Source organism: Meleagris gallopavo, chromosome 2, assembly GCF_905368555.1.
Source record: "Meleagris gallopavo chromosome 2, MGAL_WU_HG_1.1, whole genome shotgun sequence".
Classification (NCBI taxonomy): domain Eukaryota; kingdom Metazoa; phylum Chordata; class Aves; order Galliformes; family Phasianidae; genus Meleagris; species Meleagris gallopavo.
The window spans coordinates 98,704,540-98,848,718 of NC_139405.1; the positions used below are offsets into that span (position 1 = coordinate 98,704,540).

At 37.3% G+C, this 144,179-nt stretch overlaps 1 protein-coding gene and 1 long non-coding RNA gene across 11 annotated transcripts in view; both read right to left on the minus strand.

Annotated features, from left to right (window-relative positions):
* Positions 1-42,865: 42,865 nt before the first annotated feature.
* On the minus strand, positions 42,866-96,379 carry CYRIA (CYFIP related Rac1 interactor A). Of its 10 annotated transcripts, XM_085218055.1 has the most exons (14): positions 80,067-80,111; positions 79,469-79,505; positions 78,144-78,212; positions 62,770-62,849; positions 62,495-62,574; positions 53,206-53,327; positions 52,212-52,317; positions 50,987-51,123; positions 50,828-50,905; positions 50,430-50,546; positions 50,257-50,336; positions 48,616-48,742; positions 46,310-46,380; positions 42,866-44,946 (listed from the first exon to the last, which is right to left on the minus strand). In XM_085218055.1, the coding sequence occupies exons 5-14, from the start codon at positions 62,565-62,567 to the stop codon at positions 44,883-44,885; spliced, it is 975 nt and encodes a 324-aa protein (XP_085074181.1). In that variant the 5' UTR covers positions 62,568-62,574; positions 62,770-62,849; positions 78,144-78,212; positions 79,469-79,505; positions 80,067-80,111; the 3' UTR covers positions 42,866-44,882. The 10 variants fall into 10 exon arrangements, with proteins under 10 accessions (XP_085074181.1, XP_085074185.1, XP_085074184.1 ...); XM_085218059.1 differs by lacking the exons at positions 62,770-62,849; positions 79,469-79,505 and adding an exon at positions 96,211-96,379 and having other exon boundaries at positions 80,067-80,117; XM_085218058.1 differs by lacking the exons at positions 62,495-62,574; positions 79,469-79,505 and adding an exon at positions 96,211-96,379 and having other exon boundaries at positions 80,067-80,117.
* Positions 96,380-130,425: 34,046 nt separating this feature from the next.
* LOC146545100 (uncharacterized) overlaps positions 130,426-144,179 on the minus strand; it is a 21,317-nt gene continuing 7,563 nt past the window's right edge. The window contains exon 3 of the long non-coding RNA XR_014881632.1: positions 130,426-136,890. This is a non-coding gene — a long non-coding RNA (uncharacterized LOC146545100). The remainder of the gene's footprint in view (positions 136,891-144,179) is intronic.

The window sequence follows — 144,179 nt, forward strand, 5'->3', positions numbered from 1 at the left end:
AACGATCACATTAATGTGAAACAGTCACACAGAGGAAATCATGAAATCGTGTGTCTTTTTTCTTCTGTAACTTCAGAGGAATGGCAAACACTGAGGGACCTTCATTCCCACCCTCTCTCCTCACTTTTTCATGCCCTTTATTCCTATGCCGTCTTTGCATATCTAAAGTCCACAATGTCTTTAATGTAAAGTTTCCTTTTGACAGACAGAGCACATTGCCTGGTGAGACTTCCCTTTTCCGATGGAGGCAAAGTCCCCTCTGCAGGCAGTACAAGGACACACTGCTTGTGAAGAGAGGGAGTCCTCATCTCCAATAAGTGTAACTCCCTTGACTTTAATGACAGCAAAGAATTTGGCTGCAGGATCATTTTTTGTATTGTAGTGATTAAAATCCCTTTTGCTGTTATTATCATATGGAGAAATCAGTTAAAGGCACCTCAGTTATTTGGCACAGCCCTGAGCACTCTGGATCTGATATTTCTAGGGCTTAGTATGTGGGCTGGTTACCATGCAACTGGGATTTTTGTTTGTTTTGGAAATACAAGATTTCTTTTTACAGTGCACGGATTGGCTGAAATTGCCAAATGCAATAAAGAAAATCTGAAACAATAAAAAAAAATTATCCCTGAACCTAATTTCCTTTTATGTGCTTGAAATCACTGTTCTTTGTCTGCAATTGTTAAAAGATATGCGTATTTTAAAAAATGGAAATTGTTCAAAGCAAAAAGCCTACCAAAAATCAATCAAAGAATCAGACAAAAAAACATACACAAGTAGTATAAAATAGGAAAAAAGCAAGAATAGTGAAATAAAGCTCCAAAACCTACTTATCTTTAAATTAGATAATTTGGATTTGATTGATGGACTATTTGTTGGATTAGGAGTTGACTGGATGGTGCATCTGAAGAGTAGAAGTCTGTGGCTTGGTGTCCAGGTGATGACACTGACAAGTCCCTCAGAGTTCTGTGTTGGAATTGGTACCTGTTTAATTTATACTTTGGTGACATGGATTGTTGGACTGAGTTCACACAGCGAGTTTGTTGAAGACAACAAGCTTGATGGAAGGGATGCTGGCCAACGGGACCTTGACAAGCTTCAGCAATGGGCCTGGGCAAACCTCATTAAGTTCAACAAAGCCAAGTACAACACTCTACTCATGGCTGGGGGCAATCCCAAACATCTGTATGGATTAGGTGATGAGTGGATTGAGAACAACCCTGTGAAGAAGGATTTGGATGGATGAAAAATTGGACACGAGCTGACAGTTCATTCTTGCAGTCCCAAAAGCCATTTGTGTTCTGGGCTGCATCAAAAGCAGTATGGCCAGCAGGACAAGAGAGGTGACTGTCTCCCCTACTCCACTCTCATGAGATCTTGCCTACACTTCTGCGTTCAGCTTTGGGGCCACCAATATGTGAAGGACAAGGAGCTGTTAGAGTGGGTTCAGATATGGCCATGAGAACGATCAGAGGGATGAAGCACCTCTCTTAGGAAGGTAGGCTGAGAGAGTTGGGGTTCAGCCTGGAGAAAAGAATATTCCAGTGGAACATTATAGCAGCCTTCCAGTAAGTGAAGGGATCTAGTGATAGGACAAGGGGCAATAGTTTTAAACTAGAAGGGGGTAGATCTAGATTGGACAGGAGGAAAAAATTCTTCACTATGGGAGCGGTAAGATACTGAAACAGGTTTTCCAGAGAAGTTGTGGATGTCTCACCCCTGGAAGTGTTCAAGGACCTTGAGGAACCTGATCTAGCAGAAAATGTCTATGCAAATGACAGGAGTGTTAAAACTCAATGATTTTTTATGATTTCTTCCAATCCAAACCATTCTATGATTCAATGATTGAAAATGAAAAATGTCTGTGGACATACTGCCCTAGAAAAATCTCCATACTTTTACCTCCTCTCTAGAAAGCACAAATTAATAGAATAAGTTTCTTATTATTCTAACATCATAAGTATTTTTGTTTTCAGAAACTGGTACATCCAGAAGAATTCCAATGTTGCTGTTTAGCAACACACTGATCTTTTACTTCTTCAGCTAGTGAACATTATTAAGGAAATCACTGAAATGTTAAGATGCCACATGCCTGAAATAAGTATGTTAGATAATACGTCTTGATTACATCTGTGTAAGGCCCAATTCAAAGGAAAATTTTTTTTGCAACATGTAATGTAGCACCTAAAATCTAAATTTTTAGGTGTGGAAAGCACAGCTGCTTACTTATGGGAAAGAAGAGTGCTGATAGTGGTAACCTTGTTATTTCAGCCAGGAAAAAACAAATGATGGAGACAGAAATCTAACTCTGCGCCTGTCTCTGTCTTGAGCTTCTTCTAAGCATCCACTCTAGATGTGCAGTTGATGTTGACCTCTCAGTTCAACCAGAATGCAGACCCTTGCTATCTATGTTGATTTGTGAGCAGGTACACAAATCACCAGCAGCTGATAACTACCACAGAAGAAAGCCCTTCTTAGCTTAAGGGAGTTAAACTCAGATTTCCTCTACTCTGAGAGGATAACCACAATCTTATAACTACACTAGATTGAGTCATTCACCACTCTTCCACCCGTTCACTGCATAAAGGCAGTCCAGCTAACAAGTGTGAGACCAAACAACAGAAAGTAAAATAAGAGACATGGTACTATTTTCTGTTATGCTGCTGTGGATTGCTCCAGCATTTCAAATTAAATGAACAAACACACAGAATGAAATGGTTCAGGGAGTAAAACCATTTATGCTTTCTCCCACCAAAATTTAAGTCACTGGAATACAAAATATGCTTTATCCTACCTTCTTTTTCTGTAGTATCATGGCTGTTACATCCTTTGCTGCAAAGATGTCAGTTTTCAAGGATAAGGGGAAGAATGGGTGTTGTAGTTTCTGAATGAAATTTTAAATTACATGTATTCTATTATGTGTGAAAATGTTTAACGAAAAAAAAAAAACCTGCTCTACCACCTCCTTTTGTCATGTTTCAATGAATGTCATGTGACTTTTTTATTTTATCCTGAACTTCATGTGCTCAGCCTTTGTTAAGTCTGATTAAAGGTGTACGAGCAGACTTAAAAGACTTTCAATGTCTAAAGAGATTCAGGGCTTTAGAGTAGACTACTGTCCTTAATTTAAAAGTCTATTTTCTATTTTAGAAACATATTCTGGACCTTTTCTTAGAAACTCATTTTCTAACTGTGACTTATAGGTATTAAACTATATGTTATTTATGGCCTTCAAAATATTATACTGGGTTTGGCAGAGATGAGAATCTTCTCCCAGATGTCACTGAAATTTTTTGCCACACTTCACCTCAGAAAAATGAAATCTCTTTCTATTTACTTCTTCATTGAGAAGTTAGAATTTCTAACTTTTAGCAATACAAAATAAACATTTTGACCTCAAAGCCCCTATTGCCCAAATTCTCAGCTAGTGGCAGTGATGATTTACACCAGCTGACACTGACTCCAGATAGCCAGCCCATCACTTTGGGAACTTAAAGTGTCCATTTAAACATTTAACCTTAGACTTATAAGTTTGCAATTCAGGTCTTAACAGCTTTGTACTCATCTCCACAAGAGAAACACCTCCCTTAAGAAGATTTCACATGTTATCAGCTCTGTTTTTCATTTAATCAACAAGTAGCATAGCAACTGCCTTGTCTGTTATTAGCTGTGAGAGCCTAAGCAGATACTTCAAAGCCCCTCTTGAAATTATAATGAAAAACAATTTCTAGCTGAGAACAGTAGAAACATTTGCTTTATGTTCCCACGGCACCAGAGAAGAGAGAAGAGCGCTATGAAGTTGAAGAGCAATGTGTTGACAGAGAGAGAGGCTGAAGGGTAGAAAGACATCTAAAACAATAAACACACCGTATGGCCTGATGATCCATCTCTATCAACTGGCTAATTACTACTTGCATGTGGAACTAATTTTCTTTAGCCACATCACAGACTTATGTAATTATACAGCTTCAAACTAAGACAACCTCTGCATGGTCTGCAGTGTCTCCGTGTGGATATATCACCTTAGAATGATACTCTACAGTTCCCAAATAAATAGATCCAAATAGGCCAACAGTTAATTGGCAGATATATTTAATGACTAAAACTGATGTTAATGTCTTGCTTTATGGAAGTTTGGAAAATGTATTCATTTTTCATAACTTGGTACACAAATCTATGTTGTTGTTCTTATTTATTTATCTAATAACTAGTATTTTCTAAATTCTCAACCTTAGCACGTTCCAAATCTAGACAAAATCTTCCTTCCTTGCTTCCTTGCTTCCTTCCTTCCTTCCTTCCTTCCTTCCTTCCTTCCTTCCTTCCTTCCTTCCTTCCATTTCTTCCTGGGTCCTACTGCTTCTGATGAGTTATTTCATCATTTCTATATTCCATTCACAAATTCTATATAAAATATTTCTTCTTTCTCAATTTCATATACTAATTTACTGAATTATTTATTTGTGTTGATAACTGGGTGAGTTGTTCCCAGATCTGGAGCCAATCTGTAGGTCAGCCAGTTGGAGCAGTGACAGAAACACTGAACTGCATATCATTCCCCAGGGGCCAGCAGATCTCCTCTGAAATTGTGTTAATTCTTTTCTCATGTTCTGCTGGCCAATGGCCTTTAATTTGATGTCCACTCCTTCATCCTCTAAGTTGGCAATTGCCTTTTGGTTTCACAGTGATTATGTGTGAGTACAAAACCCGAAGGCTGTCCTGAAAATAGAATGATCTGTGACAAGATCTTGTTTGAGCATCTCATTTTCTCCTGGTATTACGAGAATCAACATTATAAAGTTTAAACATTCAGGACTGTTGAAGTCTTCAAATATACAAAAACTCAGAGCTGAAGTAACTTCTTTTCACTTGAGCTTTAGACCGAAGGGAACTCTTAAGTTCAAAGACATCTCTAAGTTAAGTGTGATTCAGGAATAAAGGGAAAGCTGTCATTCTGCCATTCCAACATCTTTTGATTTTAATAGTTTCAATTAAAAATTAAAGGTTAGTTCTTGCCTTGGGCAAGACAGCAGTTTTGCATACATTCAGTACAGTTTGGCTACAGTTTAAAGTAATGAAGGCATATCAGTTCAGAGGTGTTGAGATGAGCATAGATAGTGTAGACACAAGAATATGCTGATACTGTGTACTTGTGTAATTAAATCTGTAGGTGAATTTTTGCCAGAATAACTCCTCAGAAAGTTATAGCAATATAAACTCATGCTTTTAGCAGACCATGAGTAGCGTTCCAACAGAATTATTAAGGAAAATATCTTGGGTGACCTCTGTTTATAGTAGAGTGGTAAATTCAATCTATGCTACAGAGAACTGCAAAATACTGATTTACTGAAAATGCCTTGAGTCAGCTTAAAGGCTTCCCTCCAGAGTCATTAATGAGCCAACACAATTTTCTTAAAGCAAAGGGTAATTTAATCTCCACATAAGTAACACAGAGTAACAAGGAGAAGGGTTAATACAAAATAAAGAAATGCTTGTCTTCTACATTAGGTCTTTCTCTTATTGCTCCCTTTTGATACATTAGGCTCTAGGATTTGCTTTAGTTGAGCAAAATTAATGTCTCCCTCTTTCAGAGATACTATTAAAATTCTCTGCCTCCAACTTTTATCAGTTCGATCTCCCTCACCTGTATTTATTATCTTAAGGAAGACAATCCAGTGAGCCTTCAAAGGAACAGAAGCAATACACCACAGGTGCTGGGGAACAGCTACTTTGGCTGCTGTTCATCTTCCTGATCACAAAGCTATGGAATTTGGATAGAAAATGTATGACCTGCTCAAAATCTCTCATCAACCAGTGCCCACAGACTATTACAAACTGCTTCCAGCCTGTTGCCTTAATGTTGTTTATCAACTGTCATTAGTGCAGTTTTCAAGCACTAGGAGATTATCCTGGATGGAAAGTGCTTATAAAGTCCATTAGACAAAAAGTTATGGAGACACAAGTGGCTTGTGTACTGCCTTTGCAGTTGGGAAAGAACAGCAATACCATCTACGTAACCTGAATTTGAAAGAGATTTGCATGCTGCATGTTAACTTCCAAGGCCAGATTGTAACCTTCTGTATAAATAGCTGTTAATGGAAAAAAGAGTTGTCTGGAGTTCCCTTGGATATTCTCATGTGATTCACTGCTTGTGCTGCATCTGTTTGTTTCTGTCACCACTTTTCTTTCACTTTAAGATCCTTAAAACCCAGTCAGGTACAATTTTTTCTTTGTATTTTTGCATCACGCACAGGTCAAGAAAAGTGCCCTCAAAGAACTGTGATGTCTGCAGTGATTATTGGAGCCTTTCAAGATAAAGCCAGTGGTGTCTACAATGGAAGCATGGCCTGGTACATATGTAAGCCAGGGTCCCTGATGGAGGCCTGCTCTACTTGCATGCACCAAGAACCAGGTACCAGGTATACTCTTCACTGACTTAGAAACTGACTGGATAGCTGGGCCCAGAGAGTAGTGGTGAATGGAATTAAACCAGCTGGTGGCAGTAACAAGAGGTGGTTCCCCAGGGTAGGTACTGGGGCTACATTAAAAAAAAAAAAAAAAAAAAAAAAAAAAAAAGATGTAAAACTATTAGAAGGTCCAAAGGAAGGCTGCAAAGATGATGAAGGGCATAGAGGGGAAAATGTATGAGGAGTGGCTGATGTCCTTGGGTTTGCTAGCCCAGAGCAGAGGAGCTGAGGGGAGAATTCATGGCAGCTGCAGCTCATCACAGGGAGCAGAGGAATAGTGTCAGGGCCCAAGAGAATGGCCTGGAGCTGTGTAAGCAGAGGAGCAGCTGGGGGTTAGGGAAAGGCTCCGCACCAAGGACAGTGGGCATAGCTCCAAGCTGCTGGAGTTCAAGGAGTATTAGGGCAACGTTCTCAGATACAGGGTCTGATTTTTGCGTGGTCCTGTGTGGAGCCAGGAATTGGACTTGATGATCATTGTGTGTTTCTCCCAACTCAAGATATTCTGATTCTATTTAAATTGATCTAATAGATATATGCTAGAACATATTCTATATTTCTCAAGCCTGTGCAACTTCAGGAACTGTGGCTGGGATTTGTATGATGTAATTCCACTAGATTCTGCAATTCACTGTTGTATGTGAATAAATGTTTAGATATTTCATCATCATTTAGATATTGCATCCTCAAATAATTCATAATAGAAAATGAAGAATGTCTGCAGCAGGTTCCCAAGTTCAGTAATATTCCCTAATGTAAACTGTACTACTGAAGGTGTATATAGTACATTTAGAACCTAGAAATGCTGATTAACGTGGGATTTTTAAGTTCATTTTACCAAGAAAATATTTTGATATAACTCTTTAAATGAAAACTACTGCTTTTTTTTTTTTTTTTTTTTTTTTTTTTCCTTTCCATATCGAGGACCTTTAAATTAAAGATCCTGTTATCAGACAGAAAAAGTGTTTCTTGTTTTAGCAATGTGCAGGGGGCTGTAGACAGGTTAGGGTACTGACCGCAGTCAGAATCACAGAATCATAGAACGGCTTGGGTTGGAAGGGACCTCAAGGATCATTGAGTTCCAACCCCCCTGCTGCAGGCAGGGCTGTCAACTTCCATATATAATACCAGACCAGGCTGCCCAGGGCCCCATCCAACCTGGCCTTGAACACCTCCAGGGACGGGGCATCCATAGCCTCTCTGGGCAGCTGTTCCAGCACCTCACCACGGGTCAGGGTGCTATTTAATCCTGAACCCAAACTAGTTTACCAGGACAGACATTTATCTGCAGTGCTCTCTGGGTTTGTAGCCCGCAGCCTCTGAGAAAACAGCACATTCTAAAGATTCTTCTGAAAGGATCATGCATTCATAGGTTGTATGTATGAGAAACTCCTGTTATTTCCTATGAAATTCCCAGAGTAGGGGGGGAGTTCAGTTGGGCTAAAAGTCATTTACGTTGTTGTAGCAGAAGCATTTTTTTATACCTGTGCGCTTAACATTACTGGCATTTCATTTTTCTCTTAATCAGCTTTCAGTGGAGTTGATCTTGACTTAAGATAGGGGATGACCTCTCAAGGTCATACCCTTTCTGTCATCTGAAAAGTATTAACTCTAGCACAGCCTAGGACTTTTTTTTCAAAAGGCAGGCATGTTGCCTGGGAGCACAGTTTTAGATTTGACTTGTTAGTACTTTCTACTTTGAACTGTCTTTTGCTTTACAAATTCTTCTGTACATACTATATTCTGCCCGTGAGCATGAGGCTTCAGCTTCTTCCAGCCTTGAATCAGTGTCGCCAAGATAATTTTTCTGAGCAGAAAACAAAAACTGCTACCAGGTCACTGTTCTTAAAAGCAACGTTGAAAGAGTTAGACAGTACTTTTCACCTTGATCTAATAGAAAGTAATTGCCAGCCCCTCATGCAATATGATATATGTACATTCAAAAGCAGAAAGTTGACTAAAGGTGGAAGTTCTCAACATGATTTCTTCCAGTGATGTACATACTATAATGCATTTTAATTCAAAAATACATATCTTAAACTTCAAGCAATTGCTTCTCATTATTTATTTCTTCCTAGACTGAGTTGTTATTTAATACCTATGGCACTCTCCCTGTAAATGTACTGTGATTCAGATCAAGAGCAAACCTACATCAGAGGCATCTGAGGCATCCAAGCTGTCCTGGTTTATACTAACCAGCAGAAGAGGAAGTGTAAAGCAGTGCAGTACAGAGACACCAGAGCTGACTGCACGTTAAAGAGCCCAAACCCAGAGAACAGCATAGTTGCGTTTGCAGGCAGGCTACAATTAGAGCTAATTATCAGCACTTTTAGCATGCTGAGACCTCACATTATGTTGCTCCTTCACTTTGATCCCTAAGTCTGTTTCAAAGTACTGTTTATGAAAAGATCCAGATCATCCTGCCTGCATCAGTTTATCTTTATTTACTACTTTACCAAGTTTTTTTTTCCCCTTTTCCCTTTTAATTACAAATGTTATCATAAGTGATTTATTGTTTACTTTCAAAAATAATCAGTGAAGTCATTGAATGGTATCAAGTCTGCTACTGATCCCCATGAAACTCCATTATAAGTATGTTCAGCTGTTGATAATTTCCTGGAGACAATCTTTTTTCAAGATCTACCACTTAACCAGTTCTTAATTCATAAAACATTTGCTTTATTAATAGTATAGGATGCCAATGTTTAAATCAGAACATTCTGTGTTACTAAATTCAAATATTTTACAGAAATCTGATTACTCAAACAAGCTTGCAATTTCATCAAAGTAAAAGGCCGAACTTTTGGGATGATCTGCTTTTCCTAAAACAATGTTGTCGGGAATTAATTTCATTTCTATCCTTTAATTATTTATCTTCCCAACTTTTCTGTTACATTTTTTGGAACAGATGTCAGACTAATTGACCAACAGTCCAGTCATTTTGTCAGAGGTTTTGAAGTAGCAATACACTAGAAGTTTATTTTCAGTCACCTGGAATTTCCCTTGTTTTTTTAAAATTTGTTGAAAAAGAGGATTAAAGATTTCCTAAATCTATTTGAGTGCAAACCGTCTATGTTCGCTAAATAAAAAATTGTTCATTTCTACTGAAAGTTGTTCTGTGTTCCCCTCAGATCATAAGAAGTCAGAAAGAGTTTATTGTTTTTATATGGTAAAAAGTACATCAAGTGCATTTTGTTTCTATAATCTGCTATTTTATCAATTGTAACCATATAATTACGACTTGTATGCAACTTCAAGGCAATTCTATATTGTCATACTTTTCTAATATCCATTAAAAAATGCATTCTGTTATGCCAGTATTTATCCTCATCACTTGTAGTTTCTCATATCCTCTTGTGGGTATTTTTTGTCCTTCAAGTCATACACGTATATTTTTATTTACTGTAATCACTTGGGTTTTTTCCCTAACTTTTGCCTTACTTAATGATATAACCAGGCATTTTAAATAAACTTAGAAACTTGTTGTGAAGTAAACTTTGAATTAATTAATAAATACAAAACAAATAATATTTGAGATATCCATTCTGATTTCTCAACTTAAATGTAGACAAACTGCAATCAATGGTCTTTAAGCAGCAAGTTTCCAGTCTGCCACTCATACTGTTATCTGTCACTTAACCCAGACTGTTACACTGCTGTAGAATCTTGAAAGCACAAAAAGAAACTCCACTTGTCCACAAAGAAAGTTATCAATACAACTGACTTTTAATGATCATAGCAGTCTGTCCTGAAGAATAAGGTGGAGTTGTCCCACGTCTTTACTTCAGTTGAAGAATCTTCCTCATGGTTTCTCTTGCAACTGATTTAAAAATGAAATCTGTTTGAAAAGATGTTTGTCATGACTAACTGTACAGCAAAGAAAGGGGCAACCTGGAACGGTAGAGCAAATTCACTTATAAAAGAACCAACAAATGAGTGATGGAACCAGATAACCCGATTCCTCATGACGAACAGCAGCCTGTTTGCAAAGGCAGGCAAGCTTTCCATTGAGCATCTCCCAGCTTTCAGCTGAAGCCAATTAGTAGAGCAATTTGCAAAGTATTACACTGCTTCATGAGATATGTAAATTAATTCATTATCTTTTATCTGAGTATGTCATAAGCTTTTCAATCCTACAAGAAAAATCTCTGCCTTTTGCTGTAGTTTTGCTGGTACTGGAAAACTGCAGTTCAAGTGAAATGTTCAGGATCACATGTAAAATGTACAGTAGAGCAAGGATTTGAATGCTGTTCTTCAAAAGCTTAGAGACATTAACTCATAAACTGAACTCCCCTTCTGTAAAATCTACAGCTGTTCTTTGGCTGAACAAGGAATTTACTTCCTGCACAGTCAATTCATCCCCCAGCAGCTCTTACTTCCTGTTCTATTACATAGCTTATCTGTTTCTAAATCTGAAGAGATAGAGAAATGGACAGCTCTGGAATGAAGTTCATGATGAAATAAGTTATGATAATTCCAGATAGCCCACTAAACTATTACCAATCTACAATGACAATAAACTTACAATAATCTACATTCCCATCTCCACCTTACATTGTTCTAGCTAAGTTGTTTTTTTAAGCCTCTTAACCTTATTACTGAAATTCATTGTTCTCATTAGCACCATTTGTTACAAAAAAATAAAAAATAAAAATTCCTGCCAGAGTTGGAAAACTCCCAAAACGTGCAGTTGGCTCCAGCAATTTTCTCATTTTCACTAGCTTAGACCAGCACAAAACATCTTTGTTTTGCAGTTGTCAAGGCTCTAAGCAGTTGCTGAGGTCTCTGCATACTGCACATTTGCCATCACTTATGAACAATATAAAATATGTTGACAGTGACATGGGTTTAATTCCCAGATGAGATTACTGAAGGCAATTTTTCAGGAAATTGAAGTGTTGCAAATTGACACTGGAATAAGAGTTGTCAGGAGAGAAAAGAAAAAAACAGACTTTTCTGTGGCAAGTTTGAAGGAATTATACTTTGCATTCTTTGCCATCTCATTCCAGTTCATTGGCCAAACTCCTTTTCCCACAGAGAACCAAATTGCCTTTTTGTGCAAAATGAAATTCATCTAAGAACCTCATCCTCTTCTTAATTGACAATGTGGGAAGAGTGAGGTTCTATGTTAGCATTTCTTCAGTAGCATCATTCAACTCTAGCATTTGATATATCAGTTACAAGCCAATTTTTAGTATGGAATGTGGCCATGGTTGGATAAAATTTCAGTTGGAAGTGCAATTTTATTTGCATAATCAGTGCACTGAAATTATGTGACGTAAATTCTTGGAAAATACATATCATTTTTTTTATGTGTGGCATTAATGAAAAAAACGTGTACTTGCTCCTGTACAAACTTCAAGAACTTCCTTGTAAAAATATCTGATCCTTTAGGATGACATTGAAGCTTTCTAAACTTGCTGAATATGAAGAGCTTTGAGACTCATGCATTTAGACATCTAAACCATATGAGAAAACCAGTTTCTAAAATACATACAGAGTTGCTATGTCCCCCAAGTTTGTGTACATGAATGATCCGGCATCTCCATTTAATTAGCCTATATTTGTTAAGTTATATTTTTCTGAAGGCCTTTTTTATCCTGTTAGCTTTGTCCATATATTTAACAAACACATTGTGTCTTGTACATGGAAGAAATAACTGAAAATACATTATCTGACTTAAACCTTACTGTGGTTGCTTCAAATCTTACTGAAATTAGGTTGAAAGTCATTGATTTGAATAGGAAATCATTCTTTAGGTAAATCTTTATGATAAGCCAATATGGAACCTGTATAGAATTTGGGAAGAGTGGCCAGAAAACTGGTTGGCAGAAAAGGACCTGGGGATGCTGGTTGAAAGCTATCTGAGCATGAGGGCAAGATGTCCAACAGCATCCTGACCTGCACCAGAAATACTGTAGCCAGAGGGGCTATGGAAGTGATTGTCCTTTTGTAAGTGGCACTAATCCAAGTACTGATCTATCTCCAATACTGGATTCAGTTTTGGACCCATCTCTACAAGAAGAATATTGAGTTGCCTGAGTGTGTGCTGAGAAGAGCAATGAAGATGATGAAGGGACTAGAAAACAAGATATTTGAGGTGTGGTTGAGGGAAACGTGGTTTAGTCAAGAGTAAAGAAGGCTGAGGGGACGAGGAATCATTACTCTCTCCTCTTTTTCCTTCATTCTCTCCACCTCCAACTTAATCTTAGTAGTAGAAACTCTCTATTACTCTGCACTCAGCAAATTTCTCTTCAGATCACAGCCCATAAACATACACTTCTTTCTTGAAGTTCTTCAGCAATAGTGAACAACCTCATTTCTTTCAGTAGGGGCATTCCTTCCTGACACCAATAAATTATGAACTGCTCAGATACAATTTAGCTAATTTAGCAGGTAACAAACAGAGAATTGAATAGTTTGAGTTGTTTGTTTTTCTGTAAACAAGGCCATCTCTTTTAGCATTTAAATAAACTATATAGGAAAAATAAATTACTAAGCCAGCTTTCATTAAGTGTACCTGTAGGATGTGTTTTTACTTCCTTTGTGAATTAAAAAAAAAAGAGTATATTACATCTGAAGAGTATGTTGCTGAACTATTGTTATTTCAGAGAGTCAAAAACTGACAGATATCAAAGCAGAATTCTTAAATATTATGCACTAAAGTCCTGCCTTCAGTGCATCAAGGGGACTATGGTATTTATTTCAATGGCACTGAACTTTCACCCTCTGTAGCAAACTCAGCAATTCTCTTTGCTCACAGAGTGCTTCGATCAGGCCCCTAGGACATTGCAAAGACCAAAGCATTTTCCTCTTCAGAAGCATTTCAGAAAGCTCTGGAAATAAAAGCTACCTTTTGATTTGGAAGTGTCTGTCACCCCTTCCTTCCTGGAGCTCCTTCAGTAATGAACCATGTGCTTTTCCCAAGTAAGAATAATTATATTACATGCATGCAGCTTTTTAATTTGAATTAACTGAGTAATATTAATATATAAAAATTATATATATTATATGTATAAAATTCAATTGCTTGGGCTAAGCTTTCTGGATTGTGGTATTTTATATTGAACAGATATCAAGTACAACATGGAAGCAATGTCAACACCAGTAAATTAAATGTGCTCTGTATTTTTCATTGTCACTGAGGTCAAACTGCATAGAAGAACCTCTACTGAGAACACTGCACTCAGTGTGAATGCCCAAATGGACAGCATTCACTTCATGCTAACTTCTAAACTGTTTCTGAAATGCATCTGGGATAGGGAGGCTGACGTGCCAAGGATTCTTCTATCAGTTTGACAGCACAAATGATAAACTTCCAGTCCATAGGGATGTTCAGTGGAGCTGCTCAAAGTACAGCTGTATGTCACAGTCAAAGAGCCAGAGGATGAGGAATCGGAGCACACCCCTAGTGATGCCAACCATTTGCCTGTGTTCTGTGCCACTGACTGCAGGACTTGAAGGTGCTAACACACTCAGAAGAACATAGACCACCTATGATAGATGCCCTACCAAGGCCAGTCAAATAACTAACTTATGTGCTTCTCAGAGTGAGTAAGGAGTTGACAGTTGATCTCTGACTGTAGGATGAAACAGAGTTCAGCACTTTCTGTTAATTGCATAGCTGAACAACTATGGAAGTGCAAATCCTCTGCAGCTCTCTTCTGAGCTGATTCCCTGACCCCTGATTAATAAGAGTTGGTGGAAATCAGACAAGCTCACATTGACATAAACTGAAAACGAATTCTAGTCTCAAATCAAGTGAATCAGCAAGCTATCTACAGCATTTCCTGCCTTTTACTAGTATTAGTATTTAACTTACCTCAGTGGCTTCAGAACATCAGTATGTTTCACAATTCAATTAGTCATTCCCAAGTGAAGTATTGTAATTGATTCTTTTTTGGTCTCCACTGGTGATAAAAGTAATAGATGCTTTTGTCAAGCAAATGAACTTCCTCTAAATATCTGCTTCTCCATGTCACTGCCTCTTAAGTAAAGGGCGAGACATATTTCTATAAATAGACAAGTAGTTAGCAAAAAAAAAAAAAAAAAAAAAAAGGAAGAGAGAGGAAGAAAAAGGGAAAAAGTGTGGAGAACCATATATTTCCTGACATTGCAACTTTGTTGATGGGTTAATTACCACAAACGCACACTCAGGAAGCCGAGAATAATTTGGATGTTAGCAGATACTGCTTAAAAATAAAAAAGGAAAACGAATCAAATGCCACAGTACAGCATCAGTGGTTTCAGTGTGGGGGACCTGGAATTCTCAAAAAAGGCAGCAGGAGCACCTCAGTAATAAAAGCTGCAGCTTACAGCAAAAACTGATATATCATTTCCTAGCAGCTGGTCTGCACTTGAAAACCAGGAGAAGCCGAGCTTGAGAAAAGAAATCAGCTGTGTTTGTCACAACTCTATGAAGTCCTCAGTTATGGATATAGTTAACTCAATACAGCTTCGCTGCATGCAGTGAGGGGCACCGTGCCAAGAGCTGGGATAGAATTACCTTGAGAAGCACTCCGACTGCCAGGTTTTAGGGCCCCTCTGCACAGAGCAGTACCTTCCCCCCTTATAATGCTTCCTTTTGCCACCTAGAAAAGAACAGGTGTACCTATGGAACATCCTGGATCACATTAAAATCCTATCACGTCCAAAAGCTCTGGGAAGAATTTTATTTTTTTTCCTCTCGGAAACTCAAACTGCTGATTCCTTGGCTGTTTGCCAGCGCTGCAGTGTAACAGAGCAGAAATGCCTGGACTTCTGCCAGGATCGTGTGCATGGATTCAGGAAGTACAAAAGTAGCCGTTGGAGGTAGAAAAATATTAGCATTTGTCTGCCAGTAGTGGTCCTTTCCTTCTTGACATTCATGTGAAGATGTCAAAAGGAGAACTCCTGGTATTCTGAGGTCTTCAGGAGGCTGAAACAGAACAGATGTATGCATGGGTAGCTCATGTAGTTTTCCTGGTGGGCTGCTGTGGTGGCTTTTCATACATCTTTCAATTCAACTGATTGCATGAAAGAAGAGCATATAACACCAGCAATGGATTATATTCCCTGTATTCCCCGTCATGCCAAGTCTTTATGTTAAATCAAGGACTTACAGAAACAGGTCTAGAGGAGAAATATTTCAGAAAAGGCTGATGATGCTTTTCCTAACTGTGTTTAAGTCCCCCGTGTTGTTGGCCCTAGGTGAAATATAAAAATGTATCTGAGGATTTTGCATATTTTTCCAAAGCATGTTTTCAAAAGGAAGCCAACCTTGTATGGGAAAAGGCAATCTTCTGAAATTTCTGAGCTAACACAGCATGTTAGAATCTTTCCTCCTGCAGTTTGCTTCCCAGTCGAGAGTGGTACTGTCACACACTTAAACACTGCTGCAGAATTTTACATTAAAGATGGATAAAGAAGTCATTTTTATGATGACTAGGAAAGTAACCTGAAGCAAAAAGCTTTATATGTTAATAAAAAATAGGATTTATCATAATTAAAGTTTTAAGGGGTTGTTTAGATTGTTATTCCACAATCCCATAAGGGTAAAAAATAACTTTAAAAAAAAAAATTAAAAAAATTAACTATTGTGTTTCCTTTTCCTTGTAAGTTATGTAAAGTATCTGAGCATTTAGAGGCTTTTAAGAACCTACTAATTAAACCATCCAATTTGAACCTACAGGGTGATGATACTCCAGAAGGATAACAGTTTAATGGTTTCCCTTCTTCCACAGAGAGATAGTACTGCAGGTTAAATGTGAAAGGAAGCTAACATTTTTGTGCACCCATGGCCATTGAGCAAGGCTGTATCTTGATGCACATTCTTGACAGAGTGAGTATGGAGCTTCTGAGTGGGCCAGAAATGGGCTGACTTCACTGGCTGGTTTGGATTGCTATTAGAAAAGCCCACTTGACAACAGTTTTTCCATATGGAATTTCTTTTTGTCAGTAGCATGCCAAGTTTTACAAAACATTTGTATGTCAGCACTTCCTTCCCCGCTGGGAGAGGAGGTGGACATAGAGAAAGTGTGGCAACTTGCTTGGCTCTTCTCAAAAGCACAGCTGCCTGCCTAGCATTTTCTATTTAGTGAAAATAAAATCATGTTATTTTAAGTAAGTCCACATCCTTAACTGGTGTTTTGTAACATGATCTATTGATTTTGATGGCTGCTGATACCACTTTCTTCCAAATGTGGATTGAGCTGCCGTCAACAAATCACTTACCTCCCCAGTCACCTTGCGAGTTGGATATTACATTCTGCTTGATCCTATTTACATTATAGTTTATGGTCTACATGTTTTGAATAAGCTTTCTCTCTTGCATTTTCAACCATGTTAGAGCTTAGTTGTATAATCTAGTAATAGAATCATAGAATCACAAGGTTGGAAAGGACCTACAAGACCATCTAGTCCAACCGTCTCCCATCACCACTGCTACCACAAGCTACTAAACCATATCTCGCAGCTCCTCATCCAGACGCCTCTTGAACACTGCCAGGGACGGCAACTCCACCACCTCCCTGGGCAGCCATTCCAGTGCCTGACCACTCTCTGAGAGAAAAAGCTCTTCCTTGTGTCTAACCTAAACCTCCTCTGGTACAACTTGTGGCCATTTCCTCGGGTCCTGTTCTCCTGTTGCCTGGGAGAAGAGGCCAAACCCCTCCTCATCACAACCTCCCTTCAGGAAGTTGTAGAGTGCAATAAGGTCTCCTCTTAGCCTCCTCTTCTCCAGACTATGCCAAAACTAATCTATTAATCTAGATGCCCCTGTATCAGTAAAGCACATAGGCACTTCCAAAGAGTGATTCATTCTGTCCTAAAAATTATCTGACGTGAAAGGTTCTCTTTCAGAGTGGAGGTTGATCTCTTAGGCAGTTTTAAAAACAGGAGAAGCCAAGGTATATGAATCCTTGTTTTGGTGTTATAGACACAAAAGAAACCTTTACTGATAAAAGAAAGTTATACCAAACTCATTCAAACAGCTGTTAATTTAGGGATGAAATGTGATGGTTCCAAAAGCAACTCACTGACCTCATTAGCCAATGCTGGAAAACTGGAGGTAGTCTTTGGAAAAAGATGACAAAGAAAGGAAATGTAAACCTTTTTTTTTCCCTCATTATGTATCAGATGACTCTCTGTGGCACCTTCACTGAACCACAGCTGCACTGTGGTACTTGAAAGTATGCAGAGATGTAGATATAGATGTAGCAGCACAGCACCAGCAGTGAAATGGCACAAGATGAGTTCACCAAGCAGCACTCAGGGACCTCCTACACCTGTTTTTTAGAGCTTAGCAGGCCACTTTTGATGGAGAGAGGTTAGCTCAGAAGAAATGGAAGATGAAAACTCTGGTGAAATTACTACAGATACTGTACAGAGAATTTCCTGGAGAGATTTGCAGCTCCATCTACAGCAGAACTAATGAAGCCTGGCTTTTTTTTTTAATGCATTTGTGTCTTGTGGTTAGATCCTATGGTGTGAGTACCAATTAAAACTTTTCCTGTGGCTGGAACAGCCATAATAGCTGTCTCCCGAGCGAATTCTCCAGTGGATGGAGTCCTTGCTCCAACCCTGTGATCAGAGAAGGTATGTTTTGATTAGACCATTAATGACATCCCTCCTTTCTGCTTAGCCACCTATTCTTACAAAAGTGGATATTTTACTCCTTCAAAATTCCATTGAGTTGGGTTGAAACTAGTTAAGTTATTGGGATGCAGATGGAAATGATAAACAGATCTGTGTGCAGAGTTCTGCATATGCACAAATGCACTGTAATTTTATAACACTTACTTTACAGGAACTGTCATATGAAAGGAAAGTACGTATATGGATCTGTGAAACTATCTGCCAGGTAATGCTGCCTTGTGAATTAAAAAACAAAAGCTGAAACGTATCTTCTACCAAGATGATGTTGTTTACTAAGATGGTAGGGATTACAGAAGTGGTTTTGAAGACATATGCCTTTTGATATAATAAAAGTCAGCACAGGCTTGTGGGTGGACAACTGCATGGGGCAAAGGCAGTGTCAAATCCAACTTGATGGGGTAATTTTTGGAAAGCAGTTTCAGCTACAAGTTTTCCTATTAGTAAGAGAAAACTTGTGAACGCTTCCTTCCACAGCACCATCCTCTTCACTAATTTGGTACCATATTTTCATTGACTGATACTCCTAAAGCAGGGAAATGCTCACTTCTTACAATGGTGATGGTAATGACTATTGATTGTTGGGTGCCCCACTTGTGTGACCCAGGATTTCAGGTGACAGTACTTTCTTTTTCAGGAAGCAGAACTCACCGTCAAGAGAAAGTCCAGAGCTCTAATACAAAGGTCTGTGAAACGTTAGCAAAATTTGAATGAATTTTCTTGACACTCAGTTCTTATTGGCACTGAAACAAGTGGACTAGTTCCCTGAGATACTCAACTGCTATTTTTAGTAAACATTTAGAGTGACAGTAAAAAAGGAAAGAGTCTCATATTTAGCACTGTACTGGCTTCATTTCCTGGCTTGACTGCATCCTGCTGTATGACCTTAAATCTTATCGTCCTTCACTCAGTAACATTTTTTTATTGTCTAATAGGATCTCTGTAAACCACTACTTCTTCCTCTTTTTAGGTGTAAATGTATTAACAAACAGAAGTCTGCATATATCTATGAGTATTAAGATTAATACAGTTCTGAAGCTACTTAGTACCTCACAGACATAGGATAAACAAATGAATTCAAATAAAAAAGCTAACTTTTTACAGACTGCAGATTTTTGGGGGGGCAGAATTCTTATTTTGTTCTGGAATTTTAACAAAAGCAAAAGCAAACAAACAAACAAACAAAAAAACCCTCCAAACAAATAAAAAAACCCTCCAAACAAACAAAAAATAAACCAACCATACCCAAACTAGAGACTTAAACACTAAACAGAAAACTTCTGTAAAGGCAATTATTCTGCATCGTGTCCAATGATTATCTTAATTATAATACTATTGACATGCCTTGCACCAGAACCATCAGCCCAGATTCATTGCTGAGGATTTTGGTGTAACAGAACTCTCAGAATAGGATCATTTCTATAATCTGGTCAAAATGGTAATCCCATCTGCTTGCAGTCAGAGCCAGAACATAGAGTAATAGTGACTCTTCTCAGATGTCAGCAGAGAACTGCCTTGTATCCGTGGATCTTGTTCCTGAGGAAAGTTATGCCAAGAACACCCCCACCTGGCCAGGGAAAGAAACTGAAGTCACAGAAACATTATCACATCTGAAAAACAGTTCATGAAACCCTACTGTGCTTATATTTGGAAATCTGCTCTTCTTGGATGTCAAAGTGTCGATGAAATTCTACTAGTCATGTAGGGAGGATAAAAAGTATAATTGATCATTTTTAGACTATTGTTGTGGTTCTTTGAAAATTCGTCACACATCAATACTATCTGTATTTCAGATTGTGTTATATACTCAAGTTGTGTACCTGGCATCAGAAATCAGAAGTCTACAACACCAGTCTCAGCACAAACTAATTTCATTTGTTGATACTGAAGAACAATTGTTTTCTTAATTAGCAACCCCAGAGCTAGATACGGAATGCCTGTATTTACAGGAACTGTGCTATGCTGCACACATTTGTTATTGAATTCTCTACGTATGCCTGCTTATGTTGTCGTTTGTGAATTCATGATATAATCTTACTTCTCAGAGCCTAAGAAAAAGTACATTATCCATAAACTGTTTCAATCCTCTTTGAAATTCCTCATGACTTTTTCAGTGATACTTCAGTGATGCTTGGTCAGAACCTATTGGGAAGCTAAAGCCAGCAGTCTATTATATCGCTCCACGAATTGAAAAAGTAATGGAAATGAAGCATGAAATCAGATTTGCAGTCTCATGCAGGATTCATGTAATAATATTTCAACTACTCCGTTCAAAAGAACTCTTAAGTTACAGCTGGATAAAGCTGGAGTTTCTACCCCTTGAGAAATGAGAGGAGGCACATTCACTGGAAAGAATTTTGTGAATTTTAAACATATGGATTTTTTTGTTTTTATTTATTTATTTATTTATTTATTTTTGCAAGGAGATTTATGCAGTGTTGAATACTCACACAGATCTACTGCCTCCATACAGTGCAAAAAAAAAAACAAAGCATCAACATGATTTTATTCTCTGCAGTAACTATCAGCTTTCCTAGAGCAGCAAAGCAAATCAAGAAGGCCTATTTTATTTACTGTAGAAAATCAGCTTATAATCATTGCTAATTCAAAGTTCAGAAGTTCTTAATTAGCTGATATAGTAATTGATTTCAAGGGAAGTTTTATCTGAGTCAGGATTTCAGATGAGGTCACAAGGAGTGAGCCTGGAGGAAACTTCACCCCTATCCAGGTGTGTGGGTGAAGCTGCACGAAGATTCTCCAATCTCTGTAATCTTCTTCATCCCTCTGTATGGAAAAGGCCGTATTTTTACTGTGCTACCACAGGAATGTAGAAGCATCCAGGCAGGGTTAAATGGGTTTCAGAAAAGATCCGAGTAAAAAACAACAATAACAAAAAACTTTACGGTGAAGTTCAGGAGTAGGAAAGCTTTAGAAAAATGAAATGGGGGGCTAACTTGACACTAGGTTTCTATGAAAAACAAACAAAAAAACAACAAAACAAGAAGCATATGGTAGGAGACAGGGAGGAAAATGTAAGCAGGATATGAAGGAACTGAGGCTGGATGGAGAATTGGTGGTGGAACTGTACAGCTGGGAGGGGCTTGTGGAGGGCTCTGAACAAACCTCCTGCTCAAGCACAGAAGTAAAATTGCAGCAAAGAACTGGTGATCTCTAAAGCTGCAAGGATTGCAGTGAGAAAAGGGAATGAATTTACAGGGAGAATGGGCTGAGATATCACGCCTCTACAGGAAGACTGGCACTGAAGTGCTGCAAAAGGCATGATGCCCCTGCCAAATGTAAAGCCTCCTGGCATGTGGATCATTGAATTACTTAAAGTAAATCACCTCTAGGACATGGATAAAACAATATACTTTTCTCAAGAGTGATATATTAATTCCTTGAAACAGCTGAAGAATTTTGGACAAAATTTTCAATGCACATAGACAGAATTGCACATAAAGCAGATGCTCACCCTAAAATATAATAGTCCAGAAAATAAAGGAAATTCTTAACAACTGCAAACAGATTCCCATGTCTAGCAATGTCTTTAACCTTAATAAAATACAGGTGCCCCTCTAAGACTTTAAAATATGAATTAAAAGATTTAGCAGTATGCACATAACTGTAGGTAGATGATGATGTCCAGTAAATGTAAGTATAGCAATCAATAGGTTTGTATCGGCTTTGTAATTAGTTTGCTATTAGAGCTAAATTAGCTAAGGTATATTTCAGACATTTGTTATAATCTAAATGATTGCCAATAATTTTTATTTTATTGAAAAAAGCACTGCCCCTTACTGAAAGGGCCATAAAGCAAATCTGAAAATCTTTATCCACAGAGTTTGCCTGACAGCCCATGGTGCCATCAATAAAACATCTCCTGAACTGCTCACTGTGCTATGCAGAACACTGAACCACTAAAAGCGGTCGGTATTGATCATCTTCTGTGCTGACACACTCTAACAAATGCTTTCAGTGTTGGTGTTGCTCTTGGATCATGTCTCACCCCTTTAGGACATGTCAGTTCAGCATCCAGCTGACCTATCCAGCATTCCTGGCATGCCTTCAGTCAAGCCTTGTGAGCTGATATCCATAAAAAGCCACTTTAGCTGACAGGAAGTGCACAATACAATACTTCGCTTTTAAATGCCGACTTGAAAAAATGTTTCATAAAACTTTTTTTTTGCTTTTGCTTGTGCCTCCCACTTCTGTTGTTCTTTGATGCTGCAAGAAGCAATCTCCCTTCCAGGCTTGTGTCTTTTCCCATTGATGTTACCAAACCGTCTTGGGAGAAAGAACGCATGGTTAAATCTCTCACAAACCACCCGTGGGAGAAGGAGTCTCTGCACATATCCCTTGTATGTATTCTGGGCATGCTACAGTTCCTCTCCCATGTGAACCAGGCGGTTCTCTTCGCATTCTGTCATTTACATTCTGCCTAGATTCATCGAGATCCATTCCTCTACAGAGGAGAGATTTTTACAGATTTATTCTACTGGCCAGAGACCAGGGTGGGATTTGAATTTTTTCTGATTTCAGTGGGATTCACAACAGAGCCTCAATAGTGGGAAATCCCCCAGCTGGCTGCAGCTTCAACTGCTGTGGAATTCATCCCTGTCTGAGGTGGAAGGTCCTTTCCGAGGCACAATCCCTGCCTAAGACTTTTGAAGGAGCTGAGGAAAGCTGAGAGCTCTGACTCTTGATCTGGCTAATGACTATTAATGAGTTACCATGCATTGGCTGAACCGCAGCAGCTCACTGCATACTTATCATTGCCCATTGCTACTGCCAAGGATAGCATTAAAGATTTGTCTTTTTCACTGAGGTCTGATGTGAATTGCTTGGTCTGTGTTTTCTACAAGCTACAAGCTAAAAGCACTCACAGAGTCAACTACTGCCACTCAGCTGGTGCATGGTAACTCAGGGAACTATTATCACAGGGGATACAGGGAAATGAGGTGTCAGGTTCGTCAGGCCTCTTCTCCCATGTAACTAGCAATATGACTAGAGGGAATGGCCTCAAGTTGCACCAGGCAAGATTTGGAAATTAGGAAATACTTCTTCTCTGAGAGAGTGGTCAGGTGCTGGAATGGGCTGCCCAGTGAGGTGGTGGAGTCACCGTCCCTGGAGGTGTTCAAGGAGCACTTAGGTTTTGTGCTGAGGGACATGGTGTAGTGCGAAATATTGGGGACAGGAGACAGTTGGGCTGGATGATCTTAGAGGTCTTTTCCAACCTTGGTGATTCTATGACTAAATGATTCTATGATCAGAGGTTCTCATGCACTTCTGCAACATGGTAAAAAAAACACTAGCAAATTTGTGCTGACTTGAAAAAAGAGATACTTCAGCTGTCAGGAGAAGAATTGGAGTGATACATGGAACACTGCTTGCACTGCACATACACAAAGGCTCTGTTCCTATGCTCCCCTGGACCCGGGTCTTTGTACTTCACCCCAAAAAGAGATGGTCTCTCACCAGATCTCCTTCACATGTCCACCATGCTCATGACAAGAGGATGAAAAGATAGTTTGTGGACTACTGCAGCCCCATCCTAGTAGATGTAGTCTAGTCATCTCCTATTCAGTGTGCTGCACAGTTTAACTTTCAAACATACATTTTCAAGTTTATGCATGCAAACATATTGATCAAGCCTTGTAGGTTATTGAGAAAACTGACCTCTTCGATCTTTTTGATTTATATGTTTAGTTGGTTGCTTGTATTAATGCACATATCAATCATAGAATCATAGAATCGAATCATAGAATCATAGAATCATAGAATCATAGAATCATACAATCATGCAATCATGCAATCATAGAATCATAGAATGGCCTGGGCTGAAAAGGACCACTATGTTCATCTAGTTTCAACTCCCCTGCTATGTGCAGGGTCACCAACTACCAGACCAGGCTGCCCAGGACACTATGTACATAACATTTGAATTCCAGTTCCACAGAAGTGCTCAGCACAGTGCTGTGCCCACCACCTAACATCCCAATAAGGATGTGTAGCATCTTCTGTGAACTATTCATGGGATAGAATAGTGGTTTTCCTGAGGTCAGAGGGCTTAACAGCCTATGTCTTTTTCATTATTGGCACCAGAGGGTGTCTGTACTTAGAAATCAGTCTGTTAAAGCCTGTTCCTTGGGCTGACTGCATCCTTGTTACTAAGCTGCTGGCACTTCCAAAACAGTTCCAACTTCTCTGTAACTCTGAGCTTTGATTCTCCAAGGTGGGGAGAAGATTTCTGCTTTTTAATTAAGATTCCCAAGATAAAGTTACCAAGCTTTCAGTGTAAAACATCAGAAGGGAAACTGCAAGTCCTAGCAAAAATAGGCACCCCGGGGCAGACTGTGTTTCTTGTATTTTAAATAAGCATGATAAAAGTGTTCAGTAATAGATGTAAAGAGGAAAATAATAAACATAAAGAGAGAGAGAAACTGTATGGGTCATACAGTGAGGGCACAACATTCATTTCTCAGCTGTGCCTGCTCAGAAAGGGACCACTGCTGGTTTAGAGACTTAAAACCTTCCCTGTTCTAACCTTGCAGGAAGTTCTGTGCAGCTTTTCACAGTCCACAACTTCCAGGATCGCACAGCGGGTGGAGGGCTGCAGGCACCTGTCAGCACATCCCTGGAGGGAGTACTGGCATCGATGGGAAAAAACTAATGCAGCTCGCAAAGACATGGAGCAACATGATAGGGATGATAGTTCAGCAGCGTGCCTACTCCCAACGTGACCTTTACTAAATTATTTTTTTACAAAATTGCTGACGTGTCATCCTGACAACCCCTGCTTCGCCGGGATTCACATCAAGGCTGCGGTTCCAGAGGGACCGGCGGGGAAATTATGGGCAAAGCAGCACCCGTCCATCTGGGGCTGCTCGAGCAGAGTCCTGACAGGTGATGGATGGGCAGAAACCGGCACGGCCTCCCTAGCTTCTCCCGGTAAAGCGTGGCTACGGCCCAGCCCACCGCACTCGTTCAATGGCCCCGCCGCTCCCAGCTGCCTCGCCCTGGGGCAGCACCACCCACAGCCGCTGCAGCATGGGGGCTCTTCCCCTTCCCCTTCCCCTTCCCCTTCCGCTTCCCCTTCTCCCTTCCCCTTCCCCTTCCCTCCTGTTCCATCAGATGTAACTATTGCACAAATGCTATGGGATATGTGTGAGTGCTCCTGGAGGTGGAAGGGAAAGCCACATTTCCCCCACCTTGTTAACAGGACAGCTGTATCAGCTCCTCACCAGGCTCAGCCCAGCAGGATTTTAGTCTATGTATATGGTATTTGTCCAAAGAGTAGAAGTTACCTAACTTTTTCGGCAAATCAAGATCTTTCCATCTGGTTTCTGCTATGTGAGGAACTGTTCTTTAACTACATCTGCAACGGCTTGATTAGCACCTCAGTGATAGAGGATTGCCTCCTTGATTCAATCATTTTCCTCAAAATTCTCTGAAGTCTAAGATGCTTTGAATTGTCTATAGTCCTCTTGAATACCTGCTTCAATCTCACACTTCCTAATTAAGGAAAAAGAATGTTTAGAACTTCTGGTAGCACAGCAGTGGTACCACTTTGTTATATGAAAAATAAAAATATCTGATTAAAAATCAGGAAATTCTCTGCAGTTTAACCTGGGATTTTTCATGCACTTTCTATTATATGTCAGATAACGATAACGATAATCATGAATGATTAAGTACAAATATCATAAAAAAAATATTAGTATAATTGAGCATTAATTAATTGAGCATAGGAGGAAACAAGAACTGAATGAAAAACTGGATGAAAAATAATTGATCTGTAAAAAAACCCTGACTTTACTGTAGTATTATGTGCACAAAAATTAGAATATTTATATCTGTCTTCTTTCAGATAGATACAGGAATTTCATGTCCTTTTTTATCAGCATAAGGGTATGCCTTCCTACATCTGCAGTTATTAGCAGGATTAATGGGGGGTGGGGGGGATTGTGTGCTTCAGGGATAAACCACCGAGAGGACAAAGTGTTTTGGTGTGCAATACAATGGATTTGTCTCACCTCTAGATGATGATTCAGAGACATCAAAAGATGCTTAAGGAAGCAATCAGAAACCACCTGAGCTGGCTCTGGAGAGGCCTTGATTGATGTGCCACTAATTTCCCCAGTATTCTCTACATTACTTGTCAATACACAAAAACCAATACGTCAGCAAAACACAGCCAAAGTAATTATACAGAGGCCTTTGAGTCCACAGCATTGTACAGCTGACAGATCCGTAAAGCTAAGCTTACTTGAGCTGAATAATCATACTATGAGGTTAAACAAGAGAGCATTAATATAAATGAAAGCTGGATGGACTGGAAAAGCAACAAGGCAGAAAGTTGAGGTGAAGTGCTGTGGCTTTAAAAGTAAAAAGATAAACCTGATTGTCAGATTTCAGAGTGGTTTGCTTCACAAGAGTGGCATTTTCCTGACCTCAGAAAAACACACAGAGCTGTTCTCGCTAATTTCATGAAGCACACATATAAACAGATTTCATTTAGGTTTTATTAGCATATATTAGCATGATAATCTTAAAAGCAGTGCAATAATTTTATGCAGCAATTATTAAATTACATACATTAGAATTTGACAAGGTCTGAAACTTTCAGAAATATTCAAGCTTTAACTGGCATTAGTTGCCAAATGTTATCCTCGTTAAATAATCCAGCTGCAAGGTGCATGCATTTATGTTTAAAAAAATCAACTTCCTTTATTTCACTAATCTGCAGTACGTCAGTTGAGATTGCCAGTCAGGTTTTTGCCCCTTCTTAAGCCATTGCTGACATCTCTACAGCTTCCTGAAAGGAGGTTGCAGTCAGGTGGGAATTAGCCTCTTTTCCCAGGTAACAGCGTTAGGACAAGAGGTAATGGCACCAAGCTGTGGCAGGGCAGGTTCAGGTCAGATACTGGGAAAACATTTCCTCAGAAAGAGTGGTGAGGCATTGGCACAGGCTGCCCAGGGAGATGGTGGAGTCACCACCTCTGGAGGTGTTCAGGATTAGGGTGGATGTGACACTGAGGGATGTGGGTAGTGGGCAAGGTGGGGGTAGTTGGAGATGGTGGTCTTAGAGGTCCTTTCCAACCTTAATGATTCTGTCATTCTATGATTTTCACCGTGCTATTGGATGGATTTTGTTGATGAAAATGATGCTCTGCCCAATTTAAGGCATGAACTGACACTTGGGAAAACATTTCTGTGATACTTTGCAGAAAGTGAGAATAGTTCTAATCTAACCTAGAAATACTTTCAACACTTTATTTTATCTTACTATGATTAGCAAATGGAGATAGAAACAAGCAAAGTTCTCCACCTGCTGCGCTACAGGTTTGCCCCCAACACGTACTTGCTTTCTGTTGCTGTAATTTTGCATTCCTGACAGCAGCTTTAATAAGGCCAGAGGGGTGGTGGGGCACAACTGTTTACAAGCACATAACAAGATTCTACTGTTTTGAAAACTGTAAAGGTTTGCTTTGACATCATAGGTGATCTTGACATTTCCATTCAGTGTAGAGATAATGGATACTGTCCAGAGAACTTGGCTTAGATGAGTGAACAGAAACCCTGGGAACATCTCTCTTCAGTGTGACTTATAGAGGCACTGCTGGGCATGATCAAACTGAAGCAAACACTGCTTGCTTTGTCACGCATGGCTTTTGGATGATTTTAATGTTTTAATGAAACAGTTCAGAGGGAGGAACTGAGCAATATTTATTTCATAGAATCATAGAATCATGGGGTTGAAAAGGACCACAATGATCATCTAGTTTCAACTCCCTGCTATGTGCAAGGTCGCCACCAGACCGGGCTGCCCAGAGCCACATCCAGTCTGGCCTTGAATGCCTCCAGGGATGAGACATCCAAAACCTTCTTGGGCAACCTGTTCCAGTGTGTCAGCACCCTCTGTATGAAAAACTTCCTCCTAAACCTCCCCTGTCTCAGTTTAAAGCTATTCCCCCTTGTCCTATCACTATCCACCCTCATGAACTGCCATTGCCCCTCCTGTTTATATTTCATTCATCCTATTTGTTCCAAACATTACCATATTATGTAGCAATGTGTTACTAAGTGTTCTGGTGTTTGCAGTATAAAAATTATCTGTATCACAATATTTATTTTAAATTGCTCCATTAATTTTCCCATGAATTACAGTACTTGATTGTTCTTCACACAGTTCCTATTTGTTTGTTGAGACTTCAGCTCAACAAGAATTCTCTACTGTTCATATTAAAGAAAAACATTAATATGAGCAGTTTTAGATACATATGTGTTAGATATGGATTGTTGAGACTGTCTAATGAGCTTTTAATTCTCTGATAAATATTTATGACGGAGAAATCCAGTATAGAATTTGAAAGGCATGATTTCATGATGAAGCCAATTTCCAGCAGGTTTGTTAGGAAATATTCACAAGAAAGCCTTTATACTTCTGCAAGAAATCATTGTGCATAATGCTAATAAAGAAGAACTAGCTCAGATTGTTGTTGACAGCACGATCTTCTCAATTGTTTCAACCAATGAGGCTCCCACATTTGGAAAGTATTACAAGCAACTACTAGGAACTAGAAAAAATGATAAAAAAAAAAAAGAAAGAAACATGGGGAAGAGTGGAGACAACATTTCCTTTTATCCCATTATTCTTGGCAGGTTGGGATGATCGTTTTGAGTCCTGACTCAGCCATGGGAGGGACATTACCCTCAGTGGGAGCACCTCTAAACACACAGGTACAAATTTGCTTCTGCGTTCTGTATGTTCCGCTTTTATCCAGACTTCTGGTTTGTGCTTTATTAAGTAAGACTGGAACTCTAATGTTTTAAAACATTATTTTCCTCAAATTTATTCTGAAGTTAGATGCTGCAGCATCAAAGTGCTTTACGAAGTAATACTCACAGGCAGGAATTTCAGTTGATTGGAGGGAAGTGGGCTTTGAGATGCTCCAGCTCTGGTCAGCTTGATGAAGAGGTTTTCTTAAAGTGTTGATGCAAGTTACGTTTTCCTATGATTGTTGGCATCAGGGAATATTACTTGATTATGGTAAATAATAATGAAAGTTGTAATGCTATCACTAAACTCTTTAGTAGGGTCTGTTGTGATAGGACAATGGGAAATGGTTTCAAACTAAAGGAGGGGAGATTTAGATTGGATATAAGGAAGAAGTTTTTTACTTTTTTCACCATTAGGATTGTTGAGGCACTGGAACAGTTTGCCCAGAGAGGTGGTGGATGCCCCATCCCTGGAGACACTCAAGGTCAGGCTGGACAGAGCTCTGAGCAACCTGATGGAGCTGTAGGTCTCCCTGCTCATTGCAGAGGAGTTGGAGTAGATGGCCTGTAAGAGTCCCTTCCAACTTAAACGATTCCATGATTCTATGGTTCTATGTTGTTAGCTGACCATCTTTGGGTTACGTCAAATTTCATGAGTTATGTGGCCCGAAAGTAATGGATCGATAGTGCAAAATGGTTTGTGCTGAGGATGTGATGTTCCTTCTACAGGTATTTTGGAGGCTTTACATAAGTTCAGGTGTATTCTTGTGATAATGGGCCTTTAGCATAAGGGAAAAGGAATCACTTCATGTGCTCCCAGTAACTGGAGGTGTCTGAGAGAGCTAATTCAAACACTAATGCAAATTCTCCCAAATATGTTGTTTAATTGTTACTGTGGGCCTGGGTACAGACGTAAATTCTCATATCACCTGCCCTCGTCTAGGTTTAGCCTCAAGTTGCTGTGTTTGCAGAAGGAGCCCCAGCCTGCCCTGCCACACCAGCATCTCTTTTGCAAGAGAAGAGGAGGCAAATGCAGCTCTCATTTCCTCTACTTAATCTACATACTGGATAATAAGGAAGTGGAAAATCTGTGTTTGATGACCTCAGGCCATGTCTCTGCCTGAAAATAAAGGTATAGATCTTTGTGAAGATCACAGTCTGGCTCACACCCATGCGTGGTAGCTCTTTTCCCTCCAAAACCAAGGTCAACTCAGGTAAAAACTCACTCCTCTGTAGTGAAATTCTATGTCTCTCTCATCCTTTTTCTTCTCCTTCTCATTTTGTTTTGTTTAATCTTGTTGAGACTTGAAGAAAAATGCAGCAAATCCAGATAGACCCTCTTTCTGCCATCTCTCTTCATGCAAGCAGCACCATTGGGCTATTACAGCTCTTTCTCATGGAAACAATGAAGCTTCCAAAAGCAGAAAGATGTTGCCATATATCTTGTAGTGTAAGTTATATAAATGTTATAATCCTCCTTTGCTTTGTTTTGTTTTGTATTGTTTTTTGCCATTTTAGGATAATTGCAAGATTGCAATTCCCCTTTTGCTTCTGTGCTGACTTCTGAGTGCACCACCTACATCTTGTGCCACCATGTTACCTATCTGAAATTTGGTTTGGCTTTCCAGCTTGGTTATAATGAAGTGTTAAGGCAAACCAGAGAGCAAGTCATTCTACATGTCATTGAGCTGATACCCAACCTGCTGCCAACAACAGATAATACCTATGGTAGTCCTTCTGTCCTATATTTGTTTCACCTACAGCCTCCAATTTCTGCCTTCTTACACAAGACAGAAGACAAAACAAACAGAAAATCTGCTCTCACAAGCGAAAGTCACTGCCTGAACAACATGATGAAAAGACTTCACGTCTCTGATGTTGTATATCCTCAGTTAAATCAAAGTATGAGGTCTCTGTTCAATCTTCAAGTAGTTCTTATTCAGACAGAAACCTTGTGGCAAAGAGGCACTTCACCTCACTGGAGACCTCATCTGCCTTCTGAAGATACCAGTCTTATATTCAGGTTTGCAATAATCAGACCAAAAACGCTGCTCTGCCCCTCTACACATCAGTAGGGAATTAAAAGTGCAGTTTTCAGTATTGCCCTCATTTCCTTCCCATGACAAATCAAGCAATATAATAAATATCTAACTTAAAAGATTTCTTAGGCTTTTACCAGAGAGATAAAATATATTTTTCTAGAATTTGGAAAAGAAGAAAAAGCTGAGTACTTTTGGAAGAATTATCTTCTTATGCCATTATAACTTAGTGAATTCCACTATAATAGAAACAATATGTAAGAGGAGTCTTGGGCTCCTAAATCATGCTTATGTTGGCATTTGAGTGAGGAAACCTCTTCTCAGAGCTGTACATATTTTCTGCAGAGCGTAGTTTGTATAAAACTGTGTTGTTCCCTATTCCAACTCACTCAGAGATCTTTTTGTGTTTCTTTCTTTCTTTCTTTCTTTCTTTCTTTCTTTCTTTCTTTCTTTCTTTCTTTCTTTCTTTCTTTCTTTCTTTCTTTCTTTCTTTCTTTCTTTCTTTCTTTCTTTCTTTCTTTCTTTCTTTCTTTCTTTCTTTCTTTCTTTCTGCTTTTATTCCCCCAAATCTTACACGCTTCCCACTTTTTTTCTTTTTCTTTTACCATTGCTGGGTCATGCTTCCTTCTTTGGCCTCCTTCTGGGGTGCAAAGGAGGGACTTCAGGCTTCTATCTTTCCTCTCATGAGTAGCATTTCCCTCTTACAGCAGCCTGCAGCATAGCCAAGGCACAGGAGCATCCCCAAATTAATCCTGAGACCCACAGTGACTGGGCTGGAGTAGTCAGGCTCAGCATTTCATATATTCAGAGTCATAGAATCATAGAGTCATAGAATCACAGAATGGCTTGGGTTGGAAAGGACCTCAAATCCCATCCAGTCCCAACCCATCCCCATGAGCAGGAATGTCACCTACCAGGTCCCATCCAACCTGGCCTTGAACGCCTACACTTAGCTTGTATCATCATTTACTTCACACACTCCTGGTTTTACTCAACAGGCATTAAAACAACAACAACAACCCACAAAGAAAACACAGAATGTCTTACATTGCATTAAAGATTCCTTACTGAGAGAATACTCAGAGAAATTTTGGGTGCCGCAACCTTGGAGACATTCAAGGCCGGGTTGGATGGGGCCCTGGACAGCTCTGATCTGATGGGTGGCAACCCTGTGGAGGGGTTGGAACTGGATGGGCTTTGAGGTGCCTTCCAACCCAAGCCATTCCATGATTCTATGAAAAGAGAGATGTGTCTTTGTCAGGTGACATCAAGGTGGAATGCAAATGAGATAGAATTCACAAAAAAAAAAAAACAGTTTTTGTCTGGCACGCTGGTTTATTAAATCAGTTTTATCACTGTTAGATTCTCTTCTGTTCTTTTCTTAATTGGACTGTCTGCTGATAATAATTGCTTAATGGGCATAAAACACCATGAGCAACATTCTACTCATTTAGTTATGCTACACTTCGCCTTTCTCAGATTATATTAGTTGTAATTCATGGCCTTAGCACACCAATCTTATAAAGGGCACTCAGATAAAAAGGAAAAACAAATGTGATCTGTCTCCAGTGCACTCACACAAGCCATGTTTGCCCACTAATTAAATGATCTATCCTTGTGTAATTATCCCTAATACCACAGACTGGTAAACAAAGGCAAAAGGCTGGCTTTCCTCAGGATAGCCAGCACAAGAATATCTTAGCCATTAATTTCAATTGAAGAAAATGTTGTTAAAAAGTTAGTATCTTGCCTTAATGTTTGCAGACTTCAGTTAGGGTGACATTCTTATATTTGAAATCAGCTTCAGAAGGGGATGAGAAATGTGGTATCAGTCCCTCATATAAATGTGTTATCAGTCCCATATATTTTGAAATGCATGGCAGAGTTTGTACTTCATCTGCTGGCTAGAATTTTGTATAACATTGCTTAATAAAATTACACGTTTTCCTTAACACAAAAGTGTTTGCTGAAAGGAATAACTGCACAGCAGGTGTAATATAAAGCAAATATGTAAATACTTATTTTCTTTCCCCGCCCAACGTCTGTCTTCTTGTCACACAGTTATTTGGGGTAAGATTCTAGGTGCCTATGTGGTTATCTGAAAAGAATCCAGGACTGGCCTCTGGTTGGCATACTCTGGCAACAGGGGTATCCTTCTTTCACTGCCTCCAAAATATCACATCTGGGACGAGCCCCACATTGAGCAAGCCCCTGGCTGCAGGTTTCTCTCTGAGGACAGGGCAATGGGCTCAGCCCAAATCTTGCCATGAACTGAGGCTCAGCCTTGTGCAGCTGCACTGCCAGAGCCTTTGTGTGCAAGGAAGCTGTAGCAGATCTATCTGGACAACATTTCATCAGCTCCATACAGGAAATCAGTGTGAGGTGCCATCAAAAGCCTTACAAAGGTAAATAACTTGCCACTGCTACTTCTCTTCCACTGTTTCTTCCTTTCAGTTTAGGAAACTACAGTCCTTTGACATGGTCTGATATGACCTATTATCTATATTAGTCTGAGATGACCTATTATCTAACTGGGCTCTTATTTTCCACCTCATTCTGATGTTTAAGGACAGGCACTTACTTTACCACTCCCTTCAAAGTAATCACACGTAACAAGAATCTGTGCTAAGCCAGTTCATTAAATACTTTACAGTGAAGTTCATCAGGCCCAGTCTATTTCAAGTACTAAACTCAGCTGAGGCACTGAAGCATGAACTTGATATTTAAGGATATTACTTCCAGCATATCTACTACTTGATATGGGATAATTGTGAAAGAACGCTAACAGACATCAGCGAGTAACTGCAATGCTTTTCTGTTGTTAGGGCCTTGCTTTCTCATATTGCTACTGTCAGTGCTGTGCATCACTGGAAAAAACATTCCTTTCTCTCAGCCTGTTTTAATGCTTCCAGGTCTTTATTGTTTTATGTTGAGAAAGTCTCTCTCGAGGAATATCCCCACAAATACCAGAGTAACTCCACAGAAGCCAGTGCAGCAGTACCTATAGGAGTGAATGAGGCTTATTAGGTATTCCAAAGAGCTACATTGTTTTGCAGTACCTCCTGATTTTCTGGCCTGGATCTATAGGCTTTTTGTGAAGTCCTAAACGTTTCCAGGTCCCCCTGTCCCTTGTTGTTTGCATTCGTCTTTCACGTTCTGATTTTGCTGCTTAAAGGGCAAGGAAAGTTTACTGAATGGAAAGACCTTGGAGTGTACAATATCAAACAGAAGAGTGGCCTCAAAGGAAAACATATTTCATTAAAAAGAAAAAAAAGTTTCCCTGCAAATCCAGCTTGTTTTACCCACCCAGATCATTCTTTTTGTTGCCTTTGTGGTAACACGTGTTTTATGTGAGCTTATATTAAGATGAATTTTAACCTACAAATAACTGGATACAGCTCTGAAGTAGGAGGGAATTCCTACAAGATGATGTCAAGTATTTTAAGCAGTAAAATTAAAAATAGCACATAAAATCTGACCAGTAGATTTGGATCTGAACCAAGGCAACACATTTGGGAAACATTATCAAGTTTATCAGGGGTAACATATCACAGAAAATCTGCTTCTGTTTTTACGCCATTTATTATTCATTTTTGACATTTCCCTTTTTTCTTCAACTTTTTTACCCCAAAGCAAATATATGTTAGACTTAACTGAAATGTGAGATAAAAGACTGGCATTTTTATTTTTTTCTCTGTAAGACTAGAAGCAAAAACAAAAACAAAAAAAAAACAGAAAAACAACAACAACAACAACAAAACAAAAACAGTTGACAGAATAGCACTGGTAATAAAGGATAAATCTGTCTCATAAAAGAAAACCAAGAAAAACTGAAACGTCACGTAAAATGAAATTAAAAGCCAAGTTGTGTCCTTCCATGTGCTGTCTTGTGCTTCATTATGCATAAACACCACATTACAAACTGCTTCAAACTTACCATATTCATGAAAAAAAAAAAAAAAAGATTTATTTAATGACTAGCACACCTGCATCAATTGGAATGCCAGCAGAGATGATTTTGCCTATGTTTTTCAGGATGTTTGCAGTTAACGGTTGTCAAGTCTATCTCAGGAGATAATACAAACATCAAAAGCAAGTTAAATCTTGGTAAATGACCTAGTCCCTCAGTATTACTCAACTGAATTCTCACTGATGCCATTGCACCAAATTTTAAATGATATTTTTTTTCTAAGACTGAGCAGCCATATCGACACTGATCTGTCTTCAAGATAACAGTAATTAATTAAATCTGTTTAAATGTGATCCAAAGTCAGCCGGGACACATGCAGCCTTTCCACTGAATGCAATTCAGCCTGGAGCTCAACTTAAACTGCAGTTATTTTATGGTAGTCCTTTGTTCATTGGTAGTTTGTGACTTTCTTCAATTGATCGTGTCCTGGAGAGCAGTTATGGAACATTGTTCTGTTCTGAAGCTCAGATCCCAGCTGAGGTGAATGTCTGTTATTCTGAACTTGGAGGAGCAAAACTTCTGGACTGTTTTCAGGAGCACATCTTCCACATGTATGCTCTAGAATATACATGCATCAGAAAGTGCTCCTTACGAGTAAAAGAAAGCAAATGCAATACAGAGCACAAAATGGTGAGACATTCATTTTAAACTGCAGCCAACATCCCAGAATTAATATATACATGCATCATTCAGGTTTTAGTTTAGCACATGCTGCAGTTTTGAAAATAGAGATTTTTTTTAGAATCTGTGCAATAAAATTGCTGTGATTTTAAGATGTGTTGCATGCTGATGCTGATGCAAAACCTTTATTAGAATAACAAACTATTGAGTATTTTCAATTGAACAGTTATTTATGGTCATGAAAGAGAAGATTTATTTTTAAGAATCTTGTAATTACAGAGTACAACTGAGTTTTCAGATTCACATCCCAATGCTACAAAGGAAATTTTAGATAATTCTCCATGCCTGTGGCAAAGCACAAAACTGGTGTTTTAGCAAATGTAAGCTAACTTGTCTTAAAACACAGTGTTCAGAGGACATTTGTTCAAAGTGGATACGGATGAAAGAGACCAGAGAGAGTAAGTGAAAAGGAGTTCCTCGTAACCCGGTAAGGTTGAACTGCTGAACCCTATGGTGGAAATTAGCATTACTGGTTCTGCTGTCAGGTAGCTGAGTGCTAGTAGAAAAAAAAGATGATTTATTAGAGCACATGAAGAACAAGCTACAGCTTGTATAAATGAAGAGGGTTTTTGTTTGTTGTTTTGTATCCAGCTTGGCAATTTAAAAGCTAATGACTTGAACAGACTTGGAAACACCCCCAAAAGTCAGCTAAACCAGTATGAGAACCAAATCACTTATTTATAGAGTTGCTTTTCTTCCTTTCTTCCATTTTTGCAGAAATCCCAGCAGAGGACAGCTGTGAAACTTTTGCATATTGGGAACACTGACAGATGCAGTGTTTCACTTCAGAATTAGTGAAAAAGTTGGCATTTTGTCCAAGCTAATATCTTTGGCATTTCAATCCAGTTAAAGATGGTCCACAGTGGAGAAGCTGAGACATTAATAGAGGAGTGATTCAGTCCATTATAACACAGCAGATCATTAAAGAATTAGGCTCTTCAGTAGCCTGCATCTCCCATATGTGACATATAGGTCATAATTTCTTACCTTAGGCAAAGCCCAGGGCTTTGTAAGTGGTGCCTCTTGAAAGACCAAATGAAAATTCAGCTTCTAACACCTGCCACCTCTATTAGTTAAGATGGCGCAGGCCAGACTCAGAAGTCTATGCTTCAAATGGCCTGTCAGGCCAACCAAAGGAAGAATTTATATGTCCTAACACAAGAAAAACTGCATTTTCTAATTTTGAAAGGACATGATAAAAGAAAAAATTAATGTAATTAAAAATAAGGCAATATGGTCTTTTTTAGCAGCTCTGATCATGAACTATTTTCATCCTGCTTTCAAGATCAGGAAGGTAAATGACTCGCCACTGCAAAGTATAGAATGTTGTATATCATTCTGATGCTTCTTTACCCATGAGGCCAATAAAGGGTGTCTCAGAGGAATTATTCCAGTAGAAGTTTCTAATATAATCTACCACTAATACCACTGAAAACACTCCAGGAAAAATGGACTTCATTTACCACGAGAGTGGTGAGGTGCTGGAACAGCTGCCCAGAGAGGCTGTGGATGCCCTGTCCCTGGAGGTGTTCAAGGCCAGGTTGGATGGGGCCCTGGGCAGCCTGGTCTGGTATTATATATGGAAGTTGACAGCCCTGCCTGCAGCAGGGGGGTTGGAACTCAATGACCCTTGAGGTCCCTTCCAACCCAAGCTGTTCCATCATTCTATAATATGATTCTATGACTCCATGCGTTTCTGAACACAGAAAATCTCTGACTGACTTTCCAAAAAACTGCTGTTTTTTAGCCTTTTATTTTACACAGAAATGGTCCAACTACTATCTAGTTCAAAAAATAGTATGTATTAAATTGGAGACTGTAAATTCCCAGAGCTAATATACGCAAATGTTTGGTTGCTAGTCTCTCATCACCAGATATTTAGTATGATATTTCAATTGTTATTGGTACAGGAGGAGAGGACAAGTTCTGTTTTTATTATATTTTAAATTTTTAAAAAATTTCCTAAGTAGGACAGAACTGAGGGATATCAAACTTCCCAACATGAAGAATTACCTGTAGCTCAGGCCATGTCAAAGTCTGCCAAAATATTTCTAACCACACCTCTCGACGCAATCTACTTGCATACTAACTCAGATAATTCTTGTATTGGAAAACTCCAGCTTCCGTTTGGAAAGTGCATACGATTGGGAGGACTACTGGTGCTTGTTTGAAAAATAATCTTGTCTCTGAAGTACTTTTTTTTAACAAATGAATTTAAACTACATTGCAGACAGCACATATTTGAGTGTTTTATTGACTTCATTTAACTTATGCTGAATTGCATTATTTATAAATAAGCAATTACATCATTAATGAAAAAAAAAGAGTAAAATATTTGGTTTTCTTTATTTACCTCAATTAAAGTGATTACAGTTGTATAATATATTCAAGTCTACTGTAAGGAATCATATTTGGGAAGGTTTCTGTTAAAGAAGTGATAGGAGGTAAGGTTAGATAAGCCATTAAGTTTTCTGTAATCATGACAAGTTCTTCATTTTGGGTAGAATCTTTTCCTCATGAAAGCCCTTAAGTTCCCTCTGCATCTAACATGATCTTAGGACATTGCCATGTCACACAACCCACAGCATAGGATAGTTTCTGAATTGCACGATGCCTACATCCATGCCAAATCTAGAGCTTTCTCCTCTTTTTCTTATGTTATCTTCCATCAACTATATTGAGGTTAATCTACTACTGCCATCTTCAATCGTCTTCTGTATGTCTGAAGACGACAGAGAAATTCTGCCATAGTTTTTATGTCTGAAGAGAGCAGCTGTGTGTAATTTCACTAAAATTCATGGAAATATTCTATGAATCCATTCATTAAAGTGAATGCAGCATCAGAGTAAGAATAATCATACGGACTGTAATAGCAATTTTCATCCAAGCCACATAACAGATTTCTGAACTTTAAATTATTTGTAATCTTAAAATGGCAAGAGGAATGTAAAAAATTTCGTAATATCCAGACCTATATATTTGTCATGGTCCAAATATCCAAGACAAGATTCTGATAATCCCAGATTGGACCCAAATTAAGTTGAAAATTCATGACATATCCTCCCTTTAAACTAGGGATCAGTGTCTGGTTGGTCTATTTTTTAACTACATACGTATTGACTTTCTAGAATACCTACTGCACTGTTCTTTTTAGTTTTAATTTCAAAGCAGTCAAGAGTCAGATCGCTGCAAGATTATCGAGTTACGTCATTGATCTGCACTAGCAGAAGACTCAATTTGCTCAGTAATAAGCAATTAGGGTCAAAGGCCACAACTGAAAAAAAAAAACCCGAAGGATATCGTTTACACCCATGTCAATCAGAAACAGCTCTCTTGAATCGACTTATATTTGTGTCAAATTGATGCAAAGGAGAATAGGGTTTTCAGAATTTGGATTATTTGGCAATTTGGAATTCACCTTTTTTAGTCTGTTGCTACCTAAAATATTAAATCTATTAAATTTGCTTTTTAACTGAACTCGGTTTTATTTAATTATTGATGAATTATAATCATATCACTGTGACTGAAACTCACTGGCTTCACGTCTGTAGATTCTGAAGTTATGCATTAGAGAAGCCATTTGCAGCAAGAGAACAGCAATGAGTGGACTACTCTTAAAGTAAATTAAAAGACTCTCTTAAAAATATTAACATTTTGAATAAGCAAGATTTGTGTTTCTTGACATTTTATGTTCCTTGAATCATACATTTCTAATAGTTTTAGAATACATGTAATTATTAAGGCGTATTTTCAACTATAAAATCATAAGGCAATTTTCAGAAAAGATTAAATTTGGGATTTATATATATTTTTTAAAGGCTCAGGGTGGAAGAATTGCATGGGTTACATTCCTGAGGAGGAACCCAGGGAAGCTGGATGATCTTCAAGGATCACCTGATCCAAGCTCAAGAATGAAAGGTCCTGATGAGCAGGAAGCCAAGCCAAACTTAAAGTACTATGCAAGAAGAGAGAACAGGGAGAAGTGACGTAGGAAGACCAAAGCCTCCGTGGAGTTAAATGTGGTTGAGATGAAGGCCAAACAAAAGGGCTCCTACCAGAGTATTGGCAGCAATAGGAAGGCTACAGAAAACGTATTCCCACTGCTAAATGTCACAGAGGACCTGGTTACAAAGAATGTGGGCAAGAAACTCAGTGCTTTCTTTGCCCATGTCTTTAATGGTAGGATTTGCCTTCAGAAATCCCAGAGAGAAAGTCTGGAGTAAAAAGTTACTCTAAGTGGAGGAGATTCAGGTTAGGAAATATTTAAACAAACTGGATTTACACACATCCATATGAACTGATTGGAAGCACCATCAGTGCTGAGAGCTGGATGATGTCATTGAGGATAGGATGAAAACAAATGCTGCTAGTTATTAATTCAAGAATTGCAAGGAGACTTTAGAGAACTTCAGGCTTCTTGGCTTCACCTGACAAGCTTGACAATCCATGAGAATCTGATGTAACAAATGCTCCTGGAAACAATTTCTGAATGTAGAATTGGATAACAGGTTGCTTGGGAGTATTCACCGTTGACTGATAATCTATATATTGTGTCTGATAAACCTACTGGCTTTCTATAACAAGATGACTGGCCTGATGAATGAAGGAAGAATTGTGGATGTTGCTTATTTTGTACTGCAGCAAGGCTTTTGACGGTACCTTCCAAAAGATTCTCACAGACAAACTGCTGAAATACAGATGAGATAACGAGACAGTGAGGTATACTGACAAATAGCTGAACTGCCAGGCTCAAAGGTGCGGTGAGTAGTAGAACAAAGTCCTTCTGGATTCCAGGCACTGGCGGTGTACCCAGTGGTTGATAATGGAGCCAATACCGTTTAACATCTTCGTTAATGATTTGGAGGGTGGGATGAGAATTTTGTAGATGAAACAGAACTGGGAGGAGTGGTTGATACACCAGATGCTTGTGCTGCCACTGGGAGAGAGAATCTCAGAGATTAGTGAATTACAAAGTTTAACAATGGGAACCATCAAGTCATGTACCTAGAGAAGAATAACCTCCTCCATCTGTACAGGTTGGGGGCCAAGTAGCTGCAAAGCACTCTGTCAGAAAGAAAACTGAAGCACATGTTGGGCAGCAGAATGCACAAGTTTGCGATATGCCTTCATAGGAAAAATAAATGAGTAAATAAAAGGCCAGGAGCATCCAGGGCTGTATAAGGAGTAGTATCATGAGCAAACTGAGGAAGGTGGTTCTTCTGCACTGTTCAGCACTGGTGACACACATCTGGACTGCTGGTACCGGGTATGGGGTTCCTGGTACAAGAGAGACATGGACTTACAGGAGTGAGTCCAGCAAAGGGATGTGAAGATGATGAGGAGACCAAAGCATCTGTCACGTGAGTACACGCTGAGAAAGCAGGGACTGTTTAACTTGGAGAAAAGATAGCTCAAGGGACTCCTACCAAACTGCACAACATGGCAGGAAAAAAAAAAGACAAAGCCACTCTTTTCAGTGATGTCCAGAAACAGGCAAGAGGCAACAAGCGCAAATGACGCAAATGAGATTCAAGAAATTGAGCCTAAATATATGAAACTTTTTTTTTTTTTTCTGTAAGATAGGCTAACACTGAAATAGATTCTCCATGTAAGCAGCAGTTTTCGTTCTTGGAAATATTCAAAACCTGAAAAAAACCTGCTTTAGTTAATCACACTTTGAGCAAGGAAGGTTAGACTAAACCTTCAGAGGTCCCTTCCAATCTTGACTACACTGATTCCATGAAGTTCATAATGTTGTTTAAACATTAAGTTTTTCTTCTGTATTTCTCATTGTTTCTGAAGCTTTGTTTTGTAAATGCGAAAAAAAAAAAAAGATATTTGTCTACATTCAGATAGGTTTTCTTTAAGGCCTGTAGAGATATTTCAAAATGCATACAAACATACAAAACTAGGTATGGAATGAAAATAAGATGCCATATTTCCAAATATTTGCATACACATACTGGTGCTGTATTTCTGTAGGAATATATTGATTCTATTAAGCTTCTCAAGAAGGAAATGGAAAAGGGGAAAGAGATCATTTTATATGACAAGTTTATGCCTTATTTTACTTAATTCATTATATTTATAGAACACAAGTTATCTTATATACTACTTGCATCTCAATACCAGTCTAAGCTTAGCAAAATACAATAGAAAAACAGAGATGATTTTTCATTGCTTTGTAAGTACATGGAAAACATTAGATAATTTATATGAGTGATGCTGCTCATCGCATACCAGTAAATATACTTCTAGCAACTATGCTTATTGACAGCTGCTCAGTGGCAGCAGAAAGCTTTGAAGTTATGAGTTATGGTTCTGAATAGAGATTAAATCCATCAGGTTTTTTTGCAGCTATTCTAGTCTTTCAAATTCATATCAACCTAAAATAGCACCTTTTTCTGCTACAGAACAAACACCCAACTTTTTTTTTTTTTTTTTTTTTTAAGGCTATTCTGATCCGAACTACTCACACTTATTTAGTCACGCTTTGAGCAGGGAAGGTTAGACTAAACCTTCCGATTCCGAAATGCTCTCATTATGATATGATCTCTCATTAAGATATGATCTTACGTATTCTTAGTCACAGAAGAAGCATTGCCAAAATGGAGACCTAACTTTGACCACTAGGTTACAGAGCCTCTCTTCTAAGAGTAATTCATTTGCACTTAAGTGCAAATGAAGTGAATCATCCTCTGGTGATCTTACTGATTATAAAGGCACTCTGAGATGTCCACCACAGTCTAGAATGACTGATGTGCAGATATAAAGATCATGGATGGCCTCAAGTTGTGACAGGGGAGATTGAGGTTGGATGTTAGGAAATACTTATTCTCCAAGAAAGTGGTCAGGCACTGGAACTGGTTGCCCAGGGAGGTGGTGGAATCACCAACCCTAGAGGAGTTCAAGAAAAATTTAGGTGTTGTACTGAAGGACATGGGTTCAGTATGAAATATTGGCAATAGGTGGATGGTTGGACTGGATGATCTTGGAGGTCTTTTCCAACCTTGGTGATTCTATGATTCTATGATTTATCTCCACCGCTATGTAAAACATTATCAACAATTTCCCCATGCCAAGATGAAAGACAGCTGACATTAACTGTCAAAAAATCATGAACTGTTTAACTAACTTGAAGTTGTATCACTGGGGCATGCAAGTGAAATAATTCAAATGATGTTTAAAGAAACTAGAGACCAAATATATATATATATAAAAGTGAGCCTACCATATAACAGATCCAAAACTTAAATGAAATCCTTCTCAACTTTTTAATGTTGTGTAAATAGAGACAGTGCCAATGCTTACTGTACCAAACTTTTTATTATTTCCAACAAACTTCTGTACAAAAACATCACAGCAGGCGAAGAAATTCAGTTTTTTCAGCAAACAGCACATAACAACTTGCAGAATGCTTTAAAGTTTACATTTTTATTACATAAGTGATGAATAACTTTCCTTTGGGTGACATAAAGATTTCATTGTTTGACAAGTGATTGCAGGTAAGCATGTATTAACATTAGATACCAAAACTCAATAGAATGATCTGTAATTCATGTTGATTTACCTAACTGAAAGTGACTATGAACAAAACAGAAATTCCCCTAGTACATATTTGTAAATACCTCCCCATTAAAAATGGAGTTGGTAAACAGTGACTTTACTATTATAAAATAGTAGTGTGATCACTGCTTCTGAAAGACAATTAGCAATTTCTAATTCTGTTCCTGATGATAACATAGTGATCTGCTAAAACTGCAGATCTATGAAATGAACTCTACAGTTGCAGTGCTTTCCTGCATTGTTACATGTATAACGCTAACATCTGTGAGTTCTCATGACATCTGAGAAACCTCATATAATTCTGCTCACAAATAAATTCTAACACAATTCTAAAGAACTTATGAAAGTAATACTTTTTAAGGACAAAGTTCATTGGCTAAATTTGTAACAGTGCAGCTGAGTTTTAGCAGACCAAATGCATTCTTCAAACTCTTATGGTTAATATTTTCAGAAGTGAAAAGCATGAAAATTCCAGTGACAGCACACCACCTCTGATTTATGTACACAAGAATAAACAAATCTGAACCTGTGCACAAGCACTGGAGTTTTCATGCATATATGCAGAGTACACAATTGAACGTATTTTCAGAATGTGACCTCTGCAAGAATATGTACAGCAATTGCAGATCACTCAGAGAAGACATTTAATAGAGCACAAGCACTTTGCTGCTTTTGACAAAATATTTCTATTCCATTTACTGGAGAAGATTACTAGAAAGTAAGAACTACCAACTGAGTAAGGAAATCAACTCCTTGAAGCATCAATCACATCTAGAAAAACAGTGAAAAGCAGTGAGCTGAAACATATCCGTGCTGATTCTGAATCAGCTGATGAATATGACTATCAAGGAAATTGATAGAGTGCATTGAAACAGCTCAGATCTTGAAAATTCTTTATATCATCCCTAGTCTAATTAGGCCAATTTGAAACTAGGGAAGTCTACTGCTACAAGAGTGTTCTGCTTTATTCAATTTTGTATTCGCAAAAATAATAATAATAATAATAAAAAAATTTACCAGGTAGAGCTGTCTCTAACAGATAATGTTTGCCATGATGTATTTACACCACAAAACCCATTCTTTTAAAGACATTAGCATTTTCCCTTACCTTACTAAATCTAATAAAATTAATCAGTTTTCAAAATCTAGCAATGGTCTTGAAATACACTTTATATTTATTTATATACTATCTGAAAACGAATTTTCCCAAGGGTGGAAATGAACAGGCTATACATATTAAAAGAGGCAAAATGACCTCTTCTGCAATACATTTTTGGATGTTGGCCAGCACATAACCCTTAAAATTAGATAGATCTCCACTAATTACAGGAAAAACAATGTATTTAATGAAGTTAAACATTCAGGTATTCTCCTATACCTACAATTTTTTTTTCTCTTTTATTAACTTTCTCCTCCTTTAAAGTTCGTCTCCTATGGCAACTTTGACATTTCAGTTTATCTGATTTCTATTTTATCTACCAGAGAAGGCATTTAAGAATTGAAATGCACAGATAAACTGTTTCAGCTAAAGTATGTAAGTAAAAAAGTATTTTAAAGGTCAAAAGATAAAGGCTAGCATATAAACTTAGGCTGCATTATATATAGTCAGTTGGGTAATGACTACAGGTTCATATATTTTAGCAATGTGAAGAAAATGGTTATGTAAATACACACAAGTATTAACATCAAACTGTATTAAATTATGTAAACATACACATCTTCTGTGGTCAATACAAACATCTAAGTTGTCTCAGGACACTACTGCAGCATAGCTCGAATTTGTTTGGAAGTAGATTCATCATTCAGGTGTTTTGTAGTGAACCTAGAAATTACAAATTAGAATAGATTTAATAAAACAAGCAGGGATTTTAAAAGTCTAAAAAACTCATTGGCTGTTTTTGAAATCAATGTAGTTCATTTACACAAAGATGCATATATATGTTCCTGTGCTCACCGATCACTGGAATTTAATTACTAGTTGTCCACCGCTCTTTATCTTCTAAATATCCCTGACATGAGATTATTCTTTGTTAATAGGTTGAGAATTGAGGCTAAATCCTGTCCTCGAGCCAACAATCGTAGCAATGTCAGTGCAGCAAGAGCGTCAATTTAAAAGAGAGGTCTGCAGTCAAATGCAGTGTCTGTGATATGGCAGGAAATTGAAATCAAATCATCTTATTTCAAGAACAGCATTTGATTCTGTAGAATTCTCTTTCTTTCAGTTAAATCCTCAAAAGAAATACAATACACGGGATGACATGAGAAATAGGGTAAAAACTACTAAAAGGATTTAAGAACCTAAAATGAATTCTGACAAAACCTAAAAGCTTAATTTTAAGAATGTCTTAAAGGCCCTGTACCCTTGTATCTTGTGACATAGAGTGTTTCTTTTTTTTTTTTTTTTTTTTTTTTTTTTGTAAACCAGAAGGCTGTTTGGTGCTGAGCCGCACCTTTAGAAATATCTTTGGAGGAATCAAGAGCTTTTAGTGTGTTTCTTCCACTTAAGCCTAAACATATTCTCCACAGTGTATGTTGGTGGGGAAATCAATCATCGCACAAGCTCAAAAGACATCTGATAGCCGTAGGATTTAACTCCACATCAATTTCAATTCAAAAGATATGATAAGCAAAAGCAGAGGTGGTTATGGCAATACTTCTTGCTCTATCCAAGCACTCAACAGCTAAAGAATTCAACACAGCTGTAAAAAATTTGGTACTATGACTCCTTTCTGAGTTTCAGAGAAGTTCACGTCATTGTGTCTTGTTTTCCAAGACAGCACTTTTAAGTCTCAGCTACAGGACTTGGATTTGAGTAGCTGTCTTCTTCAAGTTGTATCATTAAGCACAATTAAAATAAAATGGTTTACTTGATCCAAATAAAAGAAAAAAGGGGAGTATAAATAGTATGAGAAATTAGGCAATTAAATGAACTTTTACTTATCTCTATCATTCATGGAGATTATGACTTCCAGTATCAATAATCATTGCCTATAAAAGTGAAATGGAACTGAGAGAAAGAATATTAAACTTATATATTATAAACTTAAGAAAACCTCAGGTGATAAAGCCAAACCTGAAATGACAATTTTCTTAATAGAACAAGATAAGGTTAAAAAGTCTTAAGTTTTTAAAAAATTAGGAGGAAAAAAAATTAGGGCTGAATCAAACAGTGACTCCATACATACCTGAGAGCGTTCAGAAGTCCTTCCACAGTGTCAGGTGGTTGTTCCTTTAAAACTTTTATGCATCCCTTCATCTGGGAACAGAAGCATGCCACTATTGAACAATAATACATGAATTGCACTAGCTGAAAACAAGGAAAACTTTCACCAAAGATAGGCAGCCTTTTTTTCCTACTGAATGTTAATGCTGCTTTATATGAAACAATAAACGTTTATCTTATTTGAAATGATGTTCAATTAAAAAATTAAAATACAATTAAAATTAAAATATCTTGTTTAAAAAGCATGTGTAGATACTAAATTATAAATGAAATGTATATTATTTTAATTCACACATAATTTCCCCAACTGTAACTTAAAAAAATATTCAAGAACAGCTGATAAACTCAAAAAGAATAATCAGGATTTCAAAAGACAGTTCCCTGTCACTGCTGCTAGGAACTGTAAAAAGAAATGTTTCAACTTTGACTTTTATATTTATATTTGTACACAAGGAATACATTTTCAGTATTCAGACTCTAGTTGTAAATAGTGATAGCTTACAGTTTGTTTCATAACTAGTAGTTTCTAACTTCATCTGAGATGAGAAGTCCCTGATGCTGATTTTAAACACCACAGTGAAAGAACATCTGCTTGAGAGAGTACAAAAATCAGGCTGAAAACACTGTCCAAATTTACAACAGAAAAAATGAAGCAGAGCAAGCAGACAGAACTCATCTGATCCAGTCTACAGAATCCCTATGTAGTTCAGAGAGGAATAATAAATTCCTCCAACCTATTCAGAATATAACTTCAGATGTAATTAATCATTCTCTGGAAGTACCCTTTTCTTCCATTGTTAGGTATACATCTAGTAGCTATCCAGAAACCAGTCTAGGTGAAACTCAAAAAACTCAGAGCACAGTATGCAGTAGCAGTGCATGTTCAGATCAGGCAAACTCAAAGTGGAGAAAAATTCAAATTATTCAATTCCACTTTTGTTAGAATCAGAATCCTTGAAACAGCCAAAAAAGAGAATCTCTAAGCTAAGTGCCTATAAGCATCTAAGCTAGGTGCCTATAATCAACAGCTTGAAATAGTCTTGAAAAAGTAAGGAAAAATTAATTTGTACCACTGTCCCTGAACTCCTAAAATGGATTCCAAGAAGTGATTGTCTTGGAAAACAGAATTGTTTATTATAGTAAAACAAATGCATCTACTGATTTTTTTTTTTTTTTTAAGAGAATAATCTCCAAACTAATTAAACCAATTAATATTTGGGACCATTTACTCATTTTTTAAAAAACTAAGTTGTTCATTTTCTGCCTTTCATTTACATTAACTATAATGTGAGGTTACAAGGCTTTCGGATAAATGCGAGAATCAAAAGTACACACACTATATATATGGTCCTGTGAAAATTTTTACTTGTGCTGTCTCTGTAGGCATGAGACTACATTAGCAGTCAGGAAGTCTGCATTCAATTCCCAGGCTCTATCTGCTGCGTGACCTTCAGCAAATCAATTCACCTCTTTCTGACATATCTTTCCCTCTGTTAAGCAGAGTCAAAAAAGAGATGTGGTAAAATAGTCTTATCTGCAGATAAAAAATGCTAACAAAGAGTGAAGCATAGTAATATTACATATATATATTTATATATTTTCTTTAGAAGTAGGCTGTTTTGTAAAGGGAAAGATTAACCATCCATTACAGATTATTTCTCTTGAAAGATGTGCTTTATGAGATTTAGGTTAGTAAAAACATGCAGCACAAAAAGAGGTTTTTTTTTTTTTTAAAAAAAATGTGTGTGCTTGCAGTATCTCAGATGAAAATATAAGGTTGATTCTGCTGTGACTGGTCATGCCAAAACTAAAACTGAAGGCTCATTATTAGCATTACAACAGTAGGATTTCAGTTCTCTTACTTTAGATCTCAGGCTAAGCAGAGACAATATAGAATAGTTGCTTATTTACAACAGAGCTAGAACCAAAAATGAGCATTTCAGAATAAAGAGATTACATGATAAATAAAAACTTATGACTATAGATCTTATTCAAGGGTAGCTGTAACGCAGAATTATTTTAGTGTAACCATACAGCTGGCAGAAAAGCAGAGATAAAGACAAATGAGTATCTATGTCTGAGAGAAAATACATATTTTAATTTTAAACAAGCTGATATAATGAAAGCAAACAGGTGAAGATAAATTCTAAGTTTTGCCACTTAAAAGTTATTAAAATGATGTATAGAAAGTCGTAAGTCTGTGCTGGAAAAAAAATCCACAGACTGGTGTTTTCAAACCTATGTGATGTTAAGAAAAGTCATTCTTACATCAATCTTTGATGTCTTTGAGAAAGCTCCCACAGGATGAACATGATCATACAGTATGATAACTCCCACCATTACTCTCATGCAGAACATAAGAGTCTCTTCACTGGTGAATCTACTCCTGTACTCTCTGAAAAACAACAGGAAAAAAAATGTCTTGACTGTTTTTAATTGGACAGTTTTGCAAACCAGGCTGTGAAGGAACAAAACCTAAAGATTGTACTTGAAAATAGTACAAATACAAGAGAAATCTTTGCAAAATTTTAAAGACCTTTAAATTGCTAAGTCCCTGTCAATTTACAAAGAAGGTTAGGAAGCAAATAGATATTTAAATCTCTTTTACGAAACATTCCTAGTTCATATCCTCGTTTCCGTGAGGCCAGCAACTTTTGCTGAAGTGTTCCATGGCTGATAAAATATGATGGAGACTCATCATACTTCTGCTTCTTCTTAGAAACACAACATATGGGACTTCACAGGAAAACTATTTTTTTTTTTGCTTAAATTCTTACTTTGAAAGAAGTAACATTTAGGCAGAATCTAATTTCAGCAGCTTTTAATTACAGGTCTTCACCTGGATTCATAATTACTGATATCTCTTTTCAAGTACATAGGCAACATAGGTTTACCAGACATCTAAAAAGTAGAGGTATATTGTATGGGAATGGATTGAACTCATTCCAAAGAGTTTCTCTTTGTCTTTTCAACTGCAAAATAAGAATATGGATGATACAGTTAAGACAATCCCTATCACAGCTCTTTTACCTAAAACTATCACAAAGAAGTGAATTAAATGTAATAGAGAGAAGCACAATGCCTGAAAAATGGCAAGCAACACTGTTACAAAACAAATATCATTTAAGTAGATAGTACATAATTTGTCTACTGTTATTCACTATTTTCAGTATAAAATTTTATTTAAAATAAAATCAAAATTTCCTAAAGCTGTACTGTACTATCTCTCAGCTTACAATGACTTCAGATTTCATCCTCTGATTTAGAGCTATAAATACAGCATCATAACGTGACCAGATTTAAAGGCTGTAGAAATTTAGATGTGAAAGTGTCTGATTATCTCACAGTTAAAACTAAATACTGGATAATAAACTCAATTTTCTCTTCTAGTAGACAACTCACAATTTACTGTTTCTCTACTTATGCAAAAAAAAAAAAAAAAAGGGAGCATACACATATGTGTATTTTCAGTGACTCATACTAAGATGTCACAGGATTTTGAGATGATTCCCATCTACTATATGCGCATTTGTGCCAAAATCTGGCCTCTAAGCATGGTAATAATTTTGCAGGATGGGCAAGAGACAGTAGTTGCCCTATAGTTCTGGTTAGATGAGACAGATACTATAAAAGATTATGAAAGATTATTCTCGTATGTTAACCTTTGTTGAAATACAGACCCTCTCTAACAAAATTCAGCACTGATTTGTGGAAAAAATATCTAAGGTTAAAATAGGAGGCAAAACTTTCTAAAAACAGATTGTGTTTTGTTCAGTGTGATTGCAACTTAAGGCAAGCAGGAAATCATTTGGAAAAAAAAAAACAACAACTGTTTATTCCAGATGGAAATAAATAAAGATGGTAAAAATGGTCACATACAATAAAAACAAGATTTAAGATAAAACTTACGGTGTTTCCAACATGACTTTACATACACTAGCCATAGTACTTAAGCAGTCTGTTGTATTTTCGATTGGCAATGTTTTGTTCTAGAAGGGTTAAAAAAGAGTCATCATTGAGTACATCATCTTGTAAAATTAAAAATGTCTGTGTGTTTTGCCCTTTTCTCTCCCATTACTTACTTCTGATACAAAATGTGTAGTTGCATTACTGAGTGTTTTCAGCATTGGTGTTGCTTCTGCATAAAACAGAGACATCCTATTGGCCATTTCATTGTTGACTTCATTCTCGATGTCTAGCTGAGAAAAACATGAAAAAAAATAGTTAGTTAAACTCTTAAAATCTTGATACCAGCAAGAAAAAGATATAGTGCTTGTTCACGTCAGGAAGCAGGTTGCTGAATGAATAGTTCCAGCCTAATCACTTTATCCAGACTGCTGCTTAACTCTCATTGTGAAGGTGAGAATATGACAGCTAATGAATCAAGAAAAAAAAACAACACACTACCACAAATGGTATAAATATGCATAAAATGATACATATTTCAACATGAAGAGCAGATCAGACCTTATTTACTTACATGCATGTTGTTTATCCTGTTGCGACTTATTGTCCGCCTATAATAACTGAAGTCATTCTGAATTGCTGGGTTTCTCATCTTAGTGAAAGAAAACAGAAAATAATCAGTTTTGATCCAAAATATATGGAAAAAAAATAGCATGCAGTAGAAGATTTTAACCTTAAGTTCATCAAAACGAAGAGTAAAATGTAAGATTTCTGCAAACTCTTTAGCCAGAGCCTGTTCCCGTTCCAGGTGTTGAGTTGGAGTATAAGGTGGGCATGTCAAAGATTCCAGTAAGCTCTGCAGGGCCTTTTCTAAAAATAAAATATTTTTTTTTCAGTCTGTGTTAAGGTAAGACTTTATGTAAGCATTTAAATACTTGTTAGAAGAGAAGGAAGGCTTAGAATATGCACAGCCCCAACATTTGTTAGCCCTTCATTTCTATTCTAAGGTGAGAAACATTAGTCAAAGGAATTTCTGCTAAGTTTTGTTAAGCTTTCTGCCATTTTCTCTCCATTTTTATCAACGAACGCTTTTCCATTATGTCCGTTTTTCCCATCTAACATCCTTTATCTTGGAACCTTACAAAAATTCTATGGAGAAAGCATTTCTCCTATATTCAAATATTCTGTTATCTCTTTTTCATCTTCCTGAATTAGCCATCAACACAGTACAGAGATTGTTCTGGCATCTTAGTTATTGAAAGTGTACTCTTAAGCACTGATAGCAATGTAGTTCAGCTCCTGTGTCTATAATTACTAACATTACTTAAAAAGTGATAGGCATAGCAGAACTTTATAGAAGAATTCCCCTTACTGGGAACTTCCCCACTTTATAAAGACATTTTTTTGCACAAAGACTGTCATCCAGAGTCTTAATTCAAGGCTTAATTACATCATTTTTTGAGGGCAGCAAGGATGGTTAAGTCAGTTTAAAACGTGTCCAGCCTTGCATTTTCATGCTGCAAGAGAGTATAGATATCCTCCCGTCCCTGTTATCCCCCTTTTTATTTAAAAGCAAATCTCAAAATATTTTTGTCTTCATTCCTTTTAAAACTCTGTTCTCTATGAGAATTCAAATTAAAAAAAGTAAACTGCATCAGTACAACAAACATCAATGAAATGTTGAACGGTGGGAGGCATCAGATAAAAACTTTACAGTCACAATTGTATTCTCTGTGCTCTATTTAGATAATATACATTTTAGGTGGCAAGCCAACAAACTTTAAATAATTTTTAAATCAAAAGAAGATTAAAAAAACTGCACTGAGAAATGTAAGTGAAGGCAAATGTCTGTTAAGATCAAAGAGACAAAACAAAAGCCCTTTAAAATTAGTGGAAAAAGAAATTTCATATTTCTTTAAAGTAACTGAGTAAAACAGACATACTAAACCAGGGCTCACCTAATCTCAGTGAAAACTCATAAAAGCGCTTCAGCCTCACGACCAGAGGACACACTGAATTCCATGCTTTTTCTTGCAACTGGATATCATTGGGGTTTTGTATTGCCTGAAATGAAAATTCCATCATAAAGAACTGTGAATTACAAACAGCAAGTAAAAGGTGATTTGGAAGTTGTCCAGTACAGCATTTCAGAAAGTAAGTATTGTAAAACATAGGACAATTATAAGAATTAACATCATGTGCGAAAGTTATTAAGTCTAAAAAATACCATTCTTTTCCTTCTTCCCTTTAGCATAATAACTTAATAATATTCATTTAATCCAACACTGACATGCAGGAATCTTTTAACGCATTCTTTGAATAAAAACATACTGCAAAAGCATCAGGAGTATAAGTACTATATGCAGAAATAAACAGCTTTTTACAATTATTATTTTAAACTTATGTTGCTAAGAGCTCACGCTAAAAGTAAATTTGAGGCTGACACAGGGAAAGTTTTGGTCAGCTGAGACAAACTGTAAGTTACAATTCAGAATTGTATCTCAAAACTAATTTCACAGTGTAAGACACGTGCAAAATTGATATAAAATTCCAATTTTCTGTATTTCATTATCTCATTACATAGAATAGCTATTTCCAGTATTTTTTCCTATGAGTTTCTGACATTTGAGTATTATTTCTTAAGTATTAGTTCTTAACTGTAACTTTAACCATAAGGTATATGAGATGAGGTATATGAAACTGTCTCAAAGTGAAAAATAAATATTAATTAATTGCTAGTAGTAGACCTAAAAGAAGTTCCAACAGCCATCATTTAATAATTTAACATTACAGCTTATCATGTTGCACTGAATCCGTAAGCTTTCAAAATAGAATTATAAAGATTCTCATATAGTTCCATTGAATGTTCCTGGATACAGAACAGAACCAAGGAACACACTGCTCTGTTCAGTTTTTCTTCCAGAGTACTCCCATTAGCTTGAACAAACATACATCTCTAATTTCTTGTCCAGCTCCTTTGTAAGCCTGAAGATCTGCAAGCATACTTTCTGAGTCCTGTAAAACTGCACTGATCTGATTCCATACTTCTCTTTCTCCATCTGTGGGCTGGGCATCTAAGAAACATAAAAGTAAAATGCATAAGACAAAATGTAGCTGCAACACTGATGGCAAGATAATTCAGTTTAACTTAACAAAGTTATATCACTTGACTTTTGCATTATCTTTTTTTTAAAGATACAGTTATTCTGCACTGCCATTCAGCTATTAAAGTTTTTCCAATGTTTCAGTAATCTCTGGCTCAGAAGTCTCAGCATCATAAGGCAGTGTAATTAGAAAAGAGGATAGAGTCTTGGCCCTTTAGTAAAAAGGCACCTCACTCACGAGCTCCAAAGATCAATTATAAAGGATTGCTTACTTTCCTTGCAGCTTGGGGATAAAAATCAAGCCTTTCAGTGGATGGTGCAGTAGAATATTATGCCATGTCACCCTTCCTCCAGGCTTCCCTAACTGAGAATTTTTCTCCTTCTATGCAATATAGGTACAGTACTACACAAAAATAAACATTTTCCTTTTGAATGGCAGAGACCATTCCCAGTACTTGAATAGTAGATCTATTTAACCCAGTTCTATCAATCATCACTTTGTTTTCAGGGTGGGAGTGGAGTGATATGTAGACCTTCTACATTCAGACTAATGACATTTTGAAGGAAATCAAAATGCCCACGCGTCTGTCAGGTCCTGCACCCGGCTTGGAGCAATCTCAAACATCAGTACAGACTACAGGATGGATTGAGAGCAGCTCTGAGAAGAACGATATGGGGGTGTTGGTGGACAGAAACTGGATGTGAGGGAAGCAGTGCATATATGTGTCCCAGAAAGCCAGTTTTAACCTAGTCCATATCACAAGAAGCATGGCCAGTAGGCCCCCTACTCCACTCTCATCATGCCCATCTGTGGCAGTGTTCAGCTCCAGCACAAGAAGGGTGTGCACCTGTTAAGTCAGGCCCAAGGGAGGTCACAAAGATAATCAGAGGGCTGGAGCACCTCTGCTGTGGAGATGAGCTGAGAGAGTTGGGGTTGTTCAGTCTGGAGAAGAGAAAGTTCCCAGGAGACCTTAGTTGTCCTTTCAGTGTTTAAAAGGGACTTATTAAAAAGATGGAGAGAGACTTGAAAAAATACTGAAGTATAAAGTAAAGTAGAAACAAGGAGAAAACTACTCCAAAGATGGAAATCCCAGCTCAGACATGGCTGCTGAACTGAACTATTAGTTAATATTAGGTTTGAAGTGATACTGACTGTTTCTTTCCCCAAGCTGCAAGAAATCCCAGGTGTATACACCGTAATGGTTATTTGACCTTGTGGAAAAGAAGGGAACAAAACAGTAAATATTTCTAAGATTCACAAGGAAGTTGGTATTTTTGCTGAAAACTTCCATACGATCCACAATTGAGTAGGGGGGAGGAAGGAATCATCTATAAGTCAGTATTCACACTCCAATAGTTTTAATAAAAGTTAATTAAAATAACGTTTCCAGCAAATATTAAGGCATGAAAGAGAGTAAGCTATTGATTAGTACAAATCACAAGTGTAAAATCTGCACAATCACATTACCAGAAGCATGATTTGGTTAACAAAGAACTTCTATGCTACTTTCACAGTTCTTAAAAATATACTTAAAAATACTTAAAAAGTATTGCCCCCTAATAAAAATTTAAGCTCTCTGGACTGCTCTTCACTTTGGAATTTAGAATTGGTCTTTAGTAACATCCATTGTAGTTATTATTTTTCAGATTTTCCCAATTCATCTTTTGAAAGCTGATGAAAGGGTCAGTACTTGAAACCAACTGAGCTTTCTGTGGTATTCCAGCATATGGGGAAGGAGGAATAGGAGAAGGGTAGATGGCTGGAAAAGGGAAGGGAAAGGGAGAAGGCTGCAGAGGCTAGAGAGCAATAGGCTTAGCTTGCACTTGCAGAAGCGGTTTATATGTATGCAGAAATTGTTTAGCTTAAAAATAAAAGCAGGAAGGATGGTTCAGGCTCTTTTTTTTTTTTTTTTTAAACATGCATCTTATGTGTGAACTATATGTTATGCAAATACGTGCTCTGATAAAATTATTGTCATGTTTCAAAAGGGATTTTACATTAAGATTTTGACAAACACGGTTAGCTAACAGATTTGTGATTGATGACTTTGTAAAGGATTTCATCTTGCTTTGAACTATAACAACAACAAAGAATTCTTCATGACTGAGATTCTGGCTTTTAAAATTGTTTTTCTATTCCAACAATACCAAAGCTCATTTCCTTGTTCTGAATTAAAAAAATAAAAATAAAAATAAAAAATACTATTCCTGAATCACCTCTTCTAACCCTAACTCCAGACAATCAGCGCATGCTTAAACAATTTGAACACACTTATAAATAAATCCATAGTCACTAGCTAATCCACACTGAGTGCAAGCCCTCTCAATAGAAAGGTCCCACTCCCTCTGAATGTACCACATTTCAAGTCTGATAGACTTCAGAATACCCTCAAGTCTGACAGTCTTTATAGTACTCATGATTATTTATCAGAATACTCTTTCGTTAGCAAGACAAAACAGGGAACCAATCCACCTGTCTCTGATAACTAAATAAATCCTCTGGAACAATTGCAGTCCATTAGTAGATCCATTATATATTTCAGGTACTTAATGAGCTTAGAAGGTGGAACAAATTTTTTTTCTCTGAAAAATACATCATTTGTTTAAAAAAATATATCCTATCTCATCCTTCACCAGTTATGTTTTTGAAAAAAAAAAACATAAAAACTGCAACATATGTTACACATCAATACTCAAAGGACAAGATTAAATACAAAAAAAAAATGGATGTGAAGTACTTATTTATACAAAGTCAAGCATAACACTATCTCAACAATTAAGACATAACAAGTCACTTGTACAAGAAGTATTTCCAATCCATACACTCTTTCTACATCTGAAATGCAGACCAAAAAGCAGAGAACTTCATTCCATCCTCAGTCAATGTAATTGGAAGTTAAAGGGATTCCCACTCAGACTAAGATAATGCTTGCATTTCAAGTGCATTAAATGCGCAATCATATCTGTCAGATAATATCATGGCCACCTGGTTTTGGCAGCCATGCAAAAGAACAGTGAGTTCAACAAGGTGTCTTACAGGCTCTGCTTTCAGCATTTCAGCAAATTAGAGCACAGCATGTGTGTATACATATATATACACATACACACACATTTCAGGTCTGACACCATGACAATGATTTTTCCCCTTCCAATCTGGCACATGATTAGAAAAAAGGCTAAGCTTATGTCCTTGATAAAGACAGAAAGCATTACTTTCAACTCCAGTGAAAAATGCATTTCAGAGAGTATGAGAAGTTGCCATACCCTATATATTAAAAAGAATGGTAATAGCCACATATGCCAGAATTCCATAATTAGCCAGAACAAATGAAGCTCTCTAAATGAGCATGAGGCTATGCCACGGAAAAAAGCATGAGGTCATTGGTTTGTTGCTCTCAGCCCTGTAACGCATGAGGAGTGGACAACCTCAAGAGAACGCCCTGGGAATAAACCACCACTTCTTGCTTAGGGCACTTTCTGAAGTACAAGAAATGAGTTTAATCTTGCTCTGGCTGGATAGAGATTACACTTCCAGCCTCCCTGCCTGTGGAGCAAGGGCACTTATTAACATCCCACAAAAAAAATGGGCAGTTGCTCTGCTGCTAGACATGTTCCATTAATAGACACTTTTAATCATATATGAGCAACTATAACTCAACATTTCATAAATCTTCCTGGGGATAGTGCAAGAGGAATAGTGGAATATAAGTATCCTTGATTCTTTGGAGAAGGATCGGATAACAAGCCCACCTAGCTAACGTTTAGAAAAAAGGGAAACCCGTTAAGGTTCTGCATTCAGAGTTTGGTCTTATAAAAGACATATGTATCCGGGGAGAGGATGGAATGAAGATGCCACTTAAAGACTGCCAAAAGCTTACAAGCTTTAGCCTTTTAGGTTCAAAACAAGTTGTTGTTACCAACCTTCAAATTATTCCCAAGAATTCATATTCAAATACTTATTCACCTGAAAACTAGGCAGCAGTAATTGGACAACAGAGTTCTGCAAAAATGAGAACTCATAACGTACTACAGAAAGAGCTTTAAATAGCCAGAATTCATTTACCTTTTACAAATTCAATCAAGGTCAAGATCTAGTGGACAAAACAGTTGTTGAATGGAGAAAAACCCATTTCAAGAGAATCACTCTATGGGGTAACAATGAAACCTTAATTAGCTGTGAAGACCACAAACTCACAGGACTTGCCATGCACTCACTCTTCCTAACAAGGTTTTATTCAAGTTATGAGCAAAGGTGAGCAAACAGGTATATGATAAATTCAAATAAATGTCATTTTGAATACAAAAACATCAAATGTAGAACAGCAGAACAGTTTTTTTTTTTTTATTTTTACACCTGCATAGGAGAACACTCTTCTCTACACTAACCTCTGAAGTTAGGCACTACTCATCTTCAAGGTTGGATTCCACTTCAAATTGTTTCTACTTGTACAGATTAATAGCTATTCCATGGCTCAAGAAGAGAGAGCATACAGAATTGCTTTTGCCATATAATATTAATTGAAATTAATAAGAGATTCAATCTTTTAAAAAATATAATCACAGTTACAAAACTTGGTTCCTACTTTGGAATCAAGGATTGGATTCAGTGACATTAGTAGAACATGTTGTAAGGAATACAACTGATCATACATATAGATAGCTGCAGAAAAGAGGAGTGCCATGATATTCTAAATAATTTGTAGTAGCACTGAATTTTCAAGGAGAAAATTAAAATAGCCATTAAAAATGTTTGGAAGGTGAAATTTTTAAATAGAATCATGAAATAAAAATGAGTGTTTCTTATTTCAAATACAGCACAGAATTTGAAAAAAAAAAAAAAAAAAGAACAATTTTAGGTGAGAAAACTTGATTTTTCTGAATGTCCTCTTTCTACTTGCTCACTTTTCAAGAATTGCATAGAAATGTGCTGGAAGAACTAAAGCTAAATATGAAAATAATTGGTTGGTAAAAATATTAAAGTGAGTTTATATTTTAAAATAAACAAAGAATAAGAAATTTAAAAGATACCGTATCAGATGTCCTCCTCAAATTTTTCAAAGCAGAATTCTGTCCTGGAGAATAGCAACTTTTAAAAAATAAATATTTCTTGTGGCATAGAAGAACTCATACTAGCTTATCCTTACAAGACATTACTGGAGGCATTCAAGGTCAGGCTGGATGTGGCTCTGAGCAGCCTGGTCTAGTGGCTGGTGACCCTGCCCATGGCTAGGGGGTTGAAACTAGATGATCTTTATGGTCCTTTTCAACCTAAGCCATTCTATGATTCTATGATTATCTGAGAGACCTGTGTTAACTAAGGGTTGTAAGGGAAAAAAGTAAAACTGAAGTCTATTATGCTGAACTTACAGTGTAGTTTCTTAACTAAGATATCTAGATCTGTTCTGCTGCCATTATTCTGCTCTGCATTTCTGTTCTCATTTTTGTGTACTAAGAGCTAAGGCTCTTCCAACCATGCAGTCACTCAGATTTAGCTGACTGAGAGAGTATTTAGTAAGTTGAGGAAATAAGTTGTATCATATATATATATATATATATATATATATATATATATATATATATTTATATATATTTATATATATGAACAGCTAGTTCTTAGCAAAGTCATTTTCCCACAACAGTTATCACACATGACTTGTGCAACAACGTTTGTTATACACGTTAATTCTAGCACATAGCTACGAGTCTACGTAACATAGCACTAGCCATGGGATCACCCCTTTGGAGAAGCACAAACTCAGACCATCTTAAATCAATTGTCCAGAGAATTTTACACCCTCACATTCTTTTCCCACTTCCTATATACAAACGCTCATTACTTTTGAGCAATATCAGCACATAAAGTTCATTTTTGATGTATGGAGATAGAGAGTATCTAGATCCATAGATCTACTCCTCTACGGTAGGAAAAAATGTTATTTCTGTGTTTTTTTTTTTTTTTTTTAGTTAAAAAAAAAATATATATTCATTTTTATAAAAACAAAAAACCACTAATACAACAATATTTGTATGGCACTTTTTATGCACAGGAGAAAAAAGTATGCCACAAACTCTTTTCTGGTACAATAAGTTTCAAATGAAGAACAGCAAAAAATCCCAGGGCAGGAATATCCCAAAACCCTGCAAAAATTTCAGAAGTAGTGCTGCCAGACTTACTTTGAGGTTTCAGCTTACTGCTAATGAAAAAGTGGATAAAAACTAAAAAGCAATATCCTGATGCTAAAAAATGAAATACAGTAAACACATCAAATCAACACATCCCTCATTTAAAAAGGGACATTCTTCAGAATATTTCCTGTGTTTTTATATTGTTTAGTATTAATTCTTTCAGGTGAACTCAGAAATCTCCCTGGGATATGTAAAATTTCACAGCAACGTTTTCAAACAGTTACTGAATAACAATACTTCACTAACACTTGAAATTGTTCAACATTCAGTAATTTGCACAGTCTAAAGCAGAGATGAACAAAGGCATGATTTTTTCCTAAGAAAGTATACAAACAGGTATTGCACAGTTGAATAAATCCTTGTGAACAGAGAGGAACACTACTAGGATTTCTACTATGAACCTAATTCTTTGTTTAAGACTCTCATCTAAGATATATCACGTGAATCAAGTGGAAGATAGCTGAATGATGAGTAAATACTTAAAGAGACTGGAAGCTAACCTTTTTCATGCAATATATTTGAAATTGAATGTAGGAAATCTATGATAATCTTATACTAACTGTAAGCATAATACAAATACATTTGAAATTGCTGAATGTTTTCAGCAACAGAGAAAATTTTTTGCTCCAAAACTTCTGCCTTCCCTCTTGACATTCTACGATTCTATGTTACGGTTCTCTATCATGAATCCATCAAAATCTAATTTTTCACTAAAGAAGACATCTTCTCAAAGCTTTAGAAAGGCTTTTTATTATTTTTCAATTTATAATCATAGACTCATAAAATGGCTTTGGCTAGAAGGGATCTTAAAGACCATCCACTTCTAATTCTGATCACTGTGGGCAGGGTTGTCATCCACCAAAGCAGGCTGCTCAAGATCCCATCTCCAACCTGGTCTTGAATGCTGCCAGGGATGGAGCATCCACATCTCTGGGCAACCTGCACCAGTGCCTCACCACCCTCTGAGTATAGAATTTCCTCCAAACACCTAACCAAAATTTCTTCTCTTTTCGTTTAAAACCACTTCCTCTTGTCCTATCACTATCAGACCATGAAGGAAACCTTTTAACTGCATTAGTTTCTAATACCTTTTTTTTTTTTTTTTTAATCCACTGAACTTGAGCTGAAAACGAATTGAAAACAAAAATTCACATGGCCAGCAAGCATACACACAGACTGGCATCCATGGCCAATACACTGGTGTGTGTTTTTACACAAACAACTCAGTATTTCGATGCAAAAAATGAAATACAGAAAACACACCAAGCCAACACATGCCTCTGGAGTTACGTTCCTTCCATAGAACACAGATTTTATTATTCCACAAAAATCTCCAAGACTATTTCAATCCCTAGGTAGTTGTGTGCTTACACACAAGTGCAGAAGTGCTTACACCAATTGCTTGCATTTCCTTGGGAGTAGGCACTTAACCTCACCTCTGTTCCTGTTGGCAGAGCAGGTTTTAGAAAAAACAACAAAAAACCAACAACCTTCTCTACCAAGGCAGTAAAATAGGCATTTTCCCCTCTCACTTCTACAAGGCCTACCACTGCCAGGCCACCTGTTTCCTGCTAAGTCAGCAGTCACAGCTAGTAGGACCTTCTTACATTATAGGACATGATTGGACTGATAAAGTCTAGAAGTTCAAAGCAGCTGAAAAGCTCTGCAAGAGCGCGGCACAGCATTCTTCTGAAGTGTCCTGAAACTTGACAGAAAAAAATTGATGATTTGTACAAAGGTTAACATCCAAGTTTTAGAATAAAATTCTTAAATTATACAGACAGAAGTAGAAAATGGATTGAGGGCCTGCAGTACCTTATTCCAAACCCAAAATAACCAATTAACTTTCTTCATAATTTAAAACTGATTCTTTATGTTGTGGTAAATGAGATCTAGATGAGAAGATTAAAGCATGTACAATGTTACATTCGTACACTCCAGTTCTAATCCAAGAAAGCATGTTTGAACAATTTCTTAAGATTTAAATGTGTTTAAACGACTTTTAGAACCAGTTCTTCTAAGCACGTATATGCAGTTTCTCATTTCATGTAATTTTTTTTTTTTTTTTTTTTTTTTTTTTTAAGAATAACTCAGGAATAAATTATTTCAGAAAAGTACTCAAGGTGATAATATTTGTGCCTACTTATCCCAAATTCTCTCTTCAACCATACCTAAAAATCAAATTATTAAAAAAGTAGCTTCTTTCAAAACTTTTTGTGTTGTTCAGATTGAAGGTTTTAAGAGAGAAAACATCACACGCTGTTAGCATTCTGATAAAAAGCATTTCACACAATTAGCGCAGTTAAGATTAACCCATATTTAAGGATTTGATGACCAGTTTTCAAGAAAGTGTTCGGAAGTACATGCAGGAAAAGCATAACCAGGAGAAGGGAAATAGCTTTGATTCAGAAACAAATGTGACAAGGAAATTAGTATGTGAAACACTGTCTGCAAACCGATAAACATGCAATTAAGAGAGATGCAATCAAGTACTTACACTTATACCACTTCATTACTCTTTAAAAACTATAATAATCCAGTTAAATCACCACTGAACCAGCCACCTACACTGTTGGTATTTTCTAAGCTTCTCATAATTATTTCCACTGTAAATATATTTCCATTCAATGAAGAAAAACAACGAACAAATATTATTAACCCTGATTTGTTAGAGTAAGCTGAAGTTCATTCACATATAAATTTAATAATGACTTATAAAATGTTCTGAAACTAAATTAGTTATATTTTATTTGCGTATCTATCATCCTGCCATCTTCTCGTGAAGTAGTTTTACACAGTCTTATAGTTATCAAAAAAACTCAATACTCAACCAAAGTGTAATTTAATTTGCTTGCAAATCCCTTTTGAATTGCTTCATGACGCGTAAGCACATGCAGTTTATTAGGAAGTAATAAGCAAAGAAGGCAAGCCAGGCAAGAAGCTTTGCTCACTTTCAAAGTCAAGGAAAAAATTTGGCCCCTGATCAAGCTCTGTGCAAGTGAGAACTTTTAAAAGATTTCCCATTTGGTTCCTGAAAAATAGAAAAGGAAGAGAAAAGGAGTTCTGAGTGAACAAATGGTTTTAGAGACAAGGACTTGGATAGACTGGTTGCGCTGGAAAATAAACACTGCAAACAATCCATATTAAGATTTTTTTTTTTTTCCCTTAGTTCACTATTAAGTCAGGAAAAAGATTCTCTCACAACCTTGTAATTGTTTGAACTTACTTTCAAAATCCAGGAAAAAATGTGGATAGTTTTCAATTTCCCTGGTAAGGACCTTAAGAAGATTACCCATCCCAGCAAACCTAGCAAATGCAACAAAATCATAAACAGTTATATACATAAAATTAGAAAACTACCACTAAGGTTTGAAACAGTCTGCATCATTCATTAAACATTATGACAAGTTCTGGACCACAAGAAATATTCTGATGGCCAGCTCTGTGGAGAATAAAACCTCGTACAGATACAGAAATTCTATCCATCAACTTGGAATTGAAACATCAGTACATTATTAAATACAGAGATTTATGAGTTTATTTACTTAGAAGAAACTAACTGAAAACTGTATTGTAAGTATTGTAACTGCTGAGTTAGACTCTTAGCATAAATTTGCATTATTTCATTAAAATTACTCAATTGTTTAAAAACAATAATGTATTAGAAAGCTAAAATGCCTTTTTTTTTTTTAACTTTTAATTAAATAAAGTTCAAACTCTGCACTCTTTTATCTGCTATTCCTATCTTTTATCACAGTGAAAATATTTGCACCTGCAGTTAGTAAGAAAAACAGCCAAAAGGAAAAGTGACCAATTCTCAAAAACCAAGTCTCTGTGGAAAAAAAACACAAAAACAAAACACAGAAGGAGAACTGAAGAAAAAGTTGGTTTTATTTCGTTGGTTTTTATTTTTGTTACTTTTACACCAGCTCTTAAAATGATGTGTTATTCTAAAACTATGTGAAAGTACAGATTTGGGAAGTAAACAAACTTTTTTGCAGAAGTGAGAAATTAAACCATGAAAATCACGTATTAGTATAAACAGTCTCCCCAGATGTAGAAAAATGTGATTTTTAAATTTAAAAATTATTTGAAAAAACATTCTCAGTACTCTGAATCATGACTCTCAGGGCTCACATCTCATGCTCATCTATTTTTCAGTTTGAGAGATCAGAACATACACACAAAAGTTATTCTAAGCTTGTATATGGTCAAAACTCCATTTGAGAAGACAAAGGTATTTTTTCAAATTCTCCCTCAAGCACTACAGAAGAAAAAGTATCATAAGCTCTCATTTTTATATGTACGTAAAGGATACATCTCCTAGGAAGGCAATGTAAGATTTGGAGATTTAAAAGCAGTCACAGTCATTCCATAACGTACAGAATACATTCAGAGTACACAGCTTCATGTAAACCAGGTTTTTGCTATAGAAATAGCTTTGCTTTGCATGAAATATTTCTTCAAACTTTTCTCTCCAGAACTGATCCAGTGAGCAGCCTGTTAAGTCCAATACAGTTAGCATCATCTTACATAAACAGCATTGAAACATGAAGAATCATTGTGTTACTCATAAAGTTGCATCTATATGTAAGCACAAAAATGAGATGCAGTTTCACTTTCACAGGATGTACATTGTATGAACTGAGCCTATCTTTATGATTAGCTTACAAAGGGGAAAAGCATGAGAACAGAGGAAGCAATTTTATGCAGCACCAAACCTTGTATACTCAGTGATTTAACATCTCATCACACTTTTATATTGCATTTTATAACATCATTTAGATCAGGGAAAACAATATGCATAAACCTGATTTCCTTTACTTAACCCTGACATAAACAACTTATATTACCAAGAAATACTACCACATTCTAAATTACTGACTCGGTTTGGATTCTTCACTTTCAACTCATTTTAAGCTGTATCTTACCTCATTGCCTTCAGTCTTCAGAGAGAATCCAATCATTTCTTCTACTGTCAAAGTTAACTCTGCATCCGGAGACTGGTTTAGCTGATAGCATGCTTCGAACAGCAAGAAAGCTGTTCCCTTTGCCAAAAACTGAGGCTAAGCACTCTTATTTGCATTGAATAGCTTTAGGTCATGTGCCCAGTTTTTGGTTTCAGTTCCTTCTTAAAGAATTATATCACACCATAGCTATGGAGATTTCTAATATATTTTTCCTGAATTTCTACTACATTTTTCAGCTTTTCATTTTCTTATCCTTTCCTACAATCCTCATACAGAAAATGAATCCAAATTTTAAAACTACTAAACAAGACCCCAGACACAAAATTTACATCAATTTTCAGGGTTAAACTACAATTTCCAATTATCTTAAAGGCAGTGGCTTGACATTACCTATTTTCAATATACACAAAACCAAAAAATAAGTGATACTGACGACCAACATCTAGAAGTCATGGCTCAAACATTTATTAAATAAGCTTCACTTTTTTTAATGATTCAAAATAGTTCCTTATTGGCTTTCTAAAAGCAAAACCAAAAGCAAGTCTAGTTCCAAGTAACATTTGAACATCATTCAATATTATGTTTTTAACTCTGTATCAGAAGACTGATCTTCATCTTAATAGAAACATTAATAAGCATATTTCCCTGCCCCAAGATGCATTATTTTACTCCTCATAGCTTTCTCCTTCCACAGTTTAGATCTTTCAAACTGTCTTTCCCTGGAAATAACGCTTTTCAAACCTCAGGAACTGCAAAACACTTCCATGATAACATGAGATTTCAAAGCAATCAGTGGCATAAACTCTCAGTGAGTCAGTATATAAACGACAGTTGCGACAAAAATGCAAACATAAAGCTAATGCACAGTAGCAAATAGAAAGGCTTAATCTAGAGACTTTAAAATTTCATTTCATTAAACTAGAAAGAATTTTCTTTTACTTACTGCAAAATCAGTTCAAATGCTGAAATAAGACTCAATGCAAGCATAAAAACATTGCTGTCACAATACTCCTAAATGATAGCAGTTTCTCTTTAGTGTCCAAATCCCTCTGAACATAACCTTTTATCAGTATGCTTTAAAAATGATGATATGCAGACACAACAATGTTTGCATTTTCAATTTTCTACCTTTTCAAATGATCAAAGCTTACCCTAATATATATTTATATGAACTATGAACACTGAAAATACTTTTCCAAAGTACTGCTGACAGCTGAAAGCTCATTAGTCCTTATTCAATGCTCAACATTTAATTAGTTGCACACAGATGCAAGCAAAGTGTAAGAAATTTGTGAACAAGAGCATACGTTTAGAATTTTGCGTTTCATACCATTATTCACTAGCATTTTTTAAAGTGTTGAGCTTCAAAACTAAAATACCATAGGATGGTTTTCTGTTGCATCACTTTGCTCCCAAAATTTCAGTAATTTAGTTCAGACATTTTAGAAGTATTGCGTTAAATTTCTTCTCCTACAGTAAAACAATCAATTTATTTTTGAATTGTGGAAAATAAAACACTAACACAGCTCCCCACCATCAGTCCTTCAAATCTGACATGGATATTATCTACTCTCTCAAATATAATGAAATCCTGTTTTGAAAATGTAATCAATGTTCACAAACTGGATATTATCAACTCAGTTTCGTATGTCAAACGCGAAACTTTTTTTTTTTTTTTTTTTTTTTTTTTTTTTTTTTTAAGATCTTCAAAATATTCACGGATTTACTGCTTTAAGTCCCTGCATAATTTTAAATTGTGGAACTCTGAACTATTTTTAATTGATAGCTACAATATTATACATATTGTATTGCTAGGAAGCAGTAACTTTTAATAAAGTTATTTCATCTGACTTTACAGGACTTATTTACATCAGTACAAACTCAAAAACTGCAGTATCACAACAGCCACACGCAGACAAACAAAGTATTTAAATAGTGTATGAGGGAAAAAAGACACATGGTTCAGCTCAACCCTCTACTGTTGATCAGTGCTCCTTTGCCATATATAATTTCCTAAATCTGCCCATGTACATAAACATAGTCTAAAAGGCTTTTGTGAAAATGAGCTGGATCAGCAAATACCTACTACTTAAATTCATTTAGATCACCCTAACTAAATGGGGCTGAGAGAGTTCTCATGAGAAGCTCCACTGGGAGTTTCAGGAGAAACAGAGACTCCCAAGCTCAGGAGCAGCAATCAGTAATTAGGAATGATGACTTCTAATGAAATAGCTGCACTGATGTATGCATGCATCTACAGTCTGAGGGAACTGTAGTGTATTAAGCTTATTAGAATCATTAAAACAGTGTAACTGACCTTACTGCAAGAATAATTAACTGTGATATAAAACCCAAAACAAAACATAGCACCATCTGAACCCAAGATCTCTTAGATCAAAACGCCCAATTTCAAGTTGTCGTGATACTCACCTATGTAGTTTCCTGCATTGTTCCATTAGAACAATGCAGAACTGCACAGCTTAGAAAATAGCTTACTGAACTACAGAATGAAACGATAATGGAAAAAAAATCCTGACTAAACATCAAAGTTTCTTAGTAATGATAACGTACTTTGTTTTCTGAAGAAAACTCGTATCACTCGTTTTTCTGTTTGGGAGAGGAAGGAAGATTTAAAAAATCATTTCTAACATTTGCCAACTCTATTACTAACATTTTTGCTTTTGCTTCTTATCCTTTTGCAATAAACATATTAAAAACATTTTCTCTTCTAAAGCACTTGTGGAAGACTAACTCCACAAGAGAGTCTAGAAAATGGAAACACGCAGTCCTTGGAGTCATCCACAGAGCAAGAGCATACAGAGAGACTGTAATACAAATAAGCAAAGAAATAACAGCGTCTCACCTTCCTTATTCATATTCAGGTGATGGATATACACAGAAAAAATCCAACTCAACTCCATCCCCCAAAACTGATGCAAAAATATGGAAAGTAGAATAAAAGAAAAATGTTGTTCAAGGTGAAAGCAATCCAAGATAAAAAGAATAGCTTCTCCTTTGAACAATTATTTTATAATAGTTCCTAGATAAATAATGCTTCAAGCCAAGAGCTTTTACTGTCAACTAATAGGTAACTTGCAGGACACAATTAGCAACTACAAGAAAGGTGAGGCAAGTCAGAAGAAGATAATAAATGGTTTGTAACGACAAATAGATTTTTAAATAATCACAAAACGTTAGAAGAGATGGCCAAGAATACAAGTATTTATAGCCCCAAGGATTAAGAGCTTGGCTTGTGGTTTCACTAAAATTTTTTTGAAGTGGAAAAAAAAATAAAAATAAAAAAGGGTTACCTCAGATGAACTTGCTGCTTTTTAAAGGAATTTTTCAACATGCCAACCCTCGCATCTTAATACACTTTGAAGAGAACACCTATGTATTTTCAAAGTGTATTATGTCAAAAAGCCATCATGAAAGAATGAAAACCAGAAAACCAAAATATCTAGATTCTGACTCACAGACCAATAAAAAGAATAGAAATCAATGAAATAATTAGAATAAAAATTCTGTTTGGAAAAAAAAAAAAAAAAAACTGTTGTAATTTTCAGTACTGTTGTACTGAATATGCAAAGTACAGTAACTGTAATCCAATGAATCACTTCCACAGATGCTTAAAACACCAGAAAGGGGATCAATCTCCCCACACTCCATCAGTTCATGATATCAGGTAAGCAAAGCAAGAATGGTTACCAAATTGATGCATGGAAATGAGATGCCTTTAACTGAACCAGAACAGGCTTAGCTAGTGCTGAGTTTCTTCCTTCAAAACAAAACCATTTCATCCTTTTCCAGGAGGAACTGAACTTATGTTTCACAAATATCCTAAGAGAAGTCACAGCCACTCTTCTCAGAATTTCCTTCTTGTCTTCTCTCACAAAAATTATAACCAAAATATGAACACATGAAAAATTAGAAACACAGAAGAAAACTGTCATTGTTGCTCTTTCTACCTTTTAATGTCTTCCAATTTTTCAGCCTTCTAACTATGCCAAACAGAGTATTTCATATGCTCATAGAATGCTCATAGAAAATCCAGTGCAAGTGTCTGAAATAAAAACCTATAAATGCAGTTGGTCTGGTAATCAGAGAGGCTGAGGAAAAATTACTTCATCGTTATACTGGACAATAAATTAAACATAAAGCAGAGTAGAAAGTACTAAATTCAAGGTTTTTCAAGGATTGATTTTATAGTCAGGGTTAGGGAATGGGGGGCTATATTAAATATATTGCAGAATGTGTCTTCTCCAAAACCATAGTGTAATCTGTAATTAGACAGGAGCTATAGAAATGCATGAATCCTAGCAACTCTTCCCTTTAGCTTAATTAGCCTTGTGCCATTTTTTTTTATTCCTTCTGATATTATTTTATAAACTTTCATTCTTCCACATTAGACTCCCAATTTATTAAAACTTACAGGGAAATCTCAAGACTGTTGCATTTCTACAAAATATCCTGCCTAAAAAGTTACATTCAGTTACTAGGCAAGTATATTAGCCCTCTTAATTATGGAAATATAAATATAAATCTTGTATTATTAGGCACTTGCATTGTGCCTAATACTTTAAGGAGCATATCCTCTAGGAAAACCATTTCCTAGTTTTATATGCAAAGAATGCCAAAAACATTTTCGTGCTGCAACTTTTTTTTGTATTTTAACAAATCTGGAATTTCCATACGATGACAAATAAGGGAAGAGTACTGAGAATGGTGCTGAATTAAAACTCCATCCTTTTAATTAAAAATTCCATTAGATAGTGGAAATGAAAATTGAAACAACATACTGACTGACCCTGACAGGCTTCACCATAATTAATTTAAATAACTACTAGAAGCTACTCTTAATTTAGCAATGAAATTTGCATGATATCTTTTTGTTAAGACAATAAAATCGATGCACAGTAGCGACTTTATTCTACTTCCCTATAAAATCTATTTTTACTTAGCTGACAAATTTTCATGATGATTAATCACAAACTCATTTACAACAGCTTATTCCCTTCACATTGCAAGATGCACATGCCTATAAAGGCATATTATACAAAGAAAACAGCATTGTTCAATGATGTGAGCAAAGTTAGACATATGGACAAAAGTGAACATTGTACAGTTGTTTTGACAACCCTACAATGCTACTCAGTGGATTTCCTGTGAAGGAGACATTTAAAACTCACAGACCAGACTACAGACGTTTGCTCATTCAACATGGCTTCACTCAAATAAAGATAACACAAACCCAGGAAGCTTTTGTTGGTGACGTGGTGCCCTCTACTGTCTGAATGGAAATCTCAACCGGAGACACACCTGAGTGTTTTTAATCTACACAACATTGTACAGCACTGCACTATGAAAGAACAAGTTTTACACAAAGCACATGAAAACGTACGCTCTAAATAAAAACCAGTCACGTTTTATCTGAAATGCTTGTGATCTTTATGCTTAAGTAAGATGCCACTACTTGTCTAGATGTAATTACTAATATATTAGTAATATATACTATATATATTATACTATATATTATATTAGTTTATATATACTAATATATTTGCACTGAACTATCGGAATGGAATTTTTGTAGGGACCAGAGCTACAGTAACAGTGGATGAACTTAGCCTCTGCCTTTACTTCATTTTCTAGCTAAAGCCAAACTAATCAAGATAGTACTTTAATAATCAAATTTCAGAATGACTATCAAGATTAAAACCCATTACATTGGTTTCCCATTCCCTCTTTCTTTAACTCATAATTTAGTTTAAAACCAACTGTAAATTTACATTTAAAAGTATGAAAACCATCATTTTCATTCATGAGCTGCTGGAGAGGAGCTCTGCAGAGAGGGACCTGGGCGTCCTGGTGGACGACAGGTTGGCCATGAGCCAGCAGTGTGCCCTCGTGGCCAAAAAGACCAATGGCATTCTGGGGTGCATTAAGAAGAGCGTGTCCAGCAGGTCGAGGGAGGTGATCCTCCCCCTCTACTGTGCCCTGGTAAGGCCTCATCTGGAGTACTGTGTCCAGTTCTGGGCTCCCCAGTACAAAAAAGACAGGGATCTCTTGGAAAGAGTCCAGCGGAGGGCCACAAAGATGGTGAAGGGCCTGGAGCATCTCCCCTGTGAAGAAAGGCTAAGTGAACTGGGTCTGTTTAGCCTTGAGAAAAGAAGACTGAGAGGGGACCTGATCCAGGTTTATAAATATCTGAGGTGTGGCGGCCATAGCGGTGAGGCCAGTCTCTTTTCAGTGGTATGTGGAGACAGGACGAGGGGAAACGGACATAAGCTGCAGCATAGGAAGTTTCGCACGAATGTGCATAAGAACTTCTTTATGGTGAGGGTGATGGAGCACTGGAACAGGCTGCCCAGGGAGGTTGTGGAGTCTCCTTCTCTGGAGATATTCAAGTCTCGCCTGGACGCCTACCTGTGCGACCTGGTGTAGGGAACCTCCTTTGGCAGGGTCGTTGGTCTCGATGATCTCTAGAGGTCCCTTCCAACCCTTACAGTTCTGTGATTCTGTGATTTTTCCTGAAGCATCCAATGGAGTGAGAACTATGAACAAGGCATCTCAACTTGCAAGTAATACATGCTACATCGAGTCTTTGACAGTACCGGTGTACTCTACATGTGAACAGAAATTCTGTCTACAATTATTCAAGTTTCAATTAGTACTATTTGTTTTGAAGCTTTAAGAAGCCAATTATGGGTAATCAAAATGTAGGAAGTTAGTTCTATCCAACAGGTTTTACTGCCTTTCTTGAGTTGTGCTGTTTGATAGACAATTTGTGCCTTTCAGAACTAGGAACTATGGAAAAAACACTATGATTAGGTTTAGAGCAACATTTTTTAAGTTTTACTCAATAAGGAGCAAAGAACTTCACTTAATTTTCAATCATAACTAACTTCCAATTCACACCTAAACAGAAGTGACATAAAGAAATCGTAGAACCACTGAATCATAAGGGTTGGAAGGGACCTCTGAAGATGATCAAGTCCAACCCCCTGCTAAAGCAGGTTCCCTACAGCAAGTCTCACAGGAAGATATCTAGGCAAGTTTTGAATTTCCGCAGAGGAAAAGCAACCACAGCCTCTCTGGTTCACTTGTTCCAGAGCTCTATCATCCTCACAGCAAAGTTCTTTCTCATGTTCTTGTAGAACTTCCTACATTGAGTTTGTGAACACTGCCTCCTGTTGTGTCACTGCGCACTGCTGAGAAGAGTCTGGCCCCATCCACTTGATACTCACCCTTCAGGTATTCACATGAGCATTGATAAGATCTCCCCTCAGGTCTCCCAGCCTTTCCTCATATGGGAGATGTTTCAGGCCCTTTATCAACTCTGTGGACTCTCTCTAGAAGTTCCCTGTCTTTCTTGAACTGAGGAGCCCAGAACTGAACACAGTACTCCAGAGGTGGCCTCACCAGGGCAGAGGAGATGGGGAGGGTCACCTCCCTTCATCTGCTGGCCATGCTCTTTCTGCTCTGCCCACAGGAGAAAGGCTGTGATTTCATTCATCTCAGAGCCATAAAACTGAGGTCTGTGCTAGCTTCTTGCTTTGAGTTCTTTGGAGAATGGGGTGAGGCAGAAAAACCCTCAATTATTCCCAATTTCATGATACACAAATGTTGTCATTTAAGTCAGTGAAAATTTAAGTCAATCTATAGTAAAGCAGTGGAACATGACAGGAAATTTAATGTTGTTTTCTTCCCTCTCCTTTGATTCGATCAGTATTTTACTGTACTTAATTCAATTTACTTACTAATGAAAGCAGTGCAATTGAAAGCTTCAGAAAAACATGAGATGTTAAATAAAAAATATTTCTTCAAGGCCATGGCTTGCCCAGCCACCTAATCCCCCAATCACAAATGCTAAAAACGAAAAATTTCTCAAAACACCAATATAATCAGCTACTACCATCTATATTTCACTCACTAAAGAATAAATACAACAGGACCAAGAGTATTTAATATTTTAAATTAAACAAAATAGACAAATAAGAAGATCTTTTCTTCTAGCTTTAGTACTCTGTAATAAATGATTCTCACTTTTTGTACATTTCTTTTAGAACCTGAATTGATTCAAAAAACGGGGAGAACAGAAGATTCTTTGAAACCATGCAACAATCAGCAGATTCTAGCCAGGAAAAAAGACTATAACATAAAGAAAGATAACTTTCTGACACTTGGTTTGTTTCTGCAGAGACTGTAGTTAAGGTCATTATCCACTAAGTGGCATTATCAACTCAAACACAAATTTGATAAAAAAAATAACCATAATAAAGCTCATTTTTCCTCCTAGAAACAAATTGATAGATAACATTTTCTTTGGATGATTTTAGTTATGTTTGTCAGATAATTCCAAACAGTGCACTATATTAGTGAATCAGCATTAACCATTTATTTTTTATGCCTAGACAAAGATAAAATATCTAGCAGAATGATCAGGTTAGAAATAAGACTATCATATAAGAAAGGCATATTAAATAAACCAAAATATTGGAGTAATACAAGCACAAATTATATTGATAAAGGTATAAAGAAGTATTTAAGAAGTAGCTGGGATTTCAGAACTGATGTACACCAATAATTTAGTATTTACAATTGTAAAATCTAAAAACACCAGAAGACACATCTAGTGTTTACTTCCCTTTTAGATAAAACATTTATTAAAAGAAAAGTAAATCTTATAGACCAGATCAGTTGATGTAAACCGATGCTAAAAGGTATGTGAAAAATAATAAATACCATTTTTACTTTCCAATGGTTATGTTTTAGTAATTATTTAAGGGTTAGGTTTCAAAATGTTAGTTAATGATAAATGAGAGTAAATATAGTTTTTTAATAGAAGTTTCTTAGAGTAAAAGCATTTAGAAATATGAATACAAGAAAAACAGATTTGATCAGAACTCTCATTTTAAAATAGGCTTGTTCTACTGCTTGCCCCCATTCTTTTATCACTGTCAGTTTGTACTGACATGCAACTGCTGAAAATAAAATGAAAAAAAAAATCAGTATCGCTGTACAAGAGTATAGGAAATTGAAATAAGCAACTACTTTCATCTCTCTTTGTATCTTCAAGGCATGAATTTTAAGCTTGAGAAATGTCCTATACATGCACTCAAAATTCTGAGCATACTTCAATGCTAGAATAAGATTTTTTTTTTTTTTTAAATGATTTTTTTTCCCCTCACTGGTCACAAAGGAATTGCATTAGGACATAGTCCTTTTTCCCTACATCCGCCTACAACAAACATTTGCTGCAAGTCAGAGACTCCAAAACCAAATTGTTTACAATTAACTCAAAAAGTCATTTAAAAAAATTGTTTCTTTGTTCCAGTTGGAAAGAGAGACAGCCAGATGTGTGGCTTGTTGATCTTGCTCTTTTCTGACCTCTGAGTGTAGGAAGAACTGTAGCTGAGGAAGGAAGTCAGCAACTTGTGTTAATGAAGGTGAACACTGCAGAAAAAGATGTTTGCAATTTAAAAAAAAAAAAAATACCAGAAAAATCCCTTGAAGCAGTTTCTATTAAATGAATTATGACCTTTTTTTTTGCTGTTGGTGAAAAATTGGAATCTTTGTTTCTGGAAAAGTCAATAGAAAGTGCAGCCTTTGTTCTGTTTGAAAAATCATATTCTTCTTTTCAAAAACTTCAAGAAGTTTCATCACTGTAAATTAGTGAACACCTCATCATTAGCAACTGCTAGGACACTATCATCCTGTATGAATCCAGAATTCAGGGAAGCCATTTCAATTTCGGTTTCTGACTGAATCACACTCTGTTAAAGCAGACAGAAATCCAATCTAAAGCTGCTTCAAAATGAGAAAGTGATGGATGCGCTCATCTCTCTGTAAAACATATCTGGCAAAATACACAAGACAAAGAACTGTGTTTTCTACAGTACACTTCTTCATGTCTCCATGAAACACATTCGTGTATTATATTTGTAAATATTCAATAATGAATTAAAGTAATCTGAGCTGAAAACTATTTCTTACATAGTTCACCTGATGCATTACAAAATTACAAAAGACATCCCACAAGCATAATAAGAAATAGTCAAAGACTTCACACTAACAGATGTGAATCTTTATCATTTAGTTTCTAAACATCGAATTGTTTTCTAGAACACGTCTAAAAGATATTCTAGAGTCCTACTACTCAGGTTCTCCTTCTATCATGGTACCTGAAAAGTCAGCAAAATGTTACTATGGTTGAGGTACTAAACACATAATTCTTGTGAAGTAATAATTCATGCCAGAGATTCAGTTCAGATGGTTACTTTGGCACCTATGAATCAATCCTGACTCCTTATATGGCTTCAAAATGCACTACAGGCATCTAAATCAACTGCCTGAATTAGATTAAATTTATGAAGGTGTTCTCCCTGCACTATTTTCATCTTAAAAACTTGCAACAGTTTTGGTAGAAAATAATCATATGCATTTTTTATCAACTGGTCATTAGGAATTTTCCTACCATCCAAAGACCTGAAAAATATCATCAACTTACATTTACTATGTTACTATTTAATTAAGAAACTTTCCTGCGTGTTCTTGGAAAACAGGAAATCAAAATATAGTTTATTCTCTTCCCATTCCACATTTCTCTTGACCCCCAAGGTCATTTCAAAAATGTTAATAGATACACATGAATATATGCACACAAAAACATTTCTGAGAACAGTTTAACAAAATCTTATAAGGAAATTCAAATTATGGAAAATCAGAACAATTTCATGCCATACATTTTGAAACAGTTGTAAGAGATACGGCTCATATTAAAAAAGCTACAAGACTCTGCACTAAGAGAAGTGGAAAATGTTATCATGCAAGACTTTCAACACAGCTCAAACAGCTTGCAGTTATGACCACAAAGAACTGCTTCGGGTGCAGTAATATTAAAATAACAACAACAAGCCCTAAAGCATTTCTAAATATTTCATTCTTAGAAATTTATTTTGGGGAAATGTGTTTAGACGCTTCCACAGTCTACATTTTGTCTTTATCTTTCCTGACAGACAATCTTTCAGGTCATTAAAGGAATATTTAATGGGTTAATTCTGAAAAAAGAAATTGTATCACCATCTGCAAAAGGTTTATAATACCAAAAAATTAAGACTTCAAAAAATTATCAGCTTAAAAAGATTAGGAAAAAAAAAAAAAAAAATTCTACCAGGGTAGTTCCTACTAAAAGAATTATGAACTACTCTGTAAGAACAGTTAACTTTCTGTGGACTGAATTAAATCTAGTAAATCATTATTTCCTCATTTCACCTTCCTTGTTTCTCATTATTTCCTTTTATTTTACAGTATTCTCTGGCATTCCTACAATTTTTCCCTTTACTCTTCCATTCCATTTTACTTCTCCTGTCTTTAAAGATCTCCTTGCCCTATACTTCAACTTATCTCAGTCCCTCTCCAGTTGAATGGATAAGCCAATGTAGAGCAGTCATTTTGAGACTCTGTCCTCACCAGCACAGCAAGATCTTCCTTCACTTAAGAAGCTGAATGGGCCCTAAATTATATTTGAAATATTATCTTCATAACCTTTAACAGGTAGGACTTATGCATAATTTCTATTTTGAATTCTACAGGACTGTAACAAGACAAAAGGCTGGAAAGCCATTTAAGGAAGAAAATAAAGTGTGAAAATAAAATGCAGCAACTTCATTGATTTAATCCATATTCCTTTCAAGAATCATATAATTAATTTGCAAGGTAGATAAGAATAATTTCCTACAGCGCAGAAGTTATCGAAGATGATAGGCTTACTCCATTCAATTTCACATCCATAGACATGGGTTTGTTTAACCACCCAGTGAAATGAAACTGGAATACTGTTTTTCAAATATGTTGCTTCCACTTTCAACAGAAACCTTTGTGATCCTTAAGTTAATGAGTCTTTAAACTTTCCAAGCTCCTCTGCAGGTGGCTTTGTTGCTTTTGAACAAACATCCACATAATTAGTAAATACCTTTAATTTGATAGACTGCCACTGATTCCCTGGGGTCATTTGGTTACTGTAAACCCGCTTTGATAAAAAGCCAGTCAGACTGCTGCCAGGTTGGGCTTGCTTTTACCTCCCACAAATCGAAGTCTTTGCGGTTATCTGCCCACAGCAGCCCTTTCTGAATTAATGGCACAAAATTTCCTTTTCTCCAACACCACTGGATGAATAGTAATACTTCTTGAGACCTTACTTTCTTTAATAACTTGAGATATTAGTGTAAGTTTTTAAGTGTTACATACTGCAGCAGTCTAGCACAAAATATGTTTGCTTCATATTTCCCCAACAGCATAGAACAGGCTGGCAAACAGCTCAGTGTTGGGTCAGAATTGACAGAACTGATTCCAGCAACGTGGAGCCTTTGAGCACAGGAACCATGACTGACACTGACTTGGCCATACATGAAGCATTACATTTAGCTTTCCATTCTGATCTTCGTAAGCAAAACTGACATGACTTGCAATATTTGACTACGAAGAAGAAAATCTTCTGTGATAACTTATAACTACATCTACCTACTAAAACCTTTTAGTTCTACTCTATCATCCTCTACTTCCTCCCGAGTTACTTAAGACTGCAGCTGTTCACAACTTCATCTTATTTCCCATGCACTGAACTTCTTTGAGCAGAGAGCAAGCAAGAAGGATACATTAAAGCCAATAAAACAGTTTGATGTTACAAGTACTAGCACTGATTTCCCTGTGTCAACAGTAGTATTTTTTTTGATTCTACTGTGAGATGATTCAGAGTCTAAACTGGGAGAAAGCTAATCTGGGCTCCTCAGTTCAAAAAAAACAAATCTTCTAGAAAGAGTCCAGTGGAAGGCAACAAAGATGATTAAGGGCCTGTAGTACTACTCTTTCCTAGTGTGAGGAAAGGCTGAGATGCCTGGGACTGTTCAGTCTGGAAAAGAGTAGGCTTGAGAGAGGATCTCATAACTGTTCATAAATACCTAAAGTGCAGGAGTCAAGTTGATTAGGGCAGACTCTTTTCAGTGGCATGCAATATGGCAACATGTAGAAAGCAGAACATAGGAAGAACTTCTTTACTGTCAGAGTGATGGAGCACTGGAACAGGATGGCTGCCCAGAGAGGCTGTGGAGTCTCCTTCTCTGAAGACATTCAAGACCTCTCTGGACACCTACCTTTGCAACCTGCTGTAGGAAACCTGCTCTAGCAGGGAGGTTGGACATGATAACTGGAGGTCTCTTCTAACCACTACAATTCTGTGATTCAGTGAATCCTTCTAGAAGTCATTGAAAATCACACAGATTTTCATCAGCAAATTCCCTAAAGCCAAACATCACATGTGGTGACAGGTGATGATACAACAGAAGGGGCAGACAGAACTGAACAACCATGTTTAATGTCGATCAGCTTACCAAGCATTTACTTACTTAATCATAAAATTAAGTCCTATATACGATCAGACCATGAAGAGTTGGTTACAGGAAAATAAAAATTCATCAGAAATAATCTCTTATTCAATCTCAAGTAAAAGTGGTCTCGTTCTACAAAGACAAACACTTCATACGCAGTAAAGTTTAGCTTATTGCATTCTTTAGCTTTCTTACAACCAGTGTAAAAGAAAGGAGATACTTTACAAACACTTACTATATCTTACCTGGAAATAAAGTAGTCCCAATTCACATTCGAAAATCCCAAGTGTTGATGCAAAACATTCAACGCCTGTCTGTCATGAAAAAAATTCAAGATTACACATGAAAAAACTCTTCTTTTCCCTCACTCTTCAGAAAAAAAAAAAAAACAACAATTTTATTTTAGAAGTAAATATACTGCATTCTATCAATTAAAAACTGAAATTATTATTTTAAAAATGAAATATGAAATATCCACAAATCTATAAAGTAATTCCATTAGAAAATCCTGCTGGGTTGAAGTGGTCAGATATTTAACTTAATTTTTATGCTATATAATTTTTCAGAACAAATTCAATTTAATTTCAATTTTATAAAGTGCAGTTATCAAGATTGTACAGCCACAGGAATACAATGCTCACTGGTACTGTTATGCCTTACATTAAGAATTAAAAAAAAAGATAAATAATGAAAATAACACATTTATGCTATTTAGCATATAGCTATACGTACACACTAAATAAATAATGGCTTCCTTATTTGTGGCTACATTTATTTAGAGCAATATTCACACTGAAAGAAGTTAACCTGAAGTGATTTAAATTCATAAGCGAAGTTTCCAGTCTTCTGAAATTTCCAAAATAAAAAATGAAATTTAAACGATTAACAGTGATCATTTTCTTTTGAAAATGTGTGGAAAGGAAGCTGAGGAAAACATACATGGACCAGGTACTTCATAAGGAACTATAGGGAAAACTATTCCCAAGATCTGGCTCTTACATCACTTTTACACCTCTCTAAATAAAATAATTTACAGCAGTATAAGTTTGCTCCAACTAAAAATTGAAACCAACTTAAGAGAAAGTAATTTACTAAAGACAGGAAGTGAACTTCCATTTCAACCATGCCCTCAACATTGCTGATATGGCTCCACAGTCTTCTTCACAAACATTCTCATTCACTATTCTAATGACTGGAAAAATAGAAGTAAAGTTCATCAGGTACATAAATCAGCTGAATTAAGTTTTGGTATGAAAAATTCCATGGTTATGTTTCTGTGGCTGTACTTACAAAGATATGGCTACAATCATATCTAATCTAACTATAGATTTTTGTTCATTTCAAAACATAAGAGTGTTTCAACACTTTGCAAAGAAGAATTCCCTGCTGAAGCTCAGGGAGTGATGTAGCATTTTTTTCCCCCCAAAACTAAATACCTCACTACAAAGTACTATAATTCATTATAAAGACAGATCAAATTAAATCAGAATGAAACTCTAATTTCTCAAGTACAGCACCCACACAGAGAACTAATTAGGAATAACTCCTTTGAGTAAACAAACCTTCATACCAATTAGTAGCTGGTCAAGTCAGGGAACTCCCCTTCTCTAGGGAAAAAAAAATGTACTTTCAGCATTGCTTTATTATGCTACTGGCTGCAAATTCTCTCTAGTTCTGTAGCAGTGGAGAGTATAGAGAATTTATTTTTGAGTCAGTTTGATAGGAATGTGGTCAAGAGCTGAAAAAAAGTAGCAGGAAAAGGCCTAAATAATAATGATATTAGGACTTCAAGAGAGATGAGAACAAATAACATTTTCAATCTAGGCCAATTCTGTCCCAAAGTCTAAACAGAAAACCTAATAGCAACAGTGAAATGACTCAAAACAAACAGTGGCATTAATGAAAGAAAGTACACAGGGAGAAAAATTCTCATTTTTTTGTTCTACCAAAAAAAACCAAACCCCACCAAAACACCCAAAAACAATTAAAGCCATAAAACACGAATATTATGCCCATGCAGCATTTTGAAAGCAGCGGTTAGGTGCAACAGTAAAACTGTATATCAAGGTGCCATTCAAAGGAGGTTGTGTATTCATTTATTATTTATGACGTTTGAATCTGCTCAACAACTTCTGTGCAAGATTGAAAGTACCTGAACTGATTCCTACCTTGTTGAAGATGATCCAGAGCCTTCCTGATACTTAGAGAGAGGTGGCAATCTGTGAATTTTAAAATTTGTTTTAAGAATAGTTATTAATGAAAGTTTAAATTAATAAGTAAAAATAAATTTAAAAAAAAAATTACCTTAGTGCCTTTAAAATATTGTAGTATTTTTTCTTTTTTAAAAAGCAACAAGAACATATCTTCTCTTGTGCATTAACCCCAAAGTGAAAGGTCAATTATCATAGTACAGTGCACCAGGATAGTGAACTACTGTTCACAGGGTTAGGATACCAAAAAAAGTTCACACCGAGCTTAGGAAGGTCCTGTAGAGTTAAACTGGATGACTCTCAGCAGTTTTAACTGTCTCCATGGAGAGTTACAAGGAACTGAATAATAGGAATCGATGAAACCTTTTCTACTGTTTTAACTTCACGACTCGTGGGAAAGAAGCCAAGAAAGAGGAATCAGTGAACAGGCAAAACAGGAACACCCACGGACAGAAAAGAGTCTGGAAACAACCCACAGAACCCAGCAAACTACTATTTCCTCTGGAGCAATGATAAAGTAACAGAAGTTTTTTTTGACCCTCCAGCCCTATAAGGCACAGACAGCCTCAGCTACCATAATTTTCCACAGTCTCTACTGATTAAAGATGCATGAAATCATCACCCCTTTCCTCTTGACCTGCTGACACTGAGGACAAGTCTGAAGGATTCAGTCACTTCAGCACTAAGTGAGCAACAATGGTAAAGTTTCAAAGAGGGTATCTCACTTTATCTCGCTTACGGCTTCGTGTTAACTCCCAGCTATAAGCGTTTAGCTACTTTCCAAATTTCGTGTCATTAAAAGTAACTGGAAAGAGTGGTCAAGCAACAACAGAGCAAGATTCACGTTAAACGAAAACAAAGCAATTCACGGGATGAGAGAAAGTGAAGTTGGTAGAATAGAAAGGATGAATACGGTAAGAAAGGATTCCACTGTGCAGGTAAAGAAACAGGAATGCGGAACTTGAATGCCTGATAAAAAAAAGAAAGAAAAGCTAGAGATTAGCTTTGAAAGGGCAGGTCCAGCACAGACTATTCTGACACCGTATTTACTTGCTTTGGAGAGGAGAAACAACAACAACAAAAATCCTCAATCAGTTTGAGAAAGGGGAGGAAAGCCTAGATAGATAAGCACCTTAACTCTAAACAAATACATTAATTAATCAATTAAAAATCTCATGCTAGAGTAGGCATCTGCAGAACTGTACTTATTAGACCCATCATCAAGAGAAATCAATTTGAAAAAACAGACATTTTCAGCCACTGATGCCAAGGGCAACACAGTTTAATTGAATTCACAATTCGGTATCACGAGAAAGAAAAGAGAAGTGCCTTAGTGAGGGAAAAAAGCTGCTAAATTCCCACTTCTTTTCTAAAGTATTAAATGAAAAGAGGACTACAAAGTTCACAATTCAACAGTCAACTACTACATCCCCCCTAAATGTATAGGATGTGTCTCTCAGAATTCCACTAAAACATCTGAACAGAGATGCTTTTCAAGAAATTAATCATTTATAGAACAATTTGTCCAAATTAAGATAAAGAACTGCTGGAATCATTGGGACAAAAAAAAAAAAAACCTAATCTGTATGAAATGAAGAGCTGCTGTAAGAAATGAAAAATGATGAATGTTACGATGTAAGGACAGAAGATAAAACATATGACAAACTTCAGAATTGGTGTAATGCAAAACAAATTAACTGGATTGTTTTGAAAAAAATCTCTGTGTTCAGAATAGGAGTCATCCCTAATCGTATGGGTGATGTGAACTGGAAACCTTGACATCTATTGTAGATATACAGAAAGGTAAGTGAATTTGTTGAATTACAAGTATGCTGACAATTTCCACATATTCATGGATAACAAAGCAGATTTGTAAGACAATTCTTATTTTCACCAAAAAAAAAAAAAGAACAATGCAGGAAAAGTGAGCTCTCCTACAACAGGCATAAAGTTTACTCACTAGAAGCTTACAGACTGGCTGGACTAGGACAGTTACTTAGGAAGTCCAGATACATTTTTATATAAAAAAATCCAAGTTTTTGAAACAAAGCCCAGCAACTATAATGAAGTACCTCCTGCTCAGCATAATCATGAAACTACAGCAAGCTTGCTGTTTATACTTACTGTTCTAAGTGCAACTCAGTTATGAGCTAGCACTGTATTAGATTTTTAACAAAACCTGCTTTATGTTGTGGAAGCCTTTTTAACCTTTTAAAAAACTTATTCTGGATATCCAAATGTCTTTTGATCCTAAATAAAAATAAAAATTAAAAAAAAATAATAATCAAATGTCTAGTGAAAACAATGCCGGTCCGGTTCAGTAAAGCTAACACAACAAAGGGGTATGCAACAGGCATGTAAAAAATAACAAGTAGATGCCAGAAGGCACATCTTGTTCAGCTAGCAATAAATGCATGGAATGGCCCGCGAGGCAAGTTTACTGAAACATTTGGGCTGATGGAGATGGCACTGAGTGGCAGAGAGAAAATAAACTGCTCTAATTGAAAGAGCTTCCAATTTTCTGATTTTGCTCTTTAACACAATGTTCCTTTAGAAGTGGAGATAAACAATCAGAGATTGCTATCAGAGTCTTCTAGAGGAGAGCCAGGGGAATCATAGAACACCACCTTAAAAATGTTAATAAGTGAATACCATTATATTCCCTACAACACTGTGACTCAAATGGAATGAACAAACATATCACTGAATAGCTGTTCTTTTCAGCATGAGAATTCTTGCATCAGGAAGAACACAAAGTCATCTCTTCCTTAACACCAACGTAATGAAAATGCGCAGAAACAAATACACACTGCTGCTTACTCCTGGAACCTCAACAAAAAAAGTCAACCACCTTGAATGCCAGTTTAAATGAAGGAGGTCAACAAGGAGGAAAATCATATCACAGATTAACATAGAAGAAAAAGTTCTACGCTGCTTTGGTAAGACCACGTTCAATTATCTCTAGTTAAAAGGCATTTATGAACTGAAGCACGAAGTCAGAGCAGTAGCCTGGGGGCCCTGCTGGCACTAACACTTATTCCACACTCAGGGATTTGAGCAGTAACAGTCCACAACCAATTCAAATTTTAGGCAAAACACAGCTGTTACTCTGAAAGTTTCCTGCTGTGTAAGAAATAATTAAGACTGTATGATTAGGATTCAATAAAGCATTAATAGTGAAGATGCCAAGTTAATTCTACTTGCAAATACCAAATCAAGCAAAGCTGCATCACAGAACAGGCTACAGAAAGTTGCAATTCAAAGCTGAAACACTGAAGTTAGACAAGATGTCATGTATAACAGAGAGGTCAGGCTATGAATAACAATGCAACCGCAGTGTTATTTCACATTTTAGAACTCATTTACACCAAAAGTAGAAGGTGCAAGTTCCAAAACAAAGTTACAAATCTCTATTTCATGGGGGGAAAGGGGTGAGGGGAAAGCAAAGAAAACAGCAGTGTGTATAGTGAGAAACACAGGCTTATTAAAACCTTAATATCAAGCTGGTAGTATGTAAATACTGTGCAAGAAGATGAGAGAGATGGATGGTAAGATGAGGCTCTTAGGGCAGTTCACACCGCTAAGCAGCAGCATCTGTTCCAGGTTTTGATGCTCTCTCCATATGACCTCGTCATCATCAACAAGGAATTCCAGCCCAGAAAGCAGCATCCAGCATAATGTCTCCCTGTGGACCAGAGATTTCTAATCACAGTCCATCCCAGGTGGAGAGACACTTGCTGAGTTCACCAGGCAGCCTTAACTACTCACACAGCTATTCCTACAGCAGAGGCTGGGAGACAGATGGAAGCACACCACAGACTACATGCAACCCATAAGTAGTCATTGGAGCCAGACTTTGTTAAGACATTAGGTTGCTAATAACTTTAATGCTGCTTAAAAAAAATAATAGAAGAAATCAACTCACTAGTTCTTGCAAAATATAAAGTTAGACTTACATCTATTTGACAAGAGGCAATCAGACAATTAAAGAGAGTTGAGACATTTTCTTGAGACGGATTCCCCTGGGAAAACTTAAATCATTCAAATTCAGGTTAGTATTAGCAAGTTGCTACTGCTACTTCAGTAAAGAGAAGGTAAAACTTAGGAAAAGGATAAGTTTTACACTATTATCAGGAGGTCAGACGACACTGCAAGTGCCATCTGCTTACACTTAATTTACTCATTTTGATTTAAAATGCCAGACCATTATTTTTCATATATATTTTTTTCTAAATATAACTTTCAAAATGACTCATTACCTGTTCGTTCCCTTGGGCTTTTCTCGTACAAACAATACAAAACTCAATTATTCTAAGATTTAAGGTTGCTGTGGATTATTTTTCCAGCTTTAGACAGATTCTCAGCTTCAGATTTGACTGATTTTATTTCTTTGCAGAAACTCCTGCCATTGCAGGAGCTCCCAAATCCCAGCTTCCTGAAAAGCAGGATCTGAGGCTGCAAATATAACAGAAAATAAATCAGAGCAGGGCAAATAGCCATGCTTGGAGCTTGGCACCAGCTAGCATGGTACAGCTTGTGGCTGTACAATTAAAATCCTGTCCCTCCAGAACAGCCTGGTCAGATCCAAACAGCTTTTTGGAAATGGTCCACTGTCTATACTAACCCCAGAACTATGCTTGGGCACGATGTGGGAGAGTGTTAGTTGGCAAAGGACAAAAGTGTGTCAGGAACAGCACTAAAATTCTAACAGTACAAACAGGCGCATGCCATATCCACTCCTTATTTAGATCCTACTATAAACATGTATCATGATAATAGTTGCCAGTTGTTCCGGGAGAACTTCATTTTAGAATTTAATTCCATATGTAGCCAGTGTACTTCAGAATCAACAGGTCACCTTCTCCAGGCATGATGGCTTCTAGTTCTAATATCACACCTTCAACCTAGGCTGCTGTTGTTTTCAAACGTAGTTTCAAATCAAGAAATACATGTAAAATAGTTGACTATTTGTTTCCAGGTGTATTATGTGCAGTGCAGGTGAAAATTAGCACTCTCTACGTTTTGGATTTATTTATGTTCAGGTAAGAGTGAAGATGAGCACGTAGCTTCTTCCTTTTAGCAAACCTGGATGTCTGCCAGCAGAGTACTGGTCCAGCCTGTCAGCTAGCACAAAGTGGGCACAGCCCTGCTGACAATTAGCCAACGTGCAGCAGCTGGGACTCTGCTTCTCCAACCTTGACCTGCAAGTCCTTGTCTGGTGGGCAAGGAAACAAGTCATCAACTTTGCAAGGTTAGTGTTTCATGAAATAATCTGCTGTGCTTTCTTCATTAATTCATAGACTCACTGGTATCTTCACAGATTTATTCTAAATCAGAAACCCAGAATGTGTTATTTCTCATGCAAATGCAAATCAAAAGCATTTACATTTAATTAGCATATAAAGTACACAAGCAACAAGTCCTTGTGAACACAACAAAAACATATAAAATTTTTCCAAAGGGAAACATTCACTACTCTGGCACAAAGTGGATGTGACTGCTATAGTGAGGAAGAATTAGCGTGTTTTAAACTTTGCATAGATGTAAGCCACATTACCCAGTGACAAAAGATAATGAAAAATTATTGCGAGTGCAAAAACGTGCATATCTTTCATAACTGCATACCTATAAATTACCCCAATCTGTGCTTCTCCCAGTCTCAGCTCTGCTTACCTTGAAATAGCCTTAAAATGTAGCAGCATTGGCAAAACTGCCTGTTGCTGTGAAACCATAACCCAGTGTTGATACTCATTGGACCATTGGCTGCCAATCCGGTTCGCTAAGTTCTGAAATACCAAGTTATTCTCCTTGTCCTCTTCCTGATGTAACAGTTCCAGACATTGAACTCCTCTATGCCCATCTACCTGGGAGTACTTTAATTGTAGAAGCTTGAGCTATAAGTGCTTCTGTCTTACAAAGAGATGGAAGAGATGCCTCATCTACCCCAGCACTGACAGCACTGAACAAATTCTGTGAGCACGTGCACAAAGATCATTACTCTAATTAACCAGAAAACTACCAGATCTTCCAGAAGAAACAATCAAAAAACCTAAAACACAACAAAAGCCACGCCACATAAGTGAAGTAACAAACTCATTAAATCTCAGTGACAATTGCATTGCTGGCATGAAGCAGGCATCTGTTTCTCACAGATTTTGGCCTAAATCCTAGTTCTGATGTGGAAAAAATGTATTAAACCAGCTTGTCAGAAAGTGGGATTTTAACTCCAAAATCACTGGGCCCTTTTTCTCTGTTTTCTCCGACATGCAGTCCAGAATATCTACAGTGACATTAAAAAAAAAGACAAAGTTATGAAATAACTGCTCAATACCAGTGATTTCTTCTCTCCAGTTGCCTTTGGACTCCCTGAAAAGAAGTTTTTGTTCCATAAAAAAGCAAATGTTTAGGTAAAAGAGCTCTACTTTTCACAACTGTGAAAGAAAAGACTATTTTGGTTTCCACAGGTAGATCCATCCTGCTGTCATTTCTAATTAAACATGTTGCATTAGACTGAGCTTGAAGAGAGAGGCTGATTTAGACGCCTCCAAGTCAAATTGGTTCGAAGCATCAGCAAGTAAAGGGAATGTACAACTGGCTGGAACCAAATTAAATCAATACTATGGATTGACTTGGAGATGGCTTTGAAAGTACATTCAGGAGATCAGCAGGGAGCATGGCTGGAGTTGACAGATAAAGACTGGTTCTGGCTGTACACTTAGATACTGAAACATAAAAAAGCCAAACACTACCTGATAAACCACGGCAGAAGCTTTGTGGCACTTTAGAGCTGTCATTTGTCTTCATTCTGTGGTGACAATGTTGTCCTCAATGTGAGGATGATACTTTTTGTTAGAAAGCATCAAAAAGAAAACACTGTTGCTGAAAGTTACTGTAAGATCTCAGAGTAAGCCGGTGCAAGACCTCCGGTCCTGGAAAAGCACTGAGACTTCCAGATTTGAGTTCTGGGCAAGTCTTCAGAGAATCCCCTGAATATTCTGTTTTCTTGAGAACTGGAAAATAAACTTTTAACAGTATAAAATTAAGCAGTAAACTTAGGCATGTCTGTCTACAATCACTGGCACAAGATGGGAGAATACAGCACACTCATTCTTTTAATCACCAGCAGGAAAGGAACATTTCTGCAGGTTTGGAGGACAGCCTAATCCCAGAGAAATGTGTTTTTTTTTTTTTTTTTTCTTATTCTTCATTCTAAATACATTTAGAATCCCTTTAGAATCTCTCATCCATGTAGCACACATACATATAAAAACAAAGCAAAAAAGAAACAACAAAAAGTAATTCTAAGAATGAAACGTTTTATTTCAGCGTCAGTTGAAGGGAACACTACCATGTACTCTGACAGTTATGTGAAATTAAACATGGAAAGCAGAATGTCCAACAGCATGTGAAACAGTGCAAGAAACAAAGCTACCTGAATAATTTCCCCCCAACTCCTCCTTCTGTGATCCTCTCTCTGAAGCAAGTCATATGGCAGCACTTTTCTCCTTTTATGGGCAAAAAAAAAAAGGAGAAAGGAAGTCAGCTCCACAAGCAGGACTGAGCGGCCACGTGAATCGAGAAGCTCAGTGCTACTCACTCCTTCCTACAAAGTGAATTGAGAATATATACCCTGAAAGAGGCGTACCATGAACCAATTGCCACTTACTTAAGGCATACATAATTACATCATAGAATATTTCATGCTTACCGAACCAGAGAATGTATTAAAAACTAAGAGATAGGCTGTGTAATATATTTGTATTTGCTTATCAAACGTCTTCTTTCCTTGTGTGAACGTTCTACCATTAGCATATGAATGTCTTCTTTTGGAAACAGCTGTAGTGATAGTATGACTCAGAGCAGCAATTAAAATGCATTCCTGTGAACTATCGTATTTTCTAGTCATATATTTCTCTGTGCTTTGTACACTGCCTTGGTGCCCAGTACCCACTCCCAGTTTTGTGCACTTTATTTTTTGTTCAGCACCAAACATGGGTCTAGAGGGCAGAGGTGGAGAAAGATACAAATGATGTGACTTGCAGTTTGGCCTTTTCAAGTAAACTGTTGAAATATCATTAGCACAAAACTCAGAAAAGATAACATACAACATTCTTATTTATCAAGCAAAAAGGCAGAAAAAATAAAAAACACCCAACTCCGTTGGTCTTCTATCAGTAGGAAGAAAAAAAGTCACTGCTAATCAAAACAGCTAAAATTTTAAATAGTAAGAGAGGACTCCTAATTACAAAAAGCTGAAGAACTGAGAAATAAGAAAGCGCATTTCCTCACCACATACAGGTAATGAGATCAAGAAGCTGTAGTAATTCCCATTTCCTCTCCAACAACAGGCAGCTGGGCGCATCACCCAGGCCAGCCGGGCAGCAGATACGCTCTGTGCAATCAGGTACTTAATTTGACAGCCTCACACGTACCTGCCATTGATTCAGAACCACCTTCTTTTCCACAGCTGATGAGAAATCATTCCATGTTTTATTTGACTGCTTTGCTTGGAACTCACCCTGCAAACAACTGAACTCAATTACACAGTTACGCTTGCTGGGTTGCAGCCCACGCACCAAAAATTAATAACATAGATAAGCAGTGGCCAGGTCAGTCTGTCCATAAAGTGCATGGCTTTTTTTTTTTTTTTTTTTTTTTTTTGAAGGAAGGAAGGAAGGAAGGAAACAGTCTTCCCAGTTATCAGATCACTATCAGGTCAGATCAGATGGCCAAAAATTAATTTTTTTTTTTATTTTTTTTATTTTTTTTTAAGTCAATGAAGTTCACTGACAAAACAGTCTATCACTGCTTACATGGAAAATGAAATTTGTTAAAAATGTATATATATCTTGGTTAAAGATTATTACTTACTCCTGGGAAGCTTTGAAGTGTCACCAGTAGGTACTTAGTCATTTTTTGATAAAATGCTTTTTCAATATAAACAAGGCATATATTTTTAAGAAGTAGTATTTCAACGTGTAGGTGTCCCTTTGCCTTATAAATATATTAGAAAATACTGAATAACTGCAGTTGCAGAAGTACAAACACTTTATTACGATTGTGGTGAGTCAGACGCCAGGATTTGGCAGCCCACAGTGTTCCTCAGCAGCAGAACAAAAGGGGATTTTTTAGGCGGATTTACTTTTAGTTCAGTAAAGGACAACATGATACTGTCTGTGCTGTAATGAATCAAAACCACAGAAAAACAAAGGCCTAAGTAGTCAGACCACAATCAATTTTGTCTCACGGTATAAACATGGGCAAAAACATTATCCATACTCCTAAGGCCTATCATATGTATGTTCTCTCCACGTCTTTTGAATACAAAATTTAAAATAGTATGGCTTTGCATTGCAGAAATACAAATCTGTTCTACAGGCAGCATAACCCCAGAATATTCAAAATTAGGAAATACTTTCTATTTTCCTCTTGAGTACAAAAAGTGTTGATAAAAAAAAAATCCACTTACTGTTCTGTAACATCTTCTCTAATTAAAAATATAAACCCTTAGATCTCAGCACCGCAATCCAACAAGACCTCTAATGTATTCAGAGCACGAAACACATTTTGAGACTCATTTTCCAGCTTCCCAGTCATGTTCTCATTTGGAATCACAAACCGTCCCCGCAGTAATTGATATTACAGAGCTCTGGTTTATTATAGTATTTTGAGAGGACGAGGGAAGTGCTCCAGTCCTACAGGGTATTTATGCTTTAATAATAAAAATACAGGAAAAATGGTTGCAAAATGCCAGTTCCCATTTCCTCCCCTGCCAATTGGTTGTTAGGAACATGGCTAAAGTCCTGCTTCCAGAAACTTCCAAAGATGCCCATATTCATCATGAAATCTTTAGCTAAAGGCATCACCAGCAGTCTACAGGTGATCCTTCGAGTAAAGCACTGTAAACTTATCAAACAATGCAGTACAAGAAGTCAGACAATGTATATGTGGGTGGGAGGAAGCGTAACCGATACAAAATTAGATTCTCCATGGAAATGAAGTACAACAAATTCAACAATCTACTCTTCTACAACCTAAACAGGTTTGCACAACTGAGAATTATTATAAATAAACCTTTTCCCTCCCCCAGCTCCCAAAGCAGAAAACCTCCAAAAAATTAGGAGCAGCAAATCATCTGTACCAAATAACAAACCAAATGATAAATACCACTGCACATCTCTTATGATGGCTATTTAAATACAATTCTGGAATCAATTGACACGAGAGAGGATCAGCTACATAATGGTACCACCACTCAGCATTTCCCTATCAGCTAACAGCTGAATGAAAGTTTTGCCCACAGCTCCCCACTATTAATATGCATAAGAGAAACCAGAAGACATACTTTCTGCTCCCTTCTCAGAAAGCTATTAACTCAAGCTAACCTCCCAGACTTAATGTGGGGTTGCTGCAAAACGAAAATGAGCACGATCAGGCTGTTTACCAAATACACATGCAATAAAGAAAACAGAAAGTAAGTTTTCTTTGAAACGACTTCGAAAAACAAGAAAAGCACCCTTTCCCACTACTTCCCAATGTAAACACATTCAGCCTATAAAAGAGTAATCTTAGTGCATAGCAGTCTTTAGAGTTTGTAACTAGATGGTTTTTGAGATTCTTTTCAACGCAAGCTATTATATGATTATACACTACTGGGCTCAGTTCAGCTGTGTAGGCTACAGGTGCTAAATGAAATATCCTCAGCATCAACTTATATATAACATTCAGCCCGCCCAGCAGACATTACACCAAGCAGGACGTGGGTCTTTTCTACTTCTTGAATTTTCTACCCAAGGATACAGTGGACATCATAAAGCATCCCAGATGACTGTGTCAGGCAACTGAATCAAATTATGTTCAGATTATGTCCTAACTCCAAAATAATGACTATTTTTGGAAGGTAATCACAGCACACTTGCCAAATTCTGGACTTTATCTTCTCCAAAATCTAAGCTTTTCTTAGATTTACTAGTTTATATGAGAATAGAAGCACAAAAATGGTCTCTCATGAGAATTCTAATCATGGTTACAGTAATTTCAGTTATGAACTTTAAGTAACTGGGATAGTAAGCAGGAAGCCCTCTAACCTAATAGGAAACAAAGTTGAGAAGCCTGCAGTTTACACTTGAAAGCTCAAGAGGTGTGTTACGTTATTAAAAAAAGGTTTTAAAACCTTCTAGCCTCTCCTGGAGTAAAATAGAAAGTCATCCCTTTCATAAACTGATGAGGGAAGGAGTCAGATAATTCTGAAGTTTCAGATGAGAAGGCAAGAGCATACCCCGGAGCACCACTGACCAATTTAAGAACATCAGCAAAGCAACCACAAAGGAAGTAAAAGCACCAGGTGGTAAGTGGTCTCGGGGCTACAAGGCTGGCTCACAGTCACACCTTCACATGCCAGGACAGAGCCAACAGACCATTGTCTGTTCTAGACTACTCCTAGATTCCTAGTTCTAGTTCCTACTCCTAGTTCTAGACTAGACTGATTGTATGAAATTGAGTATTTCTTGGATCAAAGAATGAAATACCCATAGCAATCAGATTTCCCTCATCTCAGATGAATGCCTTGATCACAGGACATCACCTTTCCTGTGGCCTAATTAACACCACTGCATGTGAAATAAAGGTTTCTTACCACTACAGAACAGTTTATGAGATGTTGTCTGCTGTACTCTCCTGGGAAGACAGAGCTGTGAGCTTAACTTACTTCAAGCTGAGAATGGGCCATAGAAACAAGCTCGCACCTCATGGTTAATTGATCCACCTCATGCACCAATGAAAATAATGAGAGGAGGGAAGAGAGAAACATCACTGCAAATTCTTCTTCCTTTAGTTTAAATAGTTTGCACTTCTTATTTGTTTCTTAGCCAAACAAAGCTTTCAAATCCAGTGGGAACACTCCTGTCTGCAGGTGCCAAAAGCAGTCAGGTGCAAGAGAGATGCCACTCTCCAGAACAGTCCTGGAGGAAACGGTTCTGAATGGATGCACAAATGAAGCTCTACGTTTCCCATTTTCTCTACAGAAAAAAAAAACATATAACAATACAGACAGCAGAGTGCTATCACAGATGAGTTTTAAGAACACCATCACCAACTTTAAGGCATCTAATTGTAAAATAGGCCACTCAAATAATTTATGAATTCAAGCTGTAATTCAAGAAGAAGAAAGACTTTCCCTCCAAAATTCCATGAATTATATATATATATATATATATATATATTTATATTTAAAAGCTTCTAATAACAACTTGAATGTGTGTGTACCAGAGTCCTATAGGACAGTACAAGATAAATCAGCGCAGAGCTACACATCCCCAAACACCAAACCACCTCCACAGCATTATTGAAGCGTGCAAACTCCAACGCCCAGCTATGACTCAGTCCTTCAGAGCTCACCACAGATAAATAGGGGACCTAACGCCAGATCCCAATATCACAGAATATATTCCATCATATAGTCCATATATGACAACTCCCATGATACACTGTTGCTGTTCAACAGATGTGAGGGCTGTAAACTTAGGGGTTACATTTATAAACTCAAGACTGACAAAACCAGAGTGGCATTTGTGGGAGGCATAAATAACACTACATGCTGCATTGCTAGTGGAGCCTTCAAAATGAATTGCTCATATTTTAGAAGATTCACAAATTTCTTACACAGACTTATTGAAAATAGGTTCAGCCATTAGCTTTGTTTTTTGCTCTGCCATTCATCCAACCTAAGCTCTTAAAAGTCATTGCCACTCCAAACAGCCCTTCAGAAATAATATAATGAACAGGAAAAAAAAAAGTCTAAGATTCACAAAAAGTTTGCACAGAGCACTGGTTATGCCCTCTATTGACAGGTTTGTCAATTAGACTAGAATATTTCAGCTGTTGGCTTGCAAAAATAAGTATTATTGAATCGAGGTAAGTCTGGAAATGTGAAGATATTGCTCATGAGATTATTTCTAAACATTTTAAATCCATAATAATACAAATCTTTTAAATATCAGTGTGTCAGTACCAGCTCATACCCATCTTACAATTTGTCCTACTTCTGATATTTTTGCCATACAAGCAATGGACTGCTACCAAATCATCAATGTTTATCAGATGGTATACGAGGACAGAAAAATAAGACACGTTTTTCATTTTAATTGCAAGTATGGATTGGAATCCTGTGAAAACAGAAGAATGGTAAAATCAGTGCTTCACATGAATTAAGACCTATACATCTCACATCATTCGTAGCGTTCTCATCATCATTCACATGTGAATGCCTAGCAGTTCCTATTACAGTTTCAATTTAAACAGCAAAATTCAAATTTATGACCGTATTTTTTGCAACTCTCAAGCTGTCCCATATATTAAATATTTTAATTCATGCCTCTCAAACTGTTTTCTCTGATTTAATGCTACTGTTTTGCATTCATAGATAATGTAAGTAGAAAGCGCTGCTAAAAGAATGATTGATAATACTGAAACAGATCCAAATACATACTGAATTCATTACACAGGAAACACTACGAGGTTTTGGCTCCCTCAAATTTGTATGTATTATTACTGCACATATTCCTCTCTGTCCATTGATACTACAGCTCACAATGACATACTAAGTCTGTTTCTAGGGATTTAACAGAAGACTTAATGATGTCTGGATTGCATACAAGTTCTGGATTTAAAACATTATTTTTCCGTTCTGTATAAAATGTGAACTGAACGATCAAGTTCATGTTCTCCGATGTGCATCACGCATCTAGTACTAAACAATGCCAGTGATTCCACAAAACTACTTTACATTTTCCCTAAAAATTCCAAACAAGATGGTATTTGGAAATATATATATAAAATCAATTAAAGAAGTCTTACTTAAAGTGTCTGTTCACCTATACAACATGGTTTCTGATACCGTATTAGAGCTGTTATTCATCTAGATTATGTCTCTTTTTATATATACATTTTTAACCACTAATTTTGTGTAACACATAACCTGTAGAAATTAGCAACATACTGTGCATGCAAACCTTTGACATCTTTATGAGACTACCAAACTGCTGAGGACAACATATTTTAACCTAACATAACTGTGTTAAAAACAATGTTATGAAAGCAAACTAAGCATATTAACAATGAATTATCTTCCCAGTAATGTTAAATACACTAACAGACTCACTGTTATGGCAAAATGGCATCTGCTGACAGTAACTATGAAGTAGTATCCAAGAACTTCACCATTTTCCTTTGTGAATTAATCTAGTATTTTTCATTCTAATTACTGGCATACATTGTCTTTTTAATTTCTTGTGGTTTGCTTATTTTTTGTTTTTAATGAAGAAGTTCACAGGCATATGTAACTGCATAAACAGTACATGGGGACAGTGAAAAGTAAAGAGCATAATACAATAAAATTTTGGACAGTCATTAAGAAACCATGCAAATAATCCAGAGAGCTTCTATTATGCTTGCTATAGTTTACATCTAAGTGAAACCTTAACATTCAGGTGCACTACACTACAGTGTTCAACATGCAGCTGAGGAATTTCATTCTTAGCTGTTACCTTCTGCTCTTCATAAATTTAAGTTAAGACTTTCATGCTAATCCCATTATCTGTAATTTCATTTCATTAAGACATTTTTAAGATCTACTCTAGGAGAGTGAAATTGAGGAGCTATAGCACTTTATGATATGTTTTTATTTTGGGCCTGGTGAGGGGGTGGTAGCTTTCAAGAAAGCAGGATCCAACATAAGAAACTGCCAAGTTTATTCCCTAAAAAAACCCAAAACAGCATGCTGTTCATATATACGTTACAAAGATATAAAAGACAGCATATTGAGAAAAGGTAAATATTATCTTAGTTCTTCTCTGTGCAGTGTGAATTGAGGTATTTTCATATACTAGTGCTGGATGTGCAGGGCTCTCTGCCCACAAGGCAACCTCGTCACAAGTGTATCTCATTCCAGCTCTCCTTACCTAAGCAGAGCTCACAGTCAAAATCATTTTCAGTTTTTTTTCCTGACCTTGCAGATGGCGAGGAGAAGAAAAGCAAAGCAAACACCCCTGTCCCCATTTATCCTTTCCACACACGCACTGCCTTTAGGAGCTGGTAAACAACAACCAAGCACAAACATGGTCTGTATAGAAATGGAGAGCTACCAGAAACAGGCTGGGAAGCAGGCTGAGCTGCCCTCAGCAACAGCACTAGAAGGATGTGAAGTTCTTTCTGCATTTCTCACGAATTATGGAATGTTTGGTTTCATCCAGTGGCATCATATATTACCAGGGCCTTACCGTAACACAACCCAGAGAAATAAAATTAAAGCTAAACTGTCTTGAAATTAAATTAGGGATGAAGAAATGCAAGTGCGGTATCTGCTCAGCGTAACAGCACAGACAGCGATTCGTATGACGAGATGAACATTACAGAGAGTGATTTTCCCCCGTTCTCACGTCTAGCTTTCGAAACGGACCATTTAGTAAGCCGTGCTCCCGGCACGGCCAGCAGCCGCCGCAGAAAGTTTTCAGCAGAGCCCAAGTTGGGCGTGCGAGCCCCCTGCCCCCATCTGCAGAGCAGGCAGCAGAGCTCCGCGACCTTTTGTTCCGTCCGCCTTCCGAGTCCCTGTCACAGCCCGGCACCCGGTTCGCTGCCTTCTGCCCGCGGCCAGGTGCCGCAGCCCGGCCCAGCCCGTGCGGCGATGGAACCGCGGATACTCTCCGGATGGAGCGCCTCACACGAGATGAGCCCGCCCGCCCCTCACCTCCCCGCCCGGCCCCGCTGCCCGGGCTGGCAGCGAAGCGACGCGTTCCGAGGCAACAGTTGGCCGCTTTCCCCAGCATCGCCGCTGCCCCCCGGGACCGCCCGGACAGCCCTCCCGGGAAGGGGGGGGGGGCTGTGGGGCGGGGGACGGCCGCGGGCCCAGGGCCGGGCTGAGAAGGGGGCACAAAGGCGGCAGCCTCCCCCTACAGCCCTTCGAGGAAGGCAACACCCGAGCGGAGATCAAAATAACGCGGGGGCTGCGGGGCTCCCCGCTCCCCTCCCAGCAAGGGGAGCTTCTTCCCACCCGAGGACGCCGCCTCAGCCCCCACCGGCGGCCGGGGGAAGAGGAGACCCGACTTACCTGAGCTGCCCGTCGCCCGTGCCCGCCGCGGTGACTCTCGTCCATCCCCCGCGCCTCAGAGACAGCCGCGGCGCGGCCCAGCCCTGCCCGGCCCAGCGCCGCACTCGCAGGCCCGCCCCACGGTGGCTGCGTGCGGCTCCCGCCAGCTGTCGGCCCCGGGCGGGCGCGGCTCACCCCGGACCCGCCTCCCGCTGCCGAGGGGGGCGAGGCGCGCGGGAGGAGGACGGGGCCTGAGGGCTGAAACACGCGGGGTCCCGCACCTCCGCGCAGCCGTTCCTCCACACGCAGGGCCCGGCGTGCCCGCCTTGCCTTTGGCGCTCACCGCCGTGTCACCTATGTTGTCGCTGAGGCGGCTTTGACCCACATCTGCCTAGCTTCTCTCGGTTCCCAGACCGTCCGTCTCCTTTCCCCTTTGTGGGCTCTTTCAGTGTGTGAATGCTTGAGTTCAGCACGGCTGCAAATATTCTTTTTTTTTTTTTTTTTTTTTTTGGCTTCACACAAGTCAGTACTTCCTCAAGATGTCAAAAGCAGATCTGAGCCCGTTTGCAGCTCGTGAAAATGTTTTGTACTTCCTCTTGCTGCTGGGAGGGTTAAGTAAGGTTAAAGCTGTGAGAGTGGCTCGGTGCTTGGTTTCCCCCTTCCCCAAAAGCCAGTCTGAGTCATTTACAGGAAGAAAGAAACCAAAAACAGCCTGCGAGTAACAGCGTTGGGAGCACAGCGCAGAAATAGCAGGTTATTTGTTCACACCATGGCTTGTGCTGCTGAGCTCTGTAAACGTGAGAAGCCAAACGCTGACCACAATGCCTGTGTCACACTGCCATGGAGCCAGGAGCTTACAGCTGTGCTCTGTCTGAGGAAATGTGTCAAAGCTGGGGCCTGTGCCACCCAGCAGGTGTGATTCAGGTTGTGGGGAGACTGTCGGTGTGTAGGATGCTCTGCTGGCGCAGTTCTGCTGCCTTTTGCACCAGAGCAGTGTCCTGGGTAGCAACACTTCCACACCCAACACAGTATGCATCTAGGTATTTTTGAACTGCACTTTTTAGGTCTGAAAATTCCCAATTTTCTGGTCAGGAATTAGTCCATTGAAAGGCTCTGCTACAGTGGCATGTACTTAATACAACTATCCCTACAGCATCCGACTCAGTGGAGCGCTAAACTGCTGGCTTGCATTTTTTTATCTACTCGAAAGTAGCTTGTAAAAGCAGTAAAAAGCATTGCTCCACTTTCAAGCAGGAAGAACAGTTACATGGACAGCTTGAGCCTGGAGACAATGGAACCTGGGATTCACAGCTAGCAGCTCTGTGTCCCTTTTCCTTGCTTATTTTTCTGGGGCACATGTTCTGACCGCTACATAATGGGCATGTCTTTAACTGAATGCCATTATAAAAAAAAGCTGTCCTTCATCACTGGTGAATACTCCAATTCTGTTTGTATGTGTTATATATACTCTCAGAATGTATGCACTGAATGCCGATGGGATTTAGCCAGAAGAATATTTTGGTTCTGGATTCTGGTAGTATTTAGGAATTAGATTTTTTCAACTTTTAATCCTGCCAAAATATATGTTATGTATTGATGAAATGAATTGTGGAGCTCTACACAGCTTTCGCGTCACACACTGCCATAAGAGTGAAGTTGAACAGCCTTCAGGGGGAATGGCAGCTGAGTGATAGATTTCAGATTCTCGGTTTCGGACAGTGACGTTACAGGCTAGGAATTAATTGTTTAATCAGCTCTTTGCACACTAGCCATGCGACAGTAACTGTCTGCGTGGAACTGCTATCCCAGTGCAGACATGAGACAAATTCAGCTTGGGACACATTTGTAGGGTTTGAAATCCTAAATAAAGTCATCTCTTATCATTTGGACTCTACAAAACGTGTCAAATAGCACCCAGCTTTTGCTCAGAAGTAGTGCAGGATTCCCACAAACGTGTCTACCACCCCTGTACCAGAATCTCAAGCACCCTAAACTTGCTTTGATTTAAGTTTGTGCTTGCATTTGGACAGGTGAATTGTGTCTCTAAACTTAGATGTGTAGACACTTGCATGGCCTTAGATGTCAAGCAGGTGTTTAATCTCCCACTGCAGTCACTGTGTACTTTGCTGCACAAGTGAATCTATATTCACTGCAATGGAAATTTAGATACCTAGCTGAAGACACCTGCATACAGACCACTACAATTTGGGAGTTTGAATCACACATTGAATCCCATCCAAATCAGTTTGCTAACTCAAATCTCAGAGGAATTTAACATGTTTTCTCGCAGCTATGGCAATGCATATGGAACCAGAAGCCATGGCTCAGCTGGGACATGGTAGAAGAGCAGCAATCTCACAAGTTTTTTAGCTTCTGGCATTGCAACATCTCCTGTAATTTGAAAGACCACATAGTTTTGTTTTTGTTTTTAAAGAGGAAGAATATATTCAAGAAGTCATCCACAACACTGGCAAATAGCTGAATGACTATCTATCTGGGACAACATTTTCTAGTCTTTTGTAGAGGGTATGGTGCCTTACAAGTCCTGAAAATCATGACTTTATGCTGAATAACAAGCATCTGTATGCAACCAATGACCTCAGAATAGATGGAAAAGACAGTTTTTTGCTTGTCATGTTCAAATTGCCAAGCAGAAGTAATAGACTTATTTAGCAGTTTTCTCAAGTATTACCTGTAGAAGTTGATCTGTGGAATAAAAGGACATCTTTCTTAATGACTGTTTTAGCTCTTTGTTGATTGCCATAGAAGGTTAGTACAAACAGTGTTCTCAGAAAAGAAAGGTTTAGCACTCACTTCAGAGGTTACCAAATTCGAAGGAAAATCTCTTCAATGTTGGAGCTACTTAATCATCTCCTCTGTCTGGAAGTATTTTGTTTTTTTTGGTTAACACACACACAAAAAAAAAAAAAAAGAGATAATACTAATAGATTCTATGAAGTAAATTAAGTAAATTTTATGAATATTCAGTATTATCCTGTCATCACTCACATAATTCGTGGTACTGCTGATGCTGTTTGGAATTCTAGCTGTTCATCACTTATGAAGACAAACCTCAGTACTAATCTGCAATTTTGGGACATAATTATCTTCTCAGTGATACCAGACAAAATTAGGAAGTAAAACTAGTTTGAGGCATAACAAAACAAAACAAAACAAAAGAGAAGAAAAAAAAGAGTTTATCTGTCTTTTTTATGAGTCTGAATCATATCTGAAATTGTTTCCTACCAGAGAAATATGCTGCTGTATGTCTGTCATTTTTTTTTCTCTCCTCGTAAAGAGTCAACCATCAGTAAGAGGGCAGAGAAAAGTTCTGCATCTCAGTTGTTGGCCTGCTCAAATAGCTTGCTTTATCAGTGTGCACTGAGACTTCATTGGAAATCCCCAGTTTATTTCTTGCATCAGCTGATGAAAGAACTTAGCAGAAGCATGGGCAGCCAGCCTTTTTCTGGCAAAGGATCAACCGCTGGATATTAGAGCAGCTACACTGATCACAAAAATACAGGCGTCCCAACTGAATACAGCTGGAAATCTGTCTTGTATTTGTTTACCTATTTGGGAGTCAATGCATCAGAAATATAATCCCCATCAAAATGCATCTACACACCTTGGAGAGGTATACAATAAAAATATGTTTATTTAATGTCTTGATCATATTCATTAGGCATTCAGTGAAGACTCAATTTTATTATCAGTCTTACAGAAGTTAAATAAGTTTACTCAAGAAACTCTGTGATTAAGCTTCTCGTATAGGATTTTAAAGATATCAGTAAGCATGTGCATAGTTCAAAAATAGTTGAGATTTATAAAATAAAATATATAATAGAATAAAAATAAATGTTACTTTTGTTATTTTTAACAAGTCAGAATAGCATACAAATAATATATATATAATAATGGGTCTTTGGTTATGTAATTGAATAGGAATATGGTTAGACTCTAGGATACTTTTTGGGTATGGTTCTCCACTGTGAACATCCATATATACATGACAAAGCATAATAACACTGCTCCTTTATACTGAAGATGCGTACTGGTAACACTGTAGTACTGAAAATCATAAAAACAATTAACAGAAAACTTACCTTTTGAATTCAGAAGTTTATCAAGAAGCTTGATAATGCTTACTCATTTTGTATGCTTTTCCTACAATGAAACTGCAGGGCAGTGGAATTATAGTTTACAAAAAATAGTTCAGATTTGATGTAATAATAATCCTAATGCAAAACGAATAGCATTAATTTCAATATCTCTCTGGATATGTAACATTGCATTTATCACTATTAATGTTAATAAGAAAATGTGTATGTACCAAACTATTTTAAGCTGGTCGGCACAAACCCATTTTCATTTGCATCTACTGAGATGTATCCTGGCAACCGTATATTTTTGGATTCGTAACAATTTATTCTATTCATTTTATGCAAATGAGATAACCAATACTGCAAGAATCATGAGAATTCAAGATGGATAACTTGGATAACGTTGTTCAGAGCTATAGATAGATGACTAAGGATGATCTGTAAGTCATATATATTTTTCAACAATTTATTAAACATTTCCTTCAATACATCAACCCAGCTAAAAGCATGATTCACATACTTTTTATTCCAAAATGGAAAGCATTAGCAACCCACTGTGTCCTGTGAAGTAACGATTATCCCACACCATGGTTCTGCTTCCAATTTGTTCTTTTGTAAGTTGAAAATGCTGCACGTTTTCCAAACTCACACAGAGCTTAATCAGCTGGAGGAGGAGGAAGAGCAAAGACTCTAGCCACTGATCGCATCTGTACATGCTGACTTGCTAATTTGATAAGTAAAACAGTGTCTACATCAAACACAAAGCTGAAGTGCTATATATGGAGTTCCTATCTTATTGCATCATTGAAATGTCATTGAAAGGATTCTTATAAGAAAAGCGTCTTATGGTTTTGCTGTTTATGTGTGAATGATTTGTATGCATTTGCTACAGGAATAGTTTACAGCAACTTGCACATCTTCAGTATATTTTGATACCATCAAGACCTTTAGTGTTTCACTTGAGAAGATCTAAGGTCAGCTGGGCCGAAGCTTTGTTTATGTATGGTGTATAACACTGTCCTAAGTACAGAACACTATCAAAAGAATTAATTCCTTTTCCCTAACTTTGTTTAAGAGATTTTAGCCCGAATCAGACTCACTGAACCTGAACACTCCAAAAGCCAGGCCTATGTAATTCTTCTGAAGAAATAGCAATTCTTTAGCAGCTGGTAGGCTCAAGCTGTATCCTACCAGATGTTCCTCAGTGCACATGATAAATTTTGCTGTTCCACTTTGAGACAATGAGCTTCCGCTACTGACCAGTAAGATTCAGAATAAATTCAAACTGGGCAGTCTGAAATGGGCTCCAATCAGTTTTCCTGTCCTTGCTTCAGTGTCAAATGTACCTCTAGCAAGAGCAATGGAACTATTTCTGAAGCAACTCCTGAGCCACTGAAGTTTTCAGATGGCCTAGGATTACTTTTTCAGTTTACTATAATACATAATACTGACAAAATACAATATTAAGAACATGCTTCCTGAGCTAATCAGTAAAGCCTTCCTTGTGTAGAAAATTTCAGCAATATGTTTTTGCCTTATTGCAACATGGCAAACTTAAGTTTGACTGATATCTTTAAGAGGGTTAAAAGATCAGGACTGCATTTTGATGATGTATGAAGTGATGAGCTGTTGTTCCAGGAAATTGCACAAGTACGTCAAAGTAATAGTTGGCTTGCTACATTAGACTCTTAGCTTTTATAATAGGAAAAGCCAGGATTTTAATTGCACTTACATTTTCAGTACGGGTTCAAATACATAAATGCCTTAAGGGATGCAATGAGTATGGAGTCATGCTATTTTCAGTGGTGTCCAGTGCCAGGTTTAGAAGCATTGGGCACAAACTAAAGCATAGGAAGGTCTGTGTAAACACCAGGAAGCATTTCTGTGCTGTGGAAGTGATGGAGTACTGGCACAGGCTGCTCCAAGGCTGTGGGGTCTCCTCCTTGTTCCTCTGTTGTTTTGGTAAGGCACGTTACCATTCCTAGTTGCTTGTCAACTTCTTGCCTGTGATTTTTATTCCCTAGGATTTGCTGGGATGACCTGCTAGTATAGTCAAAATGTGATAGGTTAGATTAAACTTTTACTTAGTAGGTCTTTGCTGGGCCAGTCATTTTGACTGAATCATACTAGGACATGCTCACCCTGTCAGCCCTGAAAGAAGACATAAGCAAATGTGAGATCTAGCATAAAGTGGAGAGAGAGGCATGCAAGTTGTTCCTACAATGTGCATCTGCTTATCACTCAGCAAACCTAAGGAATTCGAAACTGAGTCCTCCCTTCTACAACAGTTTGGTTCTTCTGATGCAGCAGAAAACTTAAAACATGTCCTTTATTAAAGTTATTGGGATTTAACTATTCTTTGCTTCATCAAAACAAGTATCAGGTGTGAATCTAGTGTCAACCTTTCAGTAAATCTGTAAATTCTGCAGGTGTTTTCTTCTCTTCATCTATGTTTCACAAATTGTAGAGGATCCATAATACATGCAAGGCAGTAGAAGACTAGAAGATTGGCATCTCTGTTTTCTTTTCCAAGTTTATCTAAGCAGGATAAATAAATTTTAAAGCAATCTTAGATATTGTAGTCAGCTGACCAAAACTACTCTGAAATTTGAAAAATTGAAAATGGAAAATGGTACCTCTTTCAAAAGAAGTGCTTCTGCCTTTTAGTCAAATGTTAAAAGAAAATTTACATAAAAGAGCGCTGGTAAGGATTACATTTGAGAGGTTGCCAACATGAAAACAATTTAATTCTTCAACAATCTAGGCATTCCAAGCTTAGTCTATCATTTCTCTAGTTTATAAAGTAAACAGCACAGCAGCAGAAGTGCCAGAAGCATTGAGATACTGCTTTCTTAACTGCCCAGGAGTACATTACTCTTCTGCTGTCTTATTAGAGTTAGAATTATTGTAGCTTATATACCATCCTCCTGCTAGATCATGTCAAAATTAATTTAAAAAGGTAAATATCCTTATTATTAGTAAATTACCTAGGCATTTTCTGACATCTGAACAAGGAAAAATGAACAGATTTTCTGGATTCTTTAAATAACCATTACATACCTTCTTTCAAGCATTGAATCTATACATAGATGAAATAAAATGTTGCTTATATGAAAGAAAATTGCAGCAGTAATTATGAAAAGTCAATAGGAGTCAAGCGAATGTTTGAAATTAAAGTAGTTAATACTGAGACAATTATAACAAAAAATGGAAAGTTTATTTACATGGGTAAATAAAAGATCTGTTTCCACAATGTATTTAACAATCATAGGATCACAGGATCATTAAATAATGTAGGAAAGGACATCATGCAGTTTCTAGTCCAACCTCCTGCTCAAAGCAGTGTCAGCTGTGAGATCAGGCCACGTAGCAATGATATTTATCCAGCTGAGTCCTGAAACCCTCTAAGTCTGGAAACTGCACAGCCTGTGTCAGTCTACTGTCTGACTGCCCTTGTGCTGAAAAGAGTTTTCTTTCTAACCAATGTGCACATCTCTTCTTCAACTTAGTATGTTATGTCTCCCTCTCCTGCCATACATCTCTCTGAAGAGCCCATGTCTGTCTTCCTGGATACCCTTCTCAAGAACATTAGAAAGCTGCTGTTAGTTCCACCCTAATAGTTGTATGCAATAGACAGTAAGTCACCTGTTTTTTCCCATCAGTTACTATGAATGAAAAGTAAATACCTTGCTCCACCTCACTTTCTTCCATTTGCTTCATAATGCCACTTATCCTAAAGCAGGTGCTCAAGTCCAGGATCATAGAGTCATAGAATGGGTTTGGGTTGGAAGGGACCTTAAAGCTGACCCAGCCCCAGCTCACCTGCCACAGACAGAGTAACCACCCACCAGATCAAAACCCACCAACATCTAAACTAAACCTATCTAGATGATGTTGCCTTGAACTTTTATTCTAGTGAGAAAAGCTCCTCACTTTCTAGCAGCAACCAGATGTTTCTTGAAATCAGAAAGTGTCTCTGGCTTTGGCATTGCTTCTTGCAGCAGTCCTAGTTAGACATTAGGCAGTTCTACCTTGTACAGTTGTTTCAGCTTTGTTACTATGGTGCAAAACAATCCAAGTATTTGACAAGATGATATGCAAACAGTCTTTTCTAACTCATTAATAGGTGACAGCTGAAAGCTATTTCTCCCATGACAAGAAATATGTTAATTCAGCTGTTAGAAGAAACAACTGAGCACTGAATTATAGAACAATTAATTTTGCATAAAACAAATGAAACATAAAAATTTTTGTCAGATGTTTATAGATCTCAAAATAGGACTGAAGCATATTTTCTGCTTCAAGTTTTTCAGTGTATTTTCTACATTTCTTTGCGTGCAAGAGATGGCTTACTCTTATAGTGTAACACCTATAACAGGAGCTGTAAGACTGAGCTGAGACTGAGCTGTGTTTCAGTGCAAGCCTAACAAGAGAATTCTGTCATGATGAAACAGAAGAAAGCATTTAAAAATTTTGTGTGTAACACAACCTCTATGAGTCAGATGGTACGGGGGAAAACAAATAGGATAACTGCTTGCCATCATAACTAAATCAAATCATAAGGAGCTCCATCTTCATCACAGAGTTTGAAACAGTGCCAAAATCTCACACACGACTTAGGTGGAGGCTGGTCTTCCTGAGCCTGTGCACAGAGCAGAGAGGAGTTCTGCCTTTTGCTGAGGTTCAGGACAAGGGCATGACATTTCTTTCTGTGTGTTTGCTTTGTGCATCCAGTGATTACAAATGGTGTTTTCTTTACCCGGAAAGTTCCACAGTGATAGGGAATGCCACGCAACAAACGACAGAAGGCATATACCATTAGAGTTTTTCCTTCCCCAGCATTAGTTTGTATCAGATTTTGTCCAAAATGAATTTTTATTAACTTCTTTCCACCAACTAAAGTAGTTTAGAGAGAAGGGTTAATGCAAATGAATCAATGAGGTAATTAGTGCTTTAACCAAATGAGCAGGTTCAATTCATGCAGTACCAAAAAGGCATTTCCAGCTCTGCTTCCCTGACAAACTTTACCATTAGTCAAGCACATCTAGCTTGTAGTTTGCTAAATAGCACAAAGATGACAACATGAGCCAAGCTGCTGTATGTGATTTGCAATCCATTGATTATCGTACAGCAAATGGAGAAAAAAGGAGTGAGGTTAAAAGTTGTATTTTAACCTCTTAATGGCTCTGGAACCTACTGACATCAGGGTCTTGTTCAGGGTTTTGGTCTCTGGCAGTCAGCAACTTTCAGATCTCTAAAAGGTTCCTCTCTCTCCAAGGGCGACTGCCATGTGAAGCTCAGCAAGAGGCAGCACAGATCTGCATATTCAGTGCTGGGTACAATAGCTCCATTCTCACTGTCAGGTCAGCAATCAAGTTCAGCGTAACTCCTCCTTCTGGTTCTGAATCAGGACTTTATGGAAATGCTGAGGATTTTTAATAAAGCGACTCTGCTGTGAAACAAATCTTCCTTAGTGACAGCTCTGTGCTGAGCCGCACCAGCACAGAGCTTATTAAGTCAAAACTGTAAAGTTCAAAGACAGCATCAGGTTTCAGTAGGCATCTCTCCTCCTCTGTTCTTCACAGCAACATAATTTGTTACTGCCTATATTTTTGTTAGTCAAGTAAAGTCTACATGCTCTTGCTGTTGTAAAACTCAGTGTATTTTAGTAACTAGTGAACCATTCTCACGTTTGTTTTTTTTTAATCAAAAGCCAAAATTTCAGATTATTAACCTTATTTTCAGTCTTCTTTTTCTGTACCAAAATTCAGTTACGGGCTGTGATTTCTAATCAGCAGTAAGCTCTTCCATAGCTCTGGAAATGATCATTTTCAGTGATCCGTATCATGGTGCAATATTAAATTAATGCGTCATAGAGCAGAGGAATGTTATTCCATGGCTCTCAATTCAGTCATATGAGCTGACTTATGGAAAAATTTTTCTTCCCAGAATATAATTTATGCTGTGAATGAGCTCCATCCTTTTAAATTTCAGTGTTATGGTCTTTGCAAAAGTTGCAAGTGATTATAAACTCGTGTGAAATCAGCAGCAAGTTTATTTCAATTTCAAAATAAAAATGTAAAGTGTACAATTTCCGGTAGCACTTAAACCTTTATTTTTTTTTCCCCCATTGCTTTTACAGAAACCCTAAACAAACTCTTTATATATGAATTTCTGCACCACTTAGTGAGAATTTATCATTTTTATTCTGATTTCAGTGTTTTGTGTTGCAATCAAGTGGAACTCAGTTTTTAAGCATAGAGGGCTTACATCATGTTAAATGCACAGAAAACAATTTCCTTTAACTGAGTCGTTCTTGGTCCTCGTTTAGAGTATCAGCCAGCACTGTGGTTTCCCTGTCATCGAGAATCCAGCCACTGGCTTGAATGTGACATATCTAACATGGCAACTAGGTCTCTGGGACCGTTTTTTGGGGATTTGTAAATATAAACTTACTTCTTTCTTCCTTCATCCCACAGTTATCCTGTAGATGGTTGCTGTAGATCATTGTCCAATCTCAGCCTCTCTGGATGTTTTTCTGCTGACTGGGAGTTCTTCTTCAGCCAATGCATCAACCTCAGCCACTGCATCAAGAATTAAGCATCAACCACATTTAAGAGATTTTGGAAAGAAGTTTTTGAAAACAGGCTGGTCTCTCAGTGGGTAAAATGCATTGGGTAAAAAAAAAAAAAACAAAAAACAAAAAACAAAAAAACTTTTTTTTTTTAATTTAAACAAATAATTTGATACCATCTGCCTGGGTCAATTTTAAGTGTGACCAATGGATGCCGTAGGAACGGAATGGGTATAGATGTGGAAAGGATCTCTTTGAAAGGGTAGATAACTGCAGGACAAGCGGAAATGGTTTTAAGTTGAGGGAGGGAAGATTTAGGTTGGATGTCGGGGGAAGCTCTTTATAGAGAGTGGTGTGGTGCTGGAACAGGCTGCCCAGAGAGGTTGTGGATGTTCCATCCCTGGAGGTGTTCAAGGTTGGATGGGGCCCTGGGCAACCTGGTCTAGTATTAAATGGGGAGGTTGGTGTCCCTGCATGTGGCAGAGGGGGTTGGAGATTCATGATCCTTGAAGTCCCTTCCAACCCTGGCCATTCTGTATTTTGCGATTCTGTTTGATTCTGTGCTCTAAGTGGTATATTTTTTCCCAGAGTAAACTCAGTGCGTATCTCCTTTGCTATTGTGGTCGTGGGTTTTTTTTTGTTGGTTGGCACTTTTATTTTTTGTTGTTGTTTTATATTTCTTTTGGTCAAAGTTTCCATTTTCTCTGCAGAAAGCTTTCACCAAGCTTTCTTTGGTGTCTGTGTGAACTGATATGCGGAGTGTCATGCAAGGTGACAGCAGAATGAGTAAAATAAATAGGATGCCTGTTAACGAAAGTGGATTTCCTTCTACACAGTCATTACTTATGTCATGCTAACTTTCCATATCCTGTAAATATGAACCTCACCTCAAGCAGGAAACACATGTGCGCACATTCTTGTCATTGAAAAAAACGATAAAAGGCAGAGTTAGCTGGCACCAGACTTCTAAACTGCAATGTTTGTGAAGTCACAAACACATCAAGGGGGGGTCTATATAAAACCATGAAGCATGAAGTTACAGAGTTTAAAACGTACAGTGATATTTATAAAGTTCTCTTAAATAAGCCTGAGCATTCTGATCTCCTTTAACACTGAGGTCTTTTCTTGTACATATAACAGAACCAAAAAGAACTCTACTAGTGATAACTCTTTTGAAGTCGCAGGGTTAATAACACTGTCGTTACATAGTCCTGTCAAAGGTCTGTTCATGTTAACGTAAGCTGGAATAGCTGAAATGAAATCAAAGGAACTATTTTTGAAATGCTTGCATGTGTAATGTAACCCATGTTATTAGGACAATTTAAAGAACTGCAAAAAGCCATCATTTCACAAATAATTGTTCTCTAAGATTATATTTCTTTTCTTGCTACAAAATGGAACAGCACACATGAAAAACACTGTGAAGGTTGTTTTAATGAATTTTGGGAATGGATCTTCAGGGAGTTGCAGGAGAATCTTATGAAGAAAGTCTCCGGTAGCTTTTATTACAAAAACACTACCTGCATACACGAAGGAAAATGAGGCTCTTCATCCCTGTTTTCTTTCACAGCCTGTTGTGTTAGAACTTTGCTCTGCAATGCGTAGTTCAGCAAGGTGTAATAGCTGTGGTGGCCTGAAGGAGCTGCTGAGATGAGCAGTAACAGGCTAGGAATACTGATAGAGCTGTTGAAGGGGTATGTGTTATGAAAGAAAGAAGAAATCTTACAATATATTTGAGAAAAAATGTAACATCATTACAGAAATTTACCTTTTTATAGGGAATGTCTTCTGAAAACATATATCTGATGGCTGTAGAGATGAATGCAAGTGGTGTTAATTGGAGCTAAGACTGAAATGTGGTAGCTTAGTTTCGGAAGCAGTTCTCAAAATCCCCTCTTTATTTTACAGATGCCTCAAAATTTCATCAGTATTGTTTCTTAATATGATGAATATGGATCATGGAGCTCTTCTTATTCACTACTGCAGAAGTCTCCGTGGAAAGGGCTGGGAATTTATGCACTTCAAATGATGTGTAGGGAGCAGCTGGAGTAGAAGGTCCATCTGTTCTCCTGGCATAATCTCCTGACCTCTGTCTTCTCATTGGTTATGTCAGAAAATAGGAATTATTTTTCTAAACATAAACCTGTATAAAAAAATCCAGTGATCTTTGTTAGTATACCTGTTCTGATTCTTCAACAGAAGTCAGTGTTTCTGGCAGCCCAGCAGTGTGCCTTTCCTAGTTTTTTTGCTGCAGAGACCCACATATAGCCTGCAGTCATACAGAGATGTACCACAGGATCTACTACAAGTCAAATGTTTGTAAGCAACTGTAAATACACACGTAAGTTCTTGATCAAGCCTTGTATAGATTTTCTTCTTTAAATATACATGGATAGGCTGAGAGACCAGGGGCTGTTCAGACTGGAGAAGAGAAGGCTCCAAGGTGACCTGATAGTGTGGCCTTTCAATATCTAAAGAGCAGTTACAGGAAAGAAGGGGACAGACAGGATTGAGCGCAGCCCTGCTGAAAAACACCTGGTATAATGGTGGATAAGAAGCTGGACACAAGCCATCAATGTGCCCTCACAGCTCAGAAAGCCAACTGTATCCTGGGCTACATCAAAAGAAGAGTAGTCAGCAGCTGAAGGGAGGTGATCCTGCTCCTCTAGTCTGTGCTGCTGAGGCCTCACCTGGAGTACTGCTTCCAGATACGGAGTCCTCAGTACAGGAGAGACATAGATCTGTTGGAGTGCATCCAGAGAAGGGCCACAAAAACAATCCATGGAATGAAATACCTCTCCTATGAGGACAGGCTGAGAGAGTTGGGCTCTTCAGCCTGTAGAACAGAAGGCTGCTAGGTGGCCTGAGAGCGGCCTGTCAGTGTCTAAAGGGGAGCTTCAGGAAAGAAGGGGAAAGGCTCGTTAGCTGAGTCTATTCTGATAGAACAAGGGAAATGTTTTCAAGCTTAAAGAGGAGAGATTTACATTAGATATAAGGAAAAGGTCATTTACAGTGAGGGTGGTGAGGCAGTGGAACAGGCTGCCCAGAGATGTGGTAGATGCCTTGTCCCTGGAGACTTTCAAAGCAAGGCTGGATCAGGCCCTGGGCAAGCTAATCTAGATGTGGTGTCCCTGTTCATTGCAGGGGAGTTGGACTAGATGACCTCTAAAGGTCCCTTCCAACTCTGAGGATTCTTTGATTCTATAATTCAGTGTTTTCAGCTGGCTTTTTTAATATAAACATGCAAAAAAAAAAAAAAAAAAAAAAAAAAAAGTAACAAAGCCTAGGGCTGGTGTCCCAGCTGCAGCCAAAGAAGTCACTTGAGAGAAGGCATAGCTGTTCAAAGAATTGGCAAACATGGATGTTGGCAGCTGCCATCCAACCAGTTCTAAAAATCTCTTACAAAAGATGAAGTGAAATTTGATCTTAAAAAAAAAAAAAAAATACTGCACACACTAAAGCGCAGCCTGTAGAAAGTGATACTAGGAACATTAGATGCTTGTGTTGTAGTTGAGTATAGCCCTTAAGAGTCAAAGAGTCATCGTATGTCTAAAATGTTGCTACTTTTTTTTTTTTCTGTTGGTCTGCTTTATAATGAAGTCAGACCAGTTATGGTAGCAGGCTTAGGCTGCAAGAGGTATTCATTCCAACTGTGACAATATTTGTAAAAGAACATTCCTAGGAGGACTACTGGCTTATTTCAAAATGATTTTTTTTTTTAATAGAGGTCATCTTTCATTTGAATACATTTGTTTATTTCTTTTTTCCCCTTGTTCCCTTGGTTTGTTCTGGAAAATATAGGGTGAAAAATTCAAAGCAGTAAAAGCACTGCAGTATTCATAACCTTCCCAGAGACACAGTGCTTGTAGATGATACAGAATACTTGGAGGTATAGTAAAAAGCATATTATATTATATTACTAATATGCTTTAAAGGCAGAGCAAAAAAATAGTCATAGACAACAAAAAATCTCACTTTTAATATGGATCCATACCTCCCTGACTACTGCTAAACACAAGATGTCTTCTCTATCTCACTTTCTTTCCCTTCTATGAAACTTCATCTTCTGCGTCTCTGTTTTCAATTCATATGAAATAGCAAGGTGTTAAATATAATTAAATTTTGATCCATTACTATAATATTCAACTGTTACAAGTTCCAACTGATGGGATGGAGAACAGAACCAGATCACCCAACTGGGAGCTGAAAAAGAGCAGTCTTCTCATTGTGAAGGCATAGGAACAAAGATAAACAATACTGCTATAAAAGCTTATAAAACACAGTTTTAATGTAAATATAAGAACACATGTATTTATGCAGTATTTAGATTCTAAAGCTTTCTCTTCTTTGTCTGGCCAGCAGATGGATGCTTCACAATCCTCTGGCTAAGGATAGTATATGTACCTCCTTCAGTATTAAATATTGAGGCTGCACAAGATCCAAATTCTGGTATAGTTCCTCAGAACTAGCTTTGAAGCATACTCTGATTCAGTGCTCCCTTCTTTTCCTTCTTGCATGAATTTCTTGTTCCTTAATTGCTCCAGGAAGGAGTTTTGACTTTCCTGTAATTACATGGTTGTTTGCTTCCATAAGTTTTAGAAACATGATGCGCTATTGTCATGGCCACGTGCAGGTATTAGCTGTACAGTTTTCTTGACAGTGAAGCCAGTTTGACAGTGGAACGGTCTCAGCCTACTTGTTTCTGCCTTCTACTTCTTTTTCTCCTGTTGTCTGGACTTTCAGATTACACCAGTTATTTGCATCTCCCTCAGAGAATTTCACTAATCTGCTTTCTATCCAGTTTCATAATTAATTGCATTTGAAGAACTGAATATTTGATGAATTGTGGCAAAAGGGAAGGAGATTCTTTAAGTTTTCTTCTATACTGAGCAAAGCAGTTAGTAAAATATTCATCCCAACATGACTTTATTAAATTTTAAGTCTTTAGTTAGAGAATATAGTAAATTTATTTTTAGGATTCCTAGCACTAGATCAAGATATCACGAGCACATGATAGTGATTATTATTCTGATATAAACCAGCTACATGAGTTCAAATCTCTTTGATTACCTTCTCCGAGACACAAACTTGCAGTGGTAGGTTTTATGCACAGTAAGTCATTGCCTATCTGTTCCACTGTATGCTGCATCAAATGCTTGCCATTTTCTCATATTTAGCCTAAAGAGGTCAGAAAGATGTAAAGCCAATATAAATTTTGTATATGCAATTTGTACCTTTTGTTTCAGTGTGAAACTCTTCATATGTTAAGACTGATAAATCGTAAGAACATATGAATAGAAATAATCATTCTGACTTTTGACATCCCCAGACACTGTGGTAACAAATCACTAGAAGGAATGCAACTCCTCCCTCCAACTCTGTCCTTGAGGGATACCATATAACATGATTCATCTGACCTAACTTTAGATGTCCACATCTGAGCTCGCCATACTTCAGAGACAATGAAGAGAAATGGGCATGTGATTCATCTGACCTATTTCAGCCACATACTTTAGGATGAGTTTAATTGCAGTCTAGAAATGTGTCTTAGACTCCTTGACCATAAAATTAGTCTACTGTGACCTGATCAGATGAAGATGTCTAAAATAGGTCAGATGAATACCATTTAAACTATCTGAAAGCAGAGACCACACTATGTAAGAGATGCCACAAAGAAGGGAGAAAAAAAAAACAAGATTGAATCTTAAAGCTACTTCGTGCCAGGAAAAATTATGGGTGTCAGGTGCTTGCTGAACCATTTTGTGTCATAAAAGGATTCATAGACATAAAATATTCACTGTTCACTTACTCACATATATGCATTCAAGCTCTTTGGGATGTCTGAGGGTATTTGAAAGAATTTAACATGATTTGAAGATTTGAAAGAATTGAATATGATGTAGAAGATCCAGGAAATTTTGGAGCAGCAGGCAGAGACCAGGTCAAACATTTAAGACATACCAGAATCTTAAATATCAAGGTAAGGAAAAATACATCAACTCTCTAATGTTCCTGTAGAAGGATATCTAGGATGGTTATCAGCTTCACATGGAGACGCCCACACTCAGATTTCTACGTATATGTGTGTTTAGTGTCTAAAGTTCTGGTTATAATCAATAAACCTAAAAGTCTGATATATTGCCCTGTGTATAAGCACCTAATAATGTATGAGGTACCCCAGAGCATCATATTTAGCCTGCCAAAATCACAACAACTATACAAGTCTTCAGCGAGTCCTGTGTCATTTCTTAAATAGTGATGGCATTTTTTTCAGTGACTTGAATCCCATTCCTATATTTGCTCCTTGGTAACTGCAAAGAGAAATAATGTTGAAGGGATTGGGAGTATAGGTAGTATACTCTTCCGTCCTCCCAATTGAAGACTGAGATTCAGACAGAAGCAGAAGAGCAGACCAGTTGAATTAATGGTTTTATGTATGGTTTCATTCTCAGGCTTTTGAGTAATATGATCTTGAACACACCTTCAGTGTCAGATGGAACACAACAGATCAGGGGGAACAAGAATATACTTGGCAGCAGGCTGACTGGGCTCATCACCAGAGCTTTAAACTAGATTTGATGGGGGAAAAGGGAAGGTACTGCTGAGAGACAGAGAAAAGCCAGGGAACACTGTCACTTCAGGATGCAGCTGGGAAAAGCTTCAGATTGGTTCCAGAAAAATTTGAGAGGTCTCCTCCAAGAAGGTAACACAGCCAGTAGCCCAGCTGAAGTGGCTCTACACCAGTTCACTCAGCATGGGAAATAAACAGTCTGTAAATTTTGTCATGAATGTATGTCTTGAATTAGTAGACATTCTGAAATCTATTTTTTGTCCCATTTTATAGCAACTGGAATACCTACAACATATTTCATGTTTGCATGCAGAAATTTAGAAGACTGCTTCTAATGGAATTACAAAAGACTTTTCTTGCATAATTCAACCCAAGTTATATCTACCAGAACTTATTCTCAAGAGACATCCACATATTATTATTATTATATTTATAATCTCTAGTGTTGTACAGCTCACATGCACTGAAAAAATAAATATTTTACATAAAAGTATAGCAGAACTGAATACCACATAATCCAGGGATCTCTGCATTCTGCCATCACTGATCTCTGAAAGGGAATCAGATGATTATTACAGGTGAAGACATTGCCTACATGGTAATTTTGAGCATTAGTCAGAACTCTTGAATACTTGAATACAGGTATTCCTAGATATTCTCATATGAATACTGAACAATATTAAACTTGAAGAGGATTTAAAAACCATGACAATATTTATTTCCCTACTTAGCGTGATAATAAAGCAATCGCTAATATCGCTAAATAAAGATTCAGATCTGACTTAAAATTTATTCAGAGGCAATTTACTTTGTGTTGGTGAGAGTACATATTATAGATCTTGTTGCTTAGAGACACGACTATCTCCAAGAACAGCAACTCACCACAAACATATTCCAGGATCCTGAGCCAATCTTCCAAACACTGTGACTCTTTTGTTCCCCTTTCCCTCTCTCCTCTTTTCCCCAGCAAACACATTAAGATCTGAGCTGGGAAAACCTTTGCCAACATTCACCTTCATAATTCATTATCTGAATTCGATTAAAATATCAAAAATCCCTGATCCTACTCCCTTTTCTTCTGCTTTTGTCTTCCACAAAGGCTGCTAAAATAATTCCTGCAAAGCTGTTTTCCTATGGGAGGGGACTTTTAAGCAGTGGAGTAATGTTCTCTTAAGACTGACTATCCTAGTAGAAGTAATCATTAAATAGGGAAAGGAAAATGTTTTAAATGAACAAATTAATATTATTAATTAACAAAAAGCATCTTACGATGCTTAAGAAATTTCTCTGGCAAAGTAATATTTCTACATATGCGATGCCATTTTGTGCCTAAACATTTTCTTTTCTATCTTTGCAATTCCAAACACAGATTATTTTAGTAGTTCTTTATAGTTGTTTATACTACATGAGCTTTGCTTTATTATTCCTTCTAGAATCAGTAAATTAAAATAACCCTTCAGTTTTACAAAAGTCCTAAGCTGTCATTAAGTTCTGCAGTGAAGATTAACTGATCTTGATTTTAGACATTTTTTAACTAGACATAACTGCTTGGATGAGAAGATAGACTGCAAATATAAGAAAGATTTTCATAAATGTATATTCAGCCATTGCTGTGTCCTGGAAGTGTGCTGGAAGTGCTGTTGTCCACTCCAACTTGAGGGTTTTAAATGTGCTTCAGACTAGAGTAAACAGTTGAAAGGAATGTTAAAATGGTCTCAGAGTATTTGATCTGAACTTCTGAACAATTTCTCTGTCTCTAGCTTGAAGTCAGAGGCATGTTTAAGTAACAGCATAATTAATTGCTACTCTGGATGAGGTGATATTTGCTCCATTATTATGGAAGGTAAAAATCTCAGCATATGAAATGATAAATTGCACGTTCATATTTTTGATGTGTGGAGGGTTATACTTCATTGTGAGCTTTCCTATTATCCTTGGCTTTATGTGGAAGCACAGAGTACTGGTGATGAGTGGCCACTCAGAATTCAGAGATGAATGTCCTCCAGCTGTCTTTCAAAGACATACCAGAATAAGTTAATTAATTAATTAATTAATTAATTCAGTTTTTATATTTTCCCACCACTAGGAAAGTTTCTGTTCACCTGGATTGATGCGAAGACAGGCTGTGTATTAATTCATGATATTACAATCTCCTCAGCAGGACAGATATTTTGAATATAAAAATTTAATGGCCTGCATTTTCCAACTGAGGTAATTCAGAATGAATGACTTCCTCCTTTTGCATTTTGGAACAGCCTGTTCCCTGAGAACTGCAGAGATGTTTCAGGCCATGTCCTCCCAGACCTGAAGGCAAAATTGATCTTGACATTCATGCAGGAATGTGGAGAAGAATGTGACCTGTGCTTTATAGTCCTGCCCACTCTTAGAGACGCAACTTTTTTGGTATGAATAAGCATCAACTCTTTAGTTTCAACCAGCAATACCAAGGTGAGTGCATTGGGTGTGCCTGGGAAGCTTTTTTGATCCTCCTTTCTCTCAACATGAAACAAATTCCTCTTTCCCAGGATCAAAACATAGTATGCTGTGTCATGCAGTTGTTCAGGAAAATTGAGTGAAATTAATCTTAGGGCTGCAAGTAACGTGAATACATACATTCCACATAAATATATGTATGCCTATCCTCTAGAACTCCTTTCTGCTGTGAAATATTTTTTCATAAGTATAGAAATGAGCGTAGGTAAGTGTTGCCTTTCAAAAGAAGGAATAAAGTTGAAAAACACCACAAGGACAGTTAAATATTATTTCCTGAACTTGAAAGCTTACAATTAAAAAAAAAAAAAAAAAAAAAAAAAAAGTTCTAAATAATCATATTGCTGAGTTCTTGCTTAATCTGAAGCAGACCAGCTGTTTTTGCTTGCAGTTCCTCTCCGCCTTTTGATAATCATCATGGAAGATGGCTCATTGCTGAATGAGTTTGATCCTATTTTTCATATATTTAGATATGAAATACTTCATATTTAGATAACTATGTGTCATATTTCCTGTTCATTTATTACTGTTAATTTTGTTCTTATAAACCTGTATATGCATCGTTTATTAGTTCTACAATCCGTGTTAATCTATTTATTTAGTATACCATTTAGAATTAATCAGGTGGAGTAAAACAGTGCCATCTTGTGGCGCCCATCAGTTGTGTAGCAATTTCTCGATAATTCAGTTTTATCACTTCATAAAATCAGCATTTTTCAGAGTTGATTTTCGTTGTACCAAACTGAGTATCCAAAACAGGAAAATCTTCCTGGCTTTTCTTAAAAAGTTTTCCAAGAAAGCAAAGAAACCAAATTTCCCTGCTCAAGCATGAGCATTTTTGAGATCTTTTATTTTCTGATAGAGAAATATATTAATACTACTAAAAGAAAAAAAAATACTTACCCTTTCTGGGACACATTTCACTGTTTGAACTACCTAGTCATGCTATGAAAATAAGTTGTTAAAAAGATGACCTGACAGATTGTCCTGATAAAGACGGAGTTCATGGAAAATATCATTTTGAAAAAATTGTCTTCTGGATGGGTGAAGTGTCCTAGATACCAAGGTATTGTGGACAAAGCATTCAACACCTCAGTTGCTGAAGAGCTTTCAAGAATCTGTCTACTATTACATCCATCTACCAATCTGGCTACATTTTCTCCCAGAACTGTAGCACTAAGCAATTTTTTCCTGTCGTTATGCTGTGTTGCTCCTGATGAATGTTAGCACCTGAGGAGGAGTAACTGGCTCAGTTTTTATGAGCATGACATGCACTCAAAATAAATTCAAGAATTAGAGTAAGTGCCTTGTCTTGTCTTCTGTTCTCCGCTTGACTTTCAGTTAGAAAAGGTAGCGTGAGGTTTTCAAAAGCACTTAGCTTTGACCTAGTTCTCCTCTAATTAAATCATTCCTCAAACTCCCACTCAGTGAAAGATCATTTAGGCCATCCCCAAATACTTTAAAATTAGTTCTGTTGCTTATTTATGCTTCAATTCCTCCCCTCTGTATAAAGGATCGAATAATTACCCGCTCTGTAGGAGCTCTGCAAAACTTCATTAGTACTGTATGAAACTAACTACAGAACTGCAAAGCAGCATGTGCTTTATTTCACATATTTCAGTTCAGTATCCACATCTGACCACATCATGTTTTGTCACACAGCTCATAGGAAGGATTGTCCAGCTTGTGGAATGTCATTATATTTCTTAAGAATAAATAATAGGGCATGCATGATAGGAATATTAATCAAATAACTACAGTTAACTATGGACTACTTCTGGAAATTCAGTAACCCAACAAAACAGCATTGCAATTATATTACAGCAAAATGTACCCTCAGTGATAAGTTCATATGGAACCAATTTGTATTGCAGTGAATGTATGAGACTGCATGAGCAAGGACACAGCCATGGGAAGAGGGAAAATTTGTTAGTATCACTGACATATTTTTATTATTTATTCCATCTCCTACCAATTTTTTTCCATAATTATAAAACATTTATCGTCACCACATGGAATGCTAGAACTGGGATAGGAAAAAAAAAAACACCCACAGTTCTTCATTATTGAAATCAAAGCCCTAGGGAAACTGAAGCCCTTGAAACTTAGCTATGGACACTTAGCTCATGCTCTACTCTTTGCAGAGTTGTATGCTATTATCTAGAGTCCTTGATTGTTCTTGAGAATAAAATCACAGGTAGAATGAATTTATTTACCATAAACACTGCAGATTCTGTTTAATGGATGTATTCCATTCTATCAAAGGGAAAAGTTAAAAATCGATTTTTTTCTAATCAGATTCCTGCATGGCACATGTATTTCATGGAGAAAATGAGTTGAAATCTGGGCCATGTTCATATAACTACTCTCAAATGTGGTTCCAGACAGGCTCTACTTTGTTCCCTTCCTGCAATACTTATTTTTGCCTTTGACCACAGACACACATCCGTGTTGCCGCAACATTGAGAGAGAAATAGAGACTCCTGTGACAATTTTTTTCAACCTCTCTTCAAGCCCTATCTTGCTCAGGGCCATTTTCTGCTCAAAAACATTTGGTTCAGCTCTTTTCATGGCTGTACTGAGCTCCACATAGGCAATAATATTTTAGTGACTCAGCACAGATATTAAAGCTACATTGCCATTTTTTCCAGTGGGAAAAAAAAATTCCATGAAATGCCCATCTATCATAAAACTAATACTTACCAAATTAATATACTAAAGTAATACTAAGAAGCAACTAATAAAGAATGGATACTCCAAATGTCACAATTTGCATGTGTGCAGTTGATATGACATCTGACGCTGAAGACTTGAGGGGTATAAGATGACACAAGATCATGTTTTCTTCATGCTAGTCTAATAGTCTCTATTGGGAAGGTATTGGAGCCAATAAAATCAGATCTTTTGGAGAAATTCTATTGTGATTTCCTAGGGAGCAAATATTAGGATAAGAGTGCCATGTTGCAAGATAGGATAATAAGCCTAAAATAAATAGGGGAGGGTACATTTTTACATCTGTACCTGCTAGCACCAAGGAAACACAAGGATGATAATTAGGATTACAGCTTGTCCTTCTACAGTCATATTCCAGGCAGAACATGCCTGATAAGAGCAGATTAGCGCCTAATACACAAGCACACAGCTCAACAACTGACTGGCGATGTATTTTAGAACTACAGTCTGCAATTTGTTGACAGTGTGTTTAGAAACAAACGGTAAAACATACGTCAGCTGCACTTCATGAAGACTGGGAGGACATGTATAGAAAACACTTGTTGTGCTTGTAGGTGGGGGCGAGAGCTGGTGTGCGAATGTAGGAGACTTAGTGCCTGGGGTGGGCGCTGGTAGGAGCTGCCGTGGTCCGGCAGGTGGAGCTCATTGCTAACAAAAAGGCAGCAGTACAGAAACGGCGAAAGCGTCTTTGTTTACATTTTCTTGTGACTAGCAGCTCTTTCGGTGTCATTTTTACGATTTATCACCCTGTAGCTGGTGTTACAGCATCGTTCGCAACTGATCATAATGAGTGCTAGGTGGTGCATAGGTGAGGTGGTGTTGATTAGCTGTTGAAAGATCTTCTGTGAGCTCCTTAATGACATCCTGTGGGATTCAGAGCGCTTTGAGATTCCTGTGAACTAGACTCCATCGTAGTGCGAGCAGAAATGCCAGCTAATCGCCGTGGAAGAGCACCCGATATTTAAAGGCAACTTCTGCACAGCCTGTAGATCCCTACAGGCAGCCCATAGCCCTGACATCCAAGGGCAGATTTAAAGAACTCACAGTACAGACTATTCGCTACACTGTATTAAATTTATTTATTTAGCATGAGAATTGTGTGTTTAAAATGCTTGAAGGGAACATAAACAAAAATCCTCAGAACTTTCAGACACTGACACAAAAAAAAAAATAACAAAACTAAGTCAAATGTTGTCTGTATTTCACGACAATGACCCTTCCAAACCTAGAGAGAAGGATTCATAAGACCTCCAAGCTGAAGGACGGTGACCAGCCTCTGGCAGTCATGAGCTGGGCAGTGCTGCCCACTCCATGCAGAAGGCATGAGCTGGCGTTTCATTGTGTTGGAAGCTGTGTCCCAGCTGGCAAACAGTATGGAAATTACCTGCCCTTATCCTGGTGCAGAAATCCCAGAACGCTTCCACAGGGCTGGTCTCTGAATCCCTCCAAGGCTCCAACATTACATTTCATTTTGACCTTTTGAAGAAAGACATCCCTGAGTTGCTCCTCTTTTTATTTTCTTGGTCAACACAGAAAATATCTGTAATAATCCCAGGCCCTGGGAGAGATCAGAGGCAGATGCCTGAAGTTGCTGATACTAAATCAGCAGCTACTGAATCCTCTCCCTTCAGAAATCAGGTTAATCTCAGACCTCATTACATTTAAAATGAAAGAATAAAGAAATATTTATTCTGGTCTTCATCTTAATTCAAAGAATGATGTGTCAGTAGCAGAAACAAAATAAGAAGTATAGAATAAAAAAGTAGGTTTTTGTTTTGTTTTGTTTTTGTTTTACTAAATGAATACATTCCAAGGTTAGAAATAGCTGTATTACTCTTCTTCCCTTGTACAAGGCTAGAAGCAAATGCAGAATCCTTATGATAGATCCTTGCTTTAAATAATAATGATGTTGCCTAGGATCTAAGTACTGGATATAGTAGATATATTGCTGTGTTCCAAAGCAATCATACAATGTCATAAGGTAAATTAACCTATGCAAACCTGAAAATCTGTCTGCTGTCAGCAATTGCACTGGTAGCATATAAAACCTGTAGAAAAATATGTTAATAACAGACAGTGAAAAATTGGGATTTTGACAAGTTTGTCCTTAACAATATGCTTTTATTTGCTAAGCAGTAGCTTCAGTCAGATGTGATTCACATATACATAAGTATTTGGTAAACAAAAAATAACAATAAGAACATATTCAGGAATTGCACTGACAATTTATATATTACACTGAGGTAATTTTCTGTCTTTTTAGCCAATTCTAACAGACATTTCATTGGCAGGAGTGGATAATGAATGTTTTCTTGTTTTGGGAAGGTGGGTGAGGGGGAGGACCAAAATTAAATAGTGAATTAAACTAATTTATTTAACAGAAACTCCACAGGCCTCATCAGGTTCCTCCCACAGCCATCTTCACGTGATTATATACCAGAGCAGTAGGTCATGTGTCCAAAGATGCTGGCCTAGAGACACTTTTATTGAGTTTTCCCTCAGGTCTGGCCAGGAGCAGGTGATATTACAGCACAGCTCCAATTTGGGTGAGAGGCAGGGTGCCTGCAGACACAGAACTAGCTGGGAAAATGGCTGGGATACAGGGCACCCAGCTGGGGTAGATTTGAGAATATTGTTCCAAGGGGATAGGCTGCTCCTCACCCTCTTCCTGGGATTTATCTCGGAGAGATGCTGTTGAGGATTTGTAAAAGGTGGTAGGAAAGTGAACAGTCCTGCAGCATGAGGATGGAACTCACGGCTCAGCTTTCCTCCCAGAATGTACCTAACTACTTTGACAGTATCTGCAGACATCATGAAGGAGGAGGATTCAATATTGCAGTAATGAGGGCAATCTACCAGAGTGAAGAAGGTACACAGTATTAAGGAAAGGGAGAGGTGGAGTGAGAAAATATCTCCTGGCTCAAACCCTGTAGACTATATCTGTAGTAAATGGAGTGATAAAAAGATGTTAGTGTGTCAGAGTGATCAGAAGTGAAAGAATTGATGAAATAAATTAAATAGCTATATTAATCCTGCCCTTTTTGTTTAATACAGAGGTTCCTGGGACACTTTGCTGCATTCATTCCATCCATATAAAAAGTAGGAAATCCACCAGATAAGCAATCTTCTATTCTCAGAACACTCATAGCTTTTGGAAATTATGTCACCTGTGTGACCAGCAGGTCGAGAAGTGTGATCAGATTGAAGGAGGTTATTCTGCCCCTCTACTCTCCTCTCACGAGACCCCACCTGGAGTACAGCATCCAGTTCTGGGGCCCTCAGCACAGGAAGGACATTGAACTGTCAGAGAGGGTCCAGAAGTGGGCCATAAAGATAATCAGAGGGCTGGAGTACCTCCCCTATGAGGACAGGCTGAAAGTCCAGGCTGAAAGGTCCCTTCAGCCTGGAGAAGAAATGGCTACAAGGAGACCTTATAGAGGCCTTCCAGTACCTGAAGGGTACTGAAGGAAGGATACAGGAAAGCTGGGGAGGCACTTCTTGTAAGGGCAGGTAGTAATAGGATGAGAGGAAATGGTTTTAAACTGGAAGAGGGTAGAGTTAGACTAGATATCAGGAAGAAATACTGTGAGGATGATGAGACACTGGAACAGGTTGCCTAGAGAGATTCTAGATGCCTCTCCCTGGTAGCATTCAAGCCCAGGCTGGATGGGCCTGTGAGCAACCTGGTCTAGAGGGAGGTGTCCCTAACTACAGCTGCAGGTTGGAACTACATGATCTTAAGGGTCCCTTCCAACCCAAACCATTCTATGATTCTATGTCAAATACGATTAAAGTAGAATCTAAAAAGATAGTTATGCTAGATCTATGTTAGCACTTATAATAGTATAAAAAAGATTACACTTTCATAATCAAGCATAGTCTTACTCCACTAGGATGAGCCTGAATAGCAATAGACTTTGTTCTAAGAGTTGAGCTAATTTGGATTAAGGTAAAGTATGCATCTAATCTGTATATCGTTATTCCTCAACAGTAATCTATCTAGAAGTTTTCATTTGAGTTTTTTATCAAATTTTTAGAATAGTCCAGAAATCAAACCAAACTAATAGGAAATAACATAATTTTATTTCCAGTTAGGAATACTCAGAAGGAGTTACGTATTTTAGACAAGCTTTCAAGAAACCTATAACAAAGCAAGAGTGTCAAACAGTGTACTGAAAAGGAGAGGAAGAAAACATTAACTGGAAATACAAATGGAATCTGACAGGAGGTTGAGTATTTATAGGTGACGGGGTGTTAATACGTTATGCAAAAGCAAACACAGACCTGGCTTCTTTTTCTAGATATTGTATTAAAAAAAACAACAACACTTTGGAGGAAATGTACTCTGTCTACAGTGCCATGTTCCTTCTTCAATAGAAAGAGGTTCTTTGAGGACTGAAGCCCACATCATCTTTACTATCTTGTGTAATTCTGCAGGGGCCATGGGAAGGCCAGAGAGAGCAATTCCAGAGATGTCAAGGGCTGCAACAACATGTTCATTACATTTTATATCCTTCTAGTTCTGATTTTTTCTGGACTATTTTCAAAAATCTGTAGACATTTTTAATTAACAAAGGTCAGTCTTTTAGACCTTAATACTTGCTTCATGACCCGCAAGTGCTAGGTGTAACTTCAACAACCTCTTGGCAGTGGAAAAGCAAGATGCTAATGCCTGAAATTATGTGGCCAGTTCCTACTAGATCAAGCAAAATGTCTGGGTGAACAAAACTGTGTTCTCACAATGTAAAACTAGGCTTTGCATGTTGTCATAAAGAACTTAGAAATTAAGAGTTCTGTGACTGCACCTGGTATTTTACACCCTATATATCACAGCAAACACTGCAGTCTCAGATGGTGCTCTGATTCCTGCAGGGTTTTTAGAGAGTGTGGGGAAAGCCATCCTGTCTTTTCTTCAGTCCTTCTCCTCAGCCATAATTTAGAGCAACCAGATCTGGATTGTTCAAGAAAGGATCACCACAGTTTTTGACATGAATTCCCAATCCAGATAATTTGAAATCAGTTTGGCTCTGAAATGGGACAACAATCAGATTTGTCCTTTTTTACTGTATTTTTCACAGATATTTTTCCATACTACATGTTGTACTGTAGAACTTCTACCTTTCTTCCTGATGAGCATCCTTCTAATGGGAAAATCACATGTTGCAGTTTTTCAGCATATTCATATCCCCTGTGATTAACTGCAAGGAAGGATCCTGCAGCATTTATAAATGACAAACTCATTTTATCCAGAATTTCTCTAGCTTGAGGCTTAGACACTACAGCCAGCTCTGCCTGGACTGTGAGTTGAAGCACAATAGCATGTAAATGTATTTATCTTCCTTCCAAGGTTAGCAGTGTAACCACTTAGCACAGCCCAAGACAACTGTGCAGCAACGAGCTGATAACTTTCCCATTAGCGCAGCAGTAAGCTGTGTTCCTGGAAGCTGGAGTCCAAGAGGTTACACTGAAAAGACATGTGGCTCTGTTCCACGTCAGCTCTTATCCAGAAGGATTTATTATTTTTGCCTGAACACAAACCCTGCAGGACATATGGTAGCTGCTGCAGATCCTCTTATGTGTGTTATTCCTAGTAAAAAAAACAACAGCAACAAAACACACACACAAAAACCCACAAAGCCTTGTGGAGAATTTGTGCTATAATGCTATACACATGGAGTTAGCATTTCAGAAACAAAGAAATGATGTCTCCTTCAGAAGTACAAAGCCTTAAAAACAAGTTCCCTCAAATGAAAATGAGGTTCATGTCTCATTTATGCACTTTTTGTGGTATGATCTCATTTGGTATCATTCTTAAAAACACTTCATGTTTCAGACAGAAATATTATTTGCCATGCTCTCATGTCTCTCATTAAATTAAATTGCATTGTTGACATAGTCCCGCATTAGTGTGCAGATAAACTGATGTTTTCTAAAAGTACCATTTCATGCCAATTCCTTAGAATCCAAACAAATCCAAAGTGTGCTGACAAATGTATGTGAAACGTATATGTGGTTGCTTCTCTGCAACCATTTTGGGATCATTAGATTTGTTCTAAAGTCTGAGTCTTTGAGAGCATGTTCCACACAATCCTAGGTTTAGAATTAAAGCAGAATTACTTAAATCTTTTAAAAAGTCATTTGTGATGAAAAGTTTGCAGTCAGTCCAACACAAAGTTTGATGCCTGTTGCTGCAGGCAGATAACTGCCTGCATGCTCTTTGAGTCTTTGAGGTTTATTAGAGTTATTTTCATAGAATTGGCCCTCCGAAATTGTTGTTCCCCTTAGGTGATCTCCTTATCCAGGTATGTCTTCTGTTCCCTTTCCCTTGCTTTGATAGTTCTCTTCACAGAGCCGTCTCATGAATCAGGAAAAAAAAAAAAAAAAAAAAAAAAAAAAGAAGCTTATAATAAAGCTGTCTTGAGCAGTTGCTTGGTAACTGTGTATTAAAATGCTTCTAAAATTCAGGAGATACATGGATTACAACAATAAAATACAAGAATACAGCAGGGAATCACTAACAGCTGTTAAAAATTTAACACCCACACCCACATGCTTGAAAAAAACATTGTACTAATTAGCAATGGATTATTAGCAGTTTCAGTAATTGCTTTGGATTCAACATAATGATCCTCTCCGGCACAAAGAATTTTCAAAAATTCTCCTGATTTTTATTTTTTTAATAACATAATTCCTCATTATGAGATGTAACAAGAGGTTATAAAATTTAAGGTCATGGATTTTGAAATTATTTTCCAGTAACAAGGTTTGGTCATCTAAATATAACAAAGAAATAGCTGCTGTTCCTTCAGAATTCACACCTCCTATTTGGGATCCACTGCCTTGTGTTTGCTTTTCCATAGAAAGATCATAGCAGATGTCTGTGCAAGGAAGGTTAGGAGGAAAATGTCTTGAAAAGATGCAGTGTACTTGTATGAGTGTGTATGCTCTTTTGAAAGTGTGGATTGTACTGAAATAAACTTTCTTTAGCAGTATAACCTAGCTCTCATAGGATTTAATACTCGTAGCCATACTTTTCCTTCCAAAACCTTACTTAAATGATTGTAGAATGACTGCAATGACTGTAGAGGAGCTTTGCTAGTTCCACTCTGAGATGGGAGTAGGAGGTGTGGGACTGACTATGAGGCTGATGTTCAAGGCAGCCCCCTGAGAAGCCAAACACCAATATTCAAATCCCTGCTCCAAAGAGCAGGAAAGGACATTTATACAAATTTGAATGTCTCAAGCAGGAAGGACTATGAGGATGTTGTAGCCTACTGCCCAAGCTATTATTGCAAATTAAAAATGAAAAGCTTTAAGCTGGAGGTAGAAATTTAATTAAGGTTATTTTTCTGACTTTTGAGTTGAGTAAGAAAGGAGAAGGGGAAGTCCTACTGCATTTGCTGGGTGAATATGTAAGTGGAATACAGTTTCCTAGATCTACCATTTCAGATGCCGAGGATTATCCTATAAGGTATGCAGCTGACCCTATAGAAAGAAAGCTGTGTCTCCTACAGGTCCTCTGCCACATCTGTTTGACAGTGCACTCCTTGCCCCCACACCCAGCCTGGTCGTTATGCCCGAGGCCTAATGCACACGATTGTATGCACAAGACCTTGTCCTTAGGACTGACAACAATCAGGGTTTCACTTCACTAAGCTCCACTGTCTGTACTGCCTACATCTTTTCAGTGACAGCTAAGCACAAGTAAAGATTGAAATGTAGGTGTTTTAATCTCACACTGAATCCTGTTTTATCTGTGTATGTCCACTGTGTCAAGAAATACAATTCTTGAAATCTCACTAATGGTTTCATCATGAACAGAAGTTTCAGATTTCTGCAATTCTATGCTGTAGTCCACGAAAGAAGAACACAACAAAGGAGTGGAGGTGGTTATAAATATCTGTAGTGTGGGAGAGAAGTTGATGGGGACAAGCTCTTTTCGGTGATAAGTAACAATATAACAAGGGGCAACAGACAGAAAGCGGCACATGAGAAGTTCCATTCTAATGCAGGGAAGAACTTTACTGTCAGAGTGACAGAGCACTAGAACAGTGCCAAGAGATGTTGTGGAGTCTCCTTCTCTGAAGATATTCGAGACCTATCTGGATATCTACCTGTGAGACCTGCTGTAGGAAAGTGCTTTAGCATGGGGTTAGAGTCCATTATCTCTAAAGGTCCCTTTCAGCCCCTACAATTCTGTGATTCTAGGAACTGATGATATAATTCTTAATTGCCAGGATGTCAGAGCCACGGTCTTTCATGCAAAATAAACCTTTTGTGGTCATTAATTGACATACTTACACATTTTCCTGTAGAATTTCCTTCTCCAAAGCGTATAGTTTTCTGTTTTAGCATATCTCATAGTAACAGTACAAAATACATACCTGTCCCAGTTTTTAAGAAGTGTACCATAGGAGATGAGATCTCACAGTTCCTTGTTTTTCTCTAATGACTTTCTCCTAGCTGAAGATCCAGGTCTTTTAATGGCAAGAGAGCTTTTCAGAGGAACTGAGAGATTATTTCAACAAATTTTTCAAGTTTTGTGCATTATGACAAATGAAAATTTAGTGGGAAGTGAACTGAATGAAATAATTGAACTACTAAATGCAGAAAAAGAGCACTTCTCAATCTGGTTGCATCATGTGAGTTTTAAGGCTCTGCTGTGGATGGAAAGATTTACACAATACACCTTGCTTATGAGAAAGCAGGAATATGCTTATGAATGTAGTATAGATATAGTGTAGTGATTTAACAGCAACTTAGAAAGACTTAAGTTGTCTGGATATGCTTGATTCTTTACTGCATACAGGGTAGAGTTAAACACACACATGCACGAAACCCTCCCATTGAATCACGAGATCCAGAATGGACCTGTCTGCTTTCTAAACTTGAACCACAGAGATAAGGAGTTTGGATGTGGCTGAATTATGCTCCTAGTCCCATACTTAATCAATGCTTTAAGGGATTATATGTGCACAAGTCATCTTAAGTAAAGCTAATAAAGCCTAAAACAAACAATTCGCCACTTACTAAGGATCTATATTAGCTAGATGTCTTGATATCAAATTGTAAAGGATCTCTATGCAGGTATAGCCTTAAGAGGTATCCCTACTCAAAGGGCAATCCTATTAATGAAGATACCAACTATGCAAAAGAGCTCAAGGGCCTCTTGGGCTGCTCAATCTAATGGAATAAGATAGGATATGACTCATAGTCATATGTTGTTTTTTAGGTGCATGCTCAATTGGTCCTCAGCTGTTGGTCTGCAATTGTGTTATCAGTACTCTTGCACATTGGCTTTCTGTGCAAGGTTAGGCCAAAGAAGGAAGTTGAGGGAAGAAGGGAGGCTGGATGGGGACAATGACAACATACTGTCACAGATTCAAATAACTGGGATGATTTACATTCTGAAAATGCGCGTATGTGTGGTCTCTATGCCAGAACTACAATCAGAAGTTACATCTACACCAGAAGACTTGCTGAATTTCTATGTGCACAAAATCTATTTTCCTCTATTTCCACTGGAAAAAGCAATGTCATGAAGGCCAATGTCATGAAGTGTGCAAGTCATGAAGGATGTAATTTTTTATTCTGCATTGAAATACAAAAGTTCATGTTAATTAGTTTTAATAACCTTATCTGGTTCACTAAAAAATCATACTCATGCTCCCCTCAATACTCAGCCGAGCTTGGGTCTAGTTCAGAACCTTAAGAAATCTTGAAGATTATTTTAAACAGAACAGATAATTCTGTAACCAAGTTATAGGATTAACTTTAGTCTCACCAGTTCTGATTGTGTGTTAATTATATAATCAGCATTCTTATGACTGTTTTGTTAGAATGTCAAAGCTGAAAGCTATCACAACTGTTAATAATTAAAGATAAAGATAATCACAACATTCTGGAATCTGTGACTCCCCATTATGGCCCTCTGCTGAGGGAACTGCTATGTAATATACTATAGTTATGCAAGCAACATTTAGTCTATGAAGGAAACAGAAATCATAAATCTTTCTTCATATAAACCATGGAAAATTATTACCTTTTTTAAAAAATAACTTGTCCTTCTATGACCCGTTTATCTGTGATGTTTGACATTGAAGCAATAAGCTATTTATGAAAGGCAGAGACAAATTATAGGAAAGAAGTAGGAAAACATTCTTGCTTTAAAGTGCTAATAGATAGATGCTTTTTGTAGTTTGTGTCAAATTTTGTGAATAATAAAAGAAATAGCACTTGATGTTTCCTTGGTTACAAATCTCCCAACTTAAGGCATTAGGATTTGAAAGGCAAGTGCAAGGAGGAAAACCATATTGCTTAATATAGTCCAAACTGAAGATCAAAACCTCCTGCTAGGACAGGGTAAAATACATCTATGTTGAATTCTAGTCAGTGACGTCATCATTTTTCATAAACCACAAGTCAAAGTCTTTTCAGTAAGATTTAGGTATGAGACTATAGAAATGGAACTGCTGAAGTTTTCTACTTCTTTAAAGATCTGTATGTTTTCAGATGTTTCTTCCTTGAGATCCAACAACTGGGAGACAGCATTACTGTTCCCAATGGGTTTAGCATGTAATGTTAATGTAATAGTGTTGTTTCAATGATAGCATAAATATCGAAGGAAAAGCTAAAAATAACATTTTGTTTTAAACATTATGAAGAAGGAATTCTTCCCAGTATCCAGTATGTGTCAAAAGAAATAAATCCAGGATTTCAAAGCTTCCAGTGTGATTTCCAGTTTCAGTGTGACTGAAATGTTACCTGCATCATAGAGGTCACTTAAAAAAGAAGAAAAATCTTACCCACAAGCTTTAACGCCCTCAGAAACACCTTCCATCACATAAGGACTGAATTTAATGTGAAATTTTAGATCATATAATCTGTTCCGGTGAAAATATTTATAACAGTAACAATACTTCCTATGTTGTAGCAATTAGTGTGACTACAGCCTAGCTAGCATAGCTGTTAGTATAGGTCTGTGAACTTTAACCAACTTCTTGCTGCAGTAGAATTAGACGAAAACATGATGAACTTCTTTGTTTCAAACAACAACATAGCTGGGTATCAGCAAGATATCCCAGAGTGTGCTGAAGTGTTGGGAACAAGCAGACTGTGTGTACCAACAATGAAACAAACTGGAAAACAACAGTAAACAAAAAAATGTATGGTCTGGTCATCAGCAAGATGGCAAATGAGCAGTGAGATAGACTGAAAACTGGCAGAATGTCCATACCCTAAGGCTAGTGGTCAGTGGCACGAAGTCGTGTTGGAGGCTGTCAACGAACAGAGAACTACAGGGGTCATTACTGGCTCCAGTTCTCTTTAACATCTTCATTAGCAACCTATATGATAGGGTAGAGTGCACTCTTAGTAAATTTGCAGATGACGTGAATCAGCTGCTCCCCTCCAAACACTTCTGTGCTGTGTGAGCAACCAAGCATTGATTGGTTGGTACAGGTTGCCCAAGAAGGCACAGTCTCTGTACCAGATCTCCAAAAGCCTCTTAGATATGGTTCTGAGCATGCAGTCCTGGGTGTCCCTGTTTATGTAGGAATGGGATAAGATGGACCCAGAGGTCCCTCCCAACCTCAACCTCTGTCTGATTCTGCAATTGTGTTCTTTAGCCAATACTAATGTAAAGATAAGCTAAGAGTGCTGATGTAACCAAAGGTAGCTGGAACAGCAAGAACAATTATGATGGTTGCCTAGTCTCCCTTCAGGGCAGTGCCATCTCTCCTATGGAATAAGGAGGTTGTGTAGGGAGCCAGTATGTTAACCCAGACAGCTTCTATCTTCCCCAGAGCACAGGGAAGCCATGTAATCAACATGTGATTGAAATACTTTAGTATGCATGTCTATTTACCCTTCCTACTTTCATTTGCATTTATATATGATATATGTAGTTTGGACTTATTGGGTTGAAGGGAAGTAATGGAGTCAGGGTAAGCAGATCTTACACAACAGCAACCTTGAATAACCCAGAGAAGGCAGATGGATGGTGATGTCCTACTTTGATCCTGTTTGGAGCTGAATACTATTGAACAGCACTAAGATCTGTGTGAGGAATTTGCAAGTAAAATGTGCTGATATTGTGAGTGCTTGCACTCTGAGAGGAAAAAAAAACAATTTAGGGTGGACTTTCCACTGTTGTTACTTACATTGGCATGATCTTCAGTAGACAAATGAAATAAAAATCCACTCTTTTTCATGGAAATGATTTTAATTATTTCAGATTTAAATGAGAAAAAAAAGTAATGAAAAACGATAGTCATATTTTCCATAATTTAAATGAAGTGTATAATTTAGCAGGGACAAAATGTCAAGTGAAATGGAAATTATCAATCTGATGGAAAACAATCTGCCTTTCACTTATCTAGCTGACTCTTACGTATTGGCTGCAGAAAGCTGAACATTATCTTTGAGCTCCCAGTATCTTATTGGCATTTGTAACCTTGTGCAGAGAGCACAGTTTGCAGTAATTCTCACAGGGTTATATTCACAATGCATTCTTATCTGAATAAGTGCAGCAAATGCTGAAGATAAAATACCAGGTTTTCATGCTTGCCAACAGGAGACCAAGCATTGCAGGACTTCCTTCTAAGTGATGGAGACCAAAACAACAGGTATGAAAAGAAAAAATTAGGTATATGACAGGAGCATTATTACCTATAAGAAAAGAAAAAAAAAAAACTACAACAAAAAAACCCCAAACCCAAAATAACAACACAAAAACAACCCCAAACCAAAGAGAGAAATAATTACTTAAAACACAGTAATATCCTTTTTTTTCTCCCTGATACTCTTTTTTTTCTTACTTATTTGATGTGGCAAATCATGCCTCCAGCAAAACACATATCCCATGTACCATTTTCTAGTCTTTTGACTTCACATATATTCAGAAGAATAAGCCACTTCTAAGTCCAGTGAGAAGTAGCTTGAATGTTCCCTTTTTTTCCAGGCCCCAGCAAGACAAGGTGACGTGAAAGCTACTGCAGTGATGTTCAGTTAATCTTATAAAAATAATTAATATTAGTGAAATCTTTTGAGTCTTGTTACAGAAGTACAATTTTTATCTAGTGAGTACTATTCCTCTACACTGAAATTTCCAAGCGTAGGTCTTCTCTCTCTTCTCCTTGCAATAGTTCTTGATCACAACACACCTTGTGTCCTTACTGTTGGTCTTACAGATTCCCATAAAACAGGGGGGTCATATCCAAACTTCACGTGTCTTGTTCTCCTGGCGGTTGTTAACCCTGAAGTCTGCCCAGGCAACATCTGAAGAAGTCTTAGTAGGCTGATGCCAAGCTATGGGCAGATGGAGAGGGTGAATGATACATGGTGGTGCTCAGGCCTGTGCCCTGTTGTGGTTTTTGTTCTTAAGGAGAAGAAAAATGAAATTAATCTAACTTTATTAAGAAAGAATAATAAGATAAGAAAATGGAAAGAAAGTGATCCATTCATCAAATATTTCATTTGAGAGAATTTTGAAATATCAGAGTGGAAAAGTCAAGATAAAGCCAGGTCAAATATGTTTCATGACAGGAAAAAAATCTGAAATTATTTTTAATGCCAGCTCTCTCAAGAAGATATAATTAGAAGAGAAATATTCATGTAAATTCCTATTTTGTGGAAAATGATTCAGATTTCTTTTTTTTAGAGCTTTGTAATAACTCCTCACGCTTTCTTTCCCCCATGGTTCCACTGTATCTGTTAGAGAAGGAATTACAGGTTATTCAGCAGATAGAGTAATATTTACATTAATTATTGAACACTTTTAACTGAAAGTGTCAGCTATCTAATTCAAAACTGCTGACATCAGCTTGAGCAGTCTGCCTAGTCTTAACTCTGTTTTGCAAAACAGCTTTACTCAAGACTGGTATGAGGAAAGCTACTGGCATGTCTTAACCTACTCTTAGATCTTGACTTAGATGCACTGAGCAGAGCTCTCATAACCTCAAGTTGCCATGAGAAACCATTCTGCATTACACTTTATATGTAAAGATATTGTTTCAGTGCTTTAAATTTTGCTCCAACTACTAGCTGACAAATATGTACTCAGGACCTCAAAATAATACTCAATGAATACGAAAGTTAAGATATGAACAATTCAGTCATTGTTAAATACAGGTCATATCAGTTAATGGCTATGAAGAAAAACATTACAAATATGTTTAAGATAATTCTGTAATACTAAACAAATAAAAATTAAGAATAACATTTAAAATAATACATGTATATATATTTTTATATGTATGTGTATATATATATGCTAGAATCATAGAATTGTTTGAGTTGGAAGAGACCCTTAAAGACCATCTAGTCTAATTCCCCTGCAACGAGCAGGGACACCTACAGCTCCATCAGGGTACTCAGAGCAGTTTCCAAGGATGGAGCATCCACCACCTTTCTGGACAAAGATGAGAAATGAATGTACACTCAGCCGCCAGAATAAATAGACAGTCACATGAAGCTCTTATTTTGAAATCTATGACCAGAACAAAATATGCCAGTTTGTAATTTTTAACAAACTTGCACAGTCAAATAATTGTGAAACATACGTTTTCAGTATAGATTTTTTTTTTTTTCAAGTTTGCTACAAATCATACCTTTCAAAATATAACCTTGCCACAGAAAGTTGTGACTACCCTTCATGCTGTGACACGTTTTCAAAGTAAATCTGGCCTAAGGGAAATCACTTTCTGTAAACTAACATCCCTGAAATCTTTATTCTGAAAACATCTGAAAATACAGAGTGTAATACTGGCTCTAAAAATAGTAAGCATTTTACCCTTCAATTTCTTAGACCCAAAAATCCACCTGCGCTTTTGTGTCAGATCTGCTGACATGCGATATGAATATATTCTACACTAAGCAAAATTATGATTAGCCTAGATAGGATCATAGACAAATTTAGTGAAGCTATGTTTAGGGCTGCAGAGATTATCAAGTCCCTTCCACTCACTGCATGTCAAAGCTAAGCTGATTTGTGTTGTGAATATCTCTGTTAAATGCAGAGATTCCCCAATCTCTATGCCTGCTTACCTTGCAAATAAAAGGTGTTTTGAGAGTATACCTACTTATTTCAGTAGAACCAAGAGAGAACCTTTATTTAGCGCAGACCCACTATTATTTGCACCAATAAATTATACTATTTGATTGGTCTGACTCCGTATGTTGCACAGATATGTTATTAATAGGAGATGCAATACTGAGGTATTCTATTGCTGTCAGTTCAAAACAGAATAAATCGAATTTACTAAGAAATGGAAGAAAAAAAAAAAAGTGAGATATGAAACAACTTTTGTAAGATATAGCTTTAGATATGGCAGAGAAATACTGAGTTTATGATGATAATAAAATAATGAGGAAATTAATCTGTTATTTCATTTGAAATGTGTGGTTGTATCCACCTACTCCTGCAGTTCTGCAATGCTACAATTATATTGTTTTATAGGTAACTTAAATTTCCAAACTTATCTGACTGATTGACTATTGTCTGAGGCCATGGAGTGACAGAAGTGAGGCAGAACATTGTCATAATTGGTCTGCAAATTAAAAACAAATTGAAAAAGAAAACCACCACAACAACAAAAAGCCCCAAATCAACTAGCTTAAAAAAAAACACCAACAAATAAACACTCAAAACTGCAGCTATGGTTGCCATTTGCGTTTGCTGCTATGTTGAAAAAGTGATGAAGGATATCTCATAATTCGTATCACTGTCTTTTTGATACTATATGCTGTAACAGCAGGAGATATCCTGAATTATGCACTCTTGACAGGAAAATATCTGAGAGTTTTCCACATTGGAAATACATAATAAGAACACAGTCACATTTACATAACGTTAGTAAACTCTTCCACGAAAGATCACATTAGAAACTGCATAGATTACATGGCTGAATTGAATTTATGAAGCTCTTCAGGAGGAAAGAACTTCATTAGATTGGAACTACTTGAAAATTTAGGTGTTAACTTTCAAGGGTTTGGTATTAATAGCTGCCACTATTTTGAACGACAGCATCTCCTCCTCCAGATTATCACACTCATTATGCCTAAGGTGCACTTGCAAGACAATTTAGAAATGATATTGTAGGAAAATCACCATCTCTTTCTAGGAAACGATCTGCCTTCTCTTCCATCTGTGATTTCTATTATTTTTATTCTTTATTTTTATTCAGACCTTGATACATAACTCTAGATCTATCTATCTATCTACCTATCTCTCTCTCTCTCTCTCTCTCTAATCTACGTGAAGTGGTGCTTAAAAATTTTATTGGGCAACTATTTAATATTTTATAATGGAAGAATCCTTCAGGTTTAAAAGACATCCAGCACCTGTTCTATCTAATGCATTGTCTTTCCTTCCTTCTCCACCCCTGCAGCAGAGATATTCATTTCACTGAGGTATTGTAGCATAAATTAGAGCTCAAAGATATTAAAACTATATATCTTTATCTTGTGCAAAGCCAAATTAACATCTTGCAGAGAAAATTACTTGGAAGAATACCAAATATCTTAGGCTGGATAAGATGAAGGTGATGCTATCTGGGAGTAGTGAGCATTCTCAAAAAAATGGAATAATGGAAGGTCTCCATCTCGTATTGGAGACGTATTTTTTTCCAACCAGAACACTCACTGTAAGCTCAGAGGAGAACAGAAGTGAATTCTCTCACCTTTGGATTGCCAGAAAATTCTAGACACTTCTTTCCCTGTAGATATTTTTTCCCGTGTTTTATTTTACCTATGTTATTCTAAATTTTATCAAATAACAAATTGTTCCAGTCTAAGTAACGTCTGTCACCATTTTATTTCGGTAACTAGGCTTCACTTACTGTTCTCTGAGCTGGAAAATACGGTTGAAACCATATTTAAATTCATACTCTATGCCCTATATCAACTTCATCTTCATTTCCAGATGAAGGACAAAGTGCAGGTTACTAAAATAAAATTGCATGACCTAGTTTATTATTTGGCAGAAATAAATTGGCTGCTGTTGTGCAGAAGTTTTCCCTTTCCTAAATCTACTGTTCCAGAGCACACCCAGCATCGCTCATGGTTCAGCTCTGCTTAGAGGTGGGTCACTGTTGTATCAGCTAGAGCTGGCTCTGATTGGACATGGGGCAGTTCTGGGTTCTGCTCACAGAGGCCACAACTGTAGCCCCCCAGTACCAAAACCTTGTCATGCAAGCCCAATAGAGTCAGAAGCAAGGTAGTCTCAGAAGTCACAGATGTAACCACAGTAACTATATTATAATTGCATGGTGATAAACATCTAAAGAATGATGTTTCATTTCTTACAGCTCCCATGTGCTGAGCAATGAGAAGGGCATCTATAAACTCAAGGTTTCTTCTTTTTATAGAAGTCTTCACAGATATAAGTAAAATGCAGTGAATACATTTCTGATTTCGAGACCAGAACAACCGTTCAGTCTTTTTCCCCATAAGAAATTAATTGCCTGTTCATAACAGCATGCTTCATGTTCTTAAAAAAAAACATTACCTTTCAGTAAAAAAGAATTCACAAGGACTTAGAAACTAAACAACTCCAAGATAATATGCTGGTAAAACCCAAAATAACAAAATATTTAGTTATTGACAGCAATACTTGTCATTGAAATCTCAGCATTTTAGGCTCATTTACTGTAGAAATCAGATGAAACTGGTGAGTAATTACTGTCCTTTGTTTAGTTTCCATAGCAGCAATAATAATACATATTTTTTTCCCCTTAATTTTCCCTTCATGCTGATGCAAGTTTCTGGAGATTGCAGCCTGTCTGCCCCTGAACATACATTGCTCTGCTCCTGCCTAGGGGGAGCTGTGCTGCAGCTGTGCTGCAGCAAATATTCTGTGAGCGGTTATGGGTATGCGCCCAGTCATTTGGCATTGCATAGTAGCAGTCTTATGTTCTGACATGGAGAGTTTTGTTATATAAATTGAAATGCTACTACTTCAAAAACTGTTGCGATGTAAATATACTTCTCCCAGGCATTAACTAATGTTCTGTTTTCCTTTTCTCTCTCTGGCAAAGAAGAAACGCCCTGTTCTAATATGTCTCAGGAAGAAGTTTAATGAGGTCATGCAGCTTTATGGCCATTCCCAAAATACTGTGTTGATAGATCTCAACTAATGACAGCGCCGTGCTCAGTCTGACACCCGCAGCACGTGGCTGGTAGATCCTGTTCCACCAGGAGGTCCAAGGTGAGCTAGATATCACGCCCTGATTTTTCTGGAAGAAAAACACAAAATCAAATTGTGATGAAGAATTGTCTCTTTGTTTAGGTAATTACCACAGCTTTTTTATCTGCGTTCTGTCTGTCTAAATTTTGACTTACTGTCTGCAGAGATGAACTGATTTTTCTTTTCATAGAATCATAGAATTGCTCAGGTTGGAAAAGACCTTAAAGATCATCAAGTCCAACCACAACCTAACCATACTACCCTAACAACCCTCTTCTAAATCATATCCCTGAGCATCACATCCAAACAGCTTTTAAATACATTCAGGGATGGTGACTCAACGACCTCCCTGGGGAGCCTTTTCTGTAGCGTGGATCTTGCTATGTGTTTATTTCAGTTTAATTTTGTTTTCTCTGTCAGCATTACAAAATGGCAGTGCGTAACACTGGTAACACAGACACAACCACCACAGTTTTTTATGGAACCAATGCATTGTCAGTGAAAGGCCGTGTTTGGTAATTTACAGAAAGAACTGCTGAGGCAGATCACAATGTGTATTTTCATTTCACCTTTTAGGTCTGAGGCAAAGTCAATGGCATTTTTGACAGTATATGCTCCCAAACTCAGAAAACACATGGGAAAAATAAACATTCTATATGACATGTTAGTCAGGCATTTGTTTAATCTCACACTACTTGAACAACTAATGGTGAAAGATAGATTTTGAGGAGATATTTTTAGTGTATATTTTTGTGATACATTCATACTGAGCTAGCTGAATTATAAGAAAACCTCAACAGGTCTTTAGTTTTTCTATCCGAAGGACTGCTCCATCTTACTAGAATAAAAATGTTCTTTTAAGAAAACTCTTTAATAAGTTGGTTCTAAAAATGAATGTTGGTAAATTTGATGTGCTTTTCCTACCTTTCATTGTGAACATAGTGAGAAAATCATTTCTGTCAACCTCTCCAGAGCAAGATGTGGAATCTCAGGTGTCAGGGTGCACTCATATTAACCATCAAGGATTTACTTGAGAACTGATAGTGTTTCTACACCACGTGAAAGAAGTTTCCTCTTTAGCTAAACTTTCTCTTCATGCTTTCCAGCCTTCATGGGGAATCTTTGTTCCAAGTTTTACGGAATGCAAAAACTAGGAGCTTTACATTATTTTTTTTTTCATGATGAAAGAAATGCAATCATAAAATTAATAATCCTCTAACATTTTCAAATTTTAAATTAAATTTGAAGCAAAATGTAAAGGCTGGTTTCAAATTCACAAAGCTTAGATATTGTCTGCTGTCATCTGTGTGAGACATTCACCTGGAACTGCTTGTATGGGTGACCTCCATCTTTCCACATCAGGCCAGACACTCTAGAACTTTATATTATCATAGAATCGTAGTATGAGCTGGGTTGAAAAGGACCACAATGATCACCTAGTTTCAACCCCCCTGCCATGTGCAGGGTCACCAACTACCAGACCAGGCTGCCCAGAGCCACATCCAGCCTGGCCTTGAATGCTTCCAGGGATGGGGCATCCACATCAGGTCAAGTCTTTTCTTGAACTTCAGACTGCAGATGGACCCAGACATGATACATATATTTTATATTGCCTGTTCCAGTGCGTCACCACCCTCTGGGTGAAAAACTTCCTCCTAATATCTAACCTCCCCCATCTTAATTTAAAACCATTTCCCATAGATCTTCAGCTTATATGTATTCAAATGCTCCATATTAGGAAGGCAATTGATTTTACCATTCTTTTCCATCTACAATGCAAAAGATTTAGTCTGTGGTGGCACAAGAATAATAATGTTCTGAGCATTGACCTCTGTAGAATTTAGTCAGTAAACAGAAGAAGTTACAGTGCATCAGAAGGCTGTGATGCTTTGTGTAGCAACTGAATCCATTAGCACAGGTTAGAATGCAACAGAGGAACAAGATTTGCAATATCAATTCAGATTAGAAACCCAACTAGGGTTGACCTACAAATTAATATGTAAATACATAAATAACATTTAAAAAAAAAAAAAGAATAGAACTGGATGGCCATCTGGGAATAAAACTTCCATCTGCAAGTAGGACAACGGATGATTTTGTCACACCTTTACAAAAACATCAAAATCAAATCTGTAAATTTTTCTTATGCTGACAAGAACTTACATATGTCAGAGAAGTTTATGAGATTGACTATATGTGGACCATAAACAAGGACTGCTCTGTGCAGTTGAGGGCGTACAGTCTTTAATTTTTAAAAAGATTTTGTATAGTTTAGTGTACTGAAAGCATACATTCAAGACTTAAAGCATTTTAAGAACAACAGCATAACTAATGGACACCCAAAGTGTGCTTTTCTCAAAGTAACCCTGTAGATTTTAAGTAATGAAGAACACATGATTAATATGTGCAGCTTAGGGACTGGTGAGTACCAGGAGGACTCTTTCAGTGGAAGACAGTCTGCTCAGAGACTCCCTTTGGGAACCTCAGTGGAATTCAAAACTCATCCTGCTTCAGAGAGCAATTCCCTTGAAGCTAATGTCTTTATTGACAATTGCAGCTCCATCAATTTTGGTTTATTTGAAATGGCTCATAAAAGCCAAATATATTGTGTACACTTAAATTGAAAAATGACCTAGTTGTATATGTGTAATTGCTCAAGCAAATATTTGTGTATCCACTAGCCAAGCTTTAAACGGGAACAGGAGAAAGCATTCAGTGTTACTAGTTTCAAAAGATCGTGCTCTGAGTTGAATACTTGTGGAAAGAAGGGAAAGCAGAGATGAAGTCACATTTTAGGCACTATCATTAAGTACTGACAATAGCTAACTCATGTTTCCTGTTCATTTAAATGGGAATTCTTACCAAATAAGACACCAAGCTGAGGATGACTTCAACAGACTGATCTTTTTGTATTTTCATATAATTCCTGCAACTCTGTACTGTGGAAAACAACTATGCTTTCCAGTTATTCACAATAAGGTCTTAGAAACACATGAATTGAGAGGTCTTCTTAACTTGCAATTTTTCGATTAAATCCATTTATTGCTTTCTTTGTGACATCTTTTTTTCTATCTACTAAAAGTAGCTTTATAACCATAGGTCATAATGTCAGTAGAGAAAAAAAAACTGCAATAAAAAATCCTCCTTTATCTGTCAGAGTTCAGCACACATGGAAGTAATTAAATTCAGAAAAGGACTATTCAGATTTCCCCAGCTTCCTTCAGCCAGTTATCTCATTAATCTAAAAAGAAAATCTCAGTTTAGAATTTTTGACACTGTAGTTTTCCTATTATCACAGGGCTCTACTTCCATTTATATTTGCCAGAAATTCCAATGGGGAACTTAGAATTAAATTTTCCTAGTTCTTTCAGCACTCACCTAGCAATTAAGTTCTTCCCAGTGCTGCAGAACATAGTGATGCAATCCTAAACCAGACATATGGCAAGTGCTTTGAAGGTTGAACATCTAGCCCACAAATTTCCATGCTCTTAGTCTTTGGCAATTAATTTCATCATCAGCTGTTACAAAGATTCTGACTTTACTCAAATCAGCAAGGAATTACAACACTCATGATGAGAAATGTGTGGACATTTAATAATTCTAATCACAATATGAATGAGCAAACAGCCAAATGGAAACTTCAGTTATGTATGGCTAGTACACTGTCTTTTTTTAACATCTCATTGGCATCTTTTACCTTTTTAGGACATTTCTGACTGCAGATTTATCCCCAAACTCTGAAGTCCAAAGGCTGCCCTGATCTGCCCCATGTTTCTGTATGTATTTAGTATTCTTGTGCAAATTTCAGTACCAGCTCCCATACCCCCAGTTCACTTTGGAAATTCTCACACACCCAAATAAGCATATTAAAATAGCAATTTTGCAACGAACAAAACCAAGAACTGCATACAATTCCAAGGGATGCAGCCAGAAGTAGTTGGCGAATCTGCACATAGTAGGGGGGTTGAAAGTAGATGATCTTTGAGGTCCTTTTCAACCCAGGCCTTTCTATTACTCTATGATTCTATGATAAGTTCTCTGGGAGGTTTAGGCACGGTATTTTTTCTTTCTACTTTCTGCTATTCAAAACCAGAATGGTCAAACAAGTGAGAAAATTAATTCTGTGAGAAGTGAAAGAAATAAAAGTTATGTGCTGACAGAGCACATGACAGTTAAAATAAGTGCTTATTTCACTCTTGATCATATCCTGGATTCCTTTTCAAAAAATCTGGAAATGATTCAGTTGTCTTGGGCAAAGCTTCTAATTGTTTTTCCTCTATTCTTTTTTTTTATTATTTTCATTTTCATTTTTTTACTACCTCACTCCATATGTAAGAGTACTGAACGTAAACATTTGGAGGGATGGGTGAGTTGGGGATGGTAAATTTTCATTAGAGAAAAAAAATATTCCAGTAACCAGTAAGCTACTGAGCTACAATACTAACATGCAGCTCTTTTAAAGTGAAATGTAGGGTCTGAAGTTTGTTTCAAGGTTTATACTTTGCATCGTCTATTCATAATCTCATGTAGCAGAATAAGCAAAATCGTAAGTTTTTACACAGACTTACTGGGAAGACAAATTAGGTAAGTTTATATATTTATATATATATAATTTATATATATATATATTATATATTTTCAAACTGTCATTAAGCTCGAAGGATTTTGATGAGGTTAGATTTCATCAAAAGTCAAGAAAGGCCTTATAAGATTCTCACCAGTTTAGAGATGAAAGTAATCCTTTGTGACAGATTAAGCCACACTCAAACTGATTCATAGCTAAGATTATAACTCAGAAAACCTGAATCTGTTTCCCAATTTTTCCCATTTCTCTACCAAATATTGCCTACAGGATTCTATAATATTTGCAAATTAGTTTTGGCTAAATATAAAATTAGTTCTGTGACAACGATGCCTATATTATGGGGAATCTTTGTCTTTAACCTATCACAAAGAAAATGTACTGTTTCCAATAACTATATAATGGTCTATTTGAATCACTTTTTCTTCAAGCAGAATTTCTTTTTGGCATACTGAATGGGTGAAGTGAAATGTCAAGCTCATCTAGTTTTCCATGTGTAGCCTTGTGCTACAGCAAAGTGAGGAAAAAGCTGAAGGTTTTCTGACAGGAATATAATCTCTGTAATGCTGAGACTGATCTAGTCTGCAGAGAAAGGGGTGGCTGTGGTGCATTTGAATGAAGAAGAAGTGCATTTGGAAAGATTGCAGCCAGTCTGATCTGTCCATCAGGAAAAGACAAGTTGTTCACTAAACTTCACAATCTTCAGCTTAAGAAAGCTTGAACAGGAGGCAAAAAGAAGACAGCATGAATGATGAACAAAAAGAAGGAGAAGCAGCTATTTTCTCTGTGCATGCTCTGATTAAAATACAATAGAGGAAACTGTTCAAAGTTCATAGGGCAGACAAGAAAGTCAAGACTGACAGACAAGGGCATAGTCAAAAATTCCTTTTATCTTCATGCTAATGCTGACAGGATCATGAGAAGCAGAATAAAGCTATAAAATATGATAAAAATAGTACTAAAACAGTAGTATATAAGATATTATCGTGATTCTATTTCCCATTCTTGGTGTGAGTCACCACACCTTCTTGAAGGTATTGAAAAGGCTGTTCATGTGTTTGCATGTTTGGCCAAGAAGTTGTAGTCAAGAAAGCAGCAGCAGATTTTGAGGATTTTTTTAGCATTTGAGGATTGAGCACTGAGGATTTTTTAGAGACTCTGAAAAAGCTTAATTGTTTCCCATCTACACACAAAGGTATATAAAGGGTCTGCACATATCACATCTTACTCTTCTTTCAATTAATTCATCATATCTTTATTACATTTTTAAAAAGTGCATATTCCTTTGTATTTATCTTTCCCCATATAAAAGAAGGGCAAGTGCCTATGATAACAACACCATCTGGGCATGTCTTCGTTACTTTGTAGGCCACACCAGAAAAATGTAGATTTGAATTCTTGAATTTGATCCCATATTTAAGTCAGACAATTGAACTTTTATACATGGCTTTGAAAACTTATGGAAATAATAGAATGACATTGCAGTGACGTTTTGTAGTATCCCTAAATTCCTCTAAAACTTGGCTTACGTCTGGTGCCAAACTAAAGATGGAATGACTGATGTCACTGAGTATGAAATAATATTTTTCCCCCAAATACCTCCAAATAGGTTGTCGCTCCTTATCCTCACACAGAGACACAAAGAAAAACAAGACAAACAATTAATGCAAAATTCTAACATATTAACTTGTTAACGTGGGAACAAAACCAGGCTCATAAACATCTCACAGAAATTCACAGGCATCTAAAATGAGAATTAAATACTATTGCAGACTTATCTGCATTTTTCTATAGAGACAATTAATTTTGTGAAGGACAAAGCACAGCTACCATGGTTCCTTACAGCCTTAATGAAGATGCTGGGCAGGACCTCCCAGGATGGGAATGTTCGCTTTTTGAACTGAGTTTTCAGCTGCCCGTAGAAGAACTGACTCTTAGAAGACTTAAAGAAAATTCTTTAGCTGGGTCATTATTGCTGTAAGTTAACTATATGGCTATGAATATTGGAAAATGCAGTATATTTTTCTTAAACTTAGTCATATATATGTAGACAGATAACTGCAGAAATCAGGACAGATGTTAAGAAAATGATAAAAATTTCGTTGTCATAACAACTGAGTTCACTGAGTAGAGAACCCAGAGTAATCTAATTAGTTTCTATGAATGTGCAAAAGCTTTAGGGTCATTTTATTCAGCAGTTAAATAACAGTGAGACACTATTAAAAAAAAAAAAAAAAAAAAAAAAGGAGAAGAAAATAATATGGGTTAAATAAAAACGAGATAAATATATGTTAAAGCTGACATCCTAAATTTCAACTGAGAAAAATCTTTAGTGTGTTGGTTTTAAAATACTAAATCCTGACAGTCTGTACAAAGTTGTTTTGGAGTGAAAGAACAGAAAAGCCTGATACTGATGAATTGGGGTTACATTGAAGAATCAAGTGCTGCCTTCACTAAAATCATTTATGATTTTTCTCCTCAAAAAGGGTCTTGAATTTAATTTTGACTCTGGGTTTTGCCCAGAGATAGTGTAAATTATCTTCACTGACTTTGCTGAAACAAAGCAAATTTACCCTCAGAAATTAAGTTGTCACCTACAAATCTACTTCATCTGTACCAACCTTGATTCATTGCCTTCCTAAAATGAAACCCTGTAGACATGCCCTCACTTTTCATATAGTATGTCTTCTGAAACACTGTGCCCCCTGAGAATTAGTCAAAATTCAGCCACCAAACTCCATTGCCAATATCTAATA

Coding starts and splice junctions, on each gene's coding strand:
- CYRIA (XM_085218053.1), bottom strand. Junction 50,906..50,986: donor TTCGTTTTGATGAACTTAAG/GTTAAAATCTTC, acceptor TCTTTCACTAAG/ATGAGAAACCCAGCAATTCA. Junction 50,547..50,827: donor ACAGGATAAACAACATGCAT/GTAAGTAAATAA, acceptor TGTTTTTCTCAG/CTAGACATCGAGAATGAAGT.